Source organism: Hyaena hyaena, unplaced genomic scaffold (assembly GCF_003009895.1).
Source record: "Hyaena hyaena isolate Hyena2069 unplaced genomic scaffold, ASM300989v1 scaffold_291, whole genome shotgun sequence".
NCBI classification, from domain to species: domain Eukaryota; kingdom Metazoa; phylum Chordata; class Mammalia; order Carnivora; family Hyaenidae; genus Hyaena; species Hyaena hyaena.
Window position 1 is genome coordinate 1,738,133 of NW_024080921.1, and position 144,179 is coordinate 1,882,311.

General features: G+C 37.8%; 1 non-coding gene across 1 annotated transcript; it reads left to right on the forward strand.

Annotated features, from left to right (window-relative positions):
• The first annotated feature begins 15,559 nt into the window (after positions 1-15,559).
• LOC120241804 lies at positions 15,560-15,690 on the forward strand. Its single transcript, XR_005530956.1, has one exon.
• The last annotated feature ends 128,489 nt before the right edge of the window (positions 15,691-144,179 follow it).

The following is a 144,179-nucleotide window of genomic DNA, read 5'->3' on the forward strand; positions in this document are numbered from 1 at the left end:
CTCTTCCCTGCTTTCCTCCTATTTACTTCATATGCCACAGAAAATGAGGCAAAAACACTTTTGGGACCAATGGTCATCGGGTCACACACAAGAGCCAATACAAAGTGCTTTGACAGAAGAGCTCCTAGAGGTTACTGTGAAAGGTTCTTATCACAAGCAACATGACCGACAAGAACAATAAAATGCCTAGAAATAATTTTTTAAAGTATAGAATATGTAAAAAAATTGGAGACCATAAGTGATTTAAATATTTGCAAATGAAAGATGAATATTTAAGAATAGTTTAGAAAAAGGGGAGCCTGGGTGGCTCAATCGGTTGAGCATCCAGCCTTAGCTCAGGTCATGATCTTGTGTCTGGTTCAAGGGCTCGACATCAGGCTCTCTGCTGACAGCTCAGAGCCTGGAGCCTGTTTTGGATTCTTTGTCTCCCTCTCTCTCTCTTCCTCCCCTGCTTGTATTCTCTCTCTCTCTCTCTCTCTCTCTCTCTCTCTCCCTCTCAAAACTAAACAAACATTAAAAAAAAATTTTAGGGGCGTCTGGGTGGCTCAGTCGCTTAAGCATCCGACTTCGGCTCAGGTCATGATCTCACAGTTCATGGGTTTGAGCCCCACGTCAGGCTCTCTATGCTGACAGCTAGCTCAGAGCCTGAAGCCTGTCTTCGGATTCTGTATCTCTCTCTCTGACCCTCTGCTGCCCATGCTGTCTTTCTCTGACTCTCAAAAATAAGTTTAAAAGAACCCATAAAAAAATAAATAAAATTTTAGATAAAAAAGAATAGTTTAGAAAAAGAAGAGTAGCAGAGGCTGGGAGTAGGCAGTGTGTCTTACCAGGTAGTGAAACCTAACACAAAGCTACTTTGATCAAGGAGTAGTAGTGAAAAAAATAATCAGTATAAAAAAGATAAATACATAGAGAATCCAGAAAAATTCATCTATACATAGAATGTGAATATAGAGGTGCCTGGGTGACTCAGTCGGTTAAGTGTCCAACTTCAGCTCAGGTCATGATCTCACAGTTCGTGGGTTCGAACCCTGTGTCAGGCTCTGTGCTGACAGCTAGCTCAGAGCCCGGAGCCTGCTTCAGATTCTGTGTCTCCCTCTCTCTGTGGCCCTCCTCTGCTCACGCTGTCTCTCTCACCCTCAGAAACAAATAAAACACTAAAAAATTAATAAAAAAAAGAATGTGAATATAAAGGTAGCATTTCAGTTTAAAGGCAAGGAATATTTTTACTGATAAATTAACAAGAAATGGCAATAACAGGCTATCTATCTGGAAGATAAAAAGTTAGACCTCTACCTTGGTGATAAATTCTACAAAAATTATAGGTTGAAATACAAAATATATAACAAAAATGTATTGGGAGAAAAGTTGGAAGAATAACTGTGACTTTAGGTTTAAAAGATGTCCTAAAGAAGGAAGGAAACTTAGAAGCCATAAAATGAAAGATGATTATGCCATGCCAAAATGTGCCACTTTGACATAAAGATTATTTTGAACTGAAGGTAAATGAGAAGCAAACATGGGAAGAATTTTCTGCCTTCTGCCATCTAACAAACGCAGGGCATAAGTTTCCCTTTAAGATGTTCCCCTCTTCTTTCCTGTATCAAAAGAAGAACATCCCTTAGCACTGAAGATGGCATTGATGAGTCTGCATTTAAAAGCCTTACTAGGGGCGCCTGGGTGGCTCAGCTGGTTAAGTGGCCAACTTTGGCTCAGGTCATGATCTCATGGTTTGTGCATTCAAGCTCTGTATCAGGCTCTGAGTCTGCAGCCTGCTTTGGATTCTGTGTCTCCTGCTCTCTCTGCCCCTCCTCTGCTCACGTTCTGTCTCTCTCTCAAAAATAAGTATTTTTTAAAAATTAAAAATAAATAAATTAGCTAAAAGCCTTACTAAATAACTATTATCTACCATTAATTTCCCCCATACATTTACCTCCCCACAATTTGCCACTCCTAGAAGCCCACATTCCTCTTCCTTTGTCTAGTCATTTCAAAACTTACTGCCCTTTGTTAAAACAGTATATAAGCTCTCAAGCCTAGTCACTTTAGGTTTTGACCTTTTTTTCCCCGTGGAACCCCTGTGCATGTAAAATTAAAAACAAAAATTTAATACCTTTCCTCCTATTAGTCTGCCTTTGCCAGAACTTGCAGGACTCCAAGTTGTGAACATAAGAGGGTTGAGGAAAAATCTTTCCTCTCAAATGCACATGACTATGTTACAGTTCAAAGTATTTAGTTGGCAAGATTCACCATAAAACCTCAAGAGATAAATGAAAGACTGTGATAATATTTATAATGCATGTAAGGTTAACAACCCTAATGTAAATAATTTTTATAATTTGTTTTTTTCAAAGAGTTCTAACAATGGGCAAAAGAAGTAACCAAGTAATTCATTGGAGAGGAAATAAGAAAAGACAATAAACAAAAAAATACTCAACCTTACTACCAAACAACCAAAAACGAGTTTTCCTCTTTTGGACTGGCAAAAATTAAAACAAGTCATAACATCCAGTCCCTGGAGGATGTGGTGGTAAATATGCATTCCCATCTACTGGGTTAATGCACTACAACAACTCTTTTGAAAATTAACTCTTTGACCAAATTTTCTTAACTTTGGGATTCTCCTATAGAAATAAATATGCACTCCTAATTGGAAAGAACTGCCCATTAGGAGGGAGGTGATTATATAAGTTAGGTACATCTGTGTTACCAAGAGTCTTCAAAAAGCTTTATTGCTTTACCCCAAACCATTGCCTCAAAGACGTACACATGAAAATGAAGAATAGTATTAGTTAACTAAAAAACTAATAATATTCTGCTCTACAGTAATGCTGATAAACCAGGCCCTGCAAAATGGCAAGCAATCATTCTTACATTAGCACTCACCAAGAATCAATACAAATTACTGGTCTGTATTGTCCTTTACAGCAAACCATTCCTCTCCTGAGTTAGCCACACTGGGTTTCTGGTTACCCTTTCTGCCTTTCAATTAAGTCAGATTTTCTTTTCTCTCTCTCTCTCTCTCTCTTTTATGTTTATTTTTGAGAGGCAGAGAGAGACAGAGTAAGCAGGAGAGTGGCACAGAGAGAAGAAGACACAGAATCTGAAGCAGGCTCCAGGTTCTGAGCTGCCAGCACAGAGCCCAATGCAGAGTTCAAACCCACAAACTGTGAGATCATGACCTGACCCAAAGTTGGGACGCTTAATTGACTGAGCCACCCAGGCACCCTGAATCATATTTTCCTGATTCTCATCTCCTACCTACACTTGAAGTAAACACTTGACCCATACTTTTGGCACATTCTGGTTTCCCTTCTTATTCCCTAATAGATCCCTGGATGTCTGTTCACTTTGAGGATAAATGTCTAGCTTTCTGCCCTTAAAGTGCTGTTTATCGATCCCTATCAATATTGTGCCCTTACCCTAGGTAATCTCACCTATCTGCTCCCCTGAATAGAGACCATCCTTGAGACCTTGGAATGAAACTTTAAGTTTCCTGCTGCTCAGAGCCCTAACAGAGTCATACAATGAGAAGTGTACTTCTAGAAGGGACCATTCAAAGAGTCTAACTAAAAGTCTACTCTGGTTCTCATAATAGGATACCTAGCCTAGAAACGGAGCATGGGTATGTTGGGTTAGGGCGAAGAGGAAGGCAGGGAGAGCGCTGGGGCAGTTGGAAGGTGAGGAAGTAAGCAAACATGCAAAAAGGAGATCACTTTTAAGTTTCCCGGTCTTGATTTCACCCCTCTTTCTTCAACATCTTGTATTATGTCATTATAGACTTAACTCTAATGTCAACATACTGCTTTACAAAAAGAAACTTCTTTTGGAGATTATGCTAGAGGAGCAACGAACTCTAGACTACGTTCCATTTAGTCTCTCCTTAGCAAGTCTTTGGAACATCACTGCCTGATACAATGTTAGCCACAAGTAGAGTTTTTAATTTTCTAGTAACCATACTTGAAAACAACAAAAACAACAAAAGAAGCAGATGATATTAATTGAAATAATGTAAGGGGTACCTGGGTGGCTCAGTCGGTTAAGCTCATGTCATAACTTCGGCGCACATCATGATCTCACCAGTCGTGGGTTTGAGCCCCGCGTCGGGCTCTGTGTGGACAGCTCAGAGCCTGGAACCTGCTTCTGATCCTGTGTCTCCCCCTCTCTCTGACCCTCCCCTGCTTATGCTCTCTCTCTTTCACTCTCAAAAATAAATAAAAAAACATTAAACAAATTTTAAAAAAGAAATAATGTATTTTATTTAATCTATTATATTTAAAATATTTTCATTTTAATATGTAATCAATAGAATAAATTATTAATGAGATATTTTACTTTCTTTTTTTTGTGCTAAGTGTTCAAAATTGGTAGACAGGTAGTTGACCTCTGAACAACATGGGTTTGAACTGTGCAGGTCCATTTACATGTGGATTTTTTTCAATAAATACGGTATAGTACTCCAATGTCTTTTCTCTTCCTGAAGATTTTCTTAACATTTTTTTCTAGCTTACTTTATTGTAAGAATACAGTATATAATATACAAAATGTGTTAACTGTATATGTTATCAGTAAGGCTTCTGGTCAACAGTAGGTTATTAGTAGTTAAGTTTTGGGGAGTCAAAAGTTACATGTGGATTTTTGGGGAGCCTGGTTGGCTTGGTCAGTTAAGTGTCTGACTCTTGATTGTAGCTCAGGTCTTGAGCTCAAGGTCACGAGTTCAAGCCCCATGTTGGGCTCTGTGCTGGGCATGAAGCCTACCTAAAAAAAGAAAGTAATACGTGGACTTTTGGCTGCGGTTGGGGAAAGCGAGAGGTCACTGCCCCAACCCCTGCAATGTTCAAGGATCAACTCTACATTTTATACTTATATCACATCTCAATTGTACTAGCCATATTTCAAGTGTTCATTAGCCACGTGTGGCTAGTGGCTATCAGCCAGCACAGTTTAAAATATATCACAATTAGTCCTTCTGAAAAATATAGGCTACCATGAGACTACTCCCAAAATTCTATTTCTCTAACTATGACAGACATTTGAAAGCATGAAGTAGAAATAATTATCTTTTCCCCAACCAACTCTGTATTTTAACTATTCCTGATGTTCCATATTTACCTCAGATTTGTTGCTTTCACTTTCTTCTTTAATGGACTTTTTTGTTATTACCCTCTCTGTGCCCATATTTCTTGTCTGTTGCGTAGGCTTTCCTCTATGATCCTCAGTAACTTTCATATACTATAGAATATACTTATTTGCAAAACAAATTAGCCCATTTAATTGATCACCTCTGTGTACAAGTCATAATGAGAACACTGTACAAAATCAGTATATGGCAATTATTATTGTATGACTTTATGATCAATAAGTATTTGTTAAGCATCTACTATGCTATCATTAGTGCCTAATAAATTTCATTGTGGAGTTTTCACTGTGTAACTAAAATACTCCATATATTAGTTTGCCTGACCAGTCTTTTTAAATCAATTTTTGAACTTGAATCAGAATGTATTTTAGGACAAGTAGGCTGTTTGCTACCAAACAGAATTCTTTCCCTCAATGTCTCAGTCACATAAATGTTTTGATCTAAATTTTTAATCTAACTGTGGTTTGCTGTCTTTTAAGTCAAACACACCACCTCCTGGCAGCAGGAAGCACCACCCAAAACAGCAATTTCAGGTTTCTTGTTTCAGGGTTGTTTGGATAATAAGTAGGTTTATTAACAACAGTGATTTGGAATGATACCATTCCTGCTGGGTAACTGCATGATTTTAGCAAGAAGGGCTCAAAGTTTGCTTGCAGCTAATATGAGACATGGTTTTTTATATGGGTCAAAGTTATGATGTGTTTATGTTAACATTCCTCCTTTCCATGTTGGTGTTTCAAATGGTTGTCTGGATTGCTTTTCTTAATTGCTGTCTTTTGGGCTGAAGTGTTTACATAGAAATCAGAGCCTTTTTCCAGTTAAGAGTAATTCCACATGCAGGCACACACACTGGTAATGCCACCCAGAGTAAATCAAGTAATGAACAACATGTTTGAACTGAATCTTAAAAATTCTTGGATACAATTGCTGGCAATCAAAACTGTTTGCAGTTTATATTGTGTACTTTGATTTTTTTAATCCCTCCCAGAATACTTGAGGGGAAGGACTTCTCAAGGGAGTTGATAATGTGAGTCAGTTATAATGAGCCCGATTCTCACCTGCATATTTTGGTGGGGGTGGAAGAAAATTTCAACGTCCAGCGCACAGAATTGCCATTAAGAAAGCAGACAGTTGCTTAAAGCCTAGCTTAGGCCTTTATGGCTGTTGTTTCGGGAAAATTCTTCAAGGAGACCAATGGTACAGTGTTCTGAACATGGCCTTTAGATCTAGACAGGCTGGAGTTTAAATACTAGCACCATTACAAGCTGCATATAAAGGAACCAATCCTCTGAGCATTACTGTTGGTTTATTAAATGTAAATCATAGTAACTACCTCACAGGTTTGCTATAACCTTTAAAGGAGAGGACATTTTAAAGGTAATTATGATTAGGCAAAATGGGCACAACATATAGACAACATAATCTTCCTTCTCTCAGTGGCATAAAGCATTCCAGGCTCAGTTTCTTTAGGCTGGTGGTCTACCTAGAACCACCTAGACTCGCCTGCCAAGTGGATCTTCACCTTACTCTGTACCTCTTCCCTTAGAGCCTGTGATAAATTCCTCAGTGACTTGCTCTCTGCTTTCCACCTTGACAGCTAACTGGAAAAGTTTATCCTTGTTAGAGCGAATGGATTAGTTTTGATAAACACTAACTGTTGCTCAAAAGGATAGTGAGAATTTGTGGGTAATCAGATATGATGTTTTTGGTATATAACCCTCCTTCTTTTTTCAATAATTTGGGTTTATAAGTCTGGTATCTCAAGAAGCAGTTCACATCTTTTTTGGTGTTGTATAGTAATAGATATTAAACCTCAGTAGGTGGACAATGATTATAATGTGTAATCAGATTTCTCATTCTTCATTACTAACGAGATTAAGTAATGAAAGGGATAAGATAGGAAAGGAAAAAGGTAACTAACATTTATTCAATACTTTCCACAATCCAAACACTGTGCTAAAACTATTCAAAAGTTGATTTACCTAATCCTGACTAACAGAATAGGTAATGAAACTAAGTTTTAACGCAATTAAGTAATTTGCCCAAGGCCACAGTAGACAGAACTGGTATTAAAATACAGCTCATTTGGATACAAAGACTGTTCTTTAGCCATCACAGTATTTTAATTCACACAGTATTTTTTTAAATATAGCTTATTGTCAAGTTGGTTTCTATTTAACACCCAGTGCTCATCCCAACACACACAGTATTTTAATTCATGAGAGATATGAGCAGCTATAAAAAAGCTGACATTAACCTAAAACAATCAGCGATAGTATAGTTTGGCTTTTATGGGAAAGTTGCTTTCTTATCTGCAAAATTGTAGGATGTATATTTGGTAAAAGGCCTTAGACATCACCTATCCTCTAAACCATAGCATGTAAAATTGTCCCAACTTTCTAGGCCTTTTGTAAAACATGTTTTCAAGAGAATTGTGGGGAAAAGAAAGCAGTCCAGAATTCCCTAAGTAGAAAGCATTTGGATCTCAAATCAAGCTCAAGTTTTCTGCTCATTTAATGAAGTTAGCTAAAGATTTCTCTTTCTAAGGGGGGCATTAATATCTAAAATGAGCCCTGACTGATGTCTGGCCTCCTTTTACCAAGGTAGTGGCCAGTATGCTTTTGTAGTGCAAATCCCGTACCAAGTGGTCATTGAAGATGACTTGATGATCCATCCTCTACCAACATACTTCCAGGAGTTGTCAAATAGTGTGGTAACATTTTGCCATCTCTGGCACAGGAAAGGGTATCTGTAGTAATGAGATGCTTAGATCAATTGAAAGCAAAAAGGAGAAGTAGTGTGTCTCATTGGTAAAATCTGTGGCAGTGAGACAACCTCCAAATATACATTATCTGCTCCTCAGAGCTCTTTAAAGTGTGTTCCTATAAATAATTGGTAACAAAAGCTAGTTCCAATGAAAGCACCCTAATTATTATTTCAGCAAGATAGAAAAATCCATTTCTATTATAGAGATGATATGATGGGGATTTTAGATTGACGGCTGTCTGGCCTATTATGTTGTTTACCATCTAAATATTCACCCCATGACTGAGTTCAGTTACCCAGGAAACCTTGAGTTTCCTTGATTCACTACAAGAAACTGGTGCCAAGGAATGTTGAGCATCTCTCAAAGGATAATGTATACAAACCCGTGAGTCAGTAAGATCGTATGCTTTAGTCAAATCACAGGTAAATTACAGTCAGGTGTTAGATTCATATGAGCAAGTGACTAAAAACACAAAAACTAATGTTAGCAACAAAGGCTTTACAAATAAATAAATAAATGGCATTCTTTATTTGCAGATAACTTGATTGTCTATGTAAAATTCTAAAAGAAACTACAAATAAGCAACTAGAGCTTTACATGAGTTTAACAGATTTTTGGATATACAATCAATACACAAAAATGAGCTATATTTTTATATGCTAGCAACGAATAATTGAAAATTGAAATTTATAAAACTATCTGGATTAGGTAATTATTTCTGAGACTCAATACCAAAGCACAAATGATAAAAGAAAAATTTCATAAACTGAACTACACCATTAAAAATTTTTTTTTAATGTTTATTTTATTTTTGAGAGAAAGAGAGCCAGGATGAATAGGGGAGGGGCAGAGAGAGAGGGAGACCGAATCTGAAGCAGGCTCCAGGTTCTGAGGTATCAGCACAGTGTCCCGCACTGAGCTCAAATTTACAAACTGTAAGATCATGACCTGAGCTGAAGTCAGAGCTTAATTGACTGAGCCACCCAGGTGCCCCTGAACTTCACCATTTTAAAAAACGTTTGCAGTTCAAAGAATATCACTAACGAAAGTAAAAGACAAACCCACAGGCTTGAAGAAAACATTTGCAAATCATATACTTTACAAGAAACTTATATTCATAATATAGTAAGAACTTACAGCTCAATAATACGACAACCCAATTAAAAGATGGGCAAAACATCTGAATGAACAGTTCTCCAAAAAAAAAATACACAAATCACTAAGCACATGAAAGAATGCTCAGTGTCATTAAACATAAGGAAGTGCCAATCAAAAACAACAAAAGATATTACAAGAAATATAGCCACTAGAAAAGTAATAAAACAAGCAAACAAAACAGGAAATAACTAGTGCTGGCAAAGATGTGGAGAAAACAGAATGTGACTGTGCCCTGAACAACCTAAAAACTACATATCTCTAATTCACTGACCTGTGGGAAAATTAACTGCCTGCCAAGTCCGGAAGAAGAAGTCAGCTCCCCCAGACAAACTCCTGGTTCAGAAATTTAACTCGTATTATACCTAAAAATACCTCTATAAATCTTTGGACAGGGGCAGGTACTGTCTGCATGCCCTCTGGATATGTTTTCAGCTGTGAGCAATAAGAGGACCCCATGGACTTATGATTGAACAGTTGGACAATGGGAAGCATATGCTTGTTAGCATTTCTCTTCATTCCCTTCTTAGTCCACAGTAAGTCTAAAATGGCCCACTGGACTAACTCTTTCAGATTATTCAAACTGAGCCACTGGGGACCTCCCTGGGGAAATAACAGGTGGAGATGAATATTTCTTTGGGTATACTCTGCTCCCCTGGTGGGGAGTTGCAACTCATGAACACATGTTAGAAAATGTGTCTAAAATGTTAATTCTTAGTGCTAACAAAACAGATAACTCTCTTGCCATCCTGCAAAAATCTTTGGACTCCTTGGGTAATGTGATACTAGACAACAGAATAGCTTTAAACTATTTTTAGCAGAACAAGGAGGTGTATGTGTAGTAGTCAACTCTCACTGTACTTACAATAACACCTACAAGTAGATTGAAACTAGTATAGACAGAATTAGACAGCAGGCCCCTTGACTACAAGAGACCTTACAACATCACACCCCTCTGCTTCAAAAGGGTTAATTGGTTTACTGGCCTATTTTTTTTTTGGATCCCTCTAGTATCAGATCTATTTTAGAGGGAATAACTGATACTTACTGGAATATAGTTAGGGGCAAAACAGTCACTAGATCATGCAAAAACGTGTCCAGACTTTTAGATAAAGAACTGCTTCTGATACCCACCCCCTCTCACTTAAAACAAGGGACCAAGACTTCCATCCTACACCATGTCAGGACTTTCCATTCCAAAATCCCTTTTACACCCTGATTCAGCTTGAAGTAGCTATGGAAGACAGACCATTGTCCATATTCCATAGAAACAGAATGAAAGAATGATAATGGGGATTTATAACTGTGTCCCAGGCAGCCTAAAGGCTACATATCTCTAGCTCACTGACCTGTGGCCTCCAGTTTATAGCTTGACTAATGATAAATTCTTTGAGATTTCAACAGAACACTGACTCTGGGAAACAAGAAACCAGAGGTTCCTTTAAGATCAAGACTGACCATGCTAAAAAGTAGCCATCCTTAATGCCAGCAAGTCTGCTTGAGGTCATATTGAGAATAATTAGCTGCTATACCACCGCTTCCCCTGCCTGTGGACCGTCACTACTTCCCTGTGCCTCCCCCTTAAAACTCCCTACTTGATCTGAAACTTTGGAGATGGTCTTTGGACATTAGTGTGCCATCTTCCCAGGTTTCTGGTGTCCTGAAAAAAGCAAACTTTCCTTTCCAACCAACACTTGTATCTGCAGTATTGGGTGTTCAGGGACAAGCAGCTGAACTTGGGGTTCAGTAATAAGAGCCCTTATGCATTGCTCCTAAGAATGCAAAACGGTGTAGCCTCTTTGGAAAACACTTTGGCAGTTTCTTACAGGGTTAAACAGAGTTAGCATATGATCCAACAATATTACTCCTAGGAATCTCCATAATAAAAATGAAGTATGGAGGCACCTGGGTGGCTCAGTCAGTTAAGTGTCCAACTCTTGGTTTCGGCTCAGGTAATGATCTCATGGTTTGTGAGTTCGAGTTCCACATCAGGCTCTGTACTGATACCTTGGAGGCTGCTTGGGATTCTCTCTCTATGCCCTTTCCCTGCTTGCTTGCTCTCTCTCTCAGGATAAATAAATAAACTTTAAGAAATGAAGTATGAGTGCTCACATAGAAACTTGTACACAAATGTTCAGAGCAGTATTATAATTGTCAAAAAGTAGAAATATCTACTGTTGAATGGATAAACGAAACTTAGTGTATCTACCCAAATAGTACTATTTAGCAATTAAAAGGAATGAAGTGCTGATACATGCTATAATGTGGATGAGTTTCAAGGGGATTATATTCAGTGAAAGAAATAAGATACAAAAGATCATATATTGTAGGATTCCATTTATATGAAATGTCCAGAATAGGCCAATCTATAGAGACAGAAAGTGATTAGTGATTGCCTGGAGTTGTCAGAGTTATTGGGGATTGATCTCTAATGGGCACAAGTTTTCCTTATTTGAGTGATCAAAGTATCCTAAAATTAGGTTGTAGTGATTTTGGTACAAGTCTATAAATATGACTGCCATTGCATTGTAGCCCCATCATAAGAGCATTTTATGGTATGTAAATTACATCTCAATAGAGCCACTTAAAAAATTATAACTTTTGTCTTTTTGGATAAGTGTTTCCTGAAAAAATAAGTCATGTCAGTAAAGACAAAGGAATAATAAAGCTTTGTTAGTGAAGACAGCAGAATAGTAAAGTCATATTTATGTAGACAGTAACTTATGGGGTTTATGGTTTCAGATTTTAAAACCAATACAACATCTTTATTGAACTATAATACACATATCACAAAACATACCCATGTTAGGTATATGATAGTGTATTTACAAATTTGCTCAAAAATCACCACAGTCCAATTTTGATGACCTCAAAAAGAAACCTTGTAAATAATGTGACTCCTTTTTATATTCCTCTCCTTTTATTCCTTTCCATCTGTCTCTCATCAACCAAAGGTTGGTGAAAACCTTTTTGCTCTTCTGCATTGGCCCACTGAGCAGTTGTTAGGGACCACTATTTTACAGTATTTCCCAACACTAAAAATTTGTGATTCTCTAACTTACCCATTCTTTCATTGTACTTTTCTTTCTTTCCTGAACTTTTCAACTTATTTTCTAGTTGACAGGGTAGGCACCAAGAGCAGGCTTGCCTCAAGATGGACACTTTGGTATGAAGATTATTCTGAGCTGAAAGCAATCAAAACCTAATAGTCTAAAAAGAAACTTTTGCCCCTTCTTTAACTATATAGAAGCATCTAAATTAGGTGTCTTTTCCAGAAAAAGAGTTATTAAAAAAGCAAACAAACAGAAAAAGAGTTATTAGCAAAGATAAATTCTACCTTAGTGACCCCTCTGTATGGCATGGCAAACCTCTAATCACCAAAATCTACTCTTCTTATTGTCCTGTGAAGTACATATCCTTCTTCTGAAGTCCCACTCCCTCCCCTCTTCTCTTTAACTCAGGACAACATGTATACCTCATTTTGCCTGACTGTCTTTGGAATTTCCACATCTGTGTGGATTCCCCATATGTATATGCTGTTTAATCTAAGCCATGTCGGCTGGATTCTAAGTTCAGCTAGAAAAATCTTTGAAGGGGACAGGAATTCTTGCTCCCCACCAATGGTATTGTCTTCATTGCCTCTGGAAAAATTAAAATTGTTATTGCAGAAATCAATGCAAGTTTTACTATTATTAAGACTTCAGCTAAGTCTCTTAAGAATAAAATATTAGGGTCCTGAAAGGATGGAAACATAAAATCAGTGCCAAAACAAAGATAAAAGACTAAAATAGATGCCTGTAGACCTAATCTCTTCCAAGCCTCTTGCCACTTCCTCAGAACACCTAGGTCTGCCATGAGACTTTGTTGAGGATACAATTTAAGGCACTGTATGAGCATTTTTTTTTTTTTAACAGAGCAGTAGGAGGCTTCTTCCCCTATTGGAAGATGAGGTCTTTAATCGTCTATGGTCCCTGTGGGTGGTGGTGGTATAGAAGGGAAAGCCCTGGTGGGATCAGAGGGAGACAGATAGTGGGGAAACCTCCCCTGATGCTAATTCATTTAGTAAATATTTATACCAGGCGTTTCAGACTCTGTCTGTTCTATGACTTTATGACAGTGAAATTTTAGGTGAACAATGCACTGTAAAGAATTATAATTTGGTAGATTTTGCAATAAATATTCATGAAATTTATTGTTTATAACATTCTGGAATAAAAGTTTCACTATGTTTCCATCTATTCAAGTAAATTAATGTCAATAGCCCTTGTCAATGTTTTTACAATGAAACTAAGCTTTTAAAAAACTATTAACTATCCACTAACTAAATTCCACATTTCCTCATTTGCCTTTTGAAAATAGTAAAGTCAGCAGGAGAGGAGTTTATTCAGGTTCCCTCCTGCTATCCCTCGCTTGCCTCCAATCAACGCTTGCTAACATTTTGTTTGTAGAGAGAAGATGTAAATAAAAATTTTCATTGAAGAAGAAATAATAGGCTTATTACAATAAAAATTCTGATTAGAAGCCAAATAACACATGGTGCTTTTCCCTGGCTCCTAATTTTAAATGAAATTTTAAAGCAGATTTTTTTAGAGAGCTAATATATTATATCGTCTGTAAGAATTTATACTCAAATATATGCCAGAAAAATAGTCCCTTATTTTTATCTCAGTGTACTTCATTTATTATCTTTTTCAACAGAGAAAGAGAGAGAGAGAGACCATGTGAATGGGGGGAAGGGGCAAGGGAGAGAGAGAGAGAATCTCTTTTTTTTTAACTTTGTTTTTAATATTTATTTTTGAGTAAGTAAGAGAGACAGTGTGTGTGAGGGAGGGAGGGGCAGATAGAGAGGGGAATAGAGGATCTGAAGTGGGCTCTGTGCTGACAGCAGAGAGCCCTATGTGAGATCACGTCCCCCGACAGAGTCAGACACCCAACCAACTGAGCCACCCATGAGCCCTGAGAGAGAGAATCTTAAACAGGCTCTGTGCTCAGTGCAGAGTCCAATGCAGGGCTTGATCCCATGACTCTGGGATCATGACCTGTGCTGATCAAGAGTTGGTTGCTCAACTGACTAAGCCACCCAGATGTCCCACAACAAAAATGTTTAAATGTGTAAAGCTATGATTTTGATATAACTAAAAGGAAAATATAAAAGATGAAATTATTATACACCTAATTATTAACGTTCGCAACTGGGTTTTTTCTTGGTGGACTAGCAATATAATAAAAAGTACAAAAATCATAAATTCTATAATAAAGAATAAATAACAATAAACATTTATATCTATCTATTTTATAAAGTGCATTTTCTTACCTTACTTTCAGAAATTCCCTTCTCTGATCACTTTAAAATCCTTTAAAAGAATATTTCTTGGAGCACCTAGCCGGCTCAGTCAGTAGAGCATGTGACTCTTGATCTTGCGGTCATGAGTTTAAGTCCCACATTAGACATAGAGCTTATTTAAGATTTTTTTAAAAAGAGTATTTCTTTAATATACAAGCATTATATCTCAATTGTATTTCAATAAAACTGGAAAAAAATTAAAAATACCCAAGCTATTATTTGTCTTGTTAAATCCAATTTAACAGCTCTACTGAGGTATCATTGACATACAATAAACTGTATACATTTTATGTATACACCTGTGAAGCCATCACCAAGATATTAACTTGGCATGAACATATCCATCATCGTCAAAAGTTTCCTCTTGGACCATTTTGTAGTTCCTCCCTCCATTCCTTCGTTTCCTACTGTCCTATCCTGTTGTTTTTTTTTTTTTTATTTTTGTGATGTCTATATTTATATTTGAGAGAGAGAGAGAGAGAGAGAGAGAGAGAGAAACAGTGTGTGAGCAGGGAAGGGGCAGAGAGAGAGGGAGACCCGGAATCTGAAGCAGGATCCAAGCTCTGAGCTGTCAGCACAGAGTCCCATGAGGGGCTGGGACTCAGGAGCCAAAGGATCATGACCTGAGCCAAAGTCTGACACTTACCTGACTGAGCCACTCAGGTGCCGCTGCCCTATCACGTCTTAAGGCAACCACTGATTTGCTTCCTGTCACTATAGATTTGTTTACATTTTCCAGAATTTTATTAGAATGGAATCATAGAGTATGTACTCTTTTTTGTATAGTTTCTTCCACTCAGCATAATTATCTGGACATGCATCTGGTGTGTGTGTGTGTGTGTGTGTGTGTGTGTGTGTGTATTTCCTGTATGGATATACAATTCATTTACCTTACTGACTGTTGGTTGTTTCCAGTTTTGGGCGATTACAAATAAAGCTGCTACAACATTTACATGTAAGTCACAAGTATGAATATAAGATTTCATTTCTCTAGGATAAACCTCTAGGACATTGTAGGTGTATGTAAACATTTTACGTTTTTCAAAATGTTGTACCCTTTTACACTCCATCAGCAACAGTGCATGAACATTATAGTTCTGTACCCTTGACAATACTTGATTTGATTAAGCTTTTTAATATTAGTTATTAGAAGGGCCTCTCTCCTATGGGGCTGTGAGGGGTCCCTTTTCTCCTCAGCCAGGGCTGGAGGCCATCATCAGTCCTTGAGGATCGTTGTCGGGGCTGCCGGGAGCTGGCAGCCTTGTTTTCCTGCTTCAGACACCTGTCTGTAGTTGCTGGGAGCTCCTACTTGGCCTATTCAAGGCAAGCCGACCCCACAGCCAGACTGAAGGCTGAAGTGGCAGCGCTGGGCCCCTGGCTCTCATCAGCTGACCCTGGCCTGTGTTGCCGCAAAAGTAGTTTGGCCTCCTGCCTGCCCCACAGATAGCACCTTACAAGGAAACATACCTGAACAGGATCCCATACAGGATGGTGAGGCGCAGGGAGGCGAGGAAGAGGCGTGAGTGGGTGCTGGCATGAGAGGCATGAGAGGAGCCGCACAGGTGTCAGGGCCAGGAGGTCAGGCCCAACACTCAGTAGGTTTCTGCGCGTTTGCTCGACTAACCCAACAGTTTGGGCTCCACACAGTTCCAAGTGGGAAGTTTTCTCTGTTGAAATGCCTACTTCCATCAGTTGACAAAACATTGTTTCAGAAACGTTTTCAAGTTTTGACAGTTTTTCTTCACTAACAAAAGTTATGAAAGCATCTTATTTTGTTCCAAAAAGCAATAAACCAATTTCTGTGGAAAAAAATCACTTATTATAATAGGTGTGTAGTAATGCAAGATCCAATACCTCAGTCTTTAAAATTTTAGTCATTCTAATAAGTGTGTAGGGGCCTCTACTTGTGGTTTTAAATTGCACTTCTCTGATAACTAATGATGTTGAGCATCCTTCATGTATGTCCTTTCTTTGGTGAAATATATGTTCATATCTTTTATCCCTTTTTATTAAGTGGTTTATTTTCTTATTACTGAGTCTTGAGTGTTCTTTCTTTATTCTAGACTGGAGATATTTATCAGATGTACAATTGTCAAATATTTTTTCTCACTCTATAGCTTGCCTTTTAATTCCCTTAGCAGGGTCTTTTAAAAAGCAGAATTTTAGGGACACCTGGGTGGCTTAAGTAGTTAAGCATCTGACTCTTAATTTTGGCTCAGGTGATGATCTCATGGTTCATGAGTTTGAGCCCTGTGTTGGACTCTGTGCTGACATGGAGGAGGCTACTTGGGATTCTCTCTCTCCCTCTCTCTCTGCCCCTCCCCTGCTCACACTCTGTTTCTCTCAAATAAGTAAAAAAAATTTTTAAGCAGAATTTTAAATTGTAATGATATCCACTGCATCAATTTTTTAATAAATGGTGCTTTTGGTGTTGTATCAAAGTAGCTTTTGTCTCACCAAAAGTCACCAACATTTTTTCTATACTTTCTTCTATAGGAATTTTATAAGTTTAGGTTTTACATTTTTTTCTGTAATCCACTTTTGGTTAGTTCTTATATATGGTGAGAAATGTTTACAGAGGTTTTTGTTTGTTTTTTAAATGTTTTATTTATTTCTGAGAGAGAGAGAGACAGCGTGAGCAGGGCAGGGTCAGAGAGAGAAGGAGACACAGAATCTGAAGCAGGCCCCAGGCTCTGAGCTAGCAGTCAGCACAGAGCCCAAAGTGGGGTTCGAACCCACGGACCATGAGATCATGACTTGAGCCAAAGTCGGACACTTAACCGACTGAACCACCCAGGTGTCCTTGTTTGTTTGCTTGTTTGTTCGTTGTATATGGCTTTCCAATTTTTCCAGTATCTCTTGTTTAAAAAAATTATTCTTTCTCCATAGACTTGCCTTTGCACCTTCATCAAAAATCGGTTTGCAGGGGCACCTGGTTGGCTCAGTCAGTAGGGCATGCAACTCTTGATTTTGAGGTTGCAGGTTCAAGCCCTGTGTTCAGTGTAGAGATTACTTAAAAAAGTAAAACCTTAAGAAAAATCATTTTTCAATATATAAGTGGGTTAATTCTGGAGTCTCTATTCTGTTCACTAATCTATCTGTCTTGATGTCAGTACCATGTTCTCTCTCTCTCTCTCTCTTTTTAAAGTTTGTTTATTTATTTATTTATTTATTTAAAGAGAAAGAGAATGTGCACGTGCATGGGGGAGGGGCAAAGTGAGGGTGAGGGAGAGAGTGAATCCCAAACAGGGTCCATGCTGTCAGCCCAGAGCCTGATGCAGAGTTTGATCTCAGGAACTGTGAGATCATAACCTGAGCTAAAATCAAGAGTTGGACACTCAACCAACTGAGCCACCCAGGTGTCCCAGTACCATACTCTCTTGATTCCTATAGTTTTATAACAACTCTTGAGATCTGGTAGTTTTGGCTTTCCAACTTCATTCATCTTTCACAAAGCTGTTTGTTGATCTTTTCATTTTCATCTGAATTTAAGAATAAGCTTATTAATATCTACAAAAAAGACTGTTGGAATTTTGGTTGAGATTGCATTGACTGTATCAATCAAATTGGGGAGAATGGACATTGACAACATTGGGTGTTCTGACTTGAACACAGAACACAGTATATATAGTCGCATATTTGGGTTTTTTAAATTTTACTATATCTCAGAATGTTTTATAGTCTTTAGCGTACAACTTTTGCACATCTTTTGTTATTTTCCCCTTAGTATTTCATATTTTTGATGTCACTATAAATGGTTTCATTTTAATTTCCAGTTCCTTGTTTCTAGTGAACAGGCATATACTTCTCATATATCAATTTTATATCCTGCAATTTTACTAAGCCCACTTATTAGTTCTAGTAGTTTTTTGTACATATTGCACCTGTTTCTCTGTATAGATGATCACATTGGATGTGCATAAAGATATACTTTATTCCTCCTTTCTAGTGGGGATGCCTTTTATTTCTTTCTATTGCCTTAATGTTCTGGCTCACAATTCCAACACCATGTGGAACAGAAGTGGCAAGTATCCTGTTCATGAATTTAGGGGGGAAACAATATGGATTATTTAGAATTATGCTATTTAATTTTCAAGTATTTAAGGATTTTCCAGAAATCTTTCTGTTATTAATTTCTAATAAAGTTCCATTGTAGTAAGAGAATATACTTCATATGACTGAAAAACTTAATATTTATTGAGACTTGTGTCATGGCCCAAAATGTGGTCTATCTTCGTAAATGTATCATGTGTACTTGTAAAGAATATGTGTTCTGCAGTTGTTTGGTAGTGTTTTTGTAAATTCATTTAAGTCTGGGGGACCTGGTAGGTATGGAGCCTGCTTGGGATTCTTTCTTACCATCTTTCTTTGCTCCTCCCTGTTCATGCTTGCTCTCACTCTCTCTTTCAAAATAAAATAAGTAAGCTTAAAAAAATTCAGTTGGGTCAGGTCAGTTGGTTATCTTGATCAAGTATTTTTATATCCTTGCTAATTTTCTATCAAAAATGAGACTAGAGTTTTAAAATATATGACAGTTATAAATTTGTGTATTTCTCTTTGATGTTCAATCAGTTATTCATTCATTTATTTTGAAACTCTATTTTTGGCATACATGTTTAGGATTTTTACACAATCTTTATAATTGATACCTGAACCTTTATTAAATGGCCTTCTATATCTCTGGTAATCCCTGTTCTGAAGTTGATTTTATATGCTATGAATATTAATATACCTACGATAGCTTTTTGTTTTGCTGGTTTATTATAATTATGTTATACCTATTTCTATTCCATCACATCTCCATAGAAATTACACAAAGTCACAAATCAGTTTAGCATCTTTAAAGTACAGTAAAACCTTGCTTTGTAAGCATAATTTGTTCCGGAAGCATGCTTGTAATCCGAAGCACTTGTATATCAAATCAAATATCAAGAACCATTGGCTCAGTTGTGATCATGTGACATTAGGGCATCACATACTACTCGTATTGCAAGACGTCGCTCGTTTATCAAGTTAAAATTTATTAGGAACGTTTGCCTAACACTTGCGGAACAAGTTACTCACAGTCCAGGTTTTAATTTTATTGAAAAACAAGAAGAGCAACTGTCAACCCAGAGTTCTATGCCTCGTGGAAATCTCTTTCAAAAGTGAAAGAGAAATAAAGACAGTTCCATACTTTTTCAGACTTTTATTGCCAGCAGACCTGCATTATAAGAAATGTTAAAAGAATTTCTTCAGACAGAAAGAATATATACATGATACCAGATGGGAATTTGCATCTCTGCAAAGAGATGAAGTGTTCTGGAATGGGTAAAACAGTGTCAAAAGAATGAGCAGAGCATTATAAGTTGTTGCCAGGAATGGTCCATTACTCATGCCTCATCAGCCTTTGATCATAGCATAAAAATTTAAATATATTTGAGCAAATTTATGATAGATAGATAAGTAGAAAAACATTTCTTATTACGCTCTGAACTATTACCAAACAATTTTTCTACATCTCAGGTTTTTTAAGCTGTATCTTTTAAGTATATAATGTTTTTCAGCTCATATATGCAATTCATGGACAATGTTTCATATTAAAATCACTTTACAAGCCCTGTGTTTCTGTAAACAGAAACACAAGTCATAGGGCTAATATTATTTACTAATACTTTGGTGAAAATCAGAATGAGTATAAATGGCATCTTGGCTGAATAAAATCCAGAAATGCATGGTTTAGAACCATTTATGTCTTGCCTCTCCTCTTTTAAAATATTCATTTATTTAAAAAATCAAATTATTCATACAATCAACAGTGATTATTGAGTGCCATGTACTGTTCTCAGCCCTGAAGACAGAACAGTAGACAAAACCCTTTTTCTCATGGAGCTCATATTCTAGTGGAAAGAAACATAAACAAGTAAACAATACATATATAATATTTCAGATGATGGCACGTGCTGTGAAGAAAAATACAACAGAGCAAAGTAATAGAGAGAAGTGAGGTTTTATTTATTTATTTTTAAATGTTTTTTTATTTATTTCTAGGAGAGAGAGAGAGACAGCGTGAGCAGGGAAGGGTCAGAGAGAGAGGGAGTCACAGACTGAAACAGGCTGAAACAGGCTCCAGGCTCTGAGCCAGCAGTCAGCACAGAGCCCGACGCAGGGCTCGAACCCACGAACTGCGAGATCATGACCTAAGCGAAAGTCGGACGCTTAACCGACTGAGCCACCCAGGCGCCCCAAGAGAAGTGAGGTTTTAAAGTAAGAGATCATGGAAGTCCTTTCTGATAAAGTGACATTTGAATAGCTATGAATAAGGTCTGGGAATGAGATGCTGACACAGAAATGTGCTTGAAATGTTCTAGGAACGGGAAGGGTGTCAACTGGCTGAAACAGAGTGAAGGAGACAGAGTCGGAGGAGATGAGGTGGCCAGGGGCAGATTATGCACACCTGTGGGCCATAATGACCACTCACACTCGATTCTGAGTGAGACGGAAAGCTACTGAAGGGTTTGGGGGAGGAGAAGGACACTATCTAGCTACTGTTTTAAATGTCTCACTGTAGCCATTCTGTTGAGAATAGAGTGCACGAGTGTCAAGAGAAGAGGAAGGGAGACATGTTACAAAGATAAATAACATGACATAGCAAAACTTTAGATCAACTCTCAGTACTTTGTCCTCTGCTGATAACATCACCTAAGTGTAAATTTAAGGAGCAACTGAAACAGTTGCTGCTTTGGAGCTTTCTGAGTTTAAGGCTCTGCAAAATGGCCTTTGTGACCATTGGGCAGCTTCTCTGAGAAACTGTTCTTAGCATTTGTGTTGCAATTTATTTTGGTGTTGTTCTAGTTATCTATTGCTCCCTAATAAATATCCTTAAAACTTAGTGGCTTAAAATAATGACATTTGTTTTGCTCACAAATCTTTCATTTTGGCAGGGCTTGTCAATTCAGATCTCTGTTCCACCTGGCAACAGCTGAGAGAGCTGGAATCTTCTGAAGGCTAGGTCACTCATATCTGGTCTTGCTGTCAGCTGGGTCCTCAGCTGCGGTTTGCGGTCAGAACACTAACATACAATCTTTCCATGTAGCTCCTTGGTGTCCTCACAGCATGGTGGCTCAGTTCTAAGAGCCAGGATCCCAATGGTGGCTGGATTCCAAGGGTGAGCCACATGGACGTGAGATCACCTTTTCCAACATAGCCTTGAAAGTCAGGCTTTCAGCTTTCAGCTGCCTTTGATTCATTAGAGCAAGTTTGTAAGGCCAGCCCACATTCAGGAGGCAGGAAATTAGTTGCCACCTTTTGATACAAAGAACATCAGATCCCACTCTGAGTTGAGTTGATAGACTAGATGGCCTTAGTAGTATCTCTAGGCCTTGATAAAACAACTTTCTTTGCCTAGCTCTAAGAGGACACAGAATTTTGGGAGAAAAGCATGTGAAATACAAGGTTAAAAAAAAGAGGGAAAGCATCAGAACTGCACTTGATAGTTCATTTCCCCAACAAACAGCTTAATCCTTGTCACGTTTTAGGAACCCCAAAATGTAAGTCCTTGAATAGTTCATGGTCTATTGAAGAAAACACACATAGACACATCCTGAGGTCTTCAGTAGAAAGGCCCCTTTCTCACTCATGTATCCTTAGTGCCTAGCATTGTTCCTGCAACATAGTAGACACTTAAATGTTGCATAGTTGAAAGTTTCATTGTAATAAGCGTTACATAAAAATATTTAAGGGAGTACCGAGGTGGGGGAAATATCCCAGAAGGGAACATGGAAGATTTTGCAGAAGACGTGGCATCTAAATCAGGTCCTGAATGATAACTATGAAGTCAGGGGCATCAGAAATATGTGCAAAGATATTTCTTTTTTTTTTCTTGGTTTTCTCTTTGGGTGACTAGATGATGATTATGCCATCAAACAAGATAGAAAATACAGGGGTCAGGATATGCTTTGCATATTTTGTTTCGTGCGGGTGTGTGATATGATCTGTTCAGTTCTATGTATTTTTTACTAGATCCTCAAGAGGGACATACAAAGAAAATGACTGGTTTACATTCAGAGTGATGTGTGTAGCCTTGGTTTTTCTAGGGTCCACAGGCAGGGACATAAAATAATATTCAAAAAAGAGACTTAAAATTGGATCTCATCTAACTAGCCAGAAATCTAGCCTTGTATTTTTTCTTCTTGGTTCAATGGTATTTCTGAGCTATTCAATGTATCCTAGCAGGCGGTGGTAATAACCTCTGTCTTCCTGCTCTGAAGCGTTTTCTCGGTTTCCCCCTGCTGTCATCAAAATCAGTAACTGGTCCCCTGGTTGAGCATTGATTTTTTTTAAAGACTTTATTTTTAAGCAATATCTACACCCAATGTGGGGCTCAAGCTTGTGACCCTGAGATCAAGTGTCACATGCTCCACTGACTGAGCTAGCTAGGTATCCCATCACTGATTCTTGAAGGCAGTGTTTCATTTCTTCATTTTTCACACCCATCATGGGGATCCCATGGAGCTCCCATAACAGTGCTCACATGACAACTCTGAAATTTCTGAAGGTGGTGTGGCTGTTCTTCCATTCTTCTTCTTCTTCTTCTTTTTTTTAAAAATATTTATTTATTTTTGAGAGAGAGAAAGACAGAGTGCAAGCAGGGAGTGGGTCAGAGAGAGAGGGAGATATAGAACTTGAAGCCGTCTTCCATTCTAATTCCAGAGACACCATCATGATGAAATAAGAAAAAAAATGCTCTCCCCAGCACTTGTGTGGTGGCCAGGGAGGTGTGCCTCTTACATCCCCCTTCAAGAGAATCTATTGTTGCATGCTTTCTGACTGGCAGCCTCTAGCTGCTGCACCTTTGGATGTGCTGTGGCATTGATGCTGAGGTGACGCTTCATAAGGGCTGCTCCCACTCAGTTACTGAGCATGGCTAGGGTACCAGGGTTGAGCTCTCTCAGCCCAACGTGGGACTCCTCTAACCTCTAATGGCATCATTTGTTTTGGGACACCCCACTGGTTTGGCCAAGGCTTTCTCAGAAAGACACTATAGTTTGAAGATCTTCCTGCCTTGGGTTCTGAAGGCTCTTCCCATCTATTCCTGTTCTCTCCCTCTTTATCATTCACAGGCATTTTTGCCCCAGGAAGTTTCTTATACAGCTAGTCCTGTTTGGACATTTGATTTTTGGAAGATCTGAACTGACATGAGTGGTCCTGAGAGTAAGGTTGTGGGGAAGGAATTACTAATATCTATATTGCCTCAAATCAAAGGTGAGATTAAAAAAAAATTTTTTTAATGTTTTTTAACTTATTTTTGAAAGAGAGAGACAGTATGAGCAGGGGAGGGGTCAGAGAAAGAGGGAAACACAGAATTCAAAGGCAGGCTCCAGGCCTGAGCTTTCAGCAGAGAGCCCGACGTGGGGCTCAAGCCCACGAGCCATGAGATCAAGACCTGAGCCGAAGTCGGAAACTTAACTGACTGAGCCACCCAGGAACCCCCCCGCCCAATTTTTTTTTAATGTTTACTTGTGAGAGCAAGAACGAGCAGGGAACGGGAGAGAGCAAGGGAGATAGAATACCTGCAGCAAGCTCTGCACTGTCAGCACAGGCCTGACGTGCGGCTCAAACTCACAAACTGTGAGATCATGACATGAGCTAAAGTTGGCTGCTTAATCAACTGAGCCATCCAGGTGCTGTGAAGGTGAGATTTTTTTAAAAAAGTGGTTCCAAGTTAGTAGTTCCAATAGGCACTTTTTAGATGCAAACCCACATCTTTCTGAAGAACCTCACTTTAAATTCAGTCCTTAGGGGTGCTCACGCGGTCTCTCTCTCTCTGTCAGAAATAAATAAAACATTAAAAATTAAAAAAAAAATTCAGTCCTCAAATAAATTTCATACTGAAGTCCCCCAAAATTTGAGTTCATACACACAAAAAACACAAAACACGTGGAATATACACCTTTCAAAAATAAAACTCATACGTGTAAATGGAACAAATGGAGCAATACTGTCATATACAAAGATTTATCACAATTGATAGCTTGATAATACATATAAATGGAATAAAAGCAAGAATTACAATTTTATCATAAAATAAAATAGATATTTCAATTCATAACAACTGAACACAAAGACAGGATCCTTGAACTCTGATTTTATCAAAAGAAAGAACATGCGATGATAACGAGAAGCAATAAATAATAAAATCAGTAAATTCTTCAATGCCTAGAAATGTTTGGAAGATATACCCCCTAGGAGTACTTTTGCTCTCCAAACGGTATTTTTAAAATTGCTTAATAAAACTTCTCTTCATTTAAAAATAAGTTATCATCTTATATTTGCAGAAGTTTTGACACTGGTGTCTTAAAAAAATCCAATACCCTCGAGACTGGTGTATCTAATTAATAAAATGCTCTTTGCAAACAAAATAAATTCAGAAAAATTCATGCCACAATTATAACATTGAGATAAACATTTGCATCAAAGCAATTTGATTTCAGATGTTGCATCAAATAACAAGCTGAACACTTCACACTGTATTTATAGACATTCCAAGAGACTAAATTATGCATAATTTATTGTAACTTTGAGCTTGCCACTCACTATGTAGTGTTAGCAGCAAACACTGTGGGACACATATAAGTATCAAAACAAATTATGGAAGGTGGGAGAATATGTCTTTAAAGCTAAAAGCCTCATCAGCTCTTTTTGTATTTTCTACAAAACAAGAATTAAAGCACTGTCCATTATGTTACTGAATAATGGTAGATAAAAATACTCTCATGATAAATTCCTTCTAGAGTGTCTCACCACAAAGATGCTTATTTTTCCAGGCTCATTTGACAAATACTTTGAGCTTGAAAGTTTGAGGCTTTTCTTATGTTTCTCTCTCCTGTGTGTTGAATCTATCTACTTTCTCCAGATGACTTCTGTTATGGACTTCTGCTGAAAACAGCAGTGTAGGCCTAGAGTGTATTATAAGAGCACGGATACATCATTAGATCCCTTAAGCTACATTACCACCAGCAGGTCCATTTCAGAAAACTGTTCATTCTTTTCAGCTGCGGCAAAGGTGGGACCAGGGGCTTCTGCTATGAAGACGGAAGGATTGTCTTGGGGAATTTCTGAGAAGGCAGAGCAGCAGCCTCTTGCAACCCTACACCATCAACATCTGGGGATCTCATTGCAGATGAAGAAACACAGAAGGAATCGCAGGAGGCTAGGAGTGAGTGAATTGCCTGATGTAAATATGCTCTTCTTTGCTTATAAAGAGGCATGGAAGCTGTTTTCAAGAGAGGCAACTGTCAATTCAGACTTCGGCGCCAGGAATGCAGGGACCAAAGAGAGATAGAGAGAGAAAACTTGAGTGTTTAAATTTATAGGATAGATGGTAGGTGGAGAATGGGGCTTCAGAAAAAGACTTTTTGAGTAGAGGTGTCCCAAGTGCAATTTCTAAAATGTCAAAGAAAACAGGAGTGTTTCAAGGATGTATTTTCTGAGAGAGGCAGTGTGCCAATATGCATAAATGATGGATTTCCCATTGGCTTCCTCTTTCCCTTCTGCATGTGGAATTCTAGCATCACACCTCTTCATGGGCTCTTTCTCCTAGGTGAAATTTAAGTTCACAGTTGGAGGACTTGTGACAACTGGCATGGATTGACTAGCATCCTAGTGAAACTGAAAGGTTTTTTTTTTTTAAATTTAAAAAAATTACATTTTTTTTTTTTTAGCTATAGTTTATGGCTGGTAAGATTTATGTGAGCCCTGATTTCAGTACTTCCTGTTTAGTTTGGGAAATTATACTTAGCAGGTAATTGATGCTTGTGGTATAAATTGCTGAAGCAGTGGTCACATTTGCTCTGGAAGTTCATTGTGTTTGCAGTTTTTTTGTTAGTAAGAGGTTTGCAATCATATTCTTTATTGCACCCTGCTATATCTCCAGCATTAAAAAAAAATTGACATGAAATGTTTGTGGTCAGAGAAACTCAATTTTGATTTTGTTTTTTGTTTAAATGTTTTATTTATATCTGAGAGAGAGAGAGAGAGAGAAAGAGAGGCAGCGTAAACAGGAGAGGGTCAGAGAGAGAGGGAGACGCAGAATCCCAAGCAGGCTCCAGGCTCCGAGCTAGCTGTCAGCACAGAGCCTGATGTGGGGCTCGTACCCACGAACCATGAGATCATGACCTGAGCCGAAGTTGGACGCTTAACTGACCAGGCGCCCCAAAGAAACTCAATTTTGTATGTATGGGAGGAGCTACATTAATTCTAATGGAAGGTTGGAAGGAGTTCATTTTTAGCATTGTAGCTTGCTTAAGCCTACCATTGTGATAACCAATTTTTCCCCAACACAGGACACTGTTCTGTGATGCCTTTAGCAGAAGTGTTATGGTAAGGTAGTTCTTTGTCAAACAAATTTGAGAAAAATTCTTTTAGCTAACTTACCCCACTTTTCTTTTCCTGCAGAACTTCTCAGTGTTTAATCTATTAATATACATTTTTATTTTTTGTTCCTTTAATGTTTATTATTTAAAATGTTTATCTATTTTTGAGTGAGTACAAGCAGGGGAGGGATAGAAAGAGGGGGACAGAAGATTCCAATGTGGGGCTCGAACCCATGAACTGTGAGATCATGACCTGAGCCAAATTTGGATGCTCAACCGACTGAGCCACCCAGGTGCCTTGTTTATTTATTTTTGAGAGACATGGGAAGAGGCAGAGACAGGGAGACAGATGATCCCAAGCGGACTATGCACTGACAGCAGAGTCGATATGGGGCTCAAACTCACAAAACCTGAGATCATGACCTGAGCTGAAATCAAGAGTCTCATGCTTAACTGACTAAGCCACCCAGGTGCCCCTGTTAACGTGCATTTTTAAATGCCAAGGGGGAAATATACAATGCAGTATCTCCATGATGTTTTTGGTCATAGAATACTTTAATATGGCATACCAATTAACCTCTTTTAAATAGTTTCTTAGGAAAAGGGTTTGAGAAACATCAAGCTATGGAAATGAACTTGGCTACTGGTTCTGCTTAGTTTATACTCTAAGGGTTTGGACAAAAGTTTCATAGTGATCAGAAGGCACGTTTACCTGATAGCCTCTGTGTCTGCACAAAGGGGCTGGGGACGTATGGGTAGTTTGGACAGAGGGAAGGGAAGGGTGAAAAGAGGTATAGTTATGGCTGGACAAACTACAGGCATTCAGAAATCTTGCATCCTGGCCAAATGTTGTTTCACTTCCACCTTCAACATGTCTTATTGGATCAGAGAGATCTGGGTTGAAATCAAAGCTATACTAGTTATCAACATGGCAACTAAGGGAATGTTGCTTAACCCTTTAAACTTCAGCTTCCTCATCTATAAAGTTCAGGGAATATAACTAGCTCATTGAATTAGCGTAGGAATTACTAACAACCTACCTGGCATGTATTAAGAATTCAGTAAGTATTCATTGAACAAGTGTGTATGGTTTAGTTTCTGGCATATAATCCTCAACAAATAGAAATTTTTATAATTACTACTATCATTATGAGGTCTGAATCCCCAAAATAAATGCAGTCAGAATGAACATCAGTGTTGAAAAAGATATGTTTACTAAACCTAATTTTAGACATACTCATGGATATTTTTTGAAGGGATCACTATCATAGAGCTAATTCTAGACTTATAACATATCATGAGGAGGTCTCAAGTCCCCAGATTGGGAAGGAACAATGTACCATATAACCAGGGCAGCAAATGTTTTCAGCATTGTTTGTGCTAGGGAAATATATGTGCCCAAATGTGAATAATAAGTTCTCTGCTGATATCAAACTATCCCACACACCAATGCCAGAGGAATCCCCAAATCTCAGTATATCAGGTTGCTGCTCAAAACTTTCAATATTTGCCTATTAACAGAACAATGAACCCCATTTAGAATCTGGTGATAATTATGGATAGCCTCCCTAGGGAAATGCAATATATGTTCACACACAGAATACCCTATTCTAAGAAATTCTTGGACACACCGAAGCCCACTATGAACCACGGATGACACCATCGTAATTCCTGAGATGGACTCTAATGAGATGTAGTCTAGCATTTTAATCTTGACACGAAGATCCTATACAACAAATCTATAATTACTTTATTTTCTATCCTTTCCTACCCCTGTTGACCACATACACATAGATTTATTTTTGCAGGAAAAGGATTTAGCTGTGTTTCAAATGCCAGAGCCAGAAAATTCTTGTCTCCCAATCTTGTTTGTAACTGTCCCTCCAGCCTGAAATACTGTTCTCAGTCTTCTCTGGTTATGTGATTCTCTCTCTCTTAAAAGACCATTTTAATTCCATGAAACTCCTTGAATTTCATTTTAATTCCTTGAAGCCATTTTCAAGCAAAAGTATCCACTGAAAACCATACCTTTCTCAGAGTTTTCATAGTATCTGCCTTTAGCATTTGATAATTAATGTTGTCTTTTATCTACCTTTTTATGCAAATATCTCAAGTCTCTGTGACTTGACCCCAGAGACTGTTTTATTCACTCGGATTCAGAGTGAAAATACTGGAGATAGTAATGCCATGTTTCTTTAGATTGTAATAAAATCTTTCAAAAAATAACAAAATTTAGCCCAATTCTTCAAATAAATACAATTATCTGATATAAGCATGAATATAAAGACAAAATGGCATTTAAAAAAGCTGAAATGTATTTTAGAATTTGGGAGAATTACAATAATTTACCACTAGATGGAGGAAGTGATTTTCTTAGTCTCTGAATGTGAAATTTTTCATATGAGAAATTGAAAATGCTTGCTTAGGCCTCAGATGGTTATGGATGGGAATTTATCAGGTTATCAATATCTTTAAAAAACTAGTTTTCTTCATAGTTTTATAAAGAGTATTTTCTATCTTTCTTTCTCAAATGCCCACTGCTAACAAAAGCAAAACAAAAAAAGCAAACATGAATTTTGTGTGAAATGAAACCAACTCAGTAAGTGATTTAAAAAATACCTTTACACTCCGGGAGAAATTTCATTATGATCTCATCATGTGTTAGAGTAATTATTCTTTTTGTAATAAGATAAAATAAATGTGCTAATGTTTATAGGCATTTATAGACTTTGGTGTCTTTCAGGGTAACATGCTGTATGACCGTATTTATTGCTAGTGTTGCATTTTAGACATCAAACATGCCAACTTTTGGTTCAATTTACTTTTGTTTTGAAAAGCCCTTTGTGTTCCTTCAGAAAGGTAAACTTGCAACTTAGAAAAAAAATGAAATCTATATAACTGTGAAAATCACTTTTCACTAAGAGCAAAATTGGTATCATTGCAATTGGTTAGAAAGTGAAACCCTTCACCTTTCTTTCACTTTTCCTTTTTTTTTGGTAAATGTTGTTACTTTTCTATAACTCTAGCAGAAATGTTAGAATTATCATAAATGAGCTTTTGCGCATGCTGTTATTTCATCTTCTGTAAAAAATTTCAATCATATTCTTAATGTTTCTGTTTCCAAGCCAACTGTTTAATGCTCAAGGCTTTATTTCAGATTGAGGCTCAGACTATTCATTTATGCTAACAGTAGAGCTTGAACAATACTCTAAATTAAAGAAAATGTAATTTTGGGATTTGTCTTATAATTTACCATTTTCAAAAAGCACTCTCTGGAGAAATTAATAGCTTAAATATTACTGGAATAATGAGGATCAAGTTTGAGGAAAATATAGCTTGAAAGTCTATTACTGAAAATGATGGAAATAGGCATTTTTGTATTGCTATCTGAGCAAATATAATACCATACCATTTATCTCTAATTATCCCTAAGAAAAAGAACAAGAAGCACTGAAAAAACAAAGAGTAAAGATTTAAATGGATCTGTTATTCTCCTGCTTTCCCTCACCTACTATTTCTGTTATTATAAATATTAACAAAAATCAGCAAATAGAACTAGAGAGTAAAAACAGAAGGCTAATATAGTCTTTGGGCCAACAAAGAGCTTCTACCTAGCACATTGAAAAATCTTGAGCCTATTATTCTGGGAAAATATCCTCACATATAATCCAAATGTTCATTTTCAAAACCATTCATGTTCAATGAAGTGTGTGATTTTTCTATTCAAGTTAAAGAAAGCCAGATTGCGAATTTATCTAAATTCAGCTAATTACATTTGGTCAAGCATTGTCCTTGGCACAATTAATCTTCAGATCTAAATTTTTGTACTTTTAATCATCTATGGTTGCAGGGGCCATTGGCTGCAAAAATAGAAATTTTAATTACCTCAGGATACAGAGCTTCCACTAGACCTTTATACTTTGGGATGCTTCTTCCTGTCCAAATAAATGGTTAGGTTTATGCAACAAATGTGTCCTAAAGAGGTAAAATAGGGACAGACAATATGGAACAGTTCAGTGAGATTAATTTGTACCTTAGATCAGCTTTGTCAAGTTTCAAACTTAAATTCTGAAGGGTAGGTAGCTTCTGGCAACCATCTGCATTGTATCCCTTATGGCATAGTCATCATTTGGGTTCGGTAGTTGCATCACCACCCAATTAATTTTTAAATTATACCAAAGAATTGTCTTGATTTCTGTGATCTTGAAGATTTGATGCCTCACTTTACCACAGCCCTCTCCAACTTGCGAGAAAGACTCCTTACCTTTGTAAAGGCAGTGAAATGAAACAGAAAAGAAGCAGGTAGAATTTTTAGACCTCCTCTTGTCAGTCTGGATGATTCACTAAGCTTGGTAGGCTGCATGCCCTGTATCAATACAATTACATAATCATTACCTGTAAGTTAAATCACTTCACACACCCACTGGCAAAAATATAACAATAAAGCTATTCTTATGATTTTTCCCCTTCAAAGTAATTATATATAGTTGAAAAACTAAACTGCCTTCAAACTAATGTAACTTCAAACATTACCTTTCCTCTTGTAAAACTTTTTGCTCTTCTTATCTTGCACTATACTGAATTAAAAAAAAAAAAAACTAGTTATGGTGAAGAGATAAAATGAATTTCTCAGCTATTTAGCAGCTATATTCAGGAAAAAAAGGAAACTGGTAGCATTCTATCACTGCCTAACAGGTAGTAGGCGCTCAAAGAGCACTCATCAAAACAATATTAAATACATAAATTTATTTCAAAATGACTTGAAACATGCCAAGATTTCCAAGAATAAAATGTGGTTAGGGGGATCATTTTTCTATAATAAATGCGAGCATTAATAAAATTTCCATGAATTAAAAGAAATAAGGATGGCTTTCTGATTTTATAATTAGTTAGCTTTGAAAATTAGGGTGCCTAAGTTCTGAGTATTGAAAGGATTTAGTGATAGGAGAGGAAGCCATGTAATTTCCAAGGGCATGCCTTTGAATCCAATGAAGGTTGCCACAGAAAGTTGATACCATTTGACAACTATTTTGTGAAATGAGCTGGTCTCAGTCCAGTGGACAGATGTCCATATCACAAAATGCTCTAATTGGCAGTCTTGGTGGAGGAGCCAAGAACTGAACATGGGCCTGGAATCTGAACCCTTTTTCTCACTCTCTAGAGGGGCAGTGTTTCATTCATAAAGGAAGCTTGGAAATGCTAGTAGCAATCAGATATATGTTTTACAGCTAAACAGAAGACGTAGTGTTTTAAAGCTGTCAAATTTTTCAGTAAGCTCAAGTACTTTTAATAAGTCTCCCCCAAGTTGAGGCAAGTGTTCATTACTTTCTGCTGCAAAGTAATATTGCAAGCTTGCATGTTGTTAAAGAAAAGCCAGACTTGGGCAGTGTTTAAAGCAGCAGAAACAGATTTTTATTCAGGAACTGTCTCAATATGGCAAGAGGACCTCGCTATAGAACTGGTTTCAGTTCTAAATACAGCACGGGCAAGTGAGGATCTATAGCCAAGGAGCAGGGTAGGGGTCAGTGGACAGAAAATTACTAAGAGGAAACATTAGCAATGAGGAAGGATTCTGGCTAAACCGACTTGATAGGATTCTTGCCAAAGGCAGGCATGGGTGATCAGATATCACACGGGGGATGGGGAATTCGATCAGATATTAAGGGTGATCAGACATTGGGAGGGGAAAATTCTTGATAAACTGATTTAAAAGGGTTTTTGCTAAAACTGAGTGATATAAAGTTAGACAGGGAAGCTTGAAGATTGAGGTCTAGTTGTTAAGATAGTTCAGGGAAGGCGTGCCTGGGTGGCTCAGTTGGTTGAGCGTCCGACTTCGGCTCAGGTCAGGATCTCACAGTTTGTGGGTTTGAGCCCCGCATCGGGCTCTGTGCTGACAGCTAGCTCAGAGCTTGGAGTCTGTTTTGGATTCTGTGTCTCCCTCTCTCTCTGACCCTCCCCTGCTCATGCTGTCTCTCTCTCTCTCTCTCAGAAATAAATAAAAGATTAAAAAAAAAATAGTTCAGGGAAGCCTGACTAAAGTTTGGTCAAGGAGAGAGTCTTTGTCAAAATACTAGTGTGTTTCTCATGTAAAAGATACACTATTGTTGGGTTTAGTGACTATCAGTAGTCAGCTAAAAATATCACACATGCCATGAAAACTGGCAAGTAAAATCAAATAAGTACTTGAACTTAGAATTTTTGCCTGTGGCTCAAAATATGCCCAATCTGCTATAGCTTTTCTGTGTGCTACACTGAAGCAGATATTCCCAAGGTCTGGGAAATCAGATGGACTGAATTACTGGCCATATCCTTTTAGAATTAATGACATAGCAGTAGGCTTGATCAGGGTCTTCATACTGAAAACGACAAATGACTATCTGTTGATATGATTTTAGCAGCTATGAGAATGCCTACTGTCTCCATATGCCTAAAATTCCAGACCTGAAGTGTCATTCTTTTAGCTTTGGTTTCGATGTCTTTGGGAGAGGTCATTTTCCACAGTCCACAGAATGAACACTACTAGTTCCATAGCTGTTCCACTGACCCCCCCCACCACACAAGTACACACTCACTAGAAATGGGATGTGTGTGTGTGTGTGTGTGTGTGTGTGTGTGTGTGTGTGATTCTGTGCTCATTTAAACTTGGGAAAAACTTAAATAGGTTTACTTATGCAAAGTTTACAAAGACTTTAACATACAAATATATCTTTTGACTCTCAAAGAAGAGAGAGTGTGCAGCATTTCATATAATATATCTCATTCAACTCAAGCCCAGGAGGCCCCTGACTGGCCCATTAATAACACAGGGACCAAACCCTGCCCACCACAGGCAAAGAACATCCTTGCAGACGACTGGACTGAAGGCAAATTCAGCTTCGCCACAACAGTAGGAAGCATGCAGCCCACGTAAGAGACACTCCTGAAACACAAGGTTTGGGTTAACGGGACATTGCACTGCAGGACACTGCAGGAACTTCTCTTCATAAGGCCACTGCTTTCAAGAGCAAGAGATGTAGTTCACTTTCTTAACACATAGAAAAAGACACAAAGAATTAGATAAAATGAGGAGATAGAGGAGTAAATCTCAAATGAAAGAAGAGTTTGACGAAATCAAAGCAAGAGAGCTAAGCAAAACAGAGATAAGTATATGCCTCATAGAGAATTTACTTATTTATTTTTTATTATAGTTTATTGTCAAGTTGGTGTCCATATAACACCCATTTCTCATCCCAACAAGTGCCCTTCTCCATGCCCATCACACATTTTCCCCTCTCCTCCACCCCCATCAACCCTTAGTTTGTTCTCAGTATTTAAGAGTCTCTCATGGTTTGCCTCCCTCCCTCTCCTTATCTATTTTTTCCCCTTCCCCTCCCTTATGGTCCTCTGTTAAGTTTCTCCTGTTCCACATATGAGTGAAAACATATGGTATCTGTCCTTCTCTGCCTGACTTATTTCACTTCGCATAACACCCTCAAGTTCCATCCACGTTGCTACAAATGGCCAGATTTCGTTCTTTCTCATTGTCATGTAGTATTCCATTGTATAGGTAAACCACATCTGCTTGATCCATTAGTCAGTTGATGGACATTTAGGCTGTTTCCATGATTTGGCTATTGTTGAAAGTGCTGCTGTGAATATTGGGGTCCATGTGCCCCTATGCATCAGGGCTCCTGTATTCCTTGGGTAAATTCCTAGCAGTGCTATTGCTGGGCAATAGGGGAGTTCTATTGTTAATTTTTTGAGGAACCTCCACCCTATTTTCCAGAGGGGCTGCACCAGTTTACATTCCAGCCAGTAATGTAAGAGGGTGCCCGTTTCTCCACATCCTTGCCAGCAGCCCGATAGAGAATTTAAAGTAATGGTCATAAAAATACTCACTGGACTTGAGAAAAGAAAGGAGGACCTAAATGAGACCCTCAACAAAGAGATAGAAAACATTTAAAAAATCTTTTAAAAAAGGCATCTGGGTGGTTTAGTCAGTTAAACGTCTAATTCGATTTCAGTCATGATCTTATGGCTCCTGAGATGCAGCTCCGCATTGGACTCTGTGCTGACAGTGTGGAGCCTGCTTGGGATTCTCTCTCTTCTTCTCCCATGCTTTCTCTCTCTCTTAAAAATTAAAAAAAAAAAAAATATATATATATATATATATATATATATATATATATAAAAGAAGGGTGACTGGGTGGCTCAGTCACTTAAGCATTGACTCTTGATTTGAGTTCAGGTCATGATCTCATAGTCATGAGTTCAAGCCCACATTAGGCTCTGCACTGAGTGTGGAGCTTGCTTGGGATTCTCTTTCCCCTTCTCTGCCCCTCCCCTGCTCACATGCTTTCTTGCTCTCTCACTCACTCTCTCTCATCCATTTTATTTATTTTTATTTATTTTTTTTAAATATTTTTATTTATATCTAGGAGAGAGAGGGAGAGAGAGACAGCGTGAGCAGGGGAGGGGCAGAGAGAGAGGGAGACACAGACTCTGAAAAAGGCTCCAGGCTCTGAGCTGGCAGTCAGCACAGAGCCCGACGCGGGGCTCGAACCCACGAACCGCGAGATCATGACCTAAGCGAAAGTCGGACCTTTACCGACTAAGCCACCCAGGCGCCCCATCTCTCATCCATTTTAAATACCCATTTAATACCCATTAAAAAAACACTAAAAAGAACCATTCGAAGATTAAGAACTTCATAATTAAAACATACAACAGCTATTAACATTGCTAGAAATTTGTGTTCCAGGACCAAAGATTGAGACATGCTCTTCTCAGTCATTTAGAGGTTGGTGTGCGTTAATTGCTAATTGTTACCTGACAGCAGAATTTGCAAAGGAGAGGGGGGGAAATAGGCAAAATGTATTACCTGGAATTACTGGAGACTACCCGTTTTTCCACAATTCTGCTGACATCAAAACATTGTTTAAAAAAATAAAAAATAAAAACCTTCCTCAGAATGAAAATGGTTTCCTCTCTGAGAAGTTAGGTAGATTCTCAGTAGTGTGTTGCTACAGGTAAACTATTCTCAGTAAATCATCAGGACAGTTCAATTTCTTGTTATCAATTTTCTTTGAAATGTTAGATGAGAAAAGTACTGTTCAGAGTCCTTCAGTGCCCTTTCTCGTTAAGTCTACAGTCCTCCTCTGCTTGGGACTGACATTGCAGGCTACCACCAGTAACATACAGGTAGTGGAGGAGAAATTGTAATGAGAAATCATATTGAGCAGAACTATCTGCGGGAAATTCTTTCAATCATCATATGTGGGAAATCATAGGATTTGATTCTCACTGACTCCAATCAATTTTTCTCCTGTCAGAAATATGTTTGATAATGGAACAGAAATGATTACAATTACATATGTGCCAGTCATTTTTCTTTATTAATAGGAATTGCATACGATAGAACTTATTTCCTATTCCTATTTGTAGGGAACAAACTTGTTGTAAAACTATTATTATTTCTACAGACACTATTGTAAAATCATTGCTATATGAAGAAGAATCAAAGAACATGAAGCCAAAAGATGTGTGTGGGAGGGAGGAATGGTCTTAGAGGTGTGTCAAGTAATTTTGATTCATAAAAATATTATTTTTCTGATGTTTGAGATATGCATGGCATTTGTAAACTTTTAATACTTGTAAATTATTTTGATTACTCTCCCTAAAAACAAATATATGCTTTAGTATTTAATTTTGTACTATTTAGGTTTAGGCACAAGAAAACCTGGATCTCTCCCCCATATACTGATCATAAAATCAATTAAAATAGTATCCTTTTATATGTTCCTATTAATTTTTTTAAATGTTTGGGTTTTTTTGAGAGAGAGCGAGAGAGCGAGACAGAACACAAGTAGGGAGGCATAGATAGAGAGAGCAAAAGACACAGCATCCAAAGCAGGCTCCAGGCTTCAAGCTGCCAGCACAGAGCTTGATGTGAGCTCAAACCCATGAATCATGAGATCATGACCTGAGCCAAAGTCAGCGCTTAACCAACTGAGCCACCCAGGCGCCCCTATATGTGCCTATTATATTGAGCTACAATGCTCTAGGTTAAAAAAATATGCAAACAATTCTCTCTCCCCCTCAGTCTCTGTCTCTCTCCAATTAAGAAGGAAATCCTTAGTTTATGAAAGTTAATTTAAAAAAAATTGTGGTAGCTCCTCAAAAAGACATGTGCTTGAGTGGGTGAAGAAGAGGAGCTCAAAATAAGACTGGAAATAAATAAGATGAGGGAAAAATGAAAAGAGGGATAGTGAAATTTGAAAAGGAGGAGATAGGTAAGGTAGAAGAGAAATAAGAAAAGAAAGGAACTAGCAGATAACAGGGAAAAAAAGGCAAAAGAAGAAGAGAGGATGGATAAAATACTAACTGGGTTTATAAATAGTTCCATAAATTGCAGCTGACTTCCATAAATAACAATCTATGTGAGTAGGACACATAGTGTAATAATTAACTTTCCGGGGCTTTAATTTCTTTCTGAGTTTCATCCTCTGTGTTTTACACCATACACACTCCCCTCACACATTGTCTGATGCTCATTCACACTAAAGTGCCAGAGATGGAGCACCTGTGTGGCTCAGTCAGTTAAGCATCGACTTCAGCTCAAATCATGATCTCGTTTGAGCCCCAAGTCGGAATCTGTGTTGACAGCTTAGGGCCTGGAGCCTGTTTCAGTTTCTGTCTCCATCTCTCTCTCTCTGTGCCTCTCCCCCACTCACCCTCTGTCTTTCTCTCTCAAAAATGAAATAAACATTAAAAAATTAAAAAAAATAAAGTGTAGAGATTAAGCATTTATATAAGAATGGCCACATTTGGGTGAGATTTATGGTCCATGAACTCAGCATTTTGTTTAAACGGGGCCTCCAGGATGTGGGAGAAAGCGTTTTCAAACTGTGTTTATGTAGATTTGAAACTAGAAGTACTCTTTATTTCAAGCAGACTGTAAGGAAAAGTTAGACCAAGAGAGTCTAAAGTATTCTGTTTATCAAGGGAAACTTTCTAGGTTTCTCCAGGCAGAATTAAATCCTTCCTGTGAATTTATCATTTTTAAAATATTTATTGCCAGTAGCACTCATTTTAACTTGTCATTTTTAATTACTTCTCTGACCTTCCTAATAGATTATGAGTCTTTGGAGGATCTGGATGGTGTCTTATTTATTCCAGTATCCCTTGTGCCTAACACAGTGCCTTATAGGTAATAAACATTTATGAAACTTTTGCTGAATAAATAAATGAAGAAACTTTAGCTGAATCTTTCTTGGATAAAATTTAATGTGATCTGTGGAAAAGTGAACTTTTTACCTCAAAGACTATAAAACACTACAGAATGCTTTTATAGCAAAATCTACTGAGGACTGTAAAAGTAAGGCAGAAAAACAACACTTCTCCATAGATACATGTGTAGAACAAAAATCAATGTTTTAGGGGCACCTGAGTGACTCAGTTGGTTGAGTGTCTGACTTCAGCTCAGGTCATGATCTCACAGTTTGTGAGTTTGAGTCCTGCTCAAACTTGTGCTGACAGCTCAAAGCCTGAGGCCTGCTTCAGATTCTGTCTTCCTCTCTCTCTGCTTCCTCATGATCTGTCCCTCTCTCTCGCAAAAATAAATAAACATTTAAAAAACTCAATGTTTAAAAAATCAGAGGAATGAGGGACACTTAGGTGGCTGAGTCAGTTAAGTATCCTACTTTGGCTCTGGTCATGACCTCGCAGTTCATGACTTGGAGCCCAGCATCGAGATCTGTGCTGGCAGCTTGGAGACTTGGAGCCTGCTTTGGATTCTATGTCTCCCTGTCTCTTTGCCTCTCCCCCGCTCATGCTCTGTGTCTGTGTCTCTCTCTCAAAATTAAACAAACATTAAAAATTTTAAAAAAAAATCAAAGGAATGAAAAAAATTTTAATGAGAAAAACAAGAAAATGTTTTTGTTATTGTGACTATAAATGTACTATTATTTAAATTAAATTATGTTGTTAAGTTGAATTCATTAAGAGATTCATTTTGGATTCATAACATAAAATGATGGTTATTTTTACCTTCCAATAATGCTTTGCCAGGTTTTATAGACTGAGCTGATGGCACAGACTAATGTGAGGACTTGAAAGCCTCTACATTTCTCATGCGAAGTTCAAATTAAAGACTCTGAATCCAGATAACCAACGGATACAATGAATACACCTATCAGAGCACATAAAACATATCATATAGTAAATATCCATGTAAAAAGCCAGGTGATATAATAATAATTGGAAGAAAAAGAATATGAAAATATACATTAGACTTAGGCTTTTAGAAATAGCAGAGTAACTTAGCCAACATAATCTTGCAGATAACGATTATAATATACATGAGCAAGATATATTTAACACCCTCTCCTGACCCCCCAACCAACTTTTTAAAAGTACTGAGGAACATGAAAGGACTCAGGTATTGGAGGAAGCATACCCTTGAAAGACAGAACTGTAATTAGTGAGATTTGGGAATGTGCACTTTTGCCTGAGGGTACATCCTAATCTATATCAGACTGTGGGTAACAAAGTTTCAATTTTACTGGCTTAAGGTAAAAGAAGACAGAGTTCTTCGCTGGCAGAGAAGCTCAAAAGATCAGGGGGGACATCCTGGAAGAGATCTGGAACCTCAGGATATAAATTCCACTCAAATCCTTGATTGTCCACTAAACTGTACATGCCCCAGAGATACTCTAGTGTGCCTGGTTAAAAAAGTAGCCCCCGGAAAAGGAAAGACTTGGGCAGAGAATCTAAGTGTAGCCAAGTTAACTACCTGCTGGCACAAAAGTCAATACTCTTCAAAGAAATATAACTGAATCCAGAATTTCATAATGTCCAGTAAATGATAAAAAGACACCGGATGTACAATACAGGAAAATATGATCCATATTCAGGAGAAAAAGCAGTTAGTAAAATCCACTCCCATAAAGCCAATAGCAATTTTGAGAAAAAAATCACATAGCCAGAGTTATCACAATCTCAGATTTCAAACTGTATTAAAAAGTTGCAATAATCAAAACAACATGATCTGGCACAAAATAGAAACACAGATCAATGGAACCAAAAGAGAACCCTTAATAATACCATGCTCATATGGTCAATTAATCTATAACAAAAAAGGAAAGACTATATAATGGAAAAAAGATAGCCTATTCAATAAATGGCACTGGAAAACTAGACAGCTACATGCAAAGGAATGAAACTGGATCACTTTCTTATACCATACACAAAAATAAATTAAAAATGGATTAAAAACCTAAATGTAAGACTTGAAGCCATAAAATTCCTAAAAGGAAACATAGGCAGTGAACTCTGGACATTGGCCTTAGCAATATTTTTCTGGGTATGTCTCTGCAGGAAAAGGAGACGGAAGCAAAAATAAACAATTTGGATTCTATCTGTTTTGGATATTAACCCCTTATTGGATATGTAATTTGCAATCTTCTCCCATTCAGTAGGTTGTCTTTTCATTGTGTTGATGGTTTCCTTTGCTATGTAAAACTTTTTAGTTTGATGTAGTCCCAATTGTGTACTTTTAGAAGCTGTAGGTCTTGCATATAGGTTTTATGGTTTTAGGTCTTACACTTAGGTTTTCGATCCATTTTTAGTTTATTTTTGTGTATGGTGTAAGAAAGTGGTCCAGGTTCATTCTTTTGCATGTAAGCTATTCAGTTTTCCCAATGCCATTTATCCACTGAATAAAATTCTTCTTATTTTAAATTAAATTAATTAGTTAATTTTTTGAGAGGGAGGGAGAGAGAGAGAGAGGGAGCACACGAGCAGGGAAGGGGAAAAGAGAAAGGAAGAGAGAAAGAGAATCCAAAGCAGGCTCTGCACTTCCAATGAAAGTCCAGTCCAGGGCCTGATGTGGGGCTTGAACCCATGAACTGTGAGATCAGGACCTGAGCCAAAACCAACCATCTGACATTTAGCTAACTGAGTGACCCAGGTGCCCCTAAATTTTTATTTCTTGATCTGGGTGCTATTTATAAAGATATATTTTCTTTGTAATAATTCATGGGGCTGGATACTTAACTTTTTGTGTACTCTTCTCTATGCATGTTAAACTTAAATGTTTATTTACAAAAATCGCTAGTATCAGGCTGTGTAAATCTAGAAAGATACTATACAATTAATTATTAATTTCACTATTAAAAGCATATCAGTGCAAAAGGAGAGTGTATACGTATTTAGAGAGAGAGCATGAGTGTGAGCAGGGGAGAGGGACAGAGAGAGAGAATCTTAAGCAGGTTCCATGCTCAGTGCAGACACCTATGTGGGACATAATGTCACGATCCTGGGATCATGACCTGAGCTGAAATCAAGAGTCAGATGCTCAAATGACTGAGCCACCCAGGTGCCTCAAGAAAGAGTATATATATTTAAAAAATTTTAGCATAGTAATCACATTTTTAAAATATAATTTATTGTCAAGTTGCCTGACATACAGTGTGTACAGTGTGCTCTTGGTTTGGGGTGTAGGTTCCCGTTATTCATCACTTACATACAACACCCAGTGCTCATCCCAATAAGTGCCCTCCTCAATGCCCATCAGCCATTTTCCTCCACCCCCACATCAACCCTTGGTTTGTTCTCTGTATTTAAGAGTCTCTTATGCTTTGCCTCCCTCCCTCTCTGTTTGTAACTAATTTTTTCCCCTTCCCCCATGGTGTTCTGTTAAGTTTCTCGAGTTCCACATATGAGTGAAAACTTATGATATCTATCTTTCTCTTACTTATTTCATGTAGCATAATACCCTCCATTTCCATCCATGTTGCTGCAAACTGCAGGATTTCATTCTTTCTCATTGCCAAGTAGTATTCCATTGTATATATAAACCACATCTTCTTTATCCATTCATCAGTTGATGGACATTTAGGCTAAGAAAGAGTATATTTTAAGTCAAATAAGTAAAGGCAGTGTTCAAGAATGAAAACTAAATTTTAAAAAGTCTCCATAGATCAGAGCTATAGGTAGTGAAACTTAATTACGGATGACTCTATAGAATTCTTTGTAAATGTGTTTTAGTTCACTAAAAAACAAAAACAAAAAAACAGTACCATTAATAAGGAAAATATCAATGCTATTTTGTACATCTTAAATTTATCATGTTTTTATTACCATTTTGCTCTTCAAGATTTCCTTTCTTCTGCATTCTTTTACAGAATACTTGTAAATTTGTTTTGCTTTGTTGCAGATAATACTAATAATAAGAGCATCATGTTTTTCTTTGTGACAGTACGACTCAGAACTGTCAATTCTCACTCTTAGGGTCATGTTTTTGATATCAGAGATCTGTAGTTATTTGGATGGTTGAGATGGAAAAATCCTTGAATTATCACTAATTAATTAACTCAGCCTAGCTGGGCTCATGTTTTTCAAGCCTGCTCTTCAGTATCTGAGGTTATCCAATATTTTGCTTAATAGTATCTTGCCAAAGCACATGTCTTTAGCTCCTCCTTTATCTTCAGTTCCCTTGAGCTAACAGATGCACGAATACAGTTGTAATTTCTGAGCCTTTTTTCTTTCAGCTTTAACTATCTAAGAGTTCATTACTAAATCCTCCACTAATCCTTAGCCAGTTTCTTTCCTTTTCCTTTTGAGTTCCAGGCCCTTTTTTCCCTGATATTCCCATTAGGAGTGACTCCAGTTTGAACATATGTTGAAACTTCTATGGTTTCCATAAAGGTACACTAAAATAAATATAGATATTTCAAAATTCCTCATTATTTAGTTATGATCATTGACTATGATGGTTACTTATGTAACTATCACTATCATATCACTATTATGTAGTGATAGGCACTAGTACCATATATCATATTAACAATGACTATCTCAGGTTTTTAGAAGTGGAGGCTCTCTTCTTCTCTTCATTTTAGTATTAATAATCTCCAATTTTGTATGCCAATTACCTTTACAATTAGGGAAAAAAAAAATCCCTAAGACAGAGTCAGCAACTGGTTGTGGATTGCTGGAATGGACTCTTATTGGGTCAGGGAAGCAGGCTATGTAGATCTCTTTCCAACTTCCTGATCAGTGATCTCATGTTGGCAGCTTGAAATCAGCCAAGGTGGGAGCATTTACAACATGGAAATTAGCAACATTAAGCATGCGATTTTAGTTTTAGAAAATCTGCTTACCAGTACACCATATCTCTATATGACTAGTATCTCTACATAAACTTCAGGAGTAATCAGTTAGCTCTATCAACAACTAGAAAGTCCACAGACACACAAGAGTTGGAGCAGGTCTGCCCTTATACTTCATTAATTTTGGTAAAACCCAATCTCAGGCAACCTTGGTGAAGGACTCACTAGAAATGAAAAAATTAAACTGCTGGCTGGTTGGGGTAGTGAATTCTGGAATGAGATAAGCAAGTACAGCTGGCAATTCTTTGACTCACTTGTAAACAAAGTCACAAAAGGCCCCAGAATTATTTTATTCTTTACATAAAAAATCTATTAGTCTTATTGAGGTTTAAGTCAGAAAAGGTAAGTTGACATTTAATTGTATGTGAGGTTTGGATTATACAGAAGTCTTGTGAGCCGCTAGAATAAGTAACAAAATTAATCACCTCAAGTCTCTTCTTTGGTGACTTTTCAGATAATAGAATGCTGTTCTTTTTTTGGAGGGGGGGTGATTTTATTTTTTCCTGAAGATAAGGTATTTTCATGTTTCCTTTGGACTTTTGTGCTCATAAAAATTATTCTGTTGAACACATTTTGTAAGACTTCTATTCACTTAAAAATAGTGGGAGCTATTCCCAGTCAGAGCTACTGGGTCTTTGTATAGTGTTTTTCTCGCCCTGGTAGTGTCAGGGGGAGGGGCTACTGCTGAGGATGCATTATTACTATTCATGGCAATATTTAAAGACACAAAAATAGAAATGGTGATACTCAGCTTTAATGTACTTATCAAAGCGATTGGAAATTGCTTAAGTGGACCAATTTTAAATCTTCTAAACACAGAAGACTTCTAACCCAATATCAAGCAAAAAATGTGCTAGAACCTAATGATTAGAATGTTGTGCTTGAAAATGACTTTACTTGGAATTTAATTTGGTTAGATTAAACAGACATTTGGGAGTTACTTTTTATGTGGTGGCCACTCTTCAGGAAATTAGAGAACACTGGAGAGACACACAGTGCTGACTCTCAAGGAGCTCAAAGACTAATCACAGGGTCTCTCGTGTAAAAAAAAAAGCCACTCATTAGAGACCTACTCAAATCCCAATAACCGCAGATTCATGACATTTGATAAAATCTGTCTATTTGACTCACCCCTCAGAATCCTGAAAAACAGGTTGCCTGGTTGTCTCCCATTGTCATATAATAATTACTACACTTGAAAGTCTTTTTATATGCCAAAATCACCAGTCAATTCATGAAAAACAATCTAGTCATACTGTACAATAAAAATGTTATTGAAATTGGTTGTTTTATATAATTCAAAGAAAATAAGTTGATTTATTTTAATAAAATGTTTGTTGGGTTATCCACATAATTGCTTTTCTGATTCTGTACTGGCTGCTTGATGTAAGGAGTGGGGTGAACCTCAGGATCCTGAAAATACCAGTGTGACAGAGAAGACAGTAAAGTAGACACACTTGCCATCCTCTGCTGGCAAAGGCAAAATGAAAGGCTTGTGGACAGTATGAGCACAACCTATTTGAAGTTATCTAGACAGAAGTCAAGATCAGGTTTTGCTTCCACATTATTTTAGTTTAGGAAAGCTGGGACTAAAGTGTCTTTTTAAAAGTTGTTTTCTTAGATAGGTTCATTCAAAATATTTTTTCCAAATATATATTTTCAAATATCAACATTTAAGTTCTATTTATTTAAGTAATCTCTATACCCCACATGGGTATATAAAAACTATATTGTGATCTATCTTGGACAGAACTTTCAGTGGTCTGCACATTGTATCAAGTTCTCTGATTTCCAAGATTTTTCTCTTCTAATACTCCTCAGATTTACACAGAAGCCACCTTAGACTGACAAGTTATAAAGAAAGTAAGGTTCTGTGCAATAAACCCATTCTGTTTCTGTTGAAAAATGAAATATGGGTAAACCAAATCAACAGAGACTTTCAAATCTTTTTTTTTTGTTTTTTTGTTTTGTTTTGTTTTTGTTTTTGTTTTTTTTGAGACTTTCAAATCTTATTTTAGAAACTACTTTTACCTTCTGCCTCCTTATCTGTAAGTCAAGGGTGGCAGGGAAAACCGCCCCCTCCAAGTATCAAGTTTTCTCTTCCAATATTTCCTGATCTATTCTTTTTTTTTTTTTTTTTTTTTAAGAAAGAGAGAGTGTGCATGTGTGAGCAGGGGAGAGGGTAAGAGAGAGAGGAAATCTTAAAAAGGCTCCATGCTCAGTGTGGAGCCTGACACAGGGCTTGATCCCACAACTCTGGGATCATGACCTGAGCTGAAATTGAGTCTGATGCTCAATCGATTGAGCCACCCAGGAGCCCCTCCTGACCTACTCTTGATTGCAATATATATATTATGGAGCAAAATAAAAAAAATCTGTGTCTCAAAGGAGATGTCAAGAACCAGAACAATCAACAAACCTGTCAGTTTTACCCTAAAAGTTAGAGAATTGTCCTTAATGAATAAGAGAATAAACAGAAAACGTAAGCCTGTAGCAGCATATTTTTCCTATGGAAGAACATCAGCAACAACTAGGTCTCAAGTGAAATGACCTACTCATCACAAGAAAGTATTACTGATATAGCACCCAAGTGGGCTTTGGGGGTAGTGCCTTCATAGCATTCCATACTGAAGAAGGGATCGGTTTCAACCTCTATTTCAGAAAGTCTTTTGGTTGGCTCATTATGTAGGTGTGCTATAGATGTAAAGATATAAATTAGGTTCTTTCTCAGTTCAGTTAATTAGTTTTACAGGGAGAACTCAGAGTTATTTAAAACGATGGTTTTTTTTTTTTTTTTTTTTGGTGTTCAGTGCAGGTGATATTTATTAACAAGTAGACTGTGTGCATAAAGAATATGTTTGTATGCATGCAAAGTGGTATTTTATTGAATAACGCAAGGTAGGTTGTCATGGAGATTAAAAGCCTTGAAGTGCTATTCAGTGGTGCTAGTTATGGTTGCTGGGCACTAGGATATTAGGTTCTGGCACCCTGATTCTTTCATTGTTGTAAAAATAATTACACTTTTATCTTCACTGTAAGCGCTATTCAAGTAGGATAAATAAATACAGACACAGGAACAGACCTAACTTAAAGGTAAATATAGCAACCCTCTGACCCATCCCAGTGTAAAATTATGTAGCTGTAGTTACCATACCATCAAAATGCTTGATTTTCATTGCAGGGTCATTGAAGCTGTTTATAAGATGAAATTACAAAATGCACAAAATCTGCACTTACATTAAAAGGCAAAAGAAGAATGAAAGCTATTGACCGTTAGTGCGGTCACTGGTAAATATAAAGGTTTCCTTCAGAAGCAGAGGAAACAAATGAAAAGCTTGTAATATGTTTTGCTAGCATTTTCTTGAAATACTATATTTATGTGAGATTTCCCACCTCACTTTGAGCTCTATGTAAAGCACAAGAGTAATTTTTCTGGTGTTCTTTTCTCTTCAACGATTAGATGAAATGATCTTGACAAGTTTACCTCAGTGAGAAACTATGCATTTTCTGGATAAAGAGAACACTTATGTCTGGCCGAATCAGTATGGACATTTTCTTAACCAATAAATCAATAAAGAGAGTGGGACTATAGCACACTGCACAACATAGACAGTGTAACACTGACTTTTGCAGCAGTAAGTAATGTGGTTTTCAAAAACGCCTTAAGTGATGATTAGCTAGAATTATATATATTTATATTTAAACTGACACCACAGAATTCTTTTAAGTCTTGACAGATATGTGGAATATTTAAATGTAGTAATTGTGGTTGCTAAACCTCCTGGGATTAGCCTGCTGGAGAGATAGTGATATCTTAGGCAAGAAAAATGATTTATACTGTGGGGGGAAACACTAAAAATGAAGTAATTCCATGTGTGTTTTATATAACTCTTTGGAAAAAAAAGTTTATTGTAGCTAATGAATTGGTAATATTCTATAATAATCCACCATGTGAATAATTATATAATTTATATACATGTAGGCGTATAATTTAGTTTTTTCAACATTTTTAGGTTTCAATATATAGCACAGTTCACAAAAAGTAAAACAGAATGAGAAGTAGCTCAGCATTGTATTGATGTTAATGGTAGGAATCTCAGGTTTTTGTTTAAAGGTGGGCTCCATATTACTTTATCTTTCATTAATGGGGAAGGATGATAACACAGTACTTCTCAGTTCATTTTAGGAAGTAATTGTTACATGCCTGTGTACTTCAAGCGCATGTTTAGGTGAATTTAATTGAAATTAAGGAACAAAATCATTAATAGAAGGAGATACTATTGATATGGTTTTATCAGATTAAATTATATAAAAATAAGTTTACAGCATTGCCATATTATCTGTAAATAGCAGATGTAATAGTCATAAACATCATCTATTGCCCCTGGTGTTTAGAACTTCTGGGGAAGTTCTTTGAGTGGCATTTATAGAACATAATCAAATAGTCTGCAACTTGACCCTTCTTTGAAGGGTCCTCAAGTGATAGTTTCTATAGATTATCTCTTTTGGGTGGATTACTTTCTTCCAGTTTCTTGCCTTGGAGGTTATAAAGTTAGCTGCCAATGTTCTGGAAGTCAAATGGGGGAAGGGAGTTCTGGGTATTACCATTTCATATATGAACTTTTAGTTAATTTCTCTGTTTTAATTATGGTACCTTTGCCCTTAGCAGTGTCTGATGACCCAAGACCAGAGTTCTTTAGGTTTAACTTTCCCAGACAGTAATCTCTGCCAGGGTGGGAAAGAAAAACACACCTTTTTCCTTGGGGATGGGGTCCGGAAATCTCATTGCTATTTAACATTCAACAAATTCTCTAGTCCTTAGCCTTGGAAAGTTCTAGGTTCCTCTAATTCCCAAATCTTTCTGGGGTCCTGAGGGGAGAGTAAGAAACATCCTGATGCTTATCTTCCTCCTCTAAGCTTAAGTTTATACTATATTTGGCCTGCTAACTCAATAGCACCATTCATTTTCTTTCCAGCTTCCAAACTTTTGTCTGGCTCTTCTGTTCTCTTTGCCTTTGTGTGCTATCTTCCTACACTGTCTGCTGTGGTCTGACTGTGTCCCTCCCCACCAAATTCATATGTTGAAATCATAATTCCCAATATGCTGGTATTTGGAGATGGGCCCTTTGAGACATGGTTAAGTATGAGGGTAGAGCCCTCGTGAATAGGATTGGTGCTTTTTTTTTAAAATTTTTTTAATGTTTTTTATTTATTTCTAGGAGAGACAGAGAGAGAGAGAGAGAGACAGCGTGAGCAGGGGAGGGTCAGAGAGAGAGGGAGTCACAGACTGAAACAGGCTCCAGGCTCTGAGCTGGCAGTCAGCACAGAGCCCCACGCGGGGCCCGAACCCATGAACCGTGAGATCATGACCTAAGCGAAAAGTCGGACGCTTAACCGACTAAGCCACCCAGGCGCCCCGGATTGGTGCTTTTATAAAAGACACCCCACAGAGCTTCCTTCAGTCACACAAGGACACAAGAAGAGGTCCGTAAGAAGATGAGGACCTTCACCTGACGGGGTCGGCACTCTGATCTCAGATTTCCATTCTCCAGAATCGTGAGAAATAAAGTTGTGTCGTGTAGAAGCTACTCAGTGTGATTAATGTTATTACAGCAGCCCAAATGGACTAAAATACTACCATTCAGGAGAGAGCTGGAATAAACTTGGATTTAATCTGTTATGTGTAGCAATAATACAATTTCTAAAATGTGCCCAACTATAACAATAGTATTAGAGGATGATAGATTCATAAAGTATGTATTCTAATTTCCTCTTATAATAACATACTTTTCTAAAGGAAATATTTTATAAACTCGGACAGCATCTTGAGCTTCAATTGTTTTACAGTTGGTTTAGTGTCATTCATTAGTGCTTATATATACCTTCAGGCATCCTTTTTCTCTCTTAAGTCTATTTGCATCAGATCATCACTAAATTAATGAAAGCGTATTTACATGAAGCTGTTTTTAGAGAATGGGCTTTGGTTAGAAAAAGGCTACAGCTATTAGAAACAAAAGACACAAGGACAGAGAGAGCTACATTTAATTAACACTAAATTGTGACATCGACTGACAACAAATAATTAAATTGGGAATTTAGGCTGATGCTATAGACTGAAGTAGAATCACTGTGTGCCTGAGGGTGGGACTTAGAATGATGGCATAAGGTAATATGGGTGGTAGGATGGTCCACGAGTGATTTATCAAGAGCCTAAGTTAATGGCAGCTTTAAGGAAATAACTGAAGATTCTGTGTCTTTTCTTTTTTTCTCCCCATTTCCTTTCCTATCTTACCAAATGCTTTATTTAAACTACAGATTTAATTTCTTCAAATCTTCATAATTAAACCTTGTGAAATAAGAACAATAAGGTTTTCATAAAATTTTCTTTACTTCTGTTTGCTTATAGTCCCAAACTCCAGCTAGTAAAGGTAGATCCATTTGTCCCTCTGTCAATTCATTCATTCATTCACTCATTCATTCATTCATTCATTCAAGAGATAATGAGCACCACTTTTTATTTATTTAAAAAAATTTTTTTGTCATACACCTAGATTTTATTTTATTTTATTATTTTTTTTAACAAATAGTTTATTGTCAAGTTGGTTTCCATATAAACCCAGTGCTCATCCTCACAAGTGCCCTCCTCCATGCCCATCTCCCCCCGCCCTCCACACCCATCAGTCCTCAGTTTGTTCTCAGCATTCAAGAGTCTCTCATGGTTTGCCTCTCTCCCTTTCCCCCACCATTTCCCCCCTTCTCCCCCGCGGTCCTCTGTTAAGTTCCTCCTAATCCTCCTACGTGAGCACCACTTTATTTAAAGCACCAATTCTATTTGGCATTTGAGAAGATACTGATGGACACAATGGTGAGCAAAAGGAAATGCAATCCCTGTTGTCAGGTAGCTTTCAGTCAAGGAGAGGAGACAGATGTTAATTAACTAAAACCAAGAATCAAATAAGCTGAGGTAAGTACCCTGAAGGACGAAAAAACAAGTTTTGTTGGCAGGTGTATAATGAATGAGTCTTACCTGCACTGAAGGGTCAGGGAAGACTGCTAGGAAATGATAGTGGGGCTGAAATTTTAAGAATGCCTACTTAACTAAGCTAAAGCAGTAGTGGTGTGATGAGAACAGTATTTACCAACCCAGGAAGACGGAGTACAAGGTATCTGAGAGAAGAGACAAGCCCAGTGTGGACAGGGCTTAACGAGGACCATGACTGGGCTGGGGGAGTAAAATAATCAGGTCACAGAATAATGAGAGGCCTGCAATACTGGGAGTAAGAATGAAAGAGTAATGTGAAAGGAAATTTTTCTTCAAATAGCAGTACTTGCATGGGAGATATTAAAACTGACTTTTGTGTTTCACCTGAGCTATTCTAAGCAAGTGAAGCTCATAAAGGACCGTGAATTTGAGTGACACCCGCTCTCCACCAACCCAAGACATAAGATCCTTACTGGATCTAATTGAAGACTCTTATCTGATTAATAATGAACAAAGAATGGGACTACTTGTTTTAACCAATTATGTAAAGACCTACAGACTCATCTTATTCAATCCAGAGTGCTAGCTTTTGATGCCTAATTAGTAGGAACACTGTGTGTTCTTTCTTTCTGGTACTTCTGAGTGCCTCGCCCCAGGCAGGATTTCTTGTTTCCTTGCCTGGCAAGAAAACATTCGGTTTTTAAGTTTTAGCTTAAGTGTTTTTTGTGTTTTGACAGTAATATGGGGGAAAGATGGGCCATATCATATTTGGATCAGATAAAAAAGATCCTCTTGGGGCACCTGGGTCTCTCAGACTAAGCATACGACTTTGGCTCAGGTCATGACCTCAAAGTTCATGAGTTTGAGTCCTCCATCTGGCTGTGTGCTGACAGCTCAGAGCCTGGAGCCTACTTCAGATTCTGTGTCTCCTTCTCTCTGCCCCTCCCCCACTAGCACTCTGTCTCTCTCTCTCTCTCTCTCTCTCTGTTTCTGTCTCTCTCAGAAATAAACATTAAAAAAAATTTTTTTTTTAAATCCTCTCTGGTTGCAGTTTGGAGGATCGGTTGAAGAATGAATCAGTGGATTCCTGGAGCCAAGTTAGATTGTTGCAGTAGTCCAGGCCACAGATGGTAGCAGCCTGCTCCAGAATGGTGACAATGGAGACAGTAGTGGGTAGATGTGAGAGATACCTGGGAGACAAACCTACAGGACTTGGGGATGGATTAGATATGGGGGTGGTAGGAAGAGTCATAGATGACTCTTAGCCTTGAAGGGAGGGTGATGTCAACCACTAACATAGGGAACCCTAAAAGATGCCCAGATTGGAGGGTGAGAAGAGAAGGTGGAGTTCAATGTTGGTGTTTATCATCATCCAGATTATTTACATGGGAATCAGAAGCTTTTTAAAGAAAGAATCCTGCAGGGAGCCTGCGTGGCTCAGTCAGGTGAGCATCTGACTCTTGATTTCGGTCTGGGTCATGATCTCATGATATGTGGGTTCAGGTCCAGTGTCAGTCTCTGTGCTGACAGAGCCAAGCCTGCTTGGGATTCTCTTTCTCCCTTTCTCTCTGCTCCTCCCCTGCTCAATCTCGCTCGCTTGTGCTCTCTCTCTCTCTCTCAAAAATAAATAAATAAACGTTAAAAAAGAAAAAGAAAGAAAGAATCCTGAACAGAATTAGATTTTAAGTGTATTGTGGTTCAGTCATTAGACCTACCGTTTTTTCTATGTACTACTCTTGATTTATTTGTTACATCTGTCTCTAGATTTTCTTTGGGCAATCCTATTGGTGTTTTCCACTAATAACAACCATAGTCATTTGAAATCATATTTTAAAGGAAGTTATATATAAAGGCATTGTGTGGTTTTGCTATGGATCATTTATGCAGAGTGGAGCACATACTGAGAGTTCAATTCAAAAAATAAAACAAAAAAAGCAAAAGCTTTCTTACATTAGTGCATTGTAATGTGTGAATATTGGTTTGGATGGATATAATTGTAGAAATCAAATATGGGCATGGGGAAACATTACCTATTGCTCACTTAGCATTGATTCATACTGGCAGCAGGTTTAGATAAAATCTGTGATCAATGGACTGTTACAACTAAATGGTTTCTCTCATTTCCAAGGGAGGAGAAGAAACCCTGATATTTTTTCTAAAACTAAAATTTTCCTTTCTTACAAAAGGGTTATACTTTCAATGTAGAAAATATGGAAAACAAAAGTTGCTATTCCAGAGTCTTTCTTTCCCAGAAAGATGTCCCATTAAGAGGTTTAGAAGAAGTCTCCCCAAAATGTTCTACTGTAGCATGTGGACAATTTTGAGCAGAAGGCATTTGAGACCTTGGAGACTTAAGAGAAACTTTTGCCCCTCTCTTAGCTACCTTGAAGAATCTAAATTGGGGGTCTTTCCCAGAATAAGAGTTATTACCACAGAAAATTGTAGTGGCCTATCTGTATGGTAGGGCAAACATCTAATTACCAAGTTTCTGCTCTTCTTCTGTTTGCTCTGCATATTGCTCTCTTGCCTTTTGCAACCCCAGGCCCCTCCCATTCCTTAACTCATGATGGCATCCGTATCTCATTCTACCGTTTTGTCTTTAAATCTCTCCTGTATGTGGGGTTCCCAAGAATATGAGATTAAATTTGATTTTTTTCCTGTTAATTTGTCTCCTACCAATTTAATTCTTAGAGTAGCTGGAAAAACCTTTGAAGAGTAGAAATAAATCCCTACCCTCTTCCCACCACGTCAATGAGGCTTTTGGTTTCTTTCTTTCTTTCTTTCTTTCTTTCTTTCTTTCTTTCTTTCTTTCTTTCTTTCTTTCTTTCTTTCTTTCTTAATATTTTTATTTATTTATAAGAGAGAGAGAGAGAGAGACAGCGTGAGCAGGGAGCAGGGGAGGGTCAGAGAGAGAGGGAGTCACAGACTGAAACATACTCCAGGCTCTGAGCTGGCAGTCAGCACAGAGCCCGACCCGGGTCTCGAACCCACGAACCGAACCGCAAGATCATGACCTAAGCGGAAGTCGGACGCTCAACCGACTAAGCCACCCAGGCGCCCCTATTTCTTTCTTTTTAAAGATACACAAGGAGTGGAAGGTTCCACTTTAGATCTACAGAAAGGATCTAAACAAAATCTCTCAATCCTATTGGTGATTCACAATTCTAATTGTTTCAAAATTTTAGTTCACAACTTGATTATCCTTAACATCACAGTGTGACTGGATTGGAAGTAAAATAACATGCTTACCTCTGTTCTTCCTCCTCATATGGAATTGACATGTAAGGAGCTAATGTTGGTCACACTTTTGGTAAACTTCTAATGTTCACTTTTAAGGTATTGGTGCAGCTCTTCTTAAAAAGTAACTTATTGTTCCTGTTTTATATTATTTATCACCTTATCTCTTGAAGTTTGTTACATTTATTTTCTTGTTATGTCTGTTCCAATACTGCCACATTTTTTTATTTTAATTTTTTTAATTTTTTTTTTTTACAAATAGTTTATTGTCAAATTAGTTTCCACATAACACCCAGTGCTCATCCCCACAAGTGTCCTCCTCCATGCCCATCCCCCCTCCCTCCCACATCCATCAGTCCTCAGTTTTTGTCAGCATTCAAGAGTCTCTCATGGTTTGCCTCTCTCCCTTTCCCCCACCATTTCCTGCCTTCTTCTCCCCCTTGTTCCTCAGTTACGTTCCTCCTAATCCTCCCATAGGTGCAAACATATGATATTTGTCCTTCTCTGCCTGACTTATTTCGCTCAGCATAACACCCTCAAGGTCCATCCATGTTGCTACACATGGCCAGATTTCATTCTTTCTCATTGCCATGTAGTATTCCATGGTATAGATAAACCACATCTTCTTGATCCATTCATCTGTTGATGGACACTTAGGCTCTTTCCATGTTTTAGCTATTGTGGAGAGTGCTGCTATGAACATTGGGGTACATGTGCTCCTATGCCTCAGCATTTCTGTATCCCTTGGGTAAATTCCTAGCAGTGCTATTGCTGGGTCATAAGGGAGTTCTATTGTTAGTTTCCTGAGGAACCTCCACACTGTTTTCCAGAGGGGCTGTACCAGTTTACATTCCCACCAACAGTGTAGGAGGGTGCCCGTTTCTCCACATCCTCGCCAGCATCTAGAGTTCTCTGATTTGCTCATTTTAGCCACTCTGACTGGCGTGAGGTGGTATCTCAGTGTGGTTTTGATTTGTATTTCCCTGATGAGGAGGGATGCTGAGCATCGTTTCATGTGTCTGTTGGCCATCTGGATGTCCTCTTTGGAGAAGTGTCTGTTCATGTCTTCTGCCCATTTCTTCACTGGGTTGTTTGTTTTTCGGGCGTGTAGTTTGGTGAGTTCCTTATAGATTCTGGATATTAACCCTTTATCTGATATGTCATTTGCAACTATCTTTTCCCATTCCGTTGGTTGCCTATTAATTTTCTGGGTTGTTTCCTTGGCTGTGCAGAAGCTTTTAATCTTGATGAGGTCCCAACAGTTTATTTTTGCTCTTGATTCCCTTGCTTTTGGGGATGTGTCAAGTAAGAAGTTGCTGCGGTGGAGGTCAAGGAGGTTGTTTCCTGCTTTCTCCTCTAGGGTGTTGATAGTTTCCTGTCTCACGTTCAGGTCCTTTATCCATTTTGAGTTGATTTTTGTGCATGGTGTGAGAAAATGATCTAGTTTCATTCTTCTGCATGTTGCTGTCCAGTTCTCCCAACACCATCTGTTAAAAAGGCTGTCTTTTTTCCATTGGATATTCTTTCCTGCTTTGTCAAAGATCAGTTGGCTGTATACTTTTGGGTCCACTTCTGAGTTCTCAATTCTGTTCCATTGGTCTATGTGTCTGTTTTTGTGCCAATACCATACTGTCTTGAGGATGACAGCTTTGTAGTAGAGGCTGAAGTCTGGGATGGTGATACCTCCCGTTTTGGTTTTATTTTTCAGTATTACTTTGGCTATTCGGGGTCTTTTGTGGTTCCATACAAATTTTTGGATAGTTTGTTCTAGTTTTGAGAAGTATGCTGGTGCAATTTTGATTGGAATTGCATTGAATGTGTAGAGTGCTTTAGGTAGTAATGACATCTTAACTATATTTATTCTTCCTATCCATGAGCATGGAATGTTTTTCCATTTCTTTGTGTCTTCTTCAATTTCCTTCATAAGTTTTCTATAGTTTTCATCATACAGATCTCTTGTATCCTTGGTTAGGTTTATTCCGAGGTATTTTATGGTTTTTTGTGCAATTGTGAATGGGATCAGTTTCTTGATTTCTCTTTCTGTTGCTTCATTATTGGTGTATAAAAATGCAACCGATTTCTGTACGTTGATTTTGTACCCTGCAACTTGGCTGAATTCTTGGATCAGTTCTAGTAGGCTTCTGGTGGAGTCTGTCGGGTTTTCTATGTAGAGTATCATGTCATCTGCGAAGAGTGAAAGTTTGACTTCCTCTTTGCCAATTCTGATGCCTTTGATTTCCTTTTGTTGTCTGATGGCTGATGCTAGGACTTCCAGCACTATGTTAAACAACAGTGGTGAGAGTGGACATCCCTGTCGTGTTCCTGATCTCAGGGGGAAAGCTCTCAGTTTTTCCCCGTTGAGGATGATGTTAGCTGAAGGCTTCTCATAGATGGCTTTGATGATGTTTAAGTAGGTTCCTTCTATCCCAACTTTCTCGAGAGTCTTTATTAAGAAGGGATGCTGTATTTTGTCAAATGCTTTTTCTGCATCTATTGACAGGATCATATGGTTTTTATCTTTTCTTTTATTGATATGATGGATCACATTGATTGATTTGCGAATGTTGAACCAGCCCTGTAACCCAGGAATGAATCCCACTTGATCTTGGTGGATGATTCTTTTGATATGCTGCTGGATTCGATTTGCAAGGATCTTGTTGAGAATTTTTGCATCCGTATTCATCAAGGATATTGGCCTATAGTTCTCTTTTTTTGCTGGATCTCTGTCTGGCTTGGGAATCAGAGTGATGCTGGCTTCATAAAATGAGTCCGGGAGTTTTCCTTCGACTTCTATTTTTTGGAATAGCTTGAGAAGAATTGGGATTAATTCTGTTTTAAATGTCTGGTAGAATTCCCCAGGGAAACCATCAGGTCCAGGGCTCTTATTTGTTGGGAGATTTTTGATCACTGATTCGATTTCTTCACTCGTTATGGGTCTGTTCAGGTTTTCTATTTCTTCCCGTGTGAATTTTGGTAGTGAGTGTGTGTTTAGGAATTTGTCCATTTCTTCTAAGTTGTCCAATTTGTTGGCATATAATTTTTCATAGTATTCCCTGATAATTGCTTGTATTTCTGAGGGGTTGGTTGTAATAAGTCCATTTTCATTCATAATTTTGTCTATTTGGGTGCTCTCTCTTTTCTTTTTGATAAGCCTGGCTAGAGGTTTGTCAATTTTGTTTACTTTTTCAAAAAACCAACTCTTGGTTTCATTGATCTGTTCAATTGTTTCTTTGGTCTCTATGTTGTTTATTTCTGCTCTAATTTTTACTATTTCTCTTCTTCTACTGGGTTTAGGGCGTTCTTGTTGCTCTGCCTCTAGCTCCTTTAGGTGAGCTGTTAGATTTTGGACTTGTGCTTTTTCTAATCTCTTGAAATAGGCCTGGAGAGCAATGTACTTTCCTCTTAGGACTGCCTTGGCCGCATCCCATAGATTTTGAATTGTTGTGTTTTCATTTTCATTTGTTTCCATATATTTTTTAATTTCCTCTCTAATTGCCTGATTGGCCCATTCATTCTTTAGAAGGGTGTTCTTTAACCTCCATGTTTTTGGCGGTTTTCCAGACTTCTTCCTGTAATTGATTTCAAGTTTCAAAGCATTGTGATCTGACAGTGTGCATGGTATGATCTCTATTCTTTTATATTTATTGAGGGCTGCTTTATGTCCCAGTATGTGATCTATCTTGGAGAATGTGCCATGCGCACTTGAGAAGAAAGTAAATTCCCTGGCCTCAGGATGTAAAGTTCTAAATATATCCGTCAGATCCATCTGGTCCAATGTGTCTTTCAAGTCCATTATTTCTTTAGTGATTTTCTGTCTGGTTGACCTATCCATTGCTGTAAGCGGAGTATTAAAGTCCCCTGCTATTAGCACATTCTTATCTATAAGCTTGTTTCTGTTTGTGATTAATTGTTTTAGATATTTAGGTGCTCCCATATTCGGTGCGTAGACATTTATGATTGTTAGTTCTTCCTGATGGATGGACCCTGTAATTATTATGTAGTGCCCTTCTTCATCTCTTGTGATTGTCTTTAATTTAAAGTCCAGTTTGTCTGATATAAGTATCGCTACTCCGGCTTTCTTTTGATTTCCTGTAGCATGATATATATTTCTCCATCCCCTTACTTTTAATCTGAAGGTATCTTCCCGTCTAAAATGAGTTTCTTGTAGACAGCATATTGATGGATTTTGTTTTTTAATCCATTCTGCTACCCTATGTCTTTTGATTGGAGCATTCAGCCCATTTACATTCAGTGTTATTATTGAAATATGTGGGTTTAGAGTCTTTGTATCTTTTGTAGGGTTCATGTTTGTGGTGGTGTCTCTGGTATCTTTGTTCCTTGCAACCTTTCCTTCAGAGCATCCCCCTCAGGATTTCTTGTAGGGCTGGCTTCGTGGTGACAAATTCTTTCAATTTCTGTTTATTTGGAAAGGTTTTTATCTCTCCTTCTATTTTGAATGACAGGCTTGCTGGATAGAGGATTCTTGGCTGCATATTTTTACTGTTCATCACATTGAAGATTTCCTGCCATTCCTTTCTAGCCTGCCAAGTTTCAGTAGATAGGTCTGTCACCACTCTGATAGGTTTCCCTTTGTATGTTAGGGCCCTTTTCTCCCTAGCTGCTTTCAAAATTCTCTCTTTGTCCTTGTATTTGGCCATTTTCACTATGATATGTCGTGCAGAAGATCGATTCAGGTTACGTCTGAGGGGAGTCCTCTGAGCCTCTTGTACTTCCACATTTACTTCCTTCCCCAGGTCGGGGAAGTTCTCTGCTATAATTTGTTCCAGGACTCCTTCAGCACCTTTCCCTCTCTCTTCCTCTTCTGGGATTCCTATGATACGGATATTGTTGCGTTTGACCGTATCGCTGAGCTCTCGAATTCTTCTTTCCTGTTCCTGGATCAGTTTGTCTCTTTTTTTGTCAGCTTCTTGTTTTTCTATAATGGTGTCTTCTAAATCACTTATTCTCCTTTCTGCCTCTTCAATCCGTGCATTGGAGGCCTCTAATTTATTATGGATCTCATTTATCGCATTTTTTAATTCTTCATGCCTATTTTTATTTTCCATTCTGTCTGTAGCCATAGTTTCTTTGATGTCCCCTATGTTTTTTTCAAGCCCAGCTATTAATTTTACCATTATTATTCTAAAATCTTGTTCAGTGATGCTGCTGATATCTGTTTTGAGCAGTTCATTAGCTGTCATTTCTTCTTGGAGTTTCTTTGGAGGAGAGGTCTTTCGTTTCGTCATTTTAGTTAGCTTTCCGGCTCTTGTTGGTTTTAAAGACCTGTTATGCTCTCTGTTTCTATGAGCACTGCTATATCCAAGAAGGCTCTTTGACTTTCCAGGGCCTATCCTTTCAGAGAGTGTTTTTTGAATGGTATCCCCTGGTCTCTCTTGTTGGGACCTTGGTTATTTTATTTTCCTATTCGTAGTGATATTTGGGACTCTCCACCTTGTGTACTCTAGCTTGTTTCTTGAGGTAGCCCTGGAAAAGAAAACAGACAGACAAACACACAGGGAGCAGGAGCACACAAACGCACAGGCTAATTCAACTAACATGCAAAGCGAGAGGGAAAACGAAAAAGTTAAGAGAAAAGACGGAGGAGGGAGGGTGAATAATAGGGAGTATAAAATACATAAAAGGGTCAAAAAGGAGAAAAGAAAAGGAAAAAAGAAGAAAACCGATGGACAAAAACGGTTTAAAGCATATAACCGGATTTCCCAGCTACAGTTAAATAGCTGTGTGTATGCAGTGCTGGTTGAAGAGCGTAGAGAAAGAGAGAGAAGGCAGGGCGGGGATGAGGCAAAATTGGAAATAGAATGAACAGGCAGAAGGGATAAGAAGCTTTTTTCAAAGAGGTAAAGGGTAAAATATGGTTGGATAGGTGAGAGAAGGATGCTGGTATTATCCAGAGAAACTATATAGTCTAATCACTCCTGAGAGAAAGAGATGAAGATGTCGGTAGGTGTACAATTTACATCTACAGAATGGTCTTGTTGTGATTGTTTAAGCAAGCCAGCGACCAGAGTTAATCAGGTCAGTGTTCTGGGGAAAAAAGAGAGAAAAGAGAAAGAAGAAGAAAAAAAAGAAAAAAAAAGGGAAAAAAAAGGGAGGAGGGCAGCTCTCAGGCAGGGATGGGCGTGGCGTGATCCAATGCCTCAGGCGGGAGCTCTGCCTTGGCGGTTGTGGGGAGGAGAGTGACGGTGCTCCAGTCCCTTCTTGAACCAAGCGCTGCACCTCGCTTTTTTGGGCGTGTAAACTCCCCGTACCGGGGGCGCAGTCAAAGTTGGTTGCACTATTCAACCCAGGCCAGTGTCAGTCTCCAAATCCCAGTCCGAGCGCCCCGCTGAAATTGCCTTAGACACAGCTTCCCAGGCACCCCCTCGGGGCAATTCCAGGCCCCTTGCCGAGCTCTGGGGGTGGAGTCAGAATCGCTGCTTCCTTCTCTGGGTGGGGCTGGCGAGCATGGGCGGGGCTTGCCTGCTGGGTGCGTGGAGCCCGAGCCCGCTGGAGTGAGGAAAACCAGGTCCCTATATGGCTCGTCACCTGAAACACAAACTCACAGGCAAATTTCCCAGTTTTTAGCTCTTTGCCTTCCCTCCAGAGTTCCATCCAGCCAGGAGCGCGGACGCCGGTGTCCGTACACGGCTCTTTCAGGGGCCCAAGCCGCCCGGGAGGACAATGGCGGCAGGCGCGCCACTACTCCAAAGTGCAGCCCACTGGGAGCCAGCACAAAGAAGCAGTCTGTGCGCTCAGCCCCCCCCCCCCCCCGGGACCAGTTGGCGCGAGGGGACCTGGCGTGCAGGTATTTGGCAAGTACAGTATGCCCCGAGCGGAGGTTTTTCTGTTTCAGACTCTCTCTTTTTCCCCCTCTCACTCCCCGTAGAGGGGGATTGCCTCCGACCCTGGAGTCTCTGATCCCGGCCCAATTTTATCTTCCCCAGTTCGCACTCAAGTTAGAAGGCTTTCTCAGTGGATTCTGCGTCTTTTTTCTCCCAATCTCTCAGGTTTTGTAAGATTTCCAATGGCTTCAGATCTTTTCCGTGTGATGTATGGGCGCGAGTGCAAGTACGGAGCTCCTTACTTCTCCGCCATCTTGCCCCCTCTCCCCAATAGTGCCACATTAACTATATTGTAGAGGCCATTTTTAGGCAACCAGCTTGAGCAATGGAAACCTGAGTAAAGTAAAAGGGCCCAGAGTGATGACAGGCTGAATGCCAACAGGCTCATCAAGTCACCCACCTCAAAATATCCATAGGCCCTAGCTAATCAATGGGGTGCTTACAAGTTGGCACAGGTATTGGGGTGCCTGGGTGGCTCAGTTGGTTAAACGTCTGACTTTGGCTCAGGTCATGATCTCATGGTTCATGAATTTGAGCCCCACACTGGGCTATGTGCTGACAACTTAGAGCCTAGACCCTGTTTTGGATTCTGTGTCTTCCTCTCTCTCTCTGCCCCTTATCCACTTATGCTCTATCTCTCTGTCTCTTTCTCAAAAATAAACATGTAAAAATATTTTTAAAAAACTGGGCACAGTTACCAAAAAAGGAAAAATTCCATATTTTCCCATACCTCCTCATTCCCTCTTTTAACCAAAGCTCTCCACCACTGCCTCCTGGCAGACAGTCCATCTTTTGCTGTACAGCTTGCCGCTACCTTGCAGTGTATTCTACATACTCTTCTTTGTTCAGCCTTGGGTGAATTCTTTCACCTCCGGAGCTGCTGGCTTCCACCGTTCCACCCCATCGGGTCACCTCACATATATTATGTTGGCTGACTTTCTTAGCTGTCTAAATATTCTGGCCTTTGAGCTGAAAGGGAGCAGAATAGGATGCTTCAAAGTACGATTTTTGGCCTAAGGATTATTTTGAGAAAGAAGTTGGATGCTTGGCTCCTGGTGATGAGGGAACATGGAGCAAGTTGAAGGCAAAGCACAGGCTAACAGTAACTCCCCCTCCCTTGCCCCCAGCCAAGGTGGGATATGTGTGATATTCCTCAGACGTTTCTGGCTACCCAAGAACAAGGGAAAGGAAAGAAAATAAATTGTTAACTGATAGAGATCACAGTCATTCAGGACAGGAGTCTCCTTCAGTTTATGGATAACTTAGGAAACTGCATGAAAAAAGCAATCTTATCCATAGACTAATCTACAGTAACCTATAGACTCCATTTCCTGGAGCCCTAATATCACCCTCATCAAGATGTAAGGAAGTTTAAGTGCTTCTCATGGTGATGTGGGAAACAAAGGCAAATGAAAAACTAAATTACAATACTGCCTATAGCGCAGTGACAAGTCATTGAAATGGGCAGTGGGACCTTCCTCTAGGAGTTTAGCTGCCTTGATGATGACACTTTGCCGAGGGCAAAAGGGAATCTTGGCTTAACATCCTGATTCTCCCCAGGATCTTTTAAGTCTCCTTAAGACAAAAAAAAATTCCTTTGCAAACCTCCTTCATCTTTAATATGTTGGTAATTATACTCCAAGCATATGGTCCCTGATATACATCTGAAGGGGCTCAAGACAGGTTTTACTAAACAGTAATAAATGGCATTTTCCTAACAACACCTAGTGCCTCAAGGTCCTGGAAACCTTGCTTCTAAAATTCCTTAGAAACTTATGCTGTCCTGAACCCCCTCCCAACCTGAAGGTGTATAGTCAGTCACTCTTCACAACTCCAGTGCAGCTCTTTCTGCCTATGGGTCCTGTCCTTGTGCTTTAATAAAATCCCACATTTTTGCACCTAAGACGTCTTCAAGAATTCTTCCCTGGAAGTCAGCTCTGAACCCCCACCAGCACCCTAAACCCCATCACTGGGACCTCTTTTGAAAGCATAAACTACATTATTAACTTAGTTCCAAGTTCTGTTTTGTTCCCTAGTTAAGTTTTTTATGTTAATTAAGCCCTGAGCACTATTAATTGTTAACTTTGCCCTTTTGATTCTACCCCTTGGTTGCACATTGATTATAAGAATCTGATGGAAAACAGATGATAACATTTGTCTTAAAATGATCGAATGTACCAGGTTCTGATGGTACTTCACAGTGTTTCAGGGACTACACACTGCACTACCCCCGCCCCCCACACTTCCCCACCCCCACCCCAAGGTCTCAAGACACTCCTCATCCTCTTCCTATGTATTTACCTCCTTCCCCAAACATATAAGTGATCCCTAGGCTCATCAGGGCAAGGCAGCTTTAGGAATGATTCCCCACCTTCTCATTGGGGCGCCATTCTAATACTCAGAAGTCTTCTTAGCTTCAAAACCATTGTGTCAGACATGGGTTTACTGGTGCTGGGTGCACAGACAGGTTTGGATTTGGTAACAACATTGCAGACAACAGAGGAGTCTTTGAAAACAGCAAAACAGCAGAAGTTACTCTTTTGCAAGGGAAATTACATTACAAAGAGAGCCTGTATCCGGAGGAGCACTGTTTCCAGAGATAACACGGGTAACTACCAAGAGACTCACCTGTGTGGCAGGGCAAACTTTACCAAATATTTCCTCTTCTCTTCTTCCTATGATCTACCTTCTTAACTTTTGAAGCCCCCAGACCCCTATCCCTTTCCTTAGCTCAGGATGGTATATAAGGCTCAATTGTTTGGCTGTCTTTTTAGAGTCTCATATCTTTGTGGGGCTCCTGTACATAATTAAAATGGCTTTCCTACTGTTAACTTGACTGACTATTGTGTTTCATCTGTGACTGGTTCCGACTATCCGAAGCTGATAAAGGATGTGCAGATTGAAAGACCACCCTGTCACCCCACCCCAACCCCCTCTCCCTCCCTGCACTTCCAGCCTGCAATAACTAGATCTGATTGAGGACTCTCCTGACTGATAAACAAAGGAGTTGTTTTAACCAATTATATTGAAAGGGAGCAGAATATGCCATTCCAAAATACTCTTCCTTGACATAAGGATTATTCTGAGCTGATTATTTTTAAGAAAGAGCAGACACAGGAATATTTCTGAAAACAGAGTAGAAGTTGCCTGCTTGTGAGGGAAATGTACATTTATAAGGGAAATCTCCATTTGTAAGCGTGCCTCCCTCTCTGTACCAGGAAGAGGAGGATACTAAATCTCTAGAAACTCTTACTGATGAGAACGCAGAGATGTAAGTCTATATAACAACCATACGCACGTTCACTGGTTCACTGTGCTTTTCGTAATAATCTCCCATTGCTGGCACTTCCCCATTCGGCTCAACATCTTCTTTAGTCTTTAGATGAAGGCATTAAAGGTAATGGCTTGGACCATTACAGAGAGTTACTCAGTTTTCCTGAGTCTCTTCCATGAACACAGGAGGCATACATTCTCTTAAACATCTGTTTGTTTTTCTTCTGTTAATCTTGTATTACAGGGGTATCTCAGCCAAGAACTCAGAAGGGTAGAGTTCCTTCTATCCTTTATTATTTTGTTTTCCCTACAGTTTACAAACTAAAAAGCTCTTTTCAATTCTTTAAAAAATATATGTATATATAAATAATTTGGGTTTTTTTTAATGTTTATTTTTGAGAAAGAGAGAGCATGCAAGAACAGGGGAGGGGCAGAGAGAGAGGGAGACAGGATCCAAAGCAAGCTCTGAGCTGACAAGCAGAGAGCCCGAAGTGGGTCTTGGACCCAAGAACAGTGAGATAGTGACCTGAGCTGAAGTCAGATGCCAGACTGAGCCACCAGGTGCTCTTCTTTTCAGTTTTTAATTAGCCTAACCCCCATAAACTGTTCTCTCTCTCTGCTTGCTAGCATTTAAAACCCCTGGTCTTTTCTCCCTCAATGGAGTGAGATTTATCTAAGACATTCATTCCTTTGCCTAGTTGAGTTTGATACTTCTTTCTAAACTTGCGCCTCTGGGCCTCTTCACTGCTCTCTGCCCCAGGCTGCAATCACAATTCTCCACCTAGCACACAACTGCCTTCCTTTTACCCTACCATTTCTTCTTGTTTCCTCATCTACCTCTTATTTTACTAGTTACCTATCTTTGTTTCTTTAATTTTCCCAGGGTTGATTGGTTATTAGTTCACTTTTTTGGAAGAACTGAAAGTTCTTGTTCCATTTATCAAAGAAAATCTTTTGGGGCACCTGGGTGCCTCAGTCTATTAGAGTCTGACTCCTGAGCTCAGCTCAGGTCATGATCTCACAGTTGTGAAGTTGATATTTGCATCCTGCTCTGTGATAAGTCTGCTTGGAATTCCCTATCTCGCTCTTTCTCTCAAAATAAATAAATAAACAACAAAAAAAGAAAAATCTTTCTTTTTTTAATCTTCCAAGAAAACTTTTGCATGAGCATCTTCTAAAGAAAATGGGCACCAGAGAAGGAAATTCCTGTTTTCCTAAACTCTCTCCTTTAGGATGTTGAAGTACCATTTTTGTACCATCTGTTGTGCTTAGCTCATTGTGCTTGTTTATGTATTTATCCATTTACTTTCCTGTAATAATTACATGAACTGGCTTATGAAGATCCTTTACATCCCATGTACAGATAATTTTCTCAGCATCTAAAATTACTACATATATACATATATAGGCAAACATGCTGATTCAATTCTACGGAGTTCTCTTAATTAATAAAAACTTTTTCAGTTCTAACTTTAGATTTAACTTAGGTCTATCTTGCTGATGCATGAACATTAGAAATCTAATGGCTAGGCTTGGCTCAGGGTCTTCTGTGTCATCATATGCTTCTATTTTGCTATAAAACATGCTGTAACCAAACTAACATGAGTTCACGCTTCGGTTAGACTACACCAAGTTTTGTCATACAAAGGAACCTTTATTTGCAACATAAAGTAGATCATGGGAAAACCTTACAAAGCTGGGACTCCCCAAGGGAGAGTGAGTGGGTCTCTTTTATTTAGGGTTAGGGTAATATTCAGAAAGGTTGGTTTTGTCATTGCATATAACAGTAGGCATAAGGTTGCCCAGGCATACTTAGAAAACATGCCTGTACATGCATCCTATGTTATGTTAATGAAGCTTGTGTTCCCCCTCAGGTGAAGATTTTAACATTATAATGAGGTAGAGGTAATTGTTGGGCACTCCACTGTCCATTTGTCCAGGTGTGAATTGGTGGTGGTGGAGCTCAAACTGGTGTAGTCCAGGCCACTGGACTGGTCCAAAGTGGTCCAGGCCACTGGAGCTCTTTCTGTTGTTTGCCTCTAAAAGATAAGGTTAACATTCCTATGAAGAAGGGGGTGATTAGGGATCTTGCTAGTGACAGTTTTAACCTCATTAACCCTATTCGGCACCAGTTTCAAAGCTACCAAGCTTTAAGTTACTTGAATGTTGTCCATCTCTGCCAATACCATCAAATTAGCCCATTAATAAAACACAGCTGACTACTGTAGTAAGGAAAATCACTACTTTGACAGAGTCTTAGTAGTGTCTTGAAAGAGGAGAGAAAAGTTGAGAGGTCGTCTTGTTGGGGAGCAAGAATTTCTCTCTTTCAAGGTCCTTCTGGATGAACTAAGAATCAAATTGACATAAAACAGATTAAATGAAGAAAGCAAAATTTAATAGCATACTTATTGGGAATACACACAGACATGGACAGTCAGACATATCTGAAGACAGATGAAATGAGATATATATGTTATCCTGTAGGAGGGAGAGGGGTAGGGATCTGGGCTTCAGAGGAAAGGAATACAATTTACAGGAAGATGAAAAGGAGTAAATGTTTGGTAAAGAAATGTTTGTAGGGCCACTCAGAAACAATGGGACAAAGAGGACTTTGATCAAAGTAGCCTTGTGAGGTTCCTCAGCATCTATTAAACGTAGTTTATATTATAATGTAGTTATCCATGGTAATAGCTTGCCTATAGGATTGAGTTAGAGTCCCATTTATTTCTACATGAAATGCTTTTGTGAGAGCAAAAAAATCTTCTCCAACATCTACAGATTTTCTAAACTTCTTGGGTTACTTATGACATTTAGGGTCTTTAAGTAAACCGCAGGGTCTTTCTGTTCTACCTTTTCCATCCTTTTGTTTTGCATCAGAGGTTCTCACAAATATTTAAACCAATTGTTATAGATCTGGGAACTCTAAAGTTTATGTTCCTAAAACTATACTACTAAATTCTTCCGTAAATTTCTTTCCATCTTGTCTAGGTTTTGGAAAGTCTTTGACAAAGACTCATCACTTAAATTAATCAACTATAAGGGATTTTCATTGGAGGATTAATTTTAAGAGGTCATTGATCTTTGGGCGTTATACTGTCTGGCTAGAAAAAAAGGGATGTAGGTCGAAGGAGAGATAGGAACAGAATGATATGTAGGAGCATAGAATCAGTGACACACAATAGATAAAAATCTTTCACCTCAAGGTGAGATTTGAGGTGTCTTGAAGAGAGCTAGTTTTAGGTTTTTCGAATTTTTATTTTGCTTTGCCTAAACAATATCATAATAAGGCAATTCTGCAATATGAATTTCTTTGGTATGCTTCCTCAGATCACTAAAAACATACAGACCATTGGTGCTTAGTATTTTGTTCCTTTTTGGTTCTATGATGCTTATCAAGTGAGCAATTTTGCTGATAATTAAAGCTTACCAAAGTGGCCACTATAAATTCTATATTGGTGAAATTATATGACTGAAGCAGAAGAATTTGAGATGTATCATAAATGCATCTGAGAAGGAGGAGTCCAGCCCAGAGTAGCTGACATAGATTTAGACTAAATCTAATCCATGAGCATCTGGCAAGAGTCAAAATTGCTAGTCATGTATTTTGTGAATTAGATCCTTAGTCCAATAGCCATGCCATCTCCAACTGTGATATAATAGAAAATGTATATTGGTCTCTGTCCCCAGTTCCCAGCACAGAGCTCGTGAAACTTTTATGATTTCCTAAGTGATAAGAACACTAGGAGTATCTCTTGTTCTAATATTAGTCTCTGACTTCTGTTACTGACACGGAGCTCCTAAAATACCTGTAATTTCCTTGGGATAGGAATATCTTTTGTTCTAATGAGGTGACTGGGTGGACTCCTGAATGGCTTCTCAATGAGGGATGGTCATCGCAAAGACCAAGCCATAATTAGAAGCTTGGAATTTTCAGCCTTATTCCACCATTCCTTTGAGAAGGAAATAAGGCTGAAAATGGAGTTCATAGCTGATAATGCCTACATGATGAAGCTTGCATAACATCCCAAGAGTATGGGGTTTGGAGAGTTTCCAGGTTGGTAAACATAACCATACTTGCAGGATGATACACCTCAAGCCCACAAGGACAAAAGCTCTCAGACTCAGAACCCTCCCAGAGATTGCCCTGTGTCTCCTCATCGAGCTCTTCATCTGTATCTTTTATCATATCGTTTAATAAACTGGTAAACATACAGTCAGGGAGCAAGAAGTTTTTGTCCTCTGCAAGGGTTCTTCTATATGGACTAAGAATCAAATTGACATAAGACAGATTAACAAGAGAAAACAAAATTTAATAGCATACATAGGGGAAATCTACACAGGTAAGGAAATTCCAAAGATAAGCGAAATGAGGTATATATGTCATTCTGAACTAAGGAGTATGGGACTTCAGAGGAAAGGAATGTAATTCACAGGGTAATAAGAAAAGCAGATGTTTGGTAATTAGATGTTTGCCCTGCCATACAGATGGGTCATTCATATAAAATTTATCTCTGCTTGTAACTCTTATTCTGAAAAAAGACCCCCAATTTAGATCCTTCTATATAGTTAAGGGAGAGCAAAATTTCTATTGAGCCTGTAGGGTCTGAACTACCTTTGGCTCAGTGATTTTCATGCCAAAGTGGTTCATCTTGGAGCTGCCTTCCCTTGGCCCCTATCGTAAGCAGGTGTTTCTCTGAGTTCTTTGGGCCATTGTAGCAAATTAATTGATCCTAAGGAGGGGGTTTGTGGAAGCTCAGATCTACAGCTGGTTGGTCAGAGGCACAGGGGAGAACCAGGGCTTGCAACAGGCATCTGAAGTGTGTGTGTGTTTGCATGTATATGTGTGTGTTGGGCTGGGGGAGGGACACGACTGTTTTATGGCTCTGAGCCCTTGACCTGTGAAATTTGACACTATCTCTGGGTTGATAATGTCAGAATTCGTTTACATTGTAAATAATCTAGCTGGTGTTGCAGAGAATTTTTTGGTGTGGGGAAAAGCCTCCAGAAACTTGATGACCAGAAGTGTCAGAAGCGTTCTGTCAGACTAGTAAAGAAGCCACACAGAAAAGAAACACAGTAGGGAAGAACGGTCTTTTTTCTCTCTACACAGAAAGGTGGAAAAAGCTTTTTTTTTTTTTTTTACACCAACTAAAAACTCAACTTCTAGTTCCTAGTGGATGGAAAGAGTGAGAGGAAATCTGACCTAGAACCAGAATCCTGGGGACTTCTCAGGACTGAAGGAAATTCCCATGATGTTTTGATAATTGGCCAAGGGTAGAGTTTGTCCAAAGGATACCAGTCTGGGAAGAAACCTTCAGAAATTCTCTATTCCCGGGACAGCTCAATGAATGGTCTTATCATGGACCTATGACCTTTCTCTTCTGTATTACTTTTCTCCCACAGGTACACAACAACAGAAGAACAATGATAAATAGTAATTGTTGTTAGGAATTAAGTTTTCCAGGGCAAAAGTTTTACAAATCTGATCTGATAATTGTAGAATTCCTAAAAAGGCTTTCATATTCAGAGGAGTCAAAATAAACTTACCATTTGAGGAAATTAAAAAGAAAGAAAGAAATTGAGGCTAAATCCAGCGTGGACTTACCTCAACACTATCATCTTGGAGACTTTTGAAGAAGAGCCTCAAGGGGCCTTTGAGGATCAGTCTTTCCTTATGGATGACAAAGCCACCATGGTGAGCATATTTCTACTGTATTTTGATGGAACTGCAAAGATTGTTGAATACTGACTCCATAAAATGCTATCAAAATAGCCTGTTGATAAAGCAAAGCCACGTTTGTGTTACTACAGTATGAGAGATTACTACCTTAACAGAGGCTTAGAAATATGTCACAGAGAGGAGAGTAACAGTGGTATATTTATGAAGTATTATGGGTTTGATTTAAGATAGATTTTTAATGCTTGATCAGGACTGGGCAAAACTCATGATATAGCAGTTTGATATTAATAAATACAGCAAGCAAATCTTTAAGAGTAGTCATTTGAGGAGCTTAATCACACTACCCACTGTCTTGAGAAGGGGACATTTTATTCTAATGATAGTAAGTTGGGCAGTCTAGTGGTCAGATAAATGGAATTTTGGCAAGTTCCTGAAACAAGCTACAGTTATTGCAATTTTCGTCTCCTTGGGCAAGAACTTCCTACAATAGTAAATTTATGTTAATGCACACAGTTGAATAGTAATGTCATGTTGTAGACAGTAAGTTGTGGAGATAGTCTCATTTGTCAATACTTACCCCGCAACACACACATACACACTTTTTTTTCCTGTTGAAACTTTGGAAATTTAGGTTCAGGAGCCATATGAAATGTTGCTTCAGTTTGCAAAGTTCTTTCTGTTTGCAGTGACACTTTTTCGCTTAGTTGACTTAGAATTTGCTTTATTCTGTTGTCAGTTGGGATTTATTTTGTAAAATGAAATTAAAATGCCAACAGTGAATTTAAAGTGCATAATGGCCTATAAAAATGAGAACATTTAGCCACAATCAACATAACTTTTTCCATTTTAAATCATGGTCAAAATTGGAAAGAAAAATTTAAAAGTATGATTTCTTTTTTTTTTTCTCCCAGCAGGCATTATTAAATATAGAAAGCTTAAAATTTCAGAAACAGTCTATGTTAACATGATTTAAATAAAATATTCTGTTAAGATCATTTAAAAAATAGAAATCTGGGGTAATCTTGGTGCTATATTTTCATTGTACACTTTAAAAAACGTTCTTTTGCCAAATTCAAAATCAGTTAAAAATTTGCAAAGCATACTTAACTTTTTGTTTCCAGATGATTTGTTGAAAATAACATCTTTTGATTTTAAAAGCAATGAAATTTTTATTATAACATTTTAGAAAATGTAGCAAAGTACAAATAAGAAAGGAAAATTTGTAGAAAAAAAAAAGGCTACTTTCTAGAGACAGCCACTCTATTGGTTTTCCATGCTACATAATAAATTACCACAAAAGCAGCTTAGAACAACAATACACATTTATTATCTCACAGTTTCCGTAGGTTAGAAATGTTGGCACAGCATAGTTGGGTTCTCTGCTTCAGGGTCTCACCAGGCCGGAATCCAAGTGCTGGCTGGGTTATGCTCTCATCTGGAAGTCCTTCTAGAGCAGAATCTGCTTCCAGACTAAGACTGTTGGCATAATTCACTTCTTTGCCGCTGTAGGACTTGAAGGCCCTGGCTTCTTTTTGACTTTTGGCTGGAGGCTCCCTTCAGGCTCTAGACACTGCTTGTAGTTCCTAAAGGCTGTCCACAGTTCCTTGCCACATGGCAGCTTGGATTCTCAAAGCCAGCAGGTTAATCTTTTTCTTCTTCACTCTGCTTAAATGGAGTCTTATGTAATATAACATAATCATGAGAGTGACATTGCATCCATCGCCTTTGCCATATTCTATTACTTTGAAGCAAGTCATCAGTTCTGTCTGCACTCAAGGATGGGGGATGATATAAGGGCAGGACTCACTGGGGATCAATTTAGGGAGTCCACCACAGCCACTTTATTTTTGGGGGTGTGTATCTTTCTGTGCTTTCTTCTATGGTTGCCTGCATACAGTATATTACTAATATAGTATATATTGACATTTATGTTTTGTCAATATTCTTTAAGAACCTGTTTTTTTAATTTAATATATGTATATAGAGTACCTATATGTTCATATGTACTATAATTTATAAAAGTGCCCTAATTTACAATAAAAATATCTCATAGCTTACAGTAGTGTGTACTATGAAAACATTGTATCAAATCTAAATGCTTGATAAGAGGATGCTTACATAATTTTTAATTTTAAATCTCTTACTGTCTATTAAGATTATTTCTTTTTTTTTTTTTAAAGAAACTTGTGATCTTTTTTTTTTTAATGTTTTATTTATTTCTAGGAGAGAGAGACAGAGTGAGCGGGGGCGGGTCAGAGAGAGAGGGAGTCACAGACTCTGAAACAGGCTCCAGGCTCTGAGCTGGCAGTCAGCACAGAACCCGACGGGGGGCTCAAACCTACGAACCGCGAGATCATGACCTAAGCGAAAGTCGGACGCTTAACCGACTAAGCCACCCAGGTGCCCCTATTAAGATTATTTCTAATTGTTAACTATTACAAATAATTCTTCCACTGAGATCTTTGTGTATTTTCTTAATGTTTTATTTATTTCTGAGAGAGAGAGAGACAGCGTGAGCAGGGGAGGGTCAGAGAGAGAGGGAGACACAGAATCTGAAACAGGCTCCAATCTCTGAGCTAGCTGTTAGCACAGAGCCCAACAGGGGGCTCGAACCCATGAACCGTGAGATCATAACCTGAGCTGAAGTCGGAAGCTTAACCGACTGAGCCACCCAGGTGCCCCAATCTTTGTGTATTAAAAATCATTAGCATAGACCAGTAGTGGGGAAATTCCAAGGTCAAATGTCAAGAACATCTTAAAGGCTTTGGATTTATAATACCAAATTACCTACCTGAAGGGCAGTACCAATTTAAATTAGTCCTATTCCTCCAATTTGATAAGTGGAAACTAATGTCTAGTTTTAATTTTCTAATTTTCCTTCCTCTCCTTATAAGTGAGTAGGACATTTTCTATATGATTTATTCTCTATTTATATTTTTTTATGATTACCTGTTCATTTGTTAATTTTTCTACTAGTTTGCGGTTTTCTTTTTTCAAATAAAGAAAAGATATTAAGGGATATAAGAAGCATTGAAAGTTTGGTTTTTCAGAATGAAAAATGCTTTAAGATAGGCTTCAAAATAAATACATAATAACAAATACTAGCACCTTATAACATTGCCCACTGAAACCCTAAAAAGTACAAGAAGTTCACAACATATTGTAAGGAAAATTCATCAAGAATCTGCTCTGTTATCTTGGAGGTACCAGACATACCATATGCTGTGTCTAGGAGTTGCTATGGCAACTACTTTTAAAATTTAAGAACAGGGTAAATCTTCGCCTAAAATCTCCATAACTTAGTGAGTCAATTAAGATCTTGTCAGAACACTGCATTCCTCTTACCTGGTAATGCTTTATTTCTTGTATTCTCTAGCATGTGAAGTCTCCAGGTCACAGAAGAATGTGTTTATTTCTGGCTGTTTAGGATCCTGGAAAAGAAGCTGTTCACTTGGGAGTTTTTCCGATTAGCCGATGAATCATTGTAAAGGAGACACAAGAAATAGCCTCACTGAAGATGGGCAGATTTGAGCATGTAAGTGTAAAATTGAGAGAAATATTTAAAGCCCTGGCTTTAAATAAGGAAACTAAAGAGACTTGGCCACAGTTTTTTGGAGTTGGCAGAGCTGGGATTAGACCTCAGTTTCTTACCTCCCATTGTACCACCACAATGGACTATTTCCATAGTTTAGTTACTTTTTAGAATATCAAATTATGTTTTTATTAAGCTAATGCATTAACCCACCCACCAATGGCCTCAAAGTGAACTCAAAGCTTTTATAAGAAAACTGTCAGTTTCTGACCCTTCCACACCTCCTGCCAATCTCAAGTTTTAAAATTTTGATACTATCTACAGATTTTTTATAATGGGATGGAGGTTTTAATTCTTTTATACTTTCCTCAGCCTCTTTTCTTCTCCTTCATACTCCCCAAATAATTATATATTACTGTTAATTCAGTAATCAAATTTATGAAAATCATGATCTTATAAAGTCATTGTTGACTACAGAAACAAGTAGATTGCTTCTTCATGAAACTTTTCATTTTCCTTGGGGTTAATAATTGTTTCATTTAAAATTTTCTAATTTCCTCTGTATTCGTCACTATTTTTTTTTTTTTTTTTGGTCACATACTTATCAATTGCAAAACAATATATTGAAACACAATTCTAAATTCTAAACACTAGTTCAAGCTCCCACCCTGAGAAATACCTGCTACAGCCCTCTTTCCTCTTATTTCCATCTAGACTAGTTGCTTTCTAGATGTATGCATCCAGTCTAATGCATGACTGTCAACCTGGATTTCCCTTCATCGTCTTCATGTGTTGGAATCTTTGCTTTCTGAAACCCATATCTTTCTCTTTCTCCCATGCTGCTGAATATTACCCACTAGCTTCTTAGCACTGTATAGGAGGAACAATTTTACATTCTTGCATGTTTCAATTGACTTTAATTTAATCTTACATTTAATTGATAGAATAGGTATACAATTTTTAGTTGAAAATAATTTTCTTTGAGAATTTTGAAGGCATTGCTACACTACTGGGTAGCTACTGAATAATGTTTTTTTTTTTTTATCCTGGTGTTTTGAAATTTCACAATGAACCTTGGTGAGAGTCTTCCTTCATGATGTAGACTTTTATTTCCCCCTAGAGATTCATGTGCCTCTGTTCTGAGAAAGTTTCTTGTGTTATATCTTTGAGAATTTTTCCCCTCTGTTCCCTCTGGAATATCTTCAGGGAGATTTGTCTAGTCTTATTTGCTTATCCTACTATTAAAATTTTTAAATTTGATGGGCACCTGGCTGGCTCAGTTGGTAGAACATGAAACTCTTGATTTGGTGTTGTGAGTTCAAGTCCCATGTTGGGCATAGAGATTACGAAAGAAAGAAAGAAAGAAAGAAAGAAAGAAAGAAAGAAAGAAAGAAAGAAAGAAAGAAAGAAAGAAAGAAAGAAAACAAATTAAATTTGACTTAATTTCTAGGAAATTCTCTGATGTTACTCTTTTCATGGCTTCCTGTTCTTTTTTATTTTTTTATTTTTTACAAATAGTTTATTGTCAAATTAGTTTCCACATAACACTCAGTGCTCATCCCCACAAGTGTCCTCCTCCATGCCCATCCCTCCTCCCCCCCACATCCATCAGTCCTCAGTTTTGGTCAGCATTCAAGAGTCTCTCATGGTTTGCCTCTCTCCCTTTCCCCCACCATTTCCCACCTTCTTCTCCCCCTTGTTCCTCCGTCAAGTTCCTCCTAATCCTCCCATACGTGCAAACATATGATATTTGTCCTTCTCTGCCTGACTTATTTCGCTCAGCATAACACCCTCAAGGTCCATCCATGTTGCTACACATGGCCAGATTTCATTATTTCTCATTGCCATGTAGTATTCCATGGTATAGATAAACCACATCTTCTTGATCCATTCATCTGTTGATGGACACTTAGGCTCTTTCCACGTTTTGGCTATTGTGGAGAGTGCTGCTATGAACATTGGGGTCCATGTGCTCCTATGCCTCAGCATTTCTGTATCCCTTGGGTAAATTCCTAGCAGTGCTATTGCTGGGTCATAAGGGAGTTCTATTGTTAGTTTCCTGAGGAACCTCCACACTGTTTTCCAGAGGGGCTGTACCAATTTACATTCCCACCAACAGTGTAGGAGGGTGCCCGTTTCTCCACATCCTCGCCAGCATCTAGAGTTCTCTGATTGGCTCATTTTAGCCACTCTGACTGGCGTGAGGTGGTATCTCAGTGTGGTTTTGATTTGTATTTCCCTGATGAGGAGGGATGCTGAGCATCGTTTCATGTGTCTGTTGGCCATCTGGATGTCCTCTTTGGAGAAGTGTCTGTTCATGTCTTCTGCCCATTTCTTCACTGGGTTGTTTGTTTTTCGGGCGTGTAGTTTGGTGAGTTCCTTATAGATTCTGGATATTAACCCTTTATCTGATATGTCATTTGCAACTATCTTTTCCCATTCCGTTGGTTGCCTATTAATTTTCTGGGTTGTTTCCTTGGCTGTGCAGAAGCTTTTAATCTTGATGAGGTCCCAACAGTTTATTTTTGCTCTTGATTCCCTTGCTTTTGGGGATGTGTCAAGTAAGAAGTTGCTGCGGTGGAGGTCAAGGAGGTTGTTTCCTGCTTTCTCCTCTAGGGTGTTGATAGTTTCCTGTCTCACGTTCAGGTCCTTTATCCATTTTGAGTTGATTTTTGTGCATGGTGTGAGAAAATGATCTAGTTTCATTCTTCTGCATGTTGCTGTCCAGTTCTCCCAACACCATCTGTTAAAAAGGCTGTCTTTTTTCCATTGGATATTCTTTCCTGCTTTGTCAAAGATCAGTTGGCTGTATACTTTTGGGTCCACTTCTGAGTTCTCAATTCTGTTCCATGGGTCTATGTGTCTGTTTTTGTGCCAATACCATCCTGTCTTGATGATGACAGCTTGGTAGTAGAGGCCAAAGTCTGGGATGGTGATACCTCCCGTTTTGGTTTTATTTTTCAGTATTACTTTGGCTATTCAGGGTCTTTTGTGGTTCCATACAAATTTTTGGATAGTTTGTTCTAGTTTTGAGAAGCATGCTGGTGCAATTTTGATTGGAATTGCATTGAATGTGTAGAGTGCTTTGGGTAGTAAGGACATCTTAACTATATTTATTCTTCCTATTCATGAGCATGGAATGTTTTTCCATTTCTTTGTGTCTTCTTCAATTTCCTTCATAAGTTTTCTATAGTTTTCATCATACAGATCTCTTGTATCCTTGGTTAGGTTTATTCCGAGGTATTTTATGGTTTTTTATGCAATTGTGAATGGGATCAGTTTCTTGATTTCTCTCTCTGTTGCTTCATTGTTGGTGTATAAAAATGCAACCGATTTCTGTACGTTGATTTTGTACCCTGCAACTTGGCTGAATTCTTGGATCAGTTCTAGTAGGGTTCTGGTGGAGTCTGTTGGGTTTTCGATGTAGAGTATCATGTCATCTGCGTCATGGCTTCCTGTTCTTATATCATGGATATATATAATCTCTCATTTCTTTAAAAATATTGATTATTATTTTAAAGGGTTTTCTACTTTTGCTGTATGTTGTATACATTACCTCTATTTGCTTCAAATTCAAAAGTTGTCATTAGAAACTCCAAACGCCTTTTGTGGGGCTTGTGGGTAGTTCAATTGGTTGAGTGTCCAGCTCTCAATTTTAGCTCAGGTCATAATCTCATGGTTCATGAGTTTGAGCCCTGTGTCAGGTTCTGCACTGGCAGCAAGGAGCATGCTTGGGATTTTCTCTCTCCCTCTCTCTCTGCCCCTCCCCTGCTCACACTTTCTCTCTCTTATAATAAATAAACTGTAAAGGAAAAAAACCAAATATACCTTTTGAAAATAAAAATATAGAATTATGAGATTTGAGTTCATATGTATGATCTTATTTAACATTTTAAAAAGATTTTATATAAAAACGTTTATTTTTAATGTTTATTCATTTTTTGAGAAAGAGAGATAGACTGTGAGTAGGGGAGAGGCAGAGAGAGAGGGAGACACAGAATCTGAAATAGGCTCCAAACTATGAGCTGTCAGCACAGGGACCAACAAGGGCTCGAACTCACAAACCGTGAGATCATTACCTGAGCTGAAGTCAGAGGCGTAGCTGACTAAGTCACCCAGGTGCCCCCAATATTTTTTTTAAGTGTTGTCCACAGCCAACGCGGGGCTCAAACTTACAACCCTGAAAGAAACTCAAAAACACTTACAACCCTGAAATTAAGAGTCGCTTGCTCTATTGACTGAGCTAGCTAGGTGACCCTGATCTTATTTAACATTATGACAGAAAAATACTTACCTGCTTAAATATGTTCAAGAAGCTTCTTTACAAAGAAAATTACTAAACATCAGTGATTATGCATTTTACTTTTTAAGTTTCCTATAATACATACAGTAAGAAAACTTTTATACATGTTGTGTATACATACAACATATATAAAATACATGTTATAAATACAACTTTTAAAGTGTTTGTATATTTTGGTGGACAGTTTGGTGGGAGTCTTATAGAAGTGGAAAAACTATTAAGTCAGAAATTGCTTAGTCAGATTTCTAGTAAATTGCAAATAGTACTCTCTGCTCACCATGTACTTTCCATTTATTTATTTATTTATGGAAAATAAATTTTTATTAAGGATCTTAATAGAATAATAATATTGGTAAAGACTGATAAGAGTATATTTAAACAGACAAGATTTAGGTCCCAAAATACTTAAATTTAATCCAAGGTTATAAAATTAAAGCAATTGTTTTCTTTAGGATCAAATTAGTTGATCCTAAAGAAAACAAAATTCAGCAGCAACAATGATTTTTATTATTTTAATTTTTAAGTTTTCAATTTTTTTGAGATTTCAAGTGATACGTTTATTTTTTTTTTAAATTTTTATTTATTTATTTTTAACATTTACATCCAAGTTATTTAGCATATAGTGCAATAATGATTTCAGGAGCAGAATCTAGTGATTGATCCCCTACATATAACATCCAGTGCTCATCCCAACGTGTCCTCCTTAATGCCCTTTGCCCATTTAGTCCATACCCCCATCCACAACCCCTCTAGCAGCCCTCTGTTTGTTCTCTGTATTTGAGAGTCTCTTGTTTTGCCCCCCTCCCTCTGTTTATATTATTTTTGCTTCCCTTCCCTTATGTTCATCTGTTTTATACCTTAAATTACACATATAAGTGAAGTCATATGATACTTGTTTTTCTCTGATGGACTAATTTCACTTAACGTAATATCCTCTAGTTTTATCCACATTGTTGCAAATGGCAAGATTTCATTACTTTTGATTGCTGAGTAATATCCCATTGTTTACATATATATGGTGTGTATACATATATACCATATCTTCTTTTTTTTTTCTTTGAACTTTATTTTTTTTTATTTTATTTTATTTTATTTTATTTTATTTTATTTTTTTTACAAATAGTTTATTGTCAAATTAGTTTCCACATAACACTCAGTGCTCATCCCCAAAGTGCCCTCCTTCATGCCCATCCCCCCCTCCCCCCCACATCCATCAGTCCTCAGTTTTTGTCAGCATTCAAGAGTCTCTCATGGTTTGCCTCTCTCCCTTTCCCCCACCATTTCCGCCCTTCTTCTCCCCCTTGGTCCTCCGTCAAGTTCCTCCTAATCCTCCTATACGTGCAAACATATGGTATTTGTCCTTCTCTGCCTGACTTATTTCGCTCAGCATAACACCCTCAAGGTCCATCCATGTTGCTACACATGGCCAGATTTCATTGTTTCTCATTGCCATGTAGTATTCCATGGTATAGATAAACCACATCTTCTTGATCCATTCATCTGTTGATGGACACTTAGGCTCTTTCCATGTTTTAGCTATTGTGGAGAGTGCTGCTATGAACATTGGGGTACATGTGCTCCTATGCCTCAGCATTTCTGTATCCCTTGGGTAAATTCCTAGCAGTGCTATTGCTGGGTCATAAGGGAGTTCTATTGTTAGTTTCCTGAGGAACCTCCACACTGTTTTCCAGAGGGGCTGTACCAGTTTACATTCCCACCAACAGTGTAGGAGGGTGCCCGTTTCTCCACATCCTCGCCAGCATCTAGAGTTCTCTGATTTGCTCATTTTAGCCACTCTGACTGGCGTGAGGTGGTATCTCAGTGTGGTTTTGATTTGTATTTCCCTGATGAGGAGGGATGCTGAGCATCGTTTCATGTGTCTGTTGGCCATCTGGATGTCCTCTTTGGAGAAGTGTCTGTTCATGTCTTCTGCCCATTTCTTCACTGGGTTGTTTGTTTTTCGGGCGTGTAGTTTGGTGAGTTCCTTATAGATTCTGGATATTAACCCTTTATCTGATATGTCATTTGCAACTATCTTTTCCCATTCCGTTGGTTGCCTATTAATTTTCTGGGTTGTTTCCTTGGCTGTGCAGAAGCTTTTAATCTTGATGAGGTCCCAACAGTTTATTTTTGCTCTTGATTCCCTTGCTTTTGGGGATGTGTCAAGTAAGAAGTTGCTGCGGTGGAGGTCAAGGAGGTTGTTTCCTGCTTTCTCCTCTAGGGTGTTGATAGTTTCCTGTCTCACGTTCAGGTCCTTTATCCATTTTGAGTTGATTTTTGTGCATGGTGTGAGAAAATGATCTAGTTTCATTCTTCTGCATGTTGCTGTCCAGTTCTCCCAACACCATCTGTTAAAAAGGCTGTCTTTTTTCCATTGGATATTCTTTCCTGCTTTGTCAAAGATCAGTTGGCTGTATACTTTTGGGTCCACTTCTGAGTTCTCAATTCTGTTCCATTGGTCTATGTGTCTGTTTTTGTGCCAATACCATACTGTCTTGAGGATGACAGCTTTGTAGTAGAGGCTGAAGTCTGGGATGGTGATACCTCCCGTTTTGGTTTTATTTTTCAGTATTACTTTGGCTATTCGGGGTCTTTTGTGGTTCCATACAAATTTTTGGATAGTTTGTTCTAGTTTTGAGAAGTATGCTGGTGCAATTTTGATTGGAATTGCATTGAATGTGTAGAGTGCTTTAGGTAGTAATGACATCTTAACTATATTTATTCTTCCTATCCATGAGCATGGAATGTTTTTCCATTTCTTTGTGTCTTCTTCAATTTCCTTCATAAGTTTTCTATAGTTTTCATCATACAGATCTCTTGTATCCTTGGTTAGGTTTATTCCGAGGTATTTTATGGTTTTTTGTGCAATTGTGAATGGGATCAGTTTCTTGATTTCTCTTTCTGTTGCTTCATTATTGGTGTATAAAAATGCAACCGATTTCTGTACGTTGATTTTGTACCCTGCAACTTGGCTGAATTCTTGGATCAGTTCTAGTAGGCTTCTGGTGGAGTCTGTCGGGTTTTCTATGTAGAGTATCATGTCATCTGCGAAGAGTGAAAGTTTGACTTCCTCTTTGCCAATTCTGATGCCTTTGATTTCCTTTTGTTGTCTGATGGCTGATGCTAGGACTTCCAGCACTATGTTAAACAACAGTGGTGAGAGTGGACATCCCTGTCGTGTTCCTGATCTCAGGGGGAAAGCTCTCAGTTTTTCCCCGTTGAGGATGATGTTAGCTGAAGGCTTCTCATAGATGGCTTTGATGATGTTTAAGTAGGTTCCTTCTATCCCAACTTTCTCGAGAGTCTTTATTAAGAAGGGATGCTGTATTTTGTCAAATGCTTTTTCTGCATCTATTGACAGGATCATATGGTTTTTATCTTTTCTTTTATTGATATGATGGATCACATTGATTGATTTGCGAATGTTGAACCAGCCCTGTAACCCAGGAATGAATCCCACTTGATCTTGGTGGATGATTCTTTTGATATGCTGCTGGATTCGATTTGCAAGGATCTTGTTGAGAATTTTTGCATCCGTATTCATCAAGGATATTGGCCTATAGTTCTCTTTTTTTGCTGGATCTCTGTCTGGCTTGGGAATCAGAGTGATGCTGGCTTCATAAAATGAGTCCGGGAGTTTTCCTTCGACTTCTATTTTTTGGAATAGCTTGAGAAGAATTGGGATTAATTCTGTTTTAAATGTCTGGTAGAATTCCCCAGGGAAACCATCAGGTCCAGGGCTCTTATTTGTTGGGAGATTTTTGATCACTGATTCGATTTCTTCACTCGTTATGGGTCTGTTCAGGTTTTCTATTTCTTCCCGTGTGAATTTTGGTAGTGAGTGTGTGTTTAGGAATTTGTCCATTTCTTCTAAGTTGTCCAATTTGTTGGCATATAATTTTTCATAGTATTCCCTGATAATTGCTTGTATTTCTGAGGGGTTGGTTGTAATAAGTCCATTTTCATTCATAATTTTGTCTATTTGGGTGCTCTCTCTTTTCTTTTTGATAAGCCTGGCTAGAGGTTTGTCAATTTTGTTTACTTTTTCAAAAAACCAACTCTTGGTTTCATTGATCTGTTCAATTGTTTCTTTGGTCTCTATGTTGTTTATTTCTGCTCTAATTTTTACTATTTCTCTTCTTCTACTGGGTTTAGGGCGTTCTTGTTGCTCTGCCTCTAGCTCCTTTAGGTGAGCTGTTAGATTTTGGACTTGTGCTTTTTCTAATCTCTTGAAATAGGCCTGGAGAGCAATGTACTTTCCTCTTAGGACTGCCTTGGCCGCATCCCATAGATTTTGAATTGTTGTGTTTTCATTTTCATTTGTTTCCATATATTTTTTAATTTCCTCTCTAATTGCCTGATTGGCCCATTCATTCTTTAGAAGGGTGTTCTTTAACCTCCATGTTTTTGGCGGTTTTCCAGACTTCTTCCTGTAATTGATTTCAAGTTTCAAAGCATTGTGATCTGACAGTGTGCATGGTATGATCTCTATTCTTTTATATTTATTGAGGGCTGCTTTATGTCCCAGTATGTGATCTATCTTGGAGAATGTGCCATGCGCACTTGAGAAGAAAGTAAATTCCCTGGCCTCAGGATGTAAAGTTCTAAATATATCCGTCAGATCCATCTGGTCCAATGTGTCTTTCAAGTCCATTATTTCTTTAGTGATTTTCTGTCTGGTTGACCTATCCATTGCTGTAAGCGGAGTATTAAAGTCCCCTGCTATTAGCACATTCTTATCTATAAGCTTGTTTCTGTTTGTGATTAATTGTTTTAGATATTTAGGTGCTCCCATATTCGGTGCGTAGACATTTATGATTGTTAGTTCTTCCTGATGGATGGACCCTGTAATTATTATGTAGTGCCCTTCTTCATCTCTTGTGATTGTCTTTAATTTAAAGTCCAGTTTGTCTGATATAAGTATCGCTACTCCGGCTTTCTTTTGATTTCCTGTAGCATGATATATATTTCTCCATCCCCTTACTTTTAATCTGAAGGTATCTTCCCGTCTAAAATGAGTTTCTTGTAGACAGCATATTGATGGATTTTGTTTTTTAATCCATTCTGCTACCCTATGTCTTTTGATTGGAGCATTCAGCCCATTTACATTCAGTGTTATTATTGAAATATGTGGGTTTAGAGTCTTTGTATCTTTTGTAGGGTTCATGTTTGTGGTGGTGTCTCTGGTATCTTTGTTCCTTGCAACCTTTCCTTCAGAGCATCCCCCTCAGGATTTCTTGTAGGGCTGGCTTCGTGGTGACAAATTCTTTCAATTTCTGTTTATTTGGAAAGGTTTTTATCTCTCCTTCTATTTTGAATGACAGGCTTGCTGGATAGAGGATTCTTGGCTGCATATTTTTACTGTTCATCACATTGAAGATTTCCTGCCATTCCTTTCTAGCCTGCCAAGTTTCAGTAGATAGGTCTGTCACCACTCTGATAGGTTTCCCTTTGTATGTTAGGGCCCTTTTCTCCCTAGCTGCTTTCAAAATTCTCTCTTTGTCCTTGTATTTGGCCATTTTCACTATGATATGTCGTGCAGAAGATCGATTCAGGTTACGTCTGAGGGGAGTCCTCTGAGCCTCTTGTACTTCCACATTTACTTCCTTCCCCAGGTCGGGGAAGTTCTCTGCTATAATTTGTTCCAGGACTCCTTCAGCACCTTTCCCTCTCTCTTCCTCTTCTGGGATTCCTATGATACGGATATTGTTGCGTTTGACCGTATCGCTGAGCTCTCGAATTCTTCTTTCCTGTTCCTGGATCAGTTTGTCTCTTTTTTTGTCAGCTTCTTGTTTTTCTATAATGGTGTCTTCTAAATCACTTATTCTCCTTTCTGCCTCTTCAATCCGTGCATTGGAGGCCTCTAATTTATTATGGATCTCATTTATCGCATTTTTTAATTCTTCATGCCTATTTTTATTTTCCATTCTGTCTGTAGCCATAGTTTCTTTGATGTCCCCTATGTTTTTTTCAAGCCCAGCTATTAATTTTACCATTATTATTCTAAAATCTTGTTCAGTGATGCTGCTGATATCTGTTTTGAGCAGTTCATTAGCTGTCATTTCTTCTTGGAGTTTCTTTGGAGGAGAGGTCTTTCGTTTCGTCATTTTAGTTAGCTTTCCGGCTCTTGTTGGTTTTAAAGACCTATTATTCTCTCTGTTTCTATGAGCACTGCTATATCCAAGAAGGCTCTTTGACTTTCCAGGGCCTACCCTTTCAGAGAGTGTTTTTTGAATGGTATCCCCTGGTCTCTCTTGTTGGGACCTTGGTTATTTTATTTTCCTATTCGTAGTGATATTTGGGACTCTCCACCTTGTGCACTCTAGCTTGTTTCTTGAGGTAGCCCTGGAAAAGAAAACAGACAGACAAACACACAGGGAGCAGGAGCACACAAACGCACAGGCTAATTCAACTAACATGCAAAGCGGGAGGGAAAACGAAAAAGTTAAGAGAAAAGATGGAGGAGGGAGGGCGAATAATAGGGAGTATAAAATACATAAAAGGGTCAAAAAGGGGAAAGGAAAAGGAAAAAAGAAGAAAACCGATGGACAAAGAACGGTTTAAAGGATATAACCAGATTTCCCAGCTACAGTTAAATAGCCGTGTGTATGCAGTGCTGGTTGAGGAGCATAGAGAAACAGAGAGAAAGCAGGGCGGGATGAGACACAATTGGAAATAGAATGAACAGGCAGAAGGGATAAGAAGCTTTTTTCAAAGAGGTAAAGGGTAGAATATGGTTGGATAGGTGAGAGAAGGGTGCTGGAATTATCCAGAGAAACTATATAGTCTAATTACTCCTGAGAGAAATAGCTGAAAATGTCAGTAGGTGTAGAATTTACATTTACACAATGGACTCGTGAACGTTTAAGCAAGCTGGCGACCAGAGTTAATCAGGTCAGTGTTCTGGGGAAAAAAGAGAGAAAAGAGAAAAAGACGAAAAAAAGAAAGAGTAAAAAAGGGAAAAAAAAAGAAAAAAAAAGAAAGAAAGAAAAAAAAAAAAAGGGAGGAGTACACCTCTCAGGCAGGGATGGGCGTGGCGTGATCCAATGCCTCAGGCGGGAGCTCTGCCTCGGCGGTTGTGGGGAGGAGAGTGACGGTGCTCCAGTCCCTTCTCGAAGCAAGCGCTGCTCCTCACTCTTTTGGGGGTGTAAACTCCCCGTACCAGGGGCGCAGCCGAAGTTGGTTGCACTCTTCAACCCAGGGCAGTTCCAATCTCCAAATCCCTGTCCGCGCGCCCCGCTGAAGTTGCCTTAGACACAGCTTCCCAGGCAACCCCCTCGGGCAATTCCAGGCCCCCTGCCGAGCTCTGGGAGCGGAGTCAGAATCGCTGCTTCCTTCTCTGGGTCAGGCTGGTGCGCAGGGGCGGGGGCTTGCCCGCAGGGTGTTCTAAGCCGGAGTCCGATTAGAAGGCTCTCTCAGTGGATTCTGCGTCTTTTTTCTCCCAATCTCTCAGGTTTTGTAAGGTTTCCAATGTCTTCGGGTCTTTTCTGTGTGATGTATGGGCGCGAGTGCAAGTACGGAGCTCCTTACTTCTCTGCCATCTTGCCCCCTCTCCCTCCTATACCATATCTTCTTTATCCATTTATCTGTCGATGGACATTTGGGTTCTTTCCGTACTTTGGCTATTGTCAATAGCACTGCTACAAACATTGGAGTACATGTGTCTCTTTGAAAAAGTACACGTGTGTTCTTTGGATATACATTTACTAGTTTAATTGCTGTGTCATAGGGTGTTTTTTTTTTTTTTAATTTCTTGAGGAGCCTCCATACTGTTTTACACAGTGCCTGCACCAGTTTGCATTCCCACTGGCAGTGCAAAAAGTTCCTCTTTCTCAGTATCATCACCAACATCTGTTGTTGCCTGACTTGTTAATGTTAGCCATTCTGACAGGTGTGAAGTCATATATCATTTTTGAGGTTTTCATTTGTATTTCCCTGATGATGAGTGATGCTGAGCATTGTTTCATGTGTCTGTTAGCCATTGGGATATCTTCTTTGGAAAGTGTCTATTCATGTCTTTTGCCCATTTCTTCACTAGATATTTTGTTTAAGGTGTTGAGTTACATAAGTTCTTTATAGACTTGGGATACTAACCCTTTATCTGATATGTCATTTGCAAATATCTTCTCCCATTCCGTTGGTTGCCTTTTAGTTTTTTTGATTGTTTCCTTCACTGTGCAGAAACGTTTTATTTTGATGAGGTTCCAATAGTTCATTTTTGCTTTTGTTTTACTTGCCTCTAGAGATATGTTGAGTAAGAAGTTGCTGCAGGTGATGTCAAAGTGGTTTTTGCCTGCTAGGATTTTAAAGGCCTCTTGTCTTACATTTAGGTCTTTCATCCCTTTTGAGTTTATTTTTGTATATGGTGCAAGAAAGTGGTCCAGGTTCATTTTTCTACATGTTGCTGTCTAGTTTTCCCAGCACTATTTGCTGAAGGGACTGTATTCCATTGGATATTCTTTCCTGCTGTGTCAAAGATTAGTTGGCCGTATGTTTGTGGGTCCATTTCTTCATCCTCTGTTCTGTTCTATTGATCTATGTGTTTGTTTTTGTGCTCATACCATGCTGTCTTGATGGGTACAGCTTTGTAATAAAGCTTAAAGTCCAGAATTGTGATGCCTCCAGGCTTGGTTTTCTTTTTCAGGATTGCTTTGATCATTTGGGGTCTTTTCTGGTTCCATACAAATTTGAGGACTGTTTGTTCTAGCTCTATGAAGAATGCTGGTGTTATTTTGATAGGGATTACATTAAATATGTCGTTTCCTTTAGGTAGTATCTTTTAACAATATTTGTTCTTTGAATCCATTTATTTTTCCATTTTTTGAAGAAAATTCTTCAATTTCTTTCATAAGATTTCTATAGTTTTCAGTGTATAGATTTTAACCTCTTTAGTTAGTTTTTTATGGGTTTTGGTGCAATTGTAAATGGGATTGAGTCCTCGATTTCTCTTTCTGCTGCTTCATTATTGGTGTATAGAAATGCAACTGATTTCTGTGCATGGATTTTATATCCTGCAACTTTCCTGAATTCATGGATCTAGGAGGTTTTTTTGGTGGAATCTTTTGGGTTTTCCACGTAGAGTATCATGTTGTCTGCAAATAGTAAAAATTTGACTTTCTCCTTGTTGATCTTCTTTTTAAAGCTTTCTATAAAATGGAGACCAATTTCCCTCTTCTTTAATTTGTAGGTAGGACTACAATTGTATACTTTGTAAATATGTGATGTTAAGGTGTGATATTGTTTATAATAAGAAATACATATTTTAGGGGCGCCTGGGTGGCTCAGTCGGTTAAGCATCTGACTTCAGCTCAGGTCATGATCTCACGGTTTGTGGGTTCGAGCCCCGCATTGAGCTCTGTGCTGACAGCTCAGAGCCTGAAGCCTGTTTCAGATTCTGTGTCTCCCTCTCTCTCTGTCCCTCCCCCGCTCATGCTGTGTCTCTCTCTGTCTCAAAAATAAAAAAATAAACTATAAAAAAAAGAAAAAGAAAAGAAATACATATTTTGGTTTTTGTTCTTGGCTTCTGGCCAGGGCTCCTAAAACCTCTGCAATTTCCTAAACAGTAGAGGTACTAGAAGCATCTTTTGTTCTAAAATTTGTTCTCCGAACTTGGTTCCTGATACAGAAATCTTTAATCCTTTTGAATGCCTTGGACAATAGGAAATCTTTTCTAATGAGGTCACGCTTGATGGGCTCCTGGGATGGCTCCCTGATGGGGGCTGGCCACCAGAAAGACCAAGCTATGATTAGAAGCCTGGAACTTTCAGCGTCACCTCCCACACTTCAGTGAGGGAAAAGGGGCTAGACATTGGGTTAACAATTGATATTGCCTAGATGATGAAGACTTCTTAAAATCTCCTGAAGTATGGGATTTGGAGAGTATCTGGGTTGGTGAATGCATGAAGGTGCTGAGAGGGTATGTCTTCTCATGAGGGGGTTGTGAGTTCAAGCCCCATGTGGGTCTAGACCTTACTTTAAAAAAATAAAAATAAAAGCACGATTTAAAAAAAATTGAATCAGGTTAATGGAGAAGGCATGAAAGCTTTCTCTGTGCCCCTTCCTGCATACCTTCCCCTATGCATCTCTTCTATTTGGCTGTTCTTGAGTTGTATTATTATAATAAACTGATACCCTAGTAAGTAAACTGTTTTCCTAAGTTCTTTGAGTTATTCTAGCAAATTACCAAACCCAAGGAGAGTGTTGTAAAACTGCAATCTATGGATAGCCAGTCAGAAGCACAGGTCATGTAAATAAATAAAGTACAGGTCATGTGATTAGTATCTGAAGTGTGGGCAGTATTGTGGGACAGAGTCCCATTGTGGGATCTGATGCTACTCTAGATTGATAGTGTCAGCACTGAATTGAACTGTAAGACACCTAGCTGGTGTCTGCAGAGAATTGGAGAATTGCTTGGTGTGAAAAACCAAACTGAGTGTCACATACGTGAGTAGAGTAGTAGTGGAAAACAGTTTATGTTCCTTTCATAAAGGGTTCTGTTAAACAAACAAAATTCAACTGAATAAATTTTTTTTTTTTATTTGTGTGAGGTGAAAACTTTATTTTTTTTTAAAAATAGTTTATTGTCAAATTAGTTTCTACATCAACTGAATAAATTTTAAAGACCTTATTGGCTTTATGCAATGATTCATGAGTTGGGCAGAACACAGTGTGGCAGGTAGAAAGGAGCTCTAAGGAGCTGTACAAAATGAGACTTGACATAGGCAAAAGGGAGCAGGAAGAAGGAAGTTATACTAAGCAAAAAAGCAAGTTGGTTGTTGCAAAGTTACTTTCTTTTGGAGGAAGGCAGAGATCTATCTCACCTAACTAGTGCCGTTCAAGTAATTTCTGATTGATGAGTTTAAGATTCTATTTCTGGGAGAACCAAAACTGTAATTAAGTTAAGTATCAGTTTGGCAATGCAGGGCTTAGCATAAGAGACTCGAGTTTGGACCTCTTGTCTTATTTTTTAAGTGCTTTTATTTTGAACTCTATTTAAAAATTGAATTAAGTTAGGGGCACCTGGCTGGCTCAGTTGGTAGAGCAGGAGACTCCTGGACTTGGGATCGTGAATTCAAACCTCATATGGGCCTGGAGCTTACTTCAAAAAAAGAAATCTTTTTTTAATGTTTATTTATTTTTGAGAGACAGAGAAAGACAGAGTATGAGCAGGGGAAGGGCAGAGAGAGAGAGGGAGACACAGAATCCCAAGTAGGTTCCAGGCTCCAAGCTGTCAGCACAGAGCCTGATAAGGGGCTCAAACCCATGAGCCGTGAGATCATGACCTGAGTTGAAGCTGGATGCTCAACAAACCCAGGTGCACTGGTGTGGAGCTTACTTTAAAAACAAACAAACAAACAAAAACAAAAATAAAAGCACTGTTTAAAAAAATTGAATCAAGTTAGTCATTACCACTTTTCTTGGTTTGATCAATGCAAAAGATGCATCTTCCAATTGTAGCTAATCTCTTTGGTCTGCTGTTTTTCCTCACTTTTCCCAGGAGGTACCTTTCTGGATTCTCTGTTAAGCATTTCCCACATAGATTTTCAGCATCTTTTGATAATGGTGTGTAGGTGAATCAATAGAGGATGGAAAAATAAGAAGTGATAAGGATGAAACAGAAAGTAGCTGCCGCAGAAGTTAAAGGTAGTTAAGTGTGTATTTGGTGTATACTCAGAGCCACTGTGGCCTTCTGGTCCCTGGAAAATCCGGAGCAGACCCTATTTACAACAGGGTCAGAGAATATTTGCTTTTCTGAGCATGCAATCTAAGGCTATGGACTATTCATAGTGTAGTTAGTTGAGTTATTTTAAGCAAATGTTTTCCTTTTCTCCATGCACTTTGCACTTGTCATTTGTCAAATGGGGGTAATGTCTACCTTACTGCACTGTTTTGAAGAATGCAATTAGCTAATGGATTTCAAAGTACTGTAGCAAGTTAAAAATGTTCTACAAAGGCAAGGCATTTAACACATTCTTCAAGGGTCTGTGCTGTTCTAATTCGATGATGGAAGGAGAGTCTCTTTGGGTACCCTGCTGGGCCCAGATCAGTGGCAATTTCTCAGACTCCCACATCACTCTGTGTAGCTGGCCAGGTAATATAAAATTACATATGCCTCAAACCAGGGCCTGGCACCCTAAGGCTATAGGCAAGTTTTCTGTTTTGTTTTCTCTCGATTTCAGAGCATCTGCTGATATGATTCTTATTCTTGAAAAATATGGGGCTTGGGGGAAAGGATATCATATGATTAAATAGAAGGTCATCCTTTATCTTGAACCAAATCTTCCTATTTCTCTTCCATTTTACCATCGTCTTTTGATATGTTATTACTTCCATATAATCAAATCTGTAAAAATTATCATTGTGTAGGATGGAATGCCCAGGTTCAATAATCACAAAGCATTTTTTAAGATACTTTTAGCAAGAAGTTACAAAAACTAAATCAAATGAAACAAAAACCAAACAATGATGACAACAAGAACAAACCACAAACAAAAGAAAAACCCCAGACTCAAGCATATTATTGTATGATCAGCAGTTCACTGAGGTGCCAAGTCCCTTTTATCTCCCTGCTCTGCTGTGTTCACTGCTGGCTTCCTGTGGAGGCTGGTGTCAAAGAAAAACAGCACTGGACAGTAGTTAAAGCAGATTTGAATCAGAAACTATTGCAATAGGGGAAAAGAGACTTCAGTCTAGAACTGTGCTCAATTTTGAATATAACAAGGAAAAGTAAGGATTTAAAGCCAAGGAGCAGGATTGATAGGGAGGAGTTGGTAAAAAATTACTAAGAAGTGAGAGTAATTCTCTGCTAACTGGCCTAACGGGTTTCCTGTTGAAGTTATGGTAAGGTGATCAGATATTGCCTGGGAGATAAGAAATTTGGCCAGATTATTGAGGGTGATGAGTTATGAAATATGGGGAATTTGGGCACAACCAACTTAGCAGAATTCTTGCTGAAACTGGTCTCTGCCAGTATGGAGATGGAAGGCCAAAGTTGGGTCTGATCCAGCAGAGGACTCAGAAGAGACTGACTAATGTTTGATCAGGGAAGGAATCTTTGTTACTGGTGCCCCTTATAGTCACAAGATGGCTTCAACAACTCCAAGCTTCCTATCCAGAACTAGTGGCCTTCAGGAGAACCTGAAAAAGTGTCTCTTTCTTGACACTTTTGTAAGTGTGAGGAATGTTCTTCCAGAAGTTCCCATCCCACTTCTTTCATATCTCAACAGCTGTATTGAATCTTTTGCCTATTCCAAATTAATAACCAAAGTGAGAAATGGATTACCATGATTGACTTAGACACATAATCATGCTAAGTCAGCCACAGGGACTACCAATAGAAGCATGCTTTTTTCCTAGCTTTGAATTAGAAATCCTGTAACGTCTCTATACTGAATTCAAAATTCTCTTTTGATTACTAGGTTTAGTAAAACTCTACAATTACATACTTGATAATGATATGATTTAGGTATAACACATTGGCAATTGGCTCCTGTTCTCCCCAGAACCCCCATTCTCAAGTTGAATGTGTTAAATTCTTTTTTTTTTTAAGTTTTATTTATTTCTGAGAGAGAGAGAGAGAGAGAGAGAGAGACAGAATCTGAAACAGCCTCCAGGCTCTGAGCTAGCTGTCAGCACAGAGCTGGATGCAGGGCTCGAACCCAAGAACCATGAGATCATGACCTGAGCCGAAGTCGGCCGCTTAACCTACTGAGCCACCCAGGCGCCCCTGAATGGCCTAAGTTCTTATCTCCTGGGGAGAAAGGAGGGATGCAAAGTGTAGGAAAGGGCAAGAATGAGTGGAGATATCCAGGTGTTTTTGGGAAGTGGAGATAAAAGTCCTTACATTTTCATTATTCTTTCTATTCAATCTCTTTAGAGCAGGCTGATGAAATGGGTACCAAACAATCGGGGTATTTCTGGAATCACTGCCATTCATCTGTCAGTTCTAGCTGGCCATACGGTTCAAAATGGTCTCTACTAAATTTTCAAGTGGAGTAGAAAACTACGAGTTGGTGACCGACCACAGGTACAACCAGAGTGGATTTAGAAGACACATCCAGATCTCTATGAACTTCTGATTGGCTAGACTGGCTGTAGCCACTCCTAGCCATTGCAATGATCTCACAATAATACAAAATGAATTAGGTTTCACTTATTACAAGTTTTATCACATTTGTTTTCTAGTCATCATATTGGTAGTGTGGTGTAGTGGAAAAAAGACTGCTATAGTTGTTTCCTCTAACTTGGGGACGTTTTTGATTCTTCCTATATATTTCAGAAATTCTGAGCCAGATGAGAAACAAAGGAGTAGGATAGAAGAAAGAGAACAAAGAGCAAGGCACAAAGGTACAGAGGCCACAGGACATTGCTCCAGGGAGATTATCACAGAAAAAAGACTTTCTTTTACACATTCTTTCCAAATAATTATGATTAGTAAGAAAGAAAGCTAATAGACCATAGCTAAAATTTTATTTTAGTTTTTCAAATGTTTATTTATTTTTGAGAGGGAGAGAGAGAGAGCATGAGCGGGGGGGGGGGCAGAGGGAGAGAAGGAGACAGAGACTCCAAAGCAGGCTCTGAGCTGTCAGCAAAGAACCTGATGCTGGGCTCAAACCCAAGAACCTTGAGATCATGACCTGAGCTGAAGTTGGATGCTTCCCGGATTGAACCATCCTGGCTCCCCAACCATAGCTAAAATTTTAAAGCAAGAATAATTTCTACCAAATGATAAAAAGCTGTTTAGGTATGGACATGAATAAATTAGCTTGTATAAGCAGTTAAATAGAAAAGAAACTTGGTAATAAAGTGCCATCCTTGGTTGATTTATAGCCAAATGTCTTAATTTTCTTCATATTTATTTTCAATCTTGATGAAATATGTGATTTTTACACTGTTGCAGAATAAATAGAACAGAACTTATGGTACGTAATTTATGTAGCTGATTTCTTGTGTGTTTATTTTTTAGAGTTTTAAAAATAATTCTTTTAAAAATAACTTCATTGAGATATAATTTATGGCATAAAATTCACCTATTGTAAGTGTACAATTCAATAATTTTTAACAAATTTATAGAATTCGGAGTAAATTTTACTGTGACTCAGTTTGAGAATACTTTTCTCACCCATTAAAAGTTTCCTCAATGTTGTTTACAGTCAGTCCCTCCACTCCTTCCCAGCCTCAGTCATTTATCTGCTCTCTGTCAATTTGCCTCTTCTGGAAACAAAATCGTATAATATGTAGTCTTTTGTGTTTGGCTTCTTTCACTTAGCATAGTGTATTGCGGGTTCATCCAAATTGTAGTATGTGTCAGAAGTTCATCCTTCTTTATTGCTCAGTAGTATTTCATTATGTACCTACCACATTTGTTTTTACCATTTACCAATTAATGAACATTTGTATTGTTTCCACTATTTGGTTGTTATTGAATAATGCTGTTATGAATATTTGTATATACTTGTTTGTGTAGACATATATGTTCATTTCGTTTGGGTATATTCTAGGAGTAGCATTCCTAGCCATATGGGAATTCTAGGCTTACCCTTTTAAGAAACTGCTAAACTGTTTTCCAAATGGCTATATATCATTTCACATTCTTACAGTAATATATGAGGGTTCCAATTTCTCAATATCCTTGCCCAGATCTACAATTGTCACCTTTTACTCTGGTTTCTCTTCAGATCGAATAAATCTTTCGCCTTTTACAATTGTCACCTTTTTTGCTTAATGTCATCTCATTTTTTTAAAAGGATTTTTAAGTTTTATTTTTATTTTTGAAAGAGAGGACAAGTTAGGGAGGGACAGAGAGAGGGGATGGGGACAGAGGATCTGAAGCAGGCTTGGAGCTGAAAGTGGAGAGTCCAATGGGGGTTTGAGCTCATGAATCATGAAATCATGACCTGAGCTGAAATCAGTGGTTTAACCAACTCAGCCACCCAAGCACCCTGGCTTAAAGTCATTTTACTGTGTAGATGTGGTATTTTACTATTGTTTTATTTTGTATTTCCCTAAAGACGAATAACATTAGGAATGTTTTTATTTGCTTATTTGCCATTTGTAATATTTTCTTTGGTAAAATGTTTATTCAAACCTTTTGAGTGCTTTTAATTGGGTTATTTTACTTCTTATTAAGTTGTAAATGTCTGTTATATATCTTTTTAGACATATGATCTCCACATTCCACCAATCTTTTCATTTTTCTTATTGGTAACTTTTGAAAACCAGTTTTTAATTTTGACGAAGTCCAGTTTGCCATTTTTTTCTTTTATATATCATGGTTTTTGGTATCATATTAAGAAATCTTTCCCTAATTCAAGTTTTCTTCTTTGGTTTCTTCTAGAAGTTTTAGAACTTTAGCTCTTACAATTATGTCTATGATCTGTTTTTTCTTGTCTCATCTCATCTTGTCTAGTCTTGTCTTTTTTTAGTAAGCTTTATGCCCAGCCTGGGCATCAAACTCATGCCCCCAAGATCAGGAGTTGCATGCTATACTGCCTGAGCCAGCCAGGCATTCCTCTATGATTTGTTTTAAGTTAATTTAAGTTAATTTTTGAATATGGTCTAAGGTAAGGATCTAAATTAATTTTGTTACAGATGTGTATCCATTTGTCCCAGCGACATGTGTTAAAAAAAAAAAAAAAAAAAACCATAATATTCCCCTGAATGAATTGACCATAATAGTAGATAAACTCAACAATAGGGCTTATTTTTGGACTCTTGAGTTCTCTTTCATTGATTTATACATCTATCTTTACACTTATCACATTGCCTTCATTATTGTTGTTTAATGGTAAGTTTTAAAATTGGGTTTGTATAAGTTCTCCAAATTAGTTCTTTTAAAAAAGTGTTTTGGCTATTCTAGGTCTTTTACATTTTCATATAAATTTTAGGATCGGCTATTACTACAAAATGATTTCTTAGATCTTGATTGTGGGTTCATTGAATCTAGAGACCAATTTGGGGGAAAATACCACCTTAACAGCCCATGAACATGAAATATGACTTCATTTATTTAGATCTTTAATTTCTCTCAGTAATGTTTTATAATTTTCAGAGCATAAGCCTTCCAGCTCTTTTGTAAAGCTTATTCCTTAGTGTTTAGTTTTATTGATTTTATTGGGAATGAAATTATTTCTTAATTTCTTTTTGGATTTTTTTCTAAGAAGACAATCCAGAAGTAAAGTAATTAACTTTTATATATTGGTCTTATATCTTATGACCTTGTTAAATTTATATATTAGTTTTAATAGTCTTCCTTTCCTCTCCTCTTCCCTTCTTTCCTCTTTCATTCTTTCTTTGTTTCTTTGTTTCTTTCTTATACCTTAGCATCTTATTATCTATGAATAAAGATAGTTCTACTTCATTCTTTTCTATATTCCTTTAATTGCTTTTTCTTGCCTGATTGTACTGAATACTACCTATTGCATAATGTTGAATAGAGGTGGTAAGGGTTATATCTTGCCTAGTTCTTGATCTTGGGGGAAAAGCATTCAGTCTTCTTTTAAAAAATGTTTATTTATCTTTGAGACAGAGAGAGAGACAGAGAGAGACACAGAGAGAGAGAGAGAGAGCAGGAGTGGGCAAGGGACAGAGAGACAGGTAGACACAGAATCCCAAGCAAGCTCCAGGTTCTGAGTTGACAGCACAGAGCCGGACATGGAGCTCAAATTCACAGTCTATGAGATCATGACCTGAGCTGAAGTTCAACACTTAACTGACTGAGCCACCTAAGTACCCCAAGCATTCAGTCTTTTACCATTAAATATGATGTTAGCTGTAAGTTTCTGATAGATATATTTTGTCAAGATGATTCAGTTCCTTATTATTCCTAACTTGAGAGTTTTTACTGTAAATGGTTGTTGGATTGTCAAACACTCTTCTGGTACCTGTTGAGATAATCATGTTTTTGGCTCTTATTTTATTATACATTATACAATTATACAATTGTATTATTTTTGTATAATATACATTGTATAATAATTGTATATTATTAATTTTTTGTATAATATACATTGTATAAAAATTGTATTCTTTTGTATAATATACATTATATAATTGTATATTATTAATTAAACAATTGTATACAATTATACAATATATTGATTATATTATACATTAATTGATTTCTGGATATTAAACCAACCTAGCATTCCTGGGACAAATCTCACATGGTCCAGATGTGTAATCGTTTTTATATGTTGCTGGATTTGGTTTGCTAATATCTTGGTAATGATTTGTGCATCAATGTTCCTGAGGGGTATCAGTCTGTACTTTTCTTTCTTTAGATGTCAGTGAAACTCCTTTTTTACCACTAGCCTTGCCCCAGTAGAACTGCATCACTGGCAGAACTGGGAATGGTGGAGAAGATACAAGAAGCCTTAGGTAAGAACACCACTGTCTTCCATGATTCTTATAAAGTTAAGTATTTTCTTTTTTTCTGAATATGTACTTCTCTTTTGTTTGGTCAATTTCCAGAGCCTTGAAATAATTGTTTCTGATAATGTTGTCCAGTTTAATAGTTGCTTTTGGGGAGAGGATTTGTTGCCCTCTTCATTCCCCTGTAGCTGGAGTTCCATTATGTGTTTTAGATGGGTTTGGCATGTTTTGAAAACTGATGGATATGTGTATATGAGACTATAATAAGGAGTTAGTGAGACAAGTGCCTCTGATTTTCTGACTTAATGTTACTGAGGAATATGTAATCAGAGCAACTTTTGAAGTCTCTATTGCATTGGGTAAGAGGGCTTTTATATCTCATTCTTTTTTTCTTTTTTAACAGCTGCTTCAATTTTAAAACTTATTCCTTGAACATATTCCTGGAAACTTAAGATATAAAACCCTTCTCATGAGCACTAAAATTTTTCACAAGGATTAAAAAAAAGTCACTCCAAGATCTTGCCTCTAAGATTACTAGACTTTGGGTTTATAAGTTTCCTTTCCCTCTACCAACTTAGGTTCTAGTGTTTGGGGCCTGTGAATTAATTGACAAAAGACAAATTAACTAGAGAAGAGTTTATTACATATGCAGAAGAGAGAAGCTTGCTGAATAGTTAGGATTAAGTGTTTATATGCCAGCTTAATGGAGGGTGGGGGGTGAAGAAGCTAGGGGTTCAAAGACTGGAAGGTTCTGAAGATACTTGTTTGCACACATTTTTTTTTTTTTTTAATGTCTTGGTGCCCAAGGTCAAGTTTCTCTCTGTCTGGAGACCTCCCAGAGATGGGGGAGGCAGTTTGTGGTAGCTGACTCTTATAAAGCTCTACAAAGATTTCTTTTCTTTTCTCTTCCCTTTTCTTTTTGTTTCTTTTCTTTCTTTCCTTCCTTTTTTCTCTTTCTTTCTTTCTTTCTTTTAAAGTCAGATAAGATTTTTCCTTTTGCGTATGCTATAGGTCTGAAATTTTCACTTTGATATCATTTTGGTAGGTTTTTGGTCCCTTCAATCCACTTATTCATTTACTTAGTTGTTAACAAATAAGAAATAGCAGGTAGTAGAATCATTCCAGGCTAATGCAGAAAAAAAGATTAGGGAAACATAGGTTTGACTTTGGAACCTACCTGAGATGGGATTTTGATATAATTTACTATAGTTTTTTTTCAACTCTATTTGATTATACTTCCTTAAGTACCCTGGAAATCTTCAGAGGTTACGATGAAAAGCTTGGCTTTTATTTGATGACACTACAGAGTCAAATGTTTTTATCAAAGAAGTGGCATGATAAGAGTTATCCTTTAGACAGATAATTCTTGTTTTATGTTTACTTATTCAAGAGAGAGAGACAGAGACAGAGAAACAGAGAGAGACAGAGTGCAAGTCGGGAAGGGTCAGAGAGAGGGAGACACAGAATCCCAAGCAGGCTCCAGGCTCTGAGGGGTTAGCATAGAGCCTGATTCTGGGCTCAAACTCGCAAACTGTGAGATCACAACCTGATCCCAAGTCGGAGGCTTAACCAACTGAGCCATCCAAGCACCCCAGAAAGGTAATTCTTAAGAGTAATAATGTGTGAGAGGGCACAGAAAAGGAAAATTGGAGATTAGAGGCAATTAAAAATCATCAGCAATAATCCAGGTCAGATGGTTCTTGAATTTTAGCATGCATCAGAATGACCTAGGGGTCTTGTTAAAAAACAGATTGCTGGCCTCACTACCAGTTTCAGATTAAATAGATCTGGGGTGGGGGCTGAGCATTATTTATTTCTAACACGTTTCCAGGTGATTCTGATGCTGTCAGGTCATGTTGAGGACCAACTGGTCCAGGCAAAGGAAATAAATGCTTGAATTAGAATGCTGGTAATAGGCTCAAAAGATATCAGAATGGAAGTATCTGCATGCTCCAGCAATTAATAGGATATGGGGAATGAAGGTAGTAGTCCAAGATGATAGATCAGACTTGGATGTTCGATGGTCCTATTAATGGAAGTAGTTGTAGAAAGTTATTTGGAGAGGTAGGTTGATGATGAGCTTATTTGGGACATAACTGAATTTTTTTAATTATTAAAAAATTATTTATTTATTTATTTATTTCTGAGAGAGAGAGAGAGACAGCATGAGCAGGGGAGGGTCAGAGAGAGGGAGACACAGAATCTGAAACAGCCTCCAGGCTCTGAGCTAGCTGTCAGCACAGAGCCCGATGCGGGGCTCGAACCCATGAACCGCGAGATCATGACCTGAGCCAAAGCCGGATGTTTAACCAACTGAGCCACCCAGGCGCCCCAACCGAATTTGAGAGGCTAGAAAGACATTTGGGTGAAATTCTCAGTAAACATTTGGAACTACGGCTTCTTATCTGTAAGAAATTGGAGTCACAAATGGAAGTCTTGAAGCTCTCACACTAGAAGTGAACTTGAGGCTGGGGGATTGGTTGAGGTTATCACGTCCTCAAAGGCTCAAGCCAGGAACAGATTCTTATCCTCCAGAAGTGGGAGAAATAGAAACGGGTGGCTTGGAGAGCACAGTGTTACAGTGTGGGAAGGAAGAAGAAAGTGTCAACAACAAGCCAACAAGATCTAATTCTGCAGAAAAAGAAGAGTGTCTTCCAGTGTCATTAGAATCTGTAATGAGAGGGTAATGGGTGTTCTTTAAGGAAGAAATTTCAGCTAAGTGGGAGGGCAAAGGCAAGGTTATAAAGGTTTAGGGAGTGAGTAAATGGTCACAAAGTGAAGAGCCTTAGATCTTTGTAACCAAATATGAAGTTGAAACTAATGGGAATTAAAAAAAAAAAAGTAATCTGGAAAACTCAGTAGGACTTCAAACATGCCACTCCTGGACAAAGAGAACTAACTCCATACTTTTAGGGAGTTTGAAAAGTTGATATTTGGAAGCTTGGTGAAACCAGAGAAGACTTGTGATAAGCAGCAAGGTGAGGACCAATGAATGGTAAGGAAGAAATGGAGCAGTAGTTTAGTGAATACAAATTCCACTGTGTGCACAGAAAGAAGAAAGATGCGCAAAAAAAAAAAAAAAAAAAAAGAGAAAAGAAAATGGACCAAACTGTGTCACTGAAGGGTGTGTATCTATTTAATTTAATTTTATGTTTATTTAGTTTGAGAGAAAGAAAGAGAAAGATTGCAAGCAGGGGAGAGGCAGAGAGAGGGAGAGAGCGAATCCCAGCAGGCCCTATGTTGTCAGTGCAGAGTCCAACACAGGCCTTAATCTTACTAACCGAGAGATCATGACCTGAGATAAAACTCAGAGTTGGATGGTCAACCATCTGAGCTCACCCAGGTGCCCTGAAGGGTGTGAATTTTTAAGGACTGTTTTGGCAGGGACATTACTGTCCTATCTGGTTACTTAATCACCTGGTAATAAAAAAAAAGATGGAATTTTCATATTGCCAGAATTTACTTATATATGCATCTGATTCTTTTTTATAATTAAAAAAAATTGTTAACATTTATTCATTTTTGAGAGAAAGAGAGTGAGTGGGGGAGGGGCAGAGAGAGACTACATGAGAGAAGAACAGAATCCAAATCAGGCTTCAGGTTCTGAGCTGTTAGCACAGAGCCCGCTGTGGGGCTCAGACTCAAAGGTGTTGAAGTCAGACGCTTAACCGACTGAGCTACCGAGGTGCCTCTGCCTCTGTATCTGATTCTTTCTTAATCACACCTTGTCAACCTTAAAGTAAAACAGCCAGCTATTTTTATCACCAAAATGGGTTTATTTGAGAATAGCAGAGGAATTGCAATTCAGGATACACAAGGTATAGCAAACTGAGGCAAGTCTGGAGATTAAAAGAGAGGAAGTCTACTTTATAGAGGAAAGGAGGAAGTTGGGAAGGGCTACTTTAAAGTCCCCTGGAAGAGAAAAACAAGAGTTCAGGATGGTAATGGATTTCTATTGGTTGAGTTGTGGCATTTTCTTACTGGCCTAGTTTATTGCTGGGCAAGGAGAAAGTCTTCTTTCTCCTGCTGGGGTAGTAAATTCAGCCTCTTCTTGTTGAGGTCTGCAATTGACCTTGAGTGGTAGTGATGCAAGCTTCCCCTGCCATTGTCCGAATTCCATTTTAAATGAGTTTTTCTTTATTCAGTTTCACAGGCCAAAAATTCGTAGCTTTTTCTCTCATCTTCAAGTGTAGTTCATAGGAGTCTCAAGTGTGCAACTGAAATATTTTATTTTCTCAGTACCATAAGTGTAGTAATATGATGCAAATGCCACTGCTATTTTTATTGAAAATGCTGTGAGTTTGGGACTAATGACAATGGTGGGGATCACTCATGTAACTCAATGTAAAAGGAGTGCAGACACAGATCTATACAGAAAGTACTTTTGTCACCATTTGCACTCCCTTTCCCTCTTTTAGGTCATTTGAATAAGTAGTTAGAAACAGAAGTGATTTTGCACCAGACCTTGTGATTCTTTTTTTTTTTCAGGCACAGAGAAATTTTTTAAGCTGAATTGTTTGCTTAGTGTACATTAAAGAACTGATGTTCACAGTATAGCTAGCTGATAGCTAGTGGAAATGAAATAATCTGTATTGACACATTTGGAAGTTTCACATCTTTTTCCACTTAACATGCTAACGTGATAATTGCCAGACTGATGATTTTTCAAGTGACACATCTCCCTTTGTCAATATTTAGACCTGTGTATAGAAAGCTTATCTAACACACCTGGCTAATTTTCACTTCATTTAAAAATAAATGGAACATGTTTAGCTTGCAGGGTTAGAACAAAAAAAGAAAGCAGTTTCATAAATAATATTCTCAAAACTGTTTTTGATAATAAGAAAAAATATATAAAAAGTAATTTTCTTTATTAGCTTTATTTGATCAGATTTAAAAATCTTAACTGGATTATGTGTTAAGATAATTTTATGGATTTTGAGACTTTTTTCTTTTTTTTAATGATTTTTATTTATTTTTGAGAGTCAGAGAGAGACAGCGTGAGCAGGGGAGGGTCAGAGAGAGAGAGAGAGATAGAATCTGAATCAGGCCCCAGGCTCTGAGCCAGCTGTCAGCACAAAGCCTGGTGCGGGGCTTGAACCCATGAACTGTGAGATCATGACCTGAGCAGAAGTCAGATGCTAAACGGACTGAGCCACCCAGGCACCTTGACACTTTTTTTTTTCTTAAATAAAGTTCTTTGGGAACTCAAAAAAATCATTTGGAATATTCAATCTCTGATTTGGATTTTGCAACTTTGAAAGGCCGTTCCAGAGTTTGGTCAATTTGTTACTGTTTTTTAATGTTCCACTTGTAACCAATCGCAGGTGCATCACCATGTTCATCATGCTAAAGAATCTTGGTCTTAATTTAGTGTCTTGGAAGATTAAAACTCACTGTAGGGAAGCTCTCCTGGGATATGCTCAAAGTGACCCATCTTCTCTAAGACTCCTGGTGATTCACTTAAGAAGAAAAAGGCATAAAAGGGACTTAACTCAAAGTACATTGTTTTCTGGCTGACTGGGTGGTCCATGGTTTACTTCATTTTTCCTTTGGTTTGGAAAGCAGGAGTTTCAGTTTAGCATATGAATCCCTTTGGTAGCAACTTCTGATATCCCCCAGGTCTCTGTCAGGCTGATAAAGTGGAGGGTGCTAAGGACAGGAAATGCTTATTTCAAAAAGCTGAGGTGAATGGAGATCCTAACCTGCTTTCTGATTGGTTTCTCATTGGTATACTTTTGAGGGTTTTGATGTTCTTCTCACTCCTTCTTCTTCTCTTTTCATAAAACATAATTGCTGTTTAAAAATGTTAGCTTGGCTTTCTTTTGAAAGTAGAATTGCACTGACAGTAACTGGGTTAACTGTATTGCTAGATTTTTCTGGTTTCCAAAGAATGCTTCAAAAGTGTGGAAATAAAGCTCTTTTTCTTTTTCTTTTTTATGGCTAACAACTTCCCAGCCTTCTAATTTGCTGTCCTGTTACATTGGAGTTCATTATCTTTGTATTACAGTTTAGTCATTCTGTTTGAGTTTCCATCCTTTCATTCGCTCCTGAATTCTTGCTGAAAACTGCAATAAAAGTAACACAGCTGAGGCTTGCATACAAACTGAAGACATAATGAGAACAGTACTTTCATAGGAATTCTATCCTACATCACGGGTTTCATTTCAAACATTTAGAATGAAAGGCATGCTGAAAGTATATTGAGATCTTTTTCTTTCTCTTCTCTTACCTTCTCTCCTTCCAAATTCAATTATACAACATGGCACATAATTTTTTATCTTCACTTGTTTATGGAGTACACAGGGTTATATAAAAACCTTTGAAGATTTGGAGTAATAACCCAAGAAATGATTGGATATGATGGGTTTTGTTGCATCAAAGAGCAATATATTGCAATGCCAATGTTTTAAATTATAGAATAGAGTTGCAATTGCAGATTAGAGCTGAATGGCTAGACTTTGGTAGTCGTTCTGGAAATTTAAGTAGAAAAATGACTATTAATTGATATTTGGAAGCAGATGCAATAGCTAACTAAGGATAGCCATAGAATGAAGACCATATAGTAAAATGTCACTAGTTGTTTGATTCAGAATATCCCATGAGAAGAGATCCTCCAAACTAGTGCCTACCATTCTTTCTGTGACCTGATGGCAATGAAACCAGATAATTAAAAATAATGTATGCTTTAAAGTAATAGTTGTAATACCCCCCCTTAACTACCTGATATTACATTTTTTAAAAAGAGAAATAGAAGTCCCTGGAATTTCTAATTAACAAGACCTGGTTTTCTATGGCCTATTTTGGCAAAATAAGTTTGGTAATAAAGCTATAAACACAGACTTTCTAGAGAGTTGATTTTTAAAAAAGATTTTATTATTTATTTTAAAGTAATCTCTATACCCAAAGTGGGACTCAAATGCACAACCTTGAGATCAAGAATTGCGTGCTCTACCAACTGAGTCAGCTATGTGCCCCTAGAGTTGATTTTTTTTTTGAGAGAGAGAGCAAGAGAGAGAACGCGCGCGCGCGCGTGTGTGAATTTGCACGCCAGTCAGGCAAGGGCAAAAGGAGAGGGAGAGAGAGAAAATCTTAAGCAGGCTCCATGCCTAGCACAGAGCCTGATGGGAGGCTTGATCTCATGGACCATAAGATCATGATCTGAGCCGAAATCAAGAGTCAGAAGCTCTACCAAATGAGCCACCCAGGCACCCCAGGGTTGATTTTTTTTTTTTATGGGAACATCACAGGTCTGGTAATTAGAGAATGGAAATGAAATGAAAACAAGCATTTCTAGAAATGGGTAGTGAGTAAAAAGAATGGCATAATTTGAATGAAATAAATTACATGTTATATATGGTGTTTTTCGTACTGTTATAGAATATAATAAAGTTCTTTTTTTCTCTAGAAATTATCAACCTCTTCCTATTAGGAAGAACTATGTGGTACTCCAAATTCTCATTACAAAGTTGTTTGGTGGGCAGAGTGTCAAATAAATGGAATGAGGTTATTTAACATTTAATGGCAAGAGGAAGATATCAGCAATCATCCTTCTTAGGGGTGGGTTAGTTTTTTCAAGGTAACCAGAATACCTGATGTCCCTTGAGCACTGTTCCCTCTGTTGTGGAAAAAAGCTTGGAAAACCCATGTTTGGCTGTTTGATCTTTCATTCTAGCCACCCTCTTCACTAAGTGACCATTAAGTTGACCATTCTGACTCCTTTAGTTCATTTTATATGTGTATATTTTGGTCCAGTTCATGCTTATTTTATAGTTTAATCCCCTAATCCCGTAACTGTATGTTACAGTATCACCAGAGGACTTTTAAATGTGCATTTCTGGATCTCTAAGAGATATATCTTTTCAGTGGCCAGGGATAGAATCTAAGACAGGTGACTCTGTTACAGAAGATACTAGAATAACCCTTCAAAAACCATTGTTAGAGAGTATTTTCATGTTTAATTTTTGAATACATAATCAATTTATATGGTTCAAAAATAATGATTCTAACTCCACATCCTCATTTTCTACTCCTCAAAAGGTAACTTTTGTCCACTGAGAAGCAGACATCAAGATAGGATTAGAGGTGCAGATCTGATATCTGGAAGGAGAGAGAAGGAAAGAGAATTGGGTAGGAGGGATTTCAGAGTGTAGCATAGTTCCATGAAAGACAAGCGAGGCTGATGGGGAGTTTTTTATTCAAAGGGCCCTCTGACTTGCTGAAATGAGTTGCTTGGACATTGTCTAGGAAGTTGGCCTTGGCACAAACATGGTGGTAGAGCTAGGGACATATGTCAGGTATCCTCCCTGCAGTAGCAGGTCTGAGTGATGGAGCTAATGGCTGCCACACATTGTCATTAGTTTCTTGTGAATGCTTTCAAAGTTTTTTTTTTTCCTTTGCACATATAAGGAAAGTTCTATTTTTCTATCTATTTTACACAGAAGTTAGGATTAAAAAAATTTTTTGTTCACTTTTTTCACTTGTGTTTTTCATTTAAATCTTGGAGATCTTTCCATATCAGTACATTCAGAGCATCCTGATTCTTCTTTTACGGTTGCCAAATGTTCATGGCTGTACCATGGATTTTAATTTTTTTATTTTAACCAGTCATCCCTGATGGACATTTAAGTTGTTTCTCTTCTAAATAATGTTGTGTCAACTAAACTTGTACTGACATCATTTTTCACATTTGCATATGTGCAAAAATGCAAATTTATCCATAGGATAAATTCCAGAAAGGAACTACTGGGTCAAAGGATATATATATAAGTAATTGTGGCAGGTGTTGTCAAATTGTTCTACATAGAGCATAGAGACCATAAATAGGGTAATGCCTATTTACATTCCTGACGTATAAAGTTCCTGTTTCTCCACAGCATTGCCAATTGAATGTGTTATCAAATGTCTGCATTTTGCCAATATAAGTGAAAAATGGTATTTTGGTGTAGTTTTATTTTGCATTTGTCATCTTATACAGAATAGTTTTGAAGATAGGTATTTAAGATTCATATGTATTTCCTTTTCTGTGAGCTGGCTGTTCTTATACTTTGTTTTTCCATTGAATTATTTGTGTTTTTCTTATTGTCTGTCTCATTTTTCTTATACCTTTTCTTTATGTGACTTAAAAAAATATATATGATTAGCTCGTTATCTGTGATATGAGGTGTGAATGCTTTCTCTAGTTTCTTGGTCATATTTCTACTTTGGATATATAATGTTTTACATGTGGGAGGAAAATACATATATACATAGTATACACATATTTAAAGAATTTTAAATTTAGCATCTATTTTGGGGAGGGGCTTTTGGATTTTTAGTAATAGTTAGAAAGGCCTGCCCTACTTCAAGGATGTAAAGGAATTCTCCTAGATTTTTTTCTGGTACATATGTGATTTCATTTTTTACAGTGAAATCTTAAAGCCATTTTTTTTTTACAGTGAAATCTTAAAGCCATTTGGTTTAAAAGTGTGAGGTAGGAATACAGCACAGTTTTCTCCCCAGATTTATGCCAATTCATTTAGTGAGCTATCTTTAACCCAAAGATTTAAGGTGTCATCTCTGCTATATTTTAAATTATGCTGAATTCTCTTATGTATCTGGGTCTATTTCTCTTAGTCACATTGTTATATCTATTTATTCAATTTCTGGTATTGTATCTTTTAAATTATTGAGGCTTTATAATATGTTTTAATGTTTACCAAGACTAATCTTTGTAGCTTTCCCCTTTTATTGGTTTCCTGACTATCCTTTTAGTTTTTTCCAAATGAACTTAGATTTCAAAATTCAAACAAACAACAAGTAAACAAGAATGAGAAAAAATTTGGTGGTACTTTGTTAAGATTCTGATAATTTTGTACATTAACTTATGAAGAAGAATAACTTATAAAGAATGAAAACTTTAACACATTGAATGATTGTGTTAGTGAATGATACAGTTTTTGTTTATGTTCTTGCCAGTAATCTTACTTCTCTCTTTTCCAAACTCATGAGACATTTCATTGCAGTTCCCAAATACTAAAAATGATAACTGATCATTGACATGTTGAAATATAATTTTCAAAAAGGCTAAATCATGACACTTAGGGATTTATAGAATGAAAACATGTCACAAATTTTATTCATCTTGGGGTGCCTGGCTGGCTCAGTTGGCATAGCATGTGACTCTTAATCTTGGGGTCATGAGTTCAAGCCCCATGCTGGGTGCAGGGATTACTTAAAAACATTTTTTAAAATTTACCTCATAAGCTAATAAGGGAACCAGTAAGATGTTATATTAGTACAAAGAGCTTTGAGAAACTAGATACCTATAGGAAATTTAATTGATTGCCAGGTTAGATATAAGATTAGTTAATATCCAGTAGGATCACAAACCTTTGTGGTCATCTGTTCCATTGGACAGATGTCATTTGCATGCTTATTGGAAAAAAAACCACCTACATGTTAACCTCTGCTCCTACAGAGGTAGAAGATAACCCACAATATAAAGCCGACCCTAGCTTTACACTTAAAGAATTCCCATCTCCTTAGGCTATTTCCAAGTTTTAGACAATTTTTTTTCTGACAAACATATCAGTAAATAAAATTGTTGGAATTTTAAGTTAAAAATTCATTTGTGCCTTTATTATTGTTGTTTATTGTTGTTGTTGTTGTTTTGCAGTCAACATGAGTAGTCCCTTTTCTTTGATAATTCATTTTTTCTTGCAATGAAATCCTAGTGGTATTTCTGGACAAACAAGTTAAGAAAGATATTGCCTCCGTTAGATGAATATTTATTATTTTGGGCACTGTTCTAGGTTTTGGATACAGCAGTAAACAAAACAGAGAAAGCTCTCTGTCTTCATGGCCCTTCTAGTTTATATGATTAAGATGGAAAATAGCAATAAACATAAATAAATAAAGGGTATAATCTTTAAGAGGTGATAAAACAAAAACAGAGCACGGTAAAGGGCATCATGGTTGTGAAGAGAACTGTTGCGATTTGCAATCTTAAACAGTTTGGTAAGGGTAGGTTTCATTAAGAAGATGACATCTGAGCAAAGGCTTGAAGAAGATAAGGAAGTCAGCCATTTCGAGGCAGGAGCATTTTTGGCAGAAGACACAGCAGTACCAAAGTCGAAATAAGAGTGTTTGCTAGGCCTGTAGGAGGAACATCAAAGAGACCAATGTGATTAGAATGAAGTTAGTCACAGGAGGTCTGAGGCCATATCACTTAAAGCCTTGCAGTCCATGTTAGAATATTGTATTTTATTTAGAATGAAATGAGCAGATGGGTGATATGATCTGACATATTTGAAAGGATTCTTTGGCTGTAGTGGTGATAACAGACTTAGAAGGGAATTCAAAAATGGCAGAAGGAAACCAGTTGAAAGTCTGTTGATATAATCCAGGAAAGAGATTTTGGTGGCTTGGACCATGGTGATAATAGAGAAGGTAAGAAAAAGCTGGATTCTGGATAGTTTTTGAAGATATCACTAATATGGTTTTCTGGCAGATTGAATGTGGTGGATGAAAGAAAGGAGTAAAGTATGATTGACAGATTTTTGATTTGGGCACTGGAAGGTTGGAGTTGTCATCAAGTGAGATGGGGAAGGCTGTAGGCGGGACAGGTTTCGTGGAATAAAATCAGGAGCTCAGTTTCGAGAGCTGTTGTCTTTGAGATAGCTACTAGACTTCTAAGTAGAGATCTTAAGTAGGCATTTGGATATGTGAATCCTAAGTTTGGAGGTAAGGGCTATGTTGAAGAAGTAAATTTGATAGTCATTGGATGACAAAAAAGATTTAAAGTCAAGAGACTGGAAGAAAAATTATAGGTAGAGAACTAAGGATTGAGCCCTGGGACCCTCCAACATTAAGGGGGCCCTTTCTTGAAACAACTAAGCAACTTGTGTTGGGTAGTATCAACTGAGATTTGATCTCAATATCAATAGCAAAAACATAGTTGAGATTTTTAAGTGACCTATTTTTTTCTGAGTTTATTTATTTATTTTGAGAGAGAGGGAGAGAGAGTGTGTGTGAGTGAGAGGGCAAAGAGAGAGGGAGAAAGAGAATCCCACCCAGGCTCCTTGCTGTCAGGTGGAGCCTGATGTGTGGCTCAATCCCAGAAACCATGAGATCATGACCTGGCTGAAATCAAGAGTCAGATGCTTAACCAAAGAGCCACCCAGGGGCCCCTAAGCCACCTACTATTGACTAAAAGTTAAATCAAGCATATCTTGAATCAAATCCTTCCATAATTTCAAAAAGTAAAATTGTAAATAAGCAATTTATACATGATTCTATAAAAATAAACTATTTTGGCATTTGGTAATAGCTAAAGAAGTTAATATCTCTTACAGAGAAACATATAGTCTGTTCTTAGTTTCATTTTACATTATATTAAAGTTCCTAGGCTCATCAGAGAAATATATTTGATATGCATTATATACCTTGACTTTTGGAACTCATTGTCTAAATGTTACACAGGTTCACAGATGCAATTACAGCATTATACTGTCTATGATATTTGATAGGCTTTGAAAAAAGATCTGATAGTTAGCAAACAATCTATTATTTGTACAATATAATTATATGGAGGGTGTGGACTGTCTTTTTTTTTTTTTTTTTTTTTTTTGCTCTCTTATTTTTTCAGGTTGAATAGTGTTTGAAGGAGAGTCAAGCATGTTCTGGAGATTGCATGCAGCTCCTGAAAACAGCTTAGCAATTAACATGGTAATGTTTCTTCTTCTGAAAGATCAGTGTTTTCTGAAGCCCATCAAGACACAGTGTGGCAGTTCTAAAGTCCCACGGCTCTCTTATGGGTTGGCTTAGGGTTTCCACACCCTAGTTTTACTTATTCCTTCTGTTCAGGAACATGACTTTCAAGTCTGAAAATTGTCTTCTTTTGCTATCAACTGCAAACTTTGTGTACCATAACTTTATTTTTTAGAGGTCACAGCAACATGATTAAGACAAATCACAGAGATAAAAATAGGGAGAAAGCATTTTTACTCTATATGTATAAAATATATTGTATTATACTTTGGAGTTTTCAGCATAAATTTTACCATATTGAAATCCACAATGATGTTAGTAGTCAACTATTGCACATACATATACTGAATAAATTTTAGGGCTAAATTCCTTATTGGTTTGAACATTATAAGCTCATTTTCTATGATTATCTATCCCTTTACCCTATGTTATGGATTGAATTGTGTGTCTCTCCGAATTCACAGATGATGCCTTAACTCCCAATATGACTGTATTTGAAGATAGGGCCTAGATGGAGGTAAATAAAGGTTAAATGAGGTCAGAAGAGTGGGGCCCTAATCCCATATAACTGGTGTCCTTACAAGAAGAAGAAAACTCACCAGAGCTCTCTTTTTCCACAGAGAAGAGGCTGTGTGAGGATACAGAGAGAAGATGGCCATTTATAGGCCAGGAGGAAAAGCCTCACCAGAAACCAGCCCTGATAGCAACTTGATCTTGGGCTTCTGGCTTCCAGAACTGTGAGAAAATCAATTGATGTTGTGTAAGCCACCAGTCCAATATATCTTATGGCAGCCTGAGCAGACCAGTACACTCTGCTTCACTTTTCCTTGCCAACACTTATTGCCACATGGTCTGTGAGTGATCATATATATACTAGAATGTAAGCTGCGACTTTTTGATTTGTTACTGTGCTGTTGGCTGGCATGTAGTAGGTGTGCAAAACTACTTGTTGGATGAATGAATTAAATGTTTAAGGACAAGAGATCATAAACAAAGAAACAAAACATCACATTTCTTAGCATATGGTATCTGATCATCATGATTACATTTACCATACAATCGATCTTCTCTTCTCCCCTTCCCTCCCTTCCCCTTCCTTTTCCTCCTTTCCTCTTCTTTCTGCTTCTCTCCTGTTATCTTCTTCTTTTTTCCAATTAAAAATAGGTTTTTAAAAAATGTTTATTTTGAGAGAGAGAGACAGCACAAGGGGGAGCAGCAGAGAGAGAGGGAGAGAGAGAATCCCAAGCAGGCTCTGTGCTGCCAGCATGGGGATGCTTCTCACAAATGATGCAATCACAACTGAGCCTAAATCAAGAGTCGGAAGCTTAACTCACTGAGCCACCCAGGTCTCCCTCTCCTGTTCTCTACTAATCTCATTTCTCCAATCAGGTGATGTGCACTTTTAAGGCAGCTACCTTGTCTTTATTTGGGCTTCTTAAGAGTAGATCCTGAGACAAGGAGTAATACCTTGCAGAATATGCCTGTAGAGAAATAGGGAAGTGATTCAAGGAAGGAAAGGCAGCCAATAAAGGTTGTGGTATTAAGCTGGCTACCGCTGTGGGCAACTGGAGCTTAATCCTGTGGTGAAATTCTGGAAAAGGGTTTAAAACACATGTTACAAATTATCCCATCTGAGGGGTAAGGGAGCTGGGTTATTCATCAAATCTCCAGAGTCATTGGCTTGCCACTATAGGCAGCTTGGTTTTCTATGCTCAGATACAGAGGTGCTGATGCTGCTGACAGCTAAAAGTCTGCTGATGAATTGGGAGGGTCTTAGGAATATGGGTGGGACCCTCATGGTGTCTGCTACAATCCTCATTCATTTGTCTGCAGGCTAACTGCTTAGCAGCACCCAAAAGTGTATTGCCACATATGAAGCATCACATCTTTCTTGCCATTCAAACTATTAGGGGGAATACAGTTCTCTTATTCATCTCTGGTTGCAGAAAAGTAGAACTTTATCATTAAAGAACAATGAAAATAGACCTAAAACATTCCTATCCCCAATTCATTCAAAACTACTTCATTTTTAGTTTTCATCCACATGTGCAAAATGTATCCCAATTATCTATAAATATTTATGGGCCAGATGGGATGTGCTGATCTCCAAGTTAATGGTGATAGGATCAAACTCCTGGGTTCCATGGCCCTGGTTTGACCTCCCATTTAGGCATTGATGTTTTCTCTTAAGCTCAGTACTGGCATTTTTCCAACCCTGGGTGTTACTCAATATGAGGTTTTACAAAAAACTCCACCTCCTTTTATTTATTTTTTCTTGGATAAAGCTTTTAAAAAAATGTTAATCTATAGATCCTCCTCCTCCGTAATTACACTTGCCAGAGGAGTAGGAGCCAAACAATTAAATTCTCCATAGGTGTTGGGTGTAATAATTCCTCATGAATCAGAAGATTAAGCATGGAAACAACAAACGGAACAAGATGGTCTAAGCTCTGTTTTTCCTGTAGAACAGCAAATAGTTGCAAATCAAAAAGCAGTTCTCCTTAATTACCACTGTATGAGGCAGTGGGCTAAAAGCAGGCTCATTTGGTAATGTTTTCTGTGTGGCTACAGTATGTATACACAGTGTAGGCCTTTATGCACTGTCTAATGGACAATATTATATATTAGGGTATTACTGACATTCATTTAATATGGAGATACAACTGGTATGCCATGACACTGGCCTCCAAGCTGTGTGTGCACAGAACTAAAGGAACAGTTTTACTTGCTCAAGCCAGACAACTCTATATTTATACCTAAACTCTTTTTTCATGGCTTATAACATGCCCTGCTAGGTGAAAGTCCACGATCAGGGCAGGCTGCAATCATGGCCTGTAATCTCAGGGAGGCCTGTAAACTGCAGTTTGTAGCAAGATTTACCAAGTTGACACTATTTCCTCTGTCTTTACCCTTGAGTCAGTTACCCTGCGGACCTGGAAGCCTTTGGGTCAAATCTCTGGTAGCAGAAATTAAAGAACTGACATAGGAAAACACATAGTAGAGCTGCAATGTTTTATCCCTTTTGTGCTCCCCAAATTAGACCTGCTTGTTTGCTGAAATTGGTCGAACAGTTTAATTAGCGTTCCATGTTTGTTATTTCTTTAATCAAGGTTTCAAACAGAACAAGGCAACAAGCCAGGCCAGTAATGAGTCTGTTCCACCAACTCTTAAGTTAAATACTTGCTGAGATTCCCATTCATTTTCCAGGGACATCTCATCGTTGATGTATTTTCACTTATCATCAGGGTTATTGGGCACTGCTTATAAGTGCATACTAATTGGCAGTAGGTGATGTATACATTTATGTTAATTTAGTTATATATAGGTACCATTAAGACATGCATTTTTTAAGTGAGAAGAGTTGAATGTTTTTCTGATGGAGATTGTGAGATTGGGAGGGCCATCAATGAGGAAAAATGATTCACAGTATCTACTGACTCATGCTTGAAAGCCCATAAATTACTTCTTACTTTTATAAAGTTCACTTAAGACATAATAAGCATGGATATAAAACAAACATTCCCTGAAAAAGTGCTCAAGTATCTAATTACTTGAGTTCCCAAAACAGGTTGAGACAAAGGTCAGGTTAGCTTGGAAAATGGATTTCATTTTGTTTCATCCAAAATATTGCCCTACTTTCAGCTGGAAATGTGGATAACTTAGGCAGCGTTAACGAAATTCTGCAAATCTTAATTGCCAACAGTTTTCCTTTTAGATTTTTTTTTTACATTTAGACTAACTGTAGTAATTATTTGAAAACCTTCCTGAATCCCACACTTAATAAAAGAAGATTTTATGCAAACAATGAAAGAGAATTTCAAAGCAGTCAGTGAGGGCAATGCTGGTTTGCCTTCAGAGCCTAGTAAACTGTAGAGGAGTTTCTGATCTTCTTACTTTCAGTATCACGACCTACTGAGGTTTTGGCATCTCTACAAAGAATAGCAAAGGGAGGAAAGATAGTTTCTGCCGAGGTACTCGAGGTACTCGAGGAGCAGGCTGTGAAGGAGGAAAGGTCACAACGACTTAAACAGCCATTTCAGCTTCATAGGTATAGGTATACTAGACAAAATAGAACAGATGATTATAGAAACTGAAATTGGAGATCTTGCAACTATATCTCACCTCTGCATCTTGTTGGCTGTGGGACTGCACCTCTCTGAATCTCACTTTCTTCATCTGTATGAGAACAATACTAAACCTACGTGGTGCGATTGTTTGGAGGACTCAGTATATTAATATATACAAAACAAAGCCCTTGTAATGGTGCCTGGCACAAACCAAGGGCTATGTGCCCATTATTATTATATGGGCTGTGACTTTTAAGAGGTGAACTAATGAAAGTATCTGAACATGCCCCTTGTTGCAGCTACTTTCTGGGAGTGAGTAGTATCTATGGTTAGTGTAAAGATCTGTTAAGGGAAGGCTGGGCATTTGCACTCATCTTGTTGGGACTTGTGTGGTTTCTGAGTCAGGTAGATCTGAGCTTGGAGATAGGCTCTGCTACACGTGGGCTGTTTGACACTGGGACAAGTTACTTAAACTCTGTAAATGTTTATTGTCCTCATGTGTAAAATGAAGATAATAATAAGGTCCACTTCAGAGATTCTTGTGAAGATTACATGAAATTAGGCATAAAAAGCATTTAACATTAGCATGTGGCAGTCTAAGTGCCAGATAACGTAGAATATTGTTTCTCAGTCTCAGTACCATTGACATTTCAGGTTAGTTAATTCTTTGTTGTAGGGCCTATAGGATGTTTAGTAACACCCCTCGCCTCTATCCACTAGATGTTAGTAGCATTCCCTGCTAATTGTCACAATCTAAAATACCCTTAGACATTGCCAAATGTCTCCTGGAGGGCAGGGAGAATTTGCCTGTGGTTCAGAGAAAGGAAGTGTATTAAGAAACAGGAATAACCACATATGATTTTCCTCTTTGACAAAGCTAGCCTGCTATCAGTAAGAGAAGGAAGGGAAGGGTGAACTCAAAGGAAGCGATTTTTGTGTCCTGTTTGTCTTAAGTTCCTGAGGATTCTCTAAAGGTTGGTAGTAAGGATGTTTTATATCTCTGTTCCTCCCACTAACTTTCTTAGTGATTGATTGGGGGTCTCCTGATTACCCTTCCCTTGGTCCTAGAGAACATCCCTCACTAGGGGAAGGCCTGCTGAATAAACCTGTGCCTTTCATCTCCTCTAACAAAGCAAACTGCAGGAAGTAGGTAAGGAAATCAAAGCCATATCTTAAATTCTCAGCCTAATTTCATTTGGATTTGCTTGCTCTTATTGTTTTTTTTTTTTTTAACTTTCTATAATTTATTTACTTATTATTTACATCCAAGTTAATTAGCACATGGTGCAACAATGATTTCAGGAGTAGATTCCTTATGCCCCTTACCCATTTAGCCCATCTTCCCTCCCACAACCCCTTTAGGAACCCTCTGTTTGTTCTCTATATTTAAGAGTCTCTTATGTTTTGTCCCCATTCCTGTTTTTATATTATTTTTGCTTCCCTCCCTTTATGTTCATCTGTTTTGTATCTTAAAGTCCTCATATGAGTGAAGTCATATGATATTTATCTTTCTCTGACTAATTTCACTTGGCATGGAACCCTCTAGTTCCGTACACATAGTTTCAAATGGCAAGATTTCATTCTTTTTGATTGCCAAGTAATACTTCACAGTATATATACACCACACTTCTTTATCCATTCATCTGTCGATGGACATTTGGGCTCTTTCCATACTTTGGCTATTGTTGATAGTGCTGCTAGAAACAATGGGTGCATGTGTCTCTTTGAAACAACACACCTGTATCCTTTGGATAAATACCTAGTAATGCAATTGCTGGGTCATAGGGTAGTTCTATTTTTAATTTTTTGAGGAAGCTCCATACTGTTTTCCAGAGTGGCTGCACTAGTTTGCATTCCCACCAGCAGTGCAAAAGGGTTCCTCTTTCTCCACATTCTTGCCAACATCTGTTGTTGCCTGAGTTGTTAATGTTAGCCATTCTGACAGGTGTGAGGTGGTGTCTTATTTTTTTAAATAAATGTTTATTTATTTTGAGAGACATATATATATTATATATATGTGCGTGTGTGTGTGTGTGTATGTATATCTGAGAGAGAGAGAGAGAAAGAGAGAGAGTAGGGGAGGGGCAGAAAGAGAGGGAGAGAGAGAATCCCAAGCAGGTTCCATTGTGTCAGCACAGAGCTCGATTTGGGGCTCTATCCCACAAAGCATGAGATCATGACCTGAGCCAAAATCAAGAGTAGGACACTTAACTGACTGAGCTACCTAGGTGCTCCAACTCTTATTTTTTTTAACTTAAAAAAAAGTTTGTTTTTGAGAGAGTGGGAGAGAGAGCGAGCAAGTAAGCATGAGTGGGGAGGGGCAGAGAGAGAGGGGAACAGAGGATCTGAAGTGGGCTCTGAACTGACAGCACAGAGCCTAATTCAGGGCTCATGATCTGAATCAAAGTTAGATACTTAACCAGTTGAACCACCCAGGTGCCCCATGGCTTTGCTTATTCTTACTAATGTTGCTTTAGTTCAGGTACTAATTTATAGCCTGATAGGCTATCTGCTTTTTATAATTTAAACATGTAAAGATTTAAAGAATAGAATTGCAGAAAATAGAATTAAATGGCTTTATTCATATATTCAGCAATAATCATCAAGTGTTTACCATGTGCCAGGCGCTGTTTAAGAGGTTTGGGATACATCGAGAATCAAAACAGGCAAAACTCTCCACCCTCTTTTTAGGGCAGTCATAGCCCCAATGAACAAGGATGTGCTACTGGCCAAAATATCTCAAACCCAAGTAATTCCCTTTTTGTCTTCCACTTCCATTCTGCTCTCAATTTTCTTTCTCCTCCTGGCTTCCTGCTCTTAATTTTCCATACCATGGAACAGAAATGCAATAGGTGAATTGAATATGACTCTTTATATGTAACTCCCAGTCTTCTTGGCATCAGTTGTAGGCTCTCAAGATGGAAAAGAACCATCCTGTCTTGATAAAAAGATGTTTGCAACCTGATTAAGAGCGTGGTCATTACACTATGGGCTCCAGGGTGCTTGAATCTCTGATTCTCAGACTCACACTTTCAAGGGTTATAAATATTGGTGAGCCCTCCTCTTTCCCAACTGTGCTTTGCAGCCTGTATGGGTGAGCCAGTGCTTGAGTTATTTCCCACCCAAACTCCCTCTGCTCTAGCTACAATCTGGCTTAATAAAAAAAAAAAAATTGACGGAGCAAAACATGATCTCACTAAACAGGCCAAACGCTGGGGATAAGATTCTGGACACCTTGGCACATTAGTCTCTAAGGAATAAGAATATTCTTGTGGGGAATGGTCCATTATCTTGGATCAAAACTTGTCCACTTGTCTGTAGGCTGGGTATTAAATGTAATAAGAACTGGATTAAAAAAATAAAAAGATAATTATGAAGCAGGCCTTAGACTAGACTTCCTGTTTGTGAGAACAATGCCTATAAATTCATCATTGGTGTATCAAGCAAAAATGGCCAGCATTTTAAAACCCATTTATGCGAGGAGAGTGTTTGAACCCCCAGGTTTGGGGTGGGCAGAAATGAGAGATGAAAATACAAAGTATTTGATTTTATGTTGAGTCCCAGTTTCTGGGAATTTTACTTTTGGCATCATCTTTTTTAATGATAATATTTACCTAGCACAGTCTGTAATGTGCTACAGGCAGAAACTGTCCTTTTAAAACTTTCTAGAATACTGAATTAAAAGATACTAAAAAAGTTTTTCACTCTACATTGTCCCCCCACATACTAAGCACAATTCCCCCATCAAAATGGCTGTTAGCTGACTTGGAAAAATTTGTAAATACTACTGAGTATAAGGATTTCTCAGAATCACTTCCTCTGGGACATCTTCATCTTTTTCATAGTTCTGTAAGTCAGTTCAAAAATATTATTTGATCTTATAGTCAGTCTCTAGTAATTAGCCGCATGTGGGTATTCAAACAGCCATTGAACTTTGTCCATGACTGTGCCATATTTTGGGATTATTTCCTTCACACTTTAATTAAGGGAAAACAAGTTTAGACAGTCTGTATAAGGGAAATGTGTATCATATATATATATATATATATTTAGCTTTTTTCTTTCTGTGACTCATCTCCTCTTTCTTCTCCTAAATCTTTAAGAAGTCAGGCTTTACTTAGCTCTTTGCAGAAAAGCAACATTGTCCAGGCAGAGTTTATACAAGATGATAGGCCATTGTGAGCAGAAGGAATGATATAAAGGGTTGTGCCCCCTATGGGGAGCGGGCAAGTCAGATTTTTCAAGTTAAACAGAAATTTGCTGCAGTAATTACCCTTTATCATTAATGACAGGCAATTGCCATAGCAACCGGCTGCCACCTGTCTCTCACACACCAGCTCTGTATGCTCTGAAACAAAATAAGAGCACACTGCAGTCAGCTGTGGAGCCACAAGTCTGAAGAAGGAAGGAAACTATGTTGATATCAGAATTTAGCTAGTGTCATGCATGGTTCATTATGTTGATAAAAGCATTCAATAACAAAACTTAAGAGAAATTGATTTTTTAAACAAATGAGTGAACAGTGCTGACCTAGCACAGAGTAATGGGTAAGGGCACAGATCTGGAGTTGGAGAAGAGTTTGAATCTGAGATTCTCCACTTACTGGCTGAGTGACCTTAGGCAAATAGCTTAACCTCCCCCTAAGTATCATAGGGTTAAACTTGTAGGTTGTTGAAAGGATTAAATTGGATAATGTTTATAAAGCACTTAGCCCAAGGTGAGCACTCCATCAGTGGTAGCTGAAAACATCTACTGCTTGATAGCAGGTGACTCAAGCACATGTTAAGTGTAGGCTACTTGTCTCCTGTTAAATTAGTAAATTTGATTGCTAGTGGACCACTGCTCAGGGAATCTAGGCCTTCATTACATGCTCTAAAAGCTCTCCCTCCACTTTCTAAGTATGGAAGTATATGCACAGAGGCACATAGGTGTAACCCTTGAATAATATACTTTTGATCGTCTCTACATTTTAGAAATGTCTTTTTGATACCCAAGAGTTCAGCAGGTCATTTACTCTTTCTAATGACACTGCATGTAGACAAATCTCTGTGACAGCTGAAATTGGTTTTTCCTTTGAATCTCCTTGATTATGTCTCAAACCTCTTTAGCACTCCTCCCACTCCGACCTTGGCTCAGTGCTGAGGCCAATTAGAGATGTTAACCACTCCACGCCCGCAGTGGAGGCATGCGTGCGTCTGTCTATCTATCTATCTATCTATCTATCTATCTATCTATCTATCAATCATCTATCTATCTATCTATCTATCTATCATCTATCTATCTATTTATCCATTTATCTATCTATCTATCCATCTATCTACCTGTCTGTCTGTCTGTCTGTTTAATCTATCTATTATCCATCTACCTACCTATTTACTTAATCATTGATGTGGTGAGGACATGCCAAAATTTTTTTTCTTTGACTTCTATGTCAAAGAAAACCTATTCAGTAACCAGGACCAGCCTGATAAGGGGTGCATACATACCTCTTTCCCTGCTATCTATCATATGATTGTAACATAATTAGGATTTGTCCAACCTTACACTATGTTGCAGTGTGCAATCTAAAAATCACACATTTCCTCCTTAACTAGTAATTGTTTGAATGCTGTTCTAGACATTAGTCACCTAAAGCAGGACTCAGGGTCATTCTTAGTACCTAGGTGTCTGTCACTCAGCATATTTGAATTCCATGACTTGTCCTCTCTCAAACAGCCTTCCACTGTTTTCTATCTAAACGCACTGCTCTTTCTCAGTGCCGGCCTCACCATTTCCCTTCTGAATTGCTGCAGCAGTCTACTAGCTGGTCCCCTCCTCTCCTACTCATCTTCCACACTGCAGTCAGCATGATTTTATAAAATGCTAATGTAATCATGTTACTGTCCTTAAAAAAGAACTTTTAGTGGGTTTCTATAACCTCCACGATAAAGATCCTTAGCCATCTGCCATCACCTCTCTAGTCACATCTTCTATCGTTACGACTTTTCTCCAGGGGCGCCAACCTACACCAAGCCATTCCATGCTTCTTGCCTCCACTAATACCCTTCATCCTTCTTCATTCTTCAAAGTCCTGCACAGCTGTCATCTCTTCTTGGAGGATTTCTCCATTTCCTTTCCCCCTAAAGATCATAACTTCCTCCTTTGTTATAGTTCTATATACTGGTTACAATACTATTTATTTAAAAAAATACTTAATTCTTCCTTATTAGACTACTTGTGTTTCCCAGGTAAGGTAAGGGGTTTCATTCATTTTCAATACCCTAGGTTTTGGTAATATCCTTAATAAAGTTCTTTTTGATGTAAAATACATATTTAGCATTTCTATGAATATGTCTTTTAAAAAGCAGTGCTAATGAAAGAGCTTTATTGAAATCATGTTTTTGTATCATTCTTGGATCTTCATGTAGAATTCACAAAATTATAAACTTGTAGTATCCTACTTTGAAAATAAATAATATTAATGTTCTGTTTCTCATAATTAAAATTATTTTATAATCTGATAACATGCTTATAAAAATTTTATCGGATAGAAAGGCTCACAGAATGTGAAAAAATTAGAATATAAAATTGTATATTCAGAAAATCCAAATTGGGTAAAAAAAAAAAGTCAACAAAAATATATAAACTTGGAGAAAAAGTCACACTGTAACAATGAGTGTTTATTGGCGGGTAGAAGGATTATAGATAATTTTGTTTTCTTGTATGTTTATATTCTAAATTTTTTACCAAGAACATGTATTTTCTGATCAGAAATTTTTTTTAATGTAATTGACACAGATGCTACGTTACTTTTCCTTTTCCTTAGAAGGATTACGTAAATGAGCTCACTCTTGTTACTTAGGACAGAAGGGAAGAAAATGTTTTCAATTGTTTCCATGTTCTTGATCCCAAACCATTCTCTTGCTATGGGATATGAACTTTACTTTAGGCAACAAATCACTATTACCACTAGATGTCACCAAACTACTGACAAAAGTAGCTCATACGCTTTGCATATTCAAATAGCTTTTAAAAACATTAAAAACCCCTTGTATTCAGTATTCCCTAGTATCACACAAAGCATTCAGAATTTGAAGAATTAGTAAGAAAATGCATATTACATAAGGTTCTGGCCCCTTACATAACAAGTGAGGGCTTATATGGATCCTTTGGTTTTATTTAATCTATATTTTATAGGCTTAATATAAATGTGAAGAGAAAATTGATATCAGGGGCCCTGCTTAAAATTTTTAAATTATTTCCAGATGATTACAAGCTCCCTTTTTATATAATAATGAAGTAAAAGAAGGTCAGAATCCTGAAACTCCTTTCTGAACAGTACTTTTTAACCTAACACAGCTTTGATCATTCAGAATGAGTAGCTCCTTGGTTAATGAGTAGAGTTATCTCTCAGTATTAGGATTCTTTTCAGAACATTTTAATTTATTGTAAAAGTATTTTCAGCTCACTTCATGTTTCAGAAAGTAAAACAAGTAACTTTGTCTTGAGGAATGAAATAAAGCATCTCTAATCTAACAAAGGGCAGTTAGAAAGCCACGTTTCTTTAAATGTATGAACCTATTTACTCTGTAGGTTCAAAACTGGTCTTTTTAATGATTGGCTCAGTTAACAACTAAAGTGGGGGGTTGGAGAAAGCTTGTTTCCAATCATTTCTGCTTGGGAATGAAAATGATTGGCCAATCAAAAGACATTTAAATTAGGCAGTGAGCTCTTGGAAAGAAATCCATGCACTGTCTCCTATATTATTGCTATCTTTTTAAAGATGTGATGCATTATTTTTCTTATGCTTCACCATGGGATGACAAGGAATAACATAACAGTTTGTAAACAAAAAAGTCTGACTAAATTTCTCAGGTTCTTTCTTTCTCTAAAATATTTTTTCAATTATTACTCTTTTAAAATAGCACATGCTAATCTTTTAGTCAACAATTTTTAACTCTTGTCTGTTTAAAATTTCCTCTGTCTCTTTTAATGGCTATTGTACCATTCTCTGAGACAGTAACAACATTCTCAATGTTAATTCAAAAATAACAAAGAGCATTACTGATGATAACCCTGGGTTTATCTATGGGAAAATAGTCACTCTTAATTTCGAAAGGATAGAAACCAAGCCAAACCAAATCATCATACACATATGTCAGATAATTTTGGAAACACTTTTAAAGAAAAAGACATGGATCATCATACTTCAAATGTTATCAATCTGAAGTAAATAAATGAGCATTTCATCACGGATCTTAACTTTCACTAGCCGAGGAACATTAGGGTTAGCACAACAAATTTTTATTTTGTTTTGTGCAAAAATTATGAATCACACACACTATGGGTGTATATATCTATATCTATATGTATATCTGTATCTATATCTATATATCTATATATAGAGAGATATATATAGATATATCATGGCAGGGAGAGTAACCTCAGTATTACAGGATTCTAGTTCCTGCAAGCATTCATCAGTTACAACCTGAAACTTGCATGGTTTGTGCCCTGAAACTGTTTCGCTGATTACACATATACAGTTTCATCACAGAATAAAGTCAGATCTATGTTAGATCCTCTTGCGACACTGTAATATGTAATCGCACGTTAGTTCTGCTGCCCTAGGCATCTCCTTCAAATTTTTCTACTTGAACCTTCCACATGAAATATTCATCTGAGTCCTTCTGATATGGTGACAAGCCTCAACTGTAAAGTGGAGAAGCTGTTTTTGAATGTCCTTCTCCAGATATCTGGATTTGCTTTGCTCTAGTACTTGAAAAATGAATAGCTTCCATCAGCTATATACAAGACCTGATAAACTAATGCCCTTGACATGTTTTACAATGTTATCATTCCTTTCCTGTGGCCACCAAAGCTTGTCTATTTGAGCTCCAAAGAATACTGCTTTTACTCTAATTATGTTACTTTCATATTCCCTGCCTCCTTGCTATAATTGATTACTGAAATGTAGGTAGAGACAGGATTTTATTGGTTGGCCTTCATCCATAAAATTACTCTGATTCCTCAGAGTCTAAGACTGCAATTCTCCATCTTTGGAAATGAAAGTTCATTTTAGGATGGGCTAATCCCTTTAAAAATATTTGTAGTTATTTGCTGCAGTTCTTTAACTTTCTGTATTTTAAAGAATATTCCAGGACAGACTTGCTGTGAAGGAGTTAGGTTTTACGAATGAAAGATACTGCTATCCACACAATTTGGTGAAAAAGAAGTCCGGCACTAAATTTTATATCATTGTTTGCTTTGGGAGTTAGCCATGAAAATTTGCTCAGCTCATTGCTAAAGGATATTGAAACACATTTCTTGCCGACATGGCGTCATCTGTGGTGTGGATAGAACCTTCATGCTGACAAATACTGCATACATGGCTGTTAGAGCCAGTAGGCACTCCTGATGATTAACTATAAAAATGTTTTTGACTATGGTTGCTGACAAGAATGACAATGCTTTGGCCAGACTGGCCTCCTTCTGGACACCAAAGGATGTTCCAGTCTTGGTTTTACCATCTGGTTTCAATACAAGCCAGGAACGATGGAGAGAAGAGAGTCTTTTAAAGAGGCAGCAATAGGCCAATTCTTCTGGCTGTCTCGTCTTTCTTTGGTAAATGAAAAATGCACTTAGGCTTGGAGAAAAAGCAACTTCAGAAATTTTATTTTCTAGGATAGATAGAGGTGTTTTGAACATCCTCCTAAGGCAAAGGAATCTGTGTGAGTCACAAATAAGCTTTCTGTGGAAAAGACAGTTTCATGCTTATACTTCAGAGCTGAAGTTTAGTATGCCTGAAGGGAGACCATACATATATATTATAGGAATCATTTCCCTCCAGGCAAACTTAAATTTATTCTCCTGATGTAAAAATACCTATTATTATGATAATAAATGCAGCAACAATAATAATATTTCTGTAATCCTTTCAATTTCCAAAAGACATTCGACTAGATTATCTCCTTTAATCCTCGCAGAAGTCCTCTACTACAGGTATTATTTTTATACCTTCAATTAACACACAAGGAAACAAACTCAGACTAAATTATTTATCCATGGTCACACAGCAAGTGGCAGTGGTTCCGGGGGATGGAGAAATCCTAATTCTGGTGACCTGTCACAAAGTCCCTATACTCTCCACTATCTCACACTGCATCATTACTTCCTGGCAACATTCTAATTGTTCAAGGAAAGTCAGGTTAATTCCACGACTACAACTTGAAGAAGAAAATATTCTTTTTTTAAATTTAACTTTTATAATTAAGTTTATTTGTTTATTTTGAGAGAGAGAGTGAGAGGGAGCTGAGGAGGGGCAGAAAAAGAGAGAGAGAGAATCCCAAGCAGGTTTCACTCTGTCAGTACAGAGCGAGATGCAGGGCTCGGGCCCATGAACTGTGAGATCATGACCTGAGCAGACATTAAGAGTCAGACACTTAACCCAATGAGCCACCCACGTGCCCCAAGAATAAAATATTCTTATTCCTCATGTAATTTGCCATGATTTCACATGGAGTACTTTTTTTCTTTAATTCCATGGACTATTTTATCGATAAATGATGAGGACTTGAATTGTGTAGGAAGTATAGTCCAGGCTATAATTGACTTGTGTGGGAAAGTATAGATAAAGCCTGGTATGCTAGGGTTCAAAAGGGCTTATTTGGAGAGTGGTGTTGCTTGAATAAGAAACGAAACAAATCCCTACAATTTCTCTTGTCTCAGTTGCTTCTTTTTCCATTCTTGTCTCTTATTCCTCACATCTGTAATGTCCTTGCCTCTATGCAAGCTGAAGTGTACTTTAATAAAGAGGAAGAGGGTAATGATAAAGATAAAAGATAAACCTATCTCTATTTAGTATAACTGACACATAGTAAGTAATGTATAAAAGTTTTTATTTCAGAGCCAAGATTAAACTCTGACTATTCCTTGAAGCTTTCTCTGGAAATTTGGACCCATAGCTTTCTTCTTTCTTTGAATTGCTATCATACTTATGGATGATCCAGCAGATAATTTTTAATAAATTAAATTTTAATACATTAAGTAATAAGTTGAATTACTTACTAAGTAACATTTAATAAATTTTCTTTGTCCCCCAGTTGCTACATGCATGTTAGTTTTCTCTTTCCTATCAGATTGTAAATTGATTGAGGTTATAAATCATGAGTTATATTTTTATTATAAAGTCCATAATAAATAGGCTGGTATGTAATGATGTTTTGAACAAATTCTTGTTGGTTATTTAAAAAGGAAGACATAGAGATATGTGAACTAGCAGTCTTGTTTAGGCACAGAAAGGTAGATTTGGGAGTGAGGATGGGTGAGGGTAGAGAGGAAAAGAGAAGGAAAATGACTGGCCACCTGTATTATGTAACAGGCATTCTGCTAAGTCATCAGATGTAATCCTCCTAACAACCCTATCTTTATTTTATATAAGAAGAGAAAAGTGATGTATTGATAGCATTTGTTTTCTCCTCTGAGGCTCGGGGTAGCTGAGTAATTGGGAACCATTCTGAGAAGAGCTGGATATAGATGTACCAAGAACTACACAAAGCCAAAACTACATGAAATCAAGCTTAAGAGTGGCTCTTTACTAGTATCATTTGTCTTTTCACTTTGAATGCTCCTTTCTCAGGAGCATTGGCTTCTAGGTCTCAGTTGCTAAACTTGCTGATGACCCTCAACATTTTGTTGAAGAATTTTATGAGGGCCACCTTCTTCAAACCTTCATTTGGGTCTTTTGGTTTTGGGCTGCCCACTAAGGACAGCAAGAGACAGGAAAGCTGTTTAGCTCTGCCTTCAGGGGTTTTGATGTTGGCACCCTCTGTGGAGGCCACTTCCAACCCACTTATGGGCATTTGGATCAAAGAGAATGATATGGAGTGATAACATAATGTTTACTTCTGGTCAAAATCAAGAAGACCAACTCAGTTTCTACCATGGTGGGATAGATACCAGGATGGAATTTGGCATGTGTGGACAGGTACCAAGATAAACTATTTGTCCTTATTTCACCTGTTCTTCCCCCAAATCAGCAGAAAGCCTGGCTAGTTCAGCAATAATGCATCTTCTACTAATTATCAAATTTTATGGATAAGTTATAAGGTCTCTGAGTTTGTTCTGAATAGTGATGCTTTTAAAAAATACATTATAGAGTCACAAGATTAGAACGAGCCCAAAGAATTCTGGCATTGTGAGGCAGAGACTACAGAGATCGGTAGCTATCAGAATGGAACACATATATTACCTGTGTCAGGAATGATGGTGGTTGGAAGGTGGTAAAATAAAGATTAGATTCCTGGGCCCCAGAGGAAACTTCCTGAATCAGAATCTCTGCAAATGGAACACAGAAATCTGCATTTTAAAATAAACTCCCCAGATAAGAACCACTGCCATTGACTGTGAAGCCCACTTGATTCTATTTGCCTGTGGTGGAGACTTCCAGAATTGATAACAATCAGAGGCTTTGCTGAAACTCTGAAAAGGTGATGCTGCTTCAAAAAAAAATAGACGTGCTTATTCACATCAGTAGCAAAGATATAGATATTCACTAAACAAACACTGATTGAGCATGTTGTGTAAATGTCCCTGTGGTAGGTACTCACATGAAATGAGACCTAGAACTCCTCTTAACAACTTCACAGGTTAATTCTAGATACAAGCCAATGCATACCTTATTGCAGCACAATGTGATATTGCTATTGGGAATTACATATTATGAAGGCAATTAGGCAACATGGATCAAAGACCTTAAAAATGTACGTGAATAATATAATTCCATGTCTGTAAATTCATCTTTTTTCAAATTTATTTATTTATTTTGAGAAAGAGAGGGAGACAGAGAGGGAGAGAGAGAGAATCCCAAGCAGGTTCTGTGCTGTCGGCATAGAGCCTGACGTGGGGCTCCATCTTGCAAACTGTGAGATCATGACCTGAGCTGTGAAACCAAGAGTCAGATGCTTAACTAACCAAGCTACCCACGTGCCACTATAAATTCCTCTTACGGAGATAAGTATAGCTAGCTCATTAAGAGCAAACTAACATTTATTTACCATAAATGTACAGGTACTTCCTCATTGGATGGTCTTAAAATCCCTAAGAATTAGGTCAAATTATCTTCCTTTTACAGATGAAAGAACTAAAGCTTTGATATGTTAAGAGATTTATCCAAAATTACACCATTGGAAAGTGACAGGACCCAAACCTCCCTCTGCTGGGCACCAAAGTTGATGCTTTTAACCACTGAGCTTTATCCCCTCAAGAGTACAACTGCATGGATAGTTATGGCAGAGCTGTGTTTTAATGTTAAAATGGAAATATCTTAATGTTCAGCATCAGGGGATTGGTTAAAAACTTCTTCTACAGCCACATAATGGGATAACATATTTAGATATTCAAAATTGCACTAGAGATAGTGTGTCCTAGACAGAATTTAAGCCAAAACAAGAAATATTTTCAAACAGTTCATTATACTTTATGTGTGTTTCAGTGTAATCATATTAAGTTAGAATTACAAAATTGAAAAGCTGATAATGTACCCAGAATTAACCAAATCATCTTGGTCTCCCATAGTGGAGAAGCTCTTGATCACTTGAATTCCAGCTGTCTCCATTGGAGGCCCTAAATAACATGGCTATACAGAGAGGTAATTATAAATAAAGAATTGGGTTCTTGTCAATCTAACCTAACTGGATTTCTAATATTCTCCAAGGGCTTCACTTAGTAAGGGTGGCTCTGACTCTGAACCCTGTTTGATTGAATGAAGGATGATGAAAAGGGTATGTCCAAGCCCAGGACATCATCAGTGGTCACCTGAACTACTGAGGGCAAGCTGTATCTGACCACCAGAGCCAAGAGCTGATCACATGATGGGTTGTCAGGTCAATATACACTAGGCCTTACTGTCTTACTCTGTACCTGATTTTGACATAAATGCTGGGAGTGTGCTTTATTAAGCTCTCTAGTGGGCCAGGAAGACATTAACATTTAAAAATGCAGGGGCGCTTGGATGGCTCAATCATTTAAGTATCTGACTCTTGGTTTCTGCTCAGGTCATGATGTCACGGTTCATGAGTTTGAGCCTCACCTAGGGCTCCATGATGTCAGTGTGGAGCCTGCTTGGGATTCTCTCATTCCCTCCCCTGCTCGCTCTCTCTCTCTTAAAACAAATAAACAAACTTAAAATAATTTAAAAAAACAAATACTTAAAAAATTAAAAAATGCAAAATACTGCCCTTATAAAATATAAAATTAAGTACAAAGCTGAGGTACTTATGGTATATTTTCAATTTGCTGGAATTTAACTACTTAGAGTCCTCTATTAACTGTTGTGCATGTGTGTGCACATATTATTGGGATCTCAGCAATATTATGAGAAAGAGGTGATTGATAATCAGTAAACATGTGTCAGGACTAGAATTTTTTTTTTAATATCAAGACAAAGATATATTCCAAGTTCAGCTCATCTTTACTAGGGATAGAAATTGTTTTACATATTTAACTGAATTACTTATATTTTTAATTTCATGGGTTAAAGAAGGAAAAAATATGTACTACTTAATGCTGAATTAATCAGACTTTTAAATTAACTAGGACATTTCAATAAGCCATTCTAGATAATGGAAGTTTTTTTAACAACTAAAAATACTTTATTGGAGAAAAATGCTAACTGTCATCCGAGTTTTTATTTATTTTTATTTATTTTTGTTTCAAGTTTTTATTCAAATTGTAGTTAGTTAACGTAGAGTGTAATATTGGCTTCAAGAGTAGAATTTAGTGATTCATCACTTACATATTAACACTCAGTGCTCAAAACTGGACAGCATCATGCAGAAGAATGAAACTGGACCACTTTCTTACACTATACACAAAAATAAATTCAAGATGGATGGAAGTTTTATTATCATAGCCAGATTCATTGTCTTACCCACATCTGTTTTTAAGAAATAAAAGAGGGATATGAGGAATTTATGTCTCAGGTATTATCAACAGACACTAATTTTATCAGATAATGCCTCAGTCTTTTATTTCCCTCTGCCTGTAAAGACTGCATATATGTGTATACATAAATACATGCATCTCCTTGTTGGCAAGAGATAAACATATTTAAATAAGGACATACAGAGTTTCCCCTGTAATTGTAAGCTGCAACAGCACTGAACTTTCTGTGACTTAAGATGAAGCACTTCATTATCCAAGTCACATTATCATCTGGAAAGAGTTGGCTGTGTTTAAACTGTGCTTAACTGTATTTAAAATGAAATACAACATATTTACATGTTCTCCCCTAGTTTATTATAAAGTTTACACTTTAAAGTTCTTAAATAGAAAATGTTTCCCAGAGCTAAGATTTGTATGTGTTCCTTTGACTTAGCTGCAAGAATCAATCAGATCATGTTAAGGTGCACAATAAGGCTCTTTTTGAAGCCTGTTATTAAATATACATAAGAATAGACACTTTTTTTTGTGTGTGCAGAAATAAAGAGAAAGAAAGTGCTCTATGTTTTTGAAGATTGAAATCCTTCAAAGCTCTTTCGTTTGCAAGAAAACAAAAGGCTATTGTAAACTGAAGCTCTGAAACAGCGACAGCAGCTAAGTAATTAATTGCTCATTCATGAAAGAGAAAGTAGAAGTGAGAGGCAAAAGTTAACCCCTCAAAATGAAGTGTGCGGTTAACAAAACAGCTATCTGCTTCTCTGTTTTTAAACATGATGGTCCTCTTTGTGCTGCTGGTTGCTCTGTTTTGAGGACTAGTGGCAATGGTTGATGTCATCACACCCATCTTGCAAAAAAAGAAAAAAAAAAGACACCAACACGCATCTAAAGACTTAATTTTTTCTCTTAGAGGAAGAGCTTGGTGTTTGTGGTACCAGATTGTGAAAGCCAAGCTAAGGAATATTCTATAACTAATGTCTGACACTTTTAATACAGTATATTGATGATCTCTATGGTTAGATCTAATTAAAATATATATAAATATTTATACACACATATATGGTAGAAATAATTAATAAGCTTCCAGGAAGTTATGAACACATGCTAGAAATTGAAGACTACACAGGGTTTTCTCTAACGCAGTCAAATTAAGTGATCAATCCTATTTAGAAAGGCTTTTCAATATATTTCATGCCTCAGGGAATCTTGCACCAACCAAGAGCTGTGGCTGGTAGCTACTCTGTCTACATTTGCAACAGCTTGAGCTATGCCATCTCACAGGGTTTAAGGAAATTGCTGCCAGCATAAAGCAAATAATTTCCTCCCATCGGTCCTCAAGAATTGCAGGAAACTATAATTTCTCATTATCAAACCGTCTGCTCTATACCATCCTGCTGTACCTTCGAACTGTGAGTCTTATTCACAATCACCTTTTTGTCTTAAGCGCAGGTGTATATGTATTTTGATGTGACAAAATCACACCTAGTTGTCAGCAGTATAACATCTTCCTAAGGTGATGGAGAGAAATCTAAAGCAGATTGAAGGGTGCCTAAAAAGTTCTCATCACTTTAAATATTAAAACCTTGAATGATTTCACTTTAAAAAGTTCACACATTTAAGTTAGTTGGAAAATCAAGTATCTACTTGGGTTTCACCCAAATTATTTGTTCGCTCTGTCCAAAAGAGCCTAAGGCACTGTTTCCTGAATTTAAAACTAAGAAGCCATTTTTCCATGTAAACATTGTAAAAAATGGTTATGGAGTTTCTTAGTTGACGTGTGAAATATACTTGAAATGCAGAGGTAATTATTATTTTAAATAATGTATCTAGAGTACCCTGGAATTTCAGGACAGGTCATTCTCCCCATCCTAAGTCAGAGCAGGAACACTCCCTTCCCAGTCTGCAACCACAGGACTTGAGTGTTGGGGACTGAAGGCACCAGTGGTGGCTCCTGTGGCCAGAGAAAAATTTTTAGCAGGATAGGGGGTTGAATGAGCATAGCTATGGGATTGGAATGGGAGGTAGGCAACTGAGATGCCCAGGGTGATAGGGATGATAGGACATGGCTGGAGGAAATGAAACCCCCAAGGGGCCCAAAATTCTGACCTCATCTTGACCAATGGCCTGTCCATGGCAGGAAGGGTCATACAGTGGCAGTGGTTTTCTCCCTCTGGAGGGATAAGAACTTTGTGGTGGTAGTGACAGCAGAGGGAAGGAGAATTCCTATTTTAGTCTAGATGGGGTTCTATTTGTATGTGTGGGATGTCAGTTAGCTGGGGGCCTGTCTGTGGCAAGTATTTTTTTTTTTTTAATCTTCTTAATTCTGGCTGCAAATGATCAGTGGTACCTAAGAGAAGTTCTTGTAAAAAAAAAAAAAAAAGATCATGTGAACATTTGTTCAATGAACAAAAAGTTATTGAAGGCTTAATTTGTATAACACACTAGCTATCTTAAATTCCTTTAGCAACTAATTGGGTACAAAGCAAGGTAGTAGATATTTTACATGGAAAAGTATATCCTGGTGGTAATGTTTCCTAACTTTAGGAGCTTCCAGTAGTGGGGAAGTAAGTATTCTCTACCTTATCTTATGGGAATTCCTGTAATTGTGAGGAAGTAGACAGAGCATGGTAAGCCTTTAGACGATGGAGAGGTCACTTCTACATAGAGAAGTTGGAGAAAGTACTATGGACACAGTGGTATTTGAACCAAGTATTGAAGGATGAATATGACACATAGATATAAGGTAGGATATTCCAGTTAAGGTGTAAAATGAATGCTTAGGTTATGTTTTTTTTTTTTTTCAGTGGAAATGGAGAATAAAGCATAGAAGTGAGGGATATGAATGTAGAATCATTAGGTCTTAGCACCTGGTTGGATAAAAAGAGTGAAAACATGTTATGATTTTTGAGCTGGAGTAATTGTGAAGATACTAACATTGTGACAGATAGAGAAAATATAGGAGAAAGTTTGTATGCTTCATTTAAGTCATATCGAGACTAAGCAACCTTTTCAGTCTATTTAGGTAGACAGTACAGCCAGCACTAAAGAATGAGGGGCTGGGGGTGTGGAGAGATGCTGGTGCAGAGAGTTTCAAGTCCTATGGAAATCAGGGGTTGGATAAGATCACCAAGGGCTCCAGAAGGTAAAAGGGTCAGAAATACATCTTTGAGGGGGATATCTTTCCCTGAGGGGACAGGAGGAGGTGAAAAGGTGTTCCAAGAGGTGAGGAACAGAGAATTATAAGAAAAGGTGGTTATCATTATCACAAGATAAAAAGATTTAGTTTCTTGAGCACAAATAAACATCTACCTCCTGGATTAGTAGCAAGGAACTTTTGGTAACTTTTAAGAGAAGAATTTAATAACGTGATGAAACTGGGTGCCAGATGGCAAGGGTCAGGAAGCAAGACTGGGTCAGGAAGTGCAGGCTGCACAGAAAAGGAAAGGAAGAAACTGTTTTACTGCGAGAAACACTGTTGTAGGTCAAGGGACAAGACAGAGAGACAAATCAAAATGCAAATGTGAACAGGGTACTCTCCTACGCAAAAAGATTCCATGGCTGTTTAAGGTTTAAAAGATACAGTTCCTTATTTTTTTCTTATTGCAGATTTTCTTTCTTATTGAGATATAATTCATGTACCATAAAAGTCTCCATTTTAAAGTGTACAATTTAGTAGTTTTTACTATATTCTCAGAATTGTGCAACCGTCCCACTAACTGATTCAGAATATTTTCATCATCTTCTGTCAAAACCCCATCCTGGTTAACAGTCACTCTGTATTCACCCCTCTTCCCAGCTCCTCACAACCACTAATCTACCTTCTTCTGTCTCTATGGATTTGCCTATCCTGAACATTTTGTATGTAAATGGAATATTATAATGTATGCCTTTTGTGAGTGACTTCTTTCACTTAGCATAATGTTTACAAGGGTTACTCATGTTGTAGTATTTATCAGTATTTCATTCCTTTTTATGGATAAATAATATTCCAAATGCATGAATACACTACATTTTATGTATCATTTCTATACTTGGTGGGTATTTAGGTTGTTCCTGCCTTTTGGCAATTATAAATAATACTGTTATGAACTTTCGTGTACAAGTTGTTGTGTGAACATGTTTTTATTTCTCTTGGGCATAGACTAAAGTGTGGTATTGCTGGGTCATATGGCAACATAAACATATGATTAATATATGATCAAACTGTTTTCCACAGTGGGTGTGCCACTTGCATTTCCACCAGCAGCGTATGATGGTTCTGATTTCTTCACATTCTTGCTAAAACTTGTTATTTATCTTTTTGATTAAGGCCATGTCAGTGGCTGTGAAGTAGAATCTCATCGTGGTTTTGATTTGCATTTCCCTAATGATTAATGATATTGAGCATCTTTTCAAGTGTATATTGGTCACTTGTATATGTTACTTGGAGAAATGTCTATTCAAATACTTTCCCCAATTTTTAACTAGACTATTTGTCTTTTTATTATTGAGTTGTAAGAATTTTTTATATATTCTTGATATTAGATGCTTAATGGAAAAACAATTTACAAATATTTTCTCCCATTATGTGGGTTGTCTTTTCACTTTTTAGATAGTATCCTTTGAAGTTCCCATTGATGGGCCATCTAAAGACCTCCAGATCTGCTCCCAATGGCTCTTCCAGTTTTATCTTTCTTGAGCTCTCATTCTACTCATCCTAATGAGATGCATTCACTTCCTATTTTTTGAAACAACTAAGTATGCTCACCATGCTAATGCCACTCTCCCTACTCCAATACATTTCCCATTTCTTCTACAACTATCTCAATCTTTGGTATCCTGCAAAGCCTACCTCAAATTCTGCCTCCTTTTTGGAATCTTCAAGTCTTAGCTTGGGGTGCTCCCTTCCTTTAAATTCTTGCAGTCAGTACTTTCTGTTGTTGCTTCCAAACATTTGGCACTTAGCATAGGATATATGTTGTCTTATTCTTAACAATTTTTTTCAGTATACATTTCTACCCAGATGAAAGTGGATCTTTTGTTTTACATATTTATGGTTAAGTGTCTAGGAGGAGAGAAAGAGAGAGAGGTAGGTTTTTATTTAAATTTGTTTTAGGAACAGCTCTCTAATTTACCTTTAAAACAATGACACATGATTGGCACTAAATCAATTCTCTCTCTCACAAATTCATATTTATTCCTGATATTAAATATGTTTAACAAACTACCTTTCTTCAATAAAAGTAAACATTTGCAGTTTAAGTTCTGAATGTGATTCTCAAAGAAGAATATTGGTAGGAAAACTGATTCCACTAATTTTAATACTTAAAATGGATTTACTGCAATTTATTAATATTCTTTTAATTATATTTATTATTGCATGAAAGATAATTAGGGATACATCTGAAAACACAGTTATTTCCAGTATTATGATGAGGCTGCCTTTCTGAAAGGAATACTACAGAAATCAACCATTACTGTGGAGACTGGAAAAAGTATCTGAATATGTGATGGCTTCCAGCAGGAATACTGAGAAAGGAGTGAAGATTAAAACTAGGCCATAGTCCTGGAGGAGCAGGTTATGAAGGGTTTTAATCTTGTCTGACTTTGTCTAAAATGGTGGAAGATGTCACTAATAAATGATACTTAATCCATGTATAAATATAGAGAAAGGAATAGAGAATAAAACCTGAAGGGAACAAGAATCATGTCAGGGGGCACCTGGGTGGCTCAGTTGGTTAAGCCACTGACTTTGGTTCAGGTCATAATCTCACAGCTCATGGGTTTGAGCCCCGTGTTGGGCTCTGTGCTGAAGGCTAGCTCAGAGCCTGGAGCCTGCTTTGGATTCTGTATCTCCCTCTCTCTCTGACCCTCCCCTGCTCACGCTGCCTCTCTCTCAGAAATAAATAAATAAAACAAACAAACAAACAAAAAGAATCATGTCAGAGAAGGATCAGAGAAAATATACCCCCTTTCATATTTATTAATCAATTTATTAATTTTATTTTAGAGAGAGTGCACAAACAGGGTAGAGGGCAGAGGAAAAGAGAGAATCTTAGGCAGGCTCTCTGCTTGGTGCAGAGCCCAATGTGGAGCTCGATCCGACCACCCTGGGATCGTGACCTGGGCTGAAATCAAGTGTCAGATTTCAGCTTAACCAACTGAGCTATCCAAGCACACTTCGTATTTCTTTATTTTAACTAGAAAGAGAAACTTTCATGTTGTATTTTTGACATTGGTGATGGATAAAATAATACTGTCTTTTTTTCCTTCTTGGAAAATTATTATGTTTATGTTTGGGATTTAAGGCAGAAGAAAAAAATGGGAATGGATATCTAATTTCTCTGTATTTCTTCACTACCACATTAAGCAAGAGGTTTTACATATAGCTGAGGAGGCCATGTATCTGCCAAAAGAACTCAAGGCCAAGATCTTGGTATAAATGGCAAATAAAGAAAAGTATTTATCCAGCTAGGTTCTCTGCTTGCTCCCTTGCCATTCTCCTATCCAAGGGAGAAAATAAAAGTTTTCTTTGGATGGAGTAAGAGAAAGTGGGGGGTTAGACAGAAAACAAGAGAGCTATTGGTCACTGAGAAGGGACCCAGGCTCTTGGCATCTCCTTAGGCAGACTCCCAGGGCAGAGGAACTGAACCTCTGACATACTTGGCAACCTGAGCAATGAAGATGCTTGTCTTATATTCTGGGAAGTGTCTCAGGAAACGACAAGGCCTGGAATTCCCTATGCCCCTGGCACAATATAGCACAACAGAATGCCTATGATAAGATTATGTCAGGCCTGAAAAGAGTCTGAGATAATCAATCAAAATTTGCCTTTCCCAGACAAAGAGTTACCTGCTGGAATTGCCACATTTCCTGTTCCCTGAGAGAGGTATGCAGAAGTCAGTCATGGGAGAGTAGGTAAACCCAAACCCTTGTTCACAGTAGTGACAAAGGGATACTATAGTGGAAGGCAGATTGGAGCACACAATTCAGGAGTGGTGACATATTATGGTGGTTGTCACAATTGGAAGGAGATGATAACCGAAGACTAGATCGTACTATATGCACATCCCAGAGGATGCCATGGTAAACAGATGCCAGTTGATGATTAGAGCTCTTCTCCAGATGCATGGATGATACAGAAGCACCTTAGATTTGTAGACGTTCCTCTAGCGGAAAGAGGAGGAAGGGAAAGTTTATCTGTAATTGCCTAGGATTACATTTCTGTCATGGGGAGAGCACTAGTAGGCTGGTAAGTATTTAACAGCTGGCTCTTCTGCAACAAAATGAAACAACAAAATCCAAATTTATAATATTTGATTATTTCTATGGTGTAAATACTCCTACCTCAGCCGATTTCAAACTACCAAACTGATGTCACAGAGTATGAACCTGAGAGGAGATGAAAATAATCCAGCTTTTGTGTTAGTACAAGCTCATTCTATCATTCTATCATATCATTGAAGGAGTGTGTCTGAACATAAGGGAGGTATTATAGAAAAAAATCAATAAAGTTATAATTTTTACTCATTCAAATACAGGGCTTGAAAAATTGTAGCTGTTTAAGTGATTGGATTAAATCAGTTTTGATCATTACTTTCTTGGTCATTAATTTCACATGATACTCTTAAACTTCACTAGCATTTGGGTTAGTTTTTCCAAATTATTTCCAAAGGGAGAGCAAGGGGAGGTATTCATTCTTGCTTGTTTTCCCTTCCTACTGCTTGATTGTACAATGTGATTATTGCTTCTTTAACCATTCTTAACATCTTCAAAGGAAACTAGGGTTTCTAAATATTTCTGAGGCTAAGAATGGGTCATAGCAGATGTTGGTGGAAAGAAGCAGAAAGAAGATAAGACAGGAGTGTTCAATTAGAAAAAGGCAGAATAACATTACTTTCTGAGGGACTGTGGGGCTCCCATATGTTGTCAGTTTATGATATTCTTTCTAGCCTCTCAATTCCTTAGGAAAGAGACACCAACTATGTCCCAGGAGTTCTTTTTGTTGAATAGCCATATGATCCCTCGTATATTTAACAGCATGTTTCAAAAATTTTTAAGAGCTAAAATGGATTGCAATAACCTTTCAGCTCTTTATGATATCCAAGGATTTAGCTAATAATAGGGTTCCTTAAAGAGTGAGTCTTCCATAGTGATGTTTTTCCACTGACATGTTAGAAATGGGAAAGCTAGAAAAAAAGATGCTAAGGTAAATAATGAAAGTGGGTAGTAAATTTTATATATACCTTCTAAGAAAGTAGCATTATTTTTCCATCATATTTCACCATATTAACAGGAATAAAAGCCTAATGTGTGATAATAAAAGGGTAATAAAAGACAATTGCATATTTATCAGGAAATTAGTTGTGATGATTCATCTAGCTTCTCAGTTATAATATTAAAAATACACCCAGGATTCCTTATAAGATTACTATAAAAGCCGAATGAGTTAAATTTCTCCAGGCAATTTTCAGCTCTAAGAAAAGAGATGCCTTTTCATACTAATGACTATTTCATAGATGCAGTAGAGAGATATTCAGCATCTGTAATTCTCTTTGGCCCAAGAGTGAAGAGATAAGTAGTAATCATGCCTTCAAGGTAGAATTCATAATCAAATCCTTAATTAAACTCAATATGGAAAGTCCTTAATAAATATCAAAATCTGACTATCAGATTTTCTGGCAAATATTTTTATGCTACATTCAGTATCTGCTAGCTGAATATCACCATGGGAAGAATTGAGCCTTCCTTTTTATTTACTGGGTGCTTGGGACTATCAATGTCACATTTAAATGTAGAAGCATGCTATATGCTACACACCTTCCTATTATCCTATTTTTGCTTTACACATATTTAACACTTTTCAGTGGAATTTCAGTTCATTTTAGTATTTTAAAGTTTATATTCATTATGTATGAAGTGAATATGTGTGGCTCATTCTTTCTTCAAGGAGTTTTTAATCAACTCTCTTTTATTTGTTCAACCAAAACACCTCATTGTCTTTCTTGACTTCTCTCTTTCTTTCATACCCCACATCCGTCAGCAAATTCCATCAGCTCTCCCTGCAAAATATATCCAGAATTCTAACAATTCTTATCTCTCCTATTACTACCTTGGCACCAAGCCAACCATAATTATGACATGAATTATTGTGATAATCTCCTACCTGGACTCTGCTTCTACCCCTGCCCCAGTGCAGTCTATCCTCAGTATGCAACCAGAGGATCCCGTTCAAACATAAATCAGATCCTGTCACTTCTCTGCTTCAAAACCTTCCAGCTTATTCAGATAAAAGCCAGATTCTTTATAATGGCCTACAAGGTTCTTCATGATCTGAATAACCCCATCTCCCCACTCCCAACATTCTCTACTTTGTTTGTATTTATTTATTTATTTATTTATTTATTTATTTTTGAGAGAGAGAGACAGGGTGAGCAGGGGAGGTTCATAGAGAGAGGGAGACACAGAATCAGAAGCAGGCTCCAGGCTCCGAGCTAGCTGTCAGCACAGAGCTGACGCGGGGCTCGAACCCGTGAACTGTGAGATCATGACCTGAGCCGAAGTTGGACGCTTAACCGACTGAGCCACCCAGGCACCCCAGTTCTCTACTTTTTTTACCTTATATTCTGTTTCTGTTCGGCCTCACCCTCCACTCCCACCACCTCATCATACTCTGTCTTCCAGCCACACTGACTTCCTGGTGTTTCTGGAACATGCCAGGAATACTGTCACCTTAGACTGCCCCCGCCTCCTCTCCTATTTATCTTCATGGTGAGATCTCTCATTCCTACAAGTCTTTATGTTGAAGTTATCTTCTTCATGATGCTTTCTCTGGACACCAGTATCTAAATTTCATGTCTCCACCAGTATCTAAATTTCATGTCTCCTCTAAAAGAATGTAAGTTCCATGGGGGCAGAGATTTTTGTCTGTGTCATTTTAGTATCATCAGTGCATAGAACAGTTGAGTAAATATTTGTTAAATGAATAAATAAAATATTTCATTCATGTGGATTAACCTTTATGACATCTGAAAAAAATATTTAAATGGTGCAGGATTACCTGCTGTGCCTATATTGTTCTGAGAACAATGAGAACACACAGAGGACAAGTGTTTTTTGTTTTTTGGTTTTTTTTAATCATAGGAAGGCAGTTGTTTGAATTTCTCAATTAGGACAAAACATCATCTTTCTGATACCAAATACACAGGTTTCTAGAAAGAAGTAGGGTTTCAGATCCTGCTTGAAACATGGAAGAAATCTATGATAACCATCTTTTTTGAGTTTGAAAACCCTTGAAACTTGATGAAATGTTTGGAAATGAGAATAGACTTACTAGAGAGGCAGCATAGCATAGTGGTTAAGAGAGGGGCTCCAAAGTGAGAAAACCTAAATATGTATTGGGGTTTGGGGTGCTATTTCTATGAGAACTTTGACAAATTGTTATATTCACTCATCTCAGTTTCCTCATCTGCAAAATGAGGATAATTATAGCACCTGCTTCAATAGGGTTGTTGTGAATATAATGAATTAATTCATATAAACCCACTTAATGGAACGCTTGTACATAGTAGATGCTCATCAAGTTGGAATTAGTATTTTCATTATTATTGTTTTGACTCTAAGCTCTGTGAAGACCATCAGGCAAATCAAGGGACCACATGCCCTGGAAACCACAGTCAGAGAAAGATATGGAATTGGAAATGGATCCCTGGCATCAAAGTGGCATTTGAGGTAGAAGCATGGTAGGGGGTTGGGGTGGCAGGGGATAGTCCGAGGAACATTTCACAATAGGGGGTTCTGAGGCCAGATGGATTTTCTGAGTGTCATCACGTGCTGCCAGGGAGAGGATGGGAGGAGGTGCATTCCAAAAGCCCCTAACCTGATTTTTCTGAATTTCTGATATTCTGTGTCATTTTTGTATCATCAGTGTCACTATCCTGGTAAAATGGTGAAGTGAAGGAGATGAGGTCAGAGTTGAGGGTCAGCTGACAGTGAAGGAGAAACAGTGTTTTATCTGTGACTAGATAATGCTATTTAGGAGGAGTGCATAAAGTATTCCCATTAAAAAATAGAGAAACTGATAAACTAAGAAGTAATGTGAAATAAAGTAGAAGATACAGTCAAATACCCAGATGACATGCCAAAATTCTATCAGCCATTTGATGTTTTTGAATATCTTGGTGTCTAGCATTGTGTAGGTAAAATATCCAGCTGCTTGTCTAAATTTCTCATTTTTCATCCAGATGTTTCCATTTCTTACTGTACGTGGATATATTTAATAATATTTATAGTTTAATTAGGCACTTATGAAAGCAATTATGAAGTTTGATTGGATATTCATAGTTTTAAAACTATAAAGAATGGCATAAAATGTTTGTACTGCTATAATAAAATTCTATTTTTATTTTGCAAAGATGTACTTGATTTTTCAATAGAAGAAAGAACTTAAAAAAATTCAGTGTAATAACAAATTTGACACATCTGTTCTGCCTATACAGAATCTTAGAACTGTGGGGCTGCAATGAGCTTTCGGTCACAGAGTGGCTATGACCGAGGACCACCTCTGTGAGACGAGAGTTTGGGCAGGGGAAATCTAAGATTTGTATGGAACCTACAGCTAGCTTTCTGAAGTTTTTGTCAATTAATCTTCCATCAGAATCCATCTTCATCCTTTTCCGTCAGGCCAATCCTATAATATTTAAAGTCAACTTTCCTGTCTCTCCTACCTTCTCTTTTGCTCAGACAATGTATATATTTTTCTTTCTATCATTCTTTCCATGATCTGGTATTGAAATGCTGTTCTACCCTAATCATAATCTTCTTTATATACTTTTCTATATTTCAATTTCCTTTGAAAACTATAACACTGTAATACATACAATACTCTCCCTGGGGTCTCACCAAAACAGAACAAGGGAACAATTACTTTTCTTATTTTGAACTCTTTGGATATGCATGCAGCTCACCAATTCACCAGTGTTTCTGAAGTTACAGTTCAGTGTTGATTTCTATCATTTGATGATAATATCTAGTTCTTTTCATGTGAGTGGGTCTTACTTTCTATCCCCCATCCTGTTGGGAGCTTTAGTTGTATACCACCATTGAGAACATGGTATGACTTTTCTCCCTACTACATTTTATCTTGTAAGCTTCTGTGCATCATTCAGCCTGCTCAGAAGTTTGAATGTGTGTCTAATAGGTTACCATCACCGCGTCAGCTGAAATGTCAAAAGTATCGTTTCTATGTTTTTTATTTTTATTTTTAAAATTATTTAATTATTTTATTTTTTAAAATATAATTTATCATCAAGTTGGCTAACATACAGTGTATACAGTTTGCTCTTGGTTTGGGGGTAGATTCCCATGATTCATCATCTAGGTACAACACCCAGTGCTCATCCCAATAAGTACCCTCCTTAATGCCCATCACCCTCAGTTTGTTTTCTGTATTTAAGAATTTCTTATGATTTTCCTCCCTCCCTCTCTGTTTGAAACTATTTTTCCTCTTCCCTTCTCCCATGGTCTTCTATTAGGTTTCATAAGTTCCACATATGAGTGAAAACGTATGATATCTATTTCTTTTTTATAAGGTACTTGATTAAAATTTGAATAAAAAACAAGCTAGGCCTATAGTATATTCTTGGAGATGTCTCTTTTGGCTGATATCAATGAGGGCAGTCTTGGAACTATTCTTTGGATGTAATCTCTGGAGGAGATTGTATTTATTCAGAGTCAGAGGAAAAACTTTAAGACCAAACAGGTTTTGCTGTGGAGCTTACAATTTAAGCACCTTGAGGGTTTCATTTATTGCTAAGAATTAACATCTAATTAATTTGTTAAAATGTTTCAACAACAGCAAACAAAGTAGGTAAAGAAAAAGCAAAAAAAAAAAAAAAAGATGGTTGTTGCCACGTGCAAGAAGTGAAGTTGGATTGTGCCCTGATTAATTGATTAAGGATGGTTCCTGTGGTGAATAATTAAGTTCAATAACTGTCAATATAATTTGCAATCAATTATCACTTATAAAGCCAGCCTATAGCAAACTCAGTTTTACATGCATTCTAATGTAACTGCCACATTAGGAAGCACTACTTTCCACTTCTTTCATAATGTCCTTTATTATTCAATGAATCATATTTGAAACCTCTCACTTTATATTCCACAAGGTACCTTTATTCTACTTTCGGAAATTGCCTTACATTTTTTTTCTTTTTTCTAGAAAGTGCACTGTGATTAGTGGCTGTAGTCAGAGGTCATCTAGCCTTTGATAGACTGAATTTCTCACAATTTGTTCACTTTCCTATAGAGGTATTATACATCCAAATCTTTGCCATGACCTATGGTAGGTGAAGGATATTTTCCTTCCTTTGACATTGGGACTTTGTTATGTGGCTTGTTTTGACGAATGGATGTTAGCAGACATTCCATAAGCAGGGGCTTGAAATGTGCTCAGGTAGGTGGGCTTGGTTTCTGTGGATCACCACAAGAGCTTGCCCAGGTAGCTGCTGCCTTTTCAGTCTGGATCCCAGAATGAACACTATGGAACAGAACTTAGCTCAATCTGCATCAGAACTCAGTCCAGTGAGACCCACAACTGGAAGTGAAGTCACCTGCTGAGCCCAGCTTAGATGATCTGAATCCTAGGTGATCTGGGAACTCGTGAGCAGGGAAATAAATATTTACTATTACATACATAAGCTTTGAGACTGATTTATAAAAAATGCAGCAACAGATAACAGCACAGCTTTTCGTATAAAGTACTATTCCTTAGTATAAGTGGGATAGTCATTGTCTACCCTATCACTTAAGTTTTGTTATCAGTTCATTTAGTCAGAATTTAGCTGCCAGAAATATCACTTATCTGTAATGGCAGCCAAGAACCAGAAGAGAGAAAAATGATCTCTAAGTAGCCAAAGTAGATATAATGTCCACACACTAGCATTCATACATTTATCCAGAGGAGAATTCTTCAGATATTTACTCAGGTATATTTATCCCAGTTTTTACATTCAATATAAAATCTGTGCTAATATGGTATCCTAATCATGACATTGTGTAAGAAGCAGTGTAAAAGTGAGACAAAGGCTGTTACATTAGGCACAGGAAAGGAAATACAGAGACAGTTTATGGCTTAATAGCAAGTGGGGAAACACAAGTATAGTAGTTGGAGATTTTCAGTGTGGGGCCAGAGACCCCACCTACCTTTATAGACCCTGAGAGCATCATGGCTTTCCAGATGAATACTTCTTGGGCATAAGGTAGCATGTGAAGGGTAGAGGAAACATGGGACTCATTTGCAACAGCTTTCTGGAATTGTGGAATTTTTTTTAACTTTATGGTAAATTAAAGTAGTAGGACTACGAATGATATAAAGTAAAATACATTATTCTAAAAGTGAAAGAAAATACAATCAAGATATTCAAATAATGACAAAATATACTCACATAACCATTCAAGTGAGAGAAAGATGGCCTCCAGAGGAAAAGCTGAAGTGCCAGCATAAATAATAGGCCCTGCTTCTAGATCCTTTGGGTAAATGGAAGATAAGCTTACGCTTTGGAAAGCAAATAGCACAAAGAAGTCCAAGTGTTACACACAGCAGGGACTCAGAAAGCAGCTAGAAACATCATCATTCAGATCTTTATAGGAGAGTTTTGGGGGCAAAATAGAAAGAGTCTGAAAGATTTAAAAAGTTGGCTCTCCAGACTAGTTTTATTAATTTATACTACCCAAACTCATCAAAATATTATGGGAATGCTAGCTCCCCCAAATGTCACTAACTGAGTATTATCAGTTGAAAGATCTTTGCCAGCTTCAGGCCTTTAAAGAACTCAGTTGGAGGAGGTACAGCCTTCCTCATGAACCTATGCCCTAAATTGGTGCCCACCACCATGGGAGCCTGGAGTTTTACAGAACATGATCTAGAGAAATTGGCCTAATTTGTGCCATCTTGGGGAAGTCTACAACCAATCCACTGGAACAAGAGCTTTCTAGAGAGGATAGGTTCATTTGAATGAACATTATAGTGATGTATGGTGGTGGAATAATCTGACACAATTTGAACTTTTGAATAACCAACCACAGTACAATGTTTGAAAAGCTGTAAAAAAGACTTCCTCACAATTCACAACTGGAGATGGAGACTTTTATAATTCTGCCCCAAAGTGTTCCATTTTAAACATCTTATAGGTAAATAGAAGGAAATGACATGTATTTAAATTGGATTTGTTCTCAAACCTGTTTCAACTTGAGCAATTGCTGCAATAAAATTTCCTTTAATATCTTTGTTTAACTGCCATTGGTAAAAACCCTACATCTGAAGCTATTTCTAAAATTGAAGATTGAACATAATTGATATTAAGTACCATTAAGCTCATTATTGGTCTTGTAAAGATATTTCTATATTCTCTGGAATGGATATCATCTCAGGGAAAAGAAAGTTCATCTTTTATGTGTTTCCTGTATTCAATTCTATTCATCAGGCTATGCCATGTAATATGCTAGCCGCTGAGTACTAGAAAAATGATGAACAAATCCAGTACCTGTTCAGGGTGAGTGGCATATGTACACATACACAAATAATAATGCATTGTGTAGTGTTATAATAGACACACATATAATATAAATTGCTTTTGAAATACAAATGTTAATAAATCTGCAGTCACAGTAGAGGGAATGGAGTAAGAAAGGCTAGGGAAACTAATAAGAGTGGCATTTCAGCTGGACCTTGTTGATGCATAGGGGTTTGTCAGATAGATGAGGTAACAAGGCTCCAGGTAATGAGAGGTGTTGTCTGAAGGGATGGAGGTCAGAAAATTCAGGGACCAGTGTGAAATTTAGTGTGCTTACAAATAGAGTGACATGAATGGGGAAAGCCTGGACAAGAGTCTGAAAATACCAAAGCTGTGGGCAGGCTGTGAATTGTATGTTTATTTGTCCACTGAATATTAAGTTAGAATGTACACCTCATCAAAATTCTTGAGTTGTAGGATAAGCTCTCACTTCATTGCCTCTGTAAAGGATTCTAATATATATATATATTGCTGTATATATATATATATTGCTGCAGCCCCTCTGGAAAACAGTGTGGGGGTTCCTCAAAAAATTAACAATAGAACTTCCCTATGACCCTGCAATAGCACTGCTAGGAATTTACCCAAGGGATCCAGCGGTGCCGAGGCATAGGGGCGTATGCACCCCAACGTTCATAGCAGCACTCTCAACAATAGCCAAAACATGGAAAGAGCCTAAGTGTCCATCAACGGACAAATGGATCAAGAAGATGTGGTTCATCTATACAATGGAATACTAGATGGCAGTGAGAAAGAATGAAATCTGGCCATTTGTAGCACTGTGGATGGAACTTGAGGGTGTTATGCTGAGCGAAATAAGCCAGGCAGAGAAGGACAGATACCATATATTTTCACGTATAGGTGGACTAGAAGAAACTTAACGGAAGACCATGGGGGAGAAGAAGGGTAAAAATAGTTGGGGAGAGGGAGGGAGGCAAACCATGAGAGATTCTTGAATACTGAGAACAAACTGAGGGCTGATGAGGTGGGGGGAGGGGAAGGGCACTTGTTGGGATGAGTACTGGGTGTTAAATGGAAACCAACTTGACAATAAACTATGAAGGGAAAAAAATAAATTAAACATAACTAGAATTTACCTAAAAATAATAAAACATTTATTAAAAAACAAAAAAAAATCCTTAAAATGAATGAGAAGCCAATGGTGTGGTATTATCTCTACCAGGGATTATTAGATATTGTTTGTCAGTGTTTGAATAGTGCATTTTTGCATGGGAACAAGCAAACTGTGGGCTCTTAACAAAGAGAATCCTTTGGATGATGATGAGTTTGTTTTTTTTTTAAAGTTTTATTTATTTCTAGGAGAGAGAGAGAGACAGCATGAGCAGGGGAGGGTCAGAGAGAGAGGGGGTCATAGACTGAAACAGGCTCCAGACTCTGAGCTGGCAGTCAGCACAGAGCCCGACGCGGGGCTCGAACCCACGAACCGCGAGATCACGACCTAAGCGAAAGTCGGAAGCTCAACCGACTAAGCCACCCAGGCGCCCCTGGATGATGATGAGTTTTATCTTTGTATATTAGGTTGTGCAGGGTGATTTCTAATGCATCTTTCTCTCTTTCTGCCTCTTTTTGTCCCCCCGCCCTTACTCTCTTTACCCCTCTATTTGTCTGCAGGGTGTCCATAATGTCTGATAGCATAATATTATTTTATTAAGTATTACAATATCAATAAATATGTATTTTAATAACCTATGTCTCCAGGCGTGATAGCTAGTGTGTAGTTCCAAATTGGCTAATATAGAGATT